Source organism: Gavia stellata, chromosome 5 (assembly GCF_030936135.1).
Source record: "Gavia stellata isolate bGavSte3 chromosome 5, bGavSte3.hap2, whole genome shotgun sequence".
Lineage (NCBI taxonomy): Eukaryota > Metazoa > Chordata > Aves > Gaviiformes > Gaviidae > Gavia > Gavia stellata.
Genome location: NC_082598.1, coordinates 31,025,591 through 31,156,527, shown reverse-complemented (window position 1 = coordinate 31,156,527; position 130,937 = coordinate 31,025,591). Strand labels below are relative to the sequence as shown.

Here is a 130,937-nt window from a genome sequence, read left to right as displayed (position 1 = left end):
TATTGTCCCTGTGGAAATTGGTTAGGCAATACACAAATCTACACACACACACACACACACACACACAATCACTGAGTAAAGTTCATTGCATATTGTGCTGTGGCACTTGAGTTTTGGGACCAGCTGCTGGGGTTGAAGACAGAACAAAGCCATGTGAGAAAAGCCTGTTTCCTTTGCACTTTCCAAGATAAAAGTCTATATGTCTGCTGGGTAAACACAAAGTTTGAGTCATAGCTCTCTGCAGAATTACTTGGTAAAAAAGGAGTCACTCTATGCTTGAATTCCCAACCCCGGAAAGCCGATGATCACCATCCACCTCGGATTATCACAGTGAGTGCCAACCTCTTTCATGTGCCAAAAAGATACTGAATTATGTGCTGTGGACTCTTCATTTTCCCAGATCCATGATGAACCGAGTCCACCTGAGGAAAGCCTCCTGCTAATCCTGTCTTCTCCCACCCAATCCCATGCTATGGCTTAAATGCTTAAATATGAGGCACAGTTAACACACACAGAGGCTTTGTGCTGTGAACATGTGAATTGAAATGACTCTTTCTAGCTCTGCTGCTGTCCCATCTCATTTTAGGAGGAGCTGGATAAGAAAAGTCTCATTCTCAGCTACCTTTTTGCATTCCCAAATACTTGGCAAGTGAAAGCACTTTTTCAAGTATAACCTAATAGAAGTCAGTCTCTTCTACTCACTCCATTAGGAAGGGATCCACCTCTGTTTTATGAGGCTGTTAAAATTTCACATTTAGTATACACATGTATATTTTCTGTGAAGAAGGCAGATAAAGCAGGGATGCATCCCAAAGAACCATGAAGTCCTTTACTGGCCCTGGGCAGGATGAGGAGGTAATAAGGAACTTTGTTATTGGGCAGGAACCTGTTAAATGGGGTGTTGCTAAGAATGGTTTCATAGGATCACATACATTTTCCTGATGGCTTTAGACCAGCTTTCTTCCAGACACTTTCTCCTACTCCTCTCTGTTAGCAAGTGCTGGGGTGGCAAGTGGCATAGGTTTTTCTCATTTTCTGAAAGTCCCCATTGTTGCGGTCAGTCAAATCACCAATCATTTCTTCAATCCATTGGGGAAAAAAAAACCCAAACGGACAGATGCAGCTTAACTTAAATTCATGTTATATTGAGTTTTTAAATGAAATTATTATGTTTTAAAACTGATGTGTCTATTTTTTCCTTTCTTTCCTCTTCTCTTTTGTATGTGAGAGAGGATAAAAAGGTAGTGTTTGCCCTTTTCCATTCATTGTGATTCGTGAGTCTCTGTCAGGCTGGAGTTTGTCTTCACCTTGTGATCCCCACAGGTGATCCCTTCCCTACAGTTCCTTGTCTCTCTTCTGTCTTGATAAAATTAGGCTTTTATCCTCTTCTGAACTGACACCTTTCAAGGATCCTTTGGACATGCTTCTGTACCACCAACAACCTTTCCTCTGCCAAGTGTATTGTCCAGCTCTCATGTCAGACGTTGTTGAAGGGATTGCTGTGATTTCTCTCATCAGCCTCTCTATTTGCTCAGCAGTTATTTTCTTGAAAAATCTCATCTCAGATCAAAGTAAGAAACATTAAAATGATTGGACAGTTCACTGTTCTCCTGCTGTCGTTCAGGTACATATATCCGAAGGTCCTTTTTTACAGAGCTTGGTGTGCATCACTGCTCCTGTTTTGCAGCCAGAGAGCGCGAGGCAGTGACTTTTGCATCCAAGCACGCACGGAGGTAAGATCCCTGAGCTGCAGTCCTGTGCCCTGACCGCTCCCTGTGCCCCAGCCTGTCCTGAGCTAGCTTGCCCTGCTTCTGAGGAAATGAAAAGGAAAAAGGAAGTTGGGAAAACTATTTTCCTTGAGCCTGCTCTCTCTGGTTTAAGATGAGTGAGGGCCAACCACAGGCGGGTTATCTCAATGACAGCAGCGTACCGGCCGCTCTGCAGGAGCTGCTGATGCTCATGCTGTGCCTCTGCACTAAACAGGAGTAACTTGCTCCATTTTGGAGTTGCCACAGGGAGAGAGCACAATCCTGCGGTGAGGTAGGTCGATACCCTGCCTTGGCAGTGGTTTAAAGTTAAATTTGCTTTCTTTATGTCACACCTTGCTTGGGAGTGCACGCATATCCTCAGAATGGTACTGGCAATACTCAGGACATCTAGAAAAATTTCTGCATCAGGAAGATCTACTGGTGAAAATGATATGCTTAAAAAATTCTGGACTTGCCCTTTATGAAAAATACCAATGGCAATTTAAGACTGGGGACAAATGACAACGAGTGTGAAGGGAATGTCCAGTCCAGCTACCTGCCAGAGCTGTAATATCTGCAACAGCTCTTCCTTGTGAAAACAGCTGAAATAGTTTATCTAGGACAACTTCTCTTCCTCACAATGGCTGATCGTATAGTCTCTAATTCCTTTCTGAATGTGTGAAAGGTTTGCATGCCTGACTAGTTCAAGGTCAGTGGTTGTTAAAGCTCATCGAGAGGATGAGGGAGAAGCTTTATGCAATTTTACTTTTCCCACTATCTTGCTGGTCATTTTTCATTTATCTCCGTTCTGCAGGGCAGAACCTCTCAGCACCTCCTGGGCAGCTGAAAGCTCTGAGAGCTGATCCAAGGTCTGCACCCAAGCTGCCTCCTCTATAATCCTGGTGGCTCACTGGCTTCGGGTGGATAATGACAGTAATGTTAACTTACCGTCGTCTGGGAGACCAATGCAATTCATTTTTATGATAGTCTCAGAAAAGATGATATAGAAACATCTCAAGTAAATCAGAGTTGCACAATGCACAGAAGTAATGTATACAGTATTATCAGCATGGTTCTCCATGGTTATCCTATTTACCTGGAATAAACATTTACATCTGAGCAAAGAAAATGTATAAGGATGTTAATAATAAATAAATAAAAGGCAGCAGGGTTCTGGGCTCTCTAACTTCTATTACAAAGGTTCATTTGAAGTGTATCTCCAAATCAAGATAAATGCACCTAACAAAATCACATCCAGAATCTAAAAGCTGATTATCGGTCTGGTTTCAGTGAAGAAAAACTCCTCCTGCTAAACCTTTGCAGAAGCTGCATCCACAAAACCAGTGCTGATTTGAGTGTGCTTTGCACTGGCTCATACAGAGAGACATTTGCTGCAAGATGCTCCCAGTTACTCCAGATGCTCCGAGTCACTTCTTTCCATTGCTAGGACATATTCAGAAGGCTTTTTTAGTAATAATGCCACATTCCTGCTCATCTTTAATTGTGACAGTCCTTCCATTACAGCACTTAGGGACTCCATACAGTCCATACTCTGACACGGAATATAATTTTCAAGTCTTTCAAAGATTCATAGTTGTTAGAGCTGAAAGATCCTGATGACTTTTAAGCTCCGTCCTGCTTTACACAATGCAGTCATGCATCTGGCTGCAGTGACAGGGTTAGAAAACCCTAAAAATTATAATTCTAGCACCTTGTGTCTTTAGTGAGCACTCCCTCACCCACTTCAACCTGACATTTATGCAGACAGAGGTATTATCTTACTCAACAGCTAGGCATGTATTTTATCACCCAAAACCACAGGTGATGCTTTTCATTTTAAAGGAATTAAAGCTATACGTTACCTTCCCAAGCCTCCATTAGCATGTGTAATAGAGCATTAGCAATTTGGAAGTGTAAGAAATTTACTGTCATAGCAATATTCTGCCATACAAATTAGACACTTAACAAGCAGTTGGTTCTTGTGTTGCCACAAATATATTTATCTGGATGTATCTTTACAGTTAGCCATTTTTTAACAGGCATTTCTGATTGAATATTAACCAGATTATTAAAGGAAATCCTTTACAAATTCAAGGTGGCATAATTACTTTCCAAGAACATAAATTATTAAAAGCTAATTCTTTTTTAGTGCAGCAGAAGCTCTTTCCAGCTGCGTTAACTCTAGGTCTTTTCAAACCTGAGGCCCATGGCTCTACACAGCTCTGGCCCTGTCCAACAAACTTGTCTGGCATTTCTGCCAACGTAGTCCAGGGGTGCCTTTTTTGAAAGCCAGCTGGTTCAATCCCTTCTGATTTAGCATCATTCTGTGTGCAAAGTCAGCAGTGATTCCTGGGGCCCGTGTAGGCTATTTTGTGTTTGCATGCACGTTTGTGTCTGCATGTAAGTATACTATGCATGGATTATCAGTTAAATATGTATTGACATGCAGTGTAGGCAATAAAAACTAAGGCCAGAGCTTAAATCTCGCCCCTGAATTTCCCTTTCCCCTCCTGCATTCTGGTCCCTGCTGGTAGTTTACTGCAGGAAGCTATACACTAATCAGCCTGTAAAATGCTGCTCTGGGGGAGACAGTGATCCCAGCCGCAGGCTGGGGCAGATAATAGACTTGCCTCACTTGTCAAAAAGATAAAAGAGTGCATTTTGTTTCTCATTATTTCACTGGCTGTGGGAGGTGGGTTCTTTCTCTCTCTTGTTTGAATGACATAAACAACGCCAAGTGTCATGACAGGAGTGGGAGCCTGTCGATGCAGCCCTATAATTAGAAAATTTCTACGCATGAGACAAAAGGGGTGTATTCAGGCCACTTCCTGACCCACTCATCCATAGATCAAAAACCCAAGTAAGATACAGATAAGAAAATGCCCAGGAAATGAAAAGTGCTCTATACTGCTAATTCAGACAGCCTTATTTTTTGTTGCGGCCGGGGGCTGCCTGGTGCGGCACTTCTGCCTAGGCACCTCATTGTATCGTCAGTGAATTTGAAAGGGTAGCAAGGCAAAAGGCTGCTGTCCTGTTGGAGCCAAGCATGTTGTCTTCCTTCCTTTGGTCTTCTTTCTCAACCAGAGTGTAATTCTATGGACACAGCATAACACCATGGGAGACAACAGACTTGCACTCATATTGCAATATGAGTCCAGAATGTGCCTCGCCTCTCCTCTCCTCTCCTCTCCTCTCCTCTCCTCTCCTCTCCTCTCCTCTCCTCTCCTCTCCTCTCCTCTCCTCTCCTCTCCTCATCTCTAAAGATTATTCTGCCCAAATTCATAGCAGTAGAAAAATCCCAAAGAAATATTACCCCTGTTTAACTTTTCTACTCAACTACTTGCTTGCTGGCACAATCCCACCAGATAAGCACGTTTCTGCGAATGCCCCTGCTGTAGTCTCCAACCTGTCTCCATACACTACAAACGTAGGACACGCAAACTCAAACAGCAGCCAGCAATATCAATCATGTGGCCACTTTTTGGTATTAAAAGCAAATTAATGCCAGACTGTTTAGAAGTGCAGCTGCTTGGTGCTGGGGGGAGGTGGAGTGGTTCACTGCAGCTGTTTATAGGTACCCAGGGAGGATAGGGCAGGAGGGTTTTACTCACATCGGCATCTGATCTGATCTGACTTATGAGCCTGACATCTTAATTCTCATGAAAAGCGACATAGGCTCTTCAGCAAGAACATGAGGCCAAGACCTTGGTCCTGCAGCTCGGCTGAGCATGTGTACAAACTTCTTACAAGCGACAGAGTTAAGATCATCTGTCAACAGCTCCGTCCCATAATGTGCTGAGAAGCCTGGCCCAGTTCCAGGGCTAATTTTAAGCATATGAGTAGCTTCTTTCAAGTCAGTAAAAGCGGCAGAGTGAGCTGATGGCTCTGGGAGAAGGGTGCTTGGGCACTGGTATGGCTGGCCCCTGAGGGAGGCAGGGACAGTGCCACCCCAAAGTATGAGCTCATGGGTTGGCAACCCAGGCTCAGCCATCCCCTTCCCCCAGGGCCGGTGAGCTAGTGCCAGGGTTGCTGGGCTGCTTGTATTGCACAGGATTTCCTGTACTGCGTGGTCAAATCCCATGCGCCATATGACAAGTATATGGGATATGTCTTTTCCTGTATTTTTGCAGTAACCGGCCTCTCTTCCGGATGCTTGGGAGTCTAAGCTGGCGGCTGGTGGGAAAAACGGCTACTGCACACCTACAGATAAATCACACTGTATGTACCAGACTTACTGTGCCTACGCTGCGCTGTTAATCTGGGTGTGCCCAGGGATGTACGGATGCCAGTGTGTCTGTGTGAGAGTAAAATGCAGTCAGAACCATGACCAGGGTCTCTAAAAGCCTTAATATAATGAACCTGGGCAACAGTAACATCTTCACTTCTGCAGGGAACTCCTAACTTTTACCAATGAAAATATCCAAAGCAACGCCAAAATGTTTTACAACATTATTGCCTCTTTTTGCTTGGCATGAATGCATACGGGTCTGTAATTTTATATAGATTTCATGTAGATCACATTTTTAGCAGCCAAAGAGTTTAACAGCTTTCAGCTGTTGCAGTTGCGCTTATCTATTGAAATGTTCCTGGATATGTGCAATTATTAGAAGAGTAATTTTGTTTCATTTTGCAGAATTTCCTAATGAAGATTGTATCTTCAAAGTCAATTACAGTATACCCATCTTTTATCCAAATCACTCATTATCTCAGCGAAGGCCATGTCTATTAAAGAGCAGCACTTACATACAAAATTCTTGTTATCTGAACACGTTTAACTGGTTAAATTCCATGTCTCCAATGTCAGCCAGATAAAGAAGGCTACTGTATATTTAGGACACAGCCTGCAGAAAAATTCTTACCAAAATATGATATCATATGGGACTCTGCTTTATTATAAACAACTTGTTCTTACCCAGCCTTTTCAGATTCATATCTAATTTAGTGATTTTTTTGACTTTTAGATTGATGCCTTGCCAGCTTTCCGTCTATCCTTTGTTTCTCTTCTTCCTAACTAATTTCCAGAAGATGTAGCCTCTTTTCCTTCCTAGCTGAAGAGCAATATTAGCATTATAAACCAGTCAAATGTACCAGAAGGGTATTCACAAATGACTGAATGATTTCTGCTGCGTATTATGTTGAACCAGGCAACTATTGTGCTTATCAACCTGATTAATTAAAATGGTCCATTTTTACTCATGTTCCTTTCCTGTGAACTAACCTGATAAATATGTTGGCGACATTGAGAATACCCCTTGAGAAGCATCTTGCTCTTTTTTTTCAGGTACCAACACAGGGCTGAGCATCTTGCAAAATTGATGGGTCCTTTGAGCAGTCGCATGCTAGTTGCTTTTGTTTTGGTGTTTTTCTTCTTCTGAGGTGCACCGTAAGCTTGCCCGAAGAGGTTCGCTTAAATTCCTCTTGCTGCTTCAGAGGCTATGAGTTAAAAAATCAAACCAATCCATACAGATTATAGTCAGAAAACAATGACAGTTAAGAATCAGAATCAAATTCTTTCTTCAGAGGTTTTTTCTTTAATTTACAACAAGTAGAAATTCAGGAACTTCTGTTATTGACGAGGAAGCCCAGGAACAATAGCTCTTTCCTGTAAGTATCAGTAAAGTGATGACTAAACAGGCACTCAATAGCCAGACAGTAAGCAAGGATACCTCCAGTGGACACGCACTGAAGTTAAGGATGGCTGCTGAGAAAGATGGTGAAATTGGACCCTATTTATTAAAATTTCTCTGAGAAGGAGAAAGTGACTACAAGGCCAACAAGACACAGTAACTACTGGTAAAGTGCAGTGGGGTTATTTGGTAACAAATTATACCCCTACACGGTCCAAGCCTCTCGTGCCGCTGTATCACAGCTGCATTTCAAATTATGGTTAGGAAAAACAACTGTGACCTTCTGCACCGGTCTTGTGGACTGCTGGAGACACCAGATTTCCGGTTCACCCAGACCTTTCCTTGGCCCATCAGGTCATCTTCTCTTGTTGGAGAGGTTGGCATGTGGGTTTGGCCACGGCACATCCCATCAGCCATCACCTTGTCCCAGGCTTCAGGGACCCAGTGCCGGTCACCCTACCAGAGGTGACCCGCACCATGAGTGTGAAAGCATCACCAGCTTTCACTTAGTAAAATGAATACAAGATTACAAGACTACACCTGGAGAATATCATCTTGCTAAGTGCTTAATGGGCCCATGCTGACCCTTGAAGGCCCCTTTCTCTCCAGGTGGGAGCAGATATGGGCTGTTACCGTGGGATGGAGACAGCACCATCCTGTCTTTTGTGAGGAAAGCAAGTCTCAAGGCCATTGGAGCAGCTCAGCAGGGATCCAGCTAGTGCAAGAAGGAAAGCAGGGCCTCCGGCTGTGTGCGGGTGGTGTTTTTCAGAAGTGACATGAGATGAATTTGGGCAAGCCTGTGTTCGTGCATGACTGGGGAGTATTTTAATAGAATATGCATTGGGGCAAGAGCCTAATTAGCATAACTACAGTTAGTTCAGTCGAGGACAGCTGAATAAAATACTCTTGGTGTCACAAAGGATGGGGTAGTGAAAATAAGAAAACCCAAGTTTATTTCATTCCTCCAAGACTTGCATTCTCATTATGACTTTTCTCAGTTTCTGGTGATTTCAATGATGACTGAACCTTTTCTCAGATTCTGATGATCTCCTTTGGGTCCAGCCCATGCTTCTGGTTCTGCCCAATCCTGCGTGCACACACGCACACCTGCTCCGGGCACTGCTCTGGCATTCCCAGCATGACAGCAAGCAGCTTTTGCTCAGAAACAAAGCTAAATGAACTTCTTCAAAAGAATTGTTGAAGTTGGCCTCTTATTTCCCAGAGAAATGACTGGTAAACAGATTTATTTGACATAAATTTTTAGCTGAGTGATTTCTGCAAATAACTTTGGGCTGCAGACCATTTGCAAATAGTTTGCAATTAATATTGGAGATTTGAGATGATTTGCTGTAGGTTGCGTGAGAAATTTCTGCTCTCTTGGCTGGATGAATATACCCACTAGAATCAGGTTTCTTGTAGAAATTCTTGTGTGTATAAAATCCTATTTACTTTCTGCAGATTTTTTGTAGTGTATGGGGCTGATCTTGCTAGGGGCTTAGCACACTGTCCCTGCTCCAAAAAGCCACTTATACCTGTGCTTAAGTTTAAGGACAAGATTAGCTCCCCAGAAGTCAAGCCAAAATTAATTTGAGCACATGTAAGCGAAAAAGCAGTAAAGTTGGTTTAGGATTATATGATCATGAAAAAATGTGTGTCCCTTCTTAGTCCTGAAAATGACACCGCAGCGCTAGTCCTGCTCCTGCCCTGGCCCTGTGCTCATGGCACCTCTACCCCTGCCTGGCCACCCCTGCCTCGCTTCTCTGCTCAGCACCAAAACCACAGTGGCTCTGGGAGAGCTGTGTTTCCTGACCTCTGAGGCCTCTTCCCTTTCTCCATCAGTCCTCAAACACTGCGCCCCAACTCCACCCCCAGTCAGCATGAGACAAGCATCCTCCCGGTTGTGTCCAAGCAGAGCAGTTTTGAAATGTTTGCGACACAACTTTGTTCTCGTACCATGTTTAAGGAAAGGACACACCGTGGTGATAAAAGCCCTCTATTTGTAATAGCGTTTTCCAGAGTTTTTTCTTCTCTTGGTGCAGGATCACACCACACAGCAGCTATTTTTTCATACCACGAAATATGACTATTTTTCTGGAGCTGGTAGAAAAAATTACTGAAGCAACAACCTGTTCTGAAGGAGTCTGTGGTTTGTCTTAAGGACAGTGACATTATGAAGAGTGTAAGGTCCAAGGCACTCAAGGAGCCAAGGTTATCAATTTGAAATTCCAAATATTTACAAAACCTCAATGACAGCTTTTGCAACTCTCTAGAATGAACAAGCCATACCTTTCACAAATGCTTCTTGCTTCACAAGAGTCCTGTAGCAGAGAGGAGCCTGTGAAGACTGGACAGAGCTCTCCAGGGACTTGCTTCGCATCGCGAACACCACCCTTTGCTTCTCCTCTCTGTGTTATAGCATAGCTGGGGCCAAGGATAATCCTTGTCAACACTGTCACCTTATTATATGTTTCTCATTAATGTTTGAGAATTGTTGGGAGAATTTCATAAAGAAAGACCATCCCGTAAACAGCTAAGTATTCTGCCTTCCACTTGTCAGCTCTTCTAATTCAGTTGCCCACTGGCTAACCTCTTCTCTCATCCCTCAAAGGCCAAGTCAGTTGGTATAAATGGAGGTTATTTCAGTGGCTTTGAAGAAATTACACCAGTTTATACCAGCTCCAGCTTTCTCCCACAACACTTCTCTTCCTTCAGTATAAGTGAAAACTTGCCCCTTTCTAAAATTGATCACATCAGAAAGGCATCTGATGATGGACATTATAAAACCATGTAGGAGCATACTGTGCTCTGGAGCCCAGTACAGAAATACCCAGGCTAGACGTGACCAACCTGGGAATGGGGATGCCTCTGGAATCCAACTAGAAGCCCTCTCCTGTGGCAGTGCATGCAGACCTGCTCATCGGGAGGTAGCCTGGAGCATTTTGCATCCTACTTCATCCATCGCACGGCCCCAAGATGCTGAGTCCTCCCTAACTGCCACCTGCGGCTCCTAATTCCAGAGCTGTAGGCTATACACTTGCACAATTTTCCAGCAACTTAACTTTCTACTCCTGGGCAAAACTCATTGCATCAGCGAATCATCCTCTAGCCATTCTGTGTGGGAATGACAGTCACACATGCTGATGCTGTATGTTCATGGATCTGCTTCCTGTTACAGCAGGATAGATGGCCACAAATCCCTCTATGATGGCTGGTGTAGCAAGAGACCATGTCGGCCCATTTTGTCTAAGTCTGGGAGACCAGATGTCCTGTGTTGGTGTAGATAGTCCTGATGTGCAGGAACTTTCCCAACCCTTCAACAAAAGGCCTTGCACTCCTATCTTGTCTTCATGATTCACAGGGACGCAGGATTTTCCTGGTCTCTCCCTTTTGAGGCACAGCCCTGGGAACTCATCATTCATCACGCTGCCGCAGGGAGGTGGGAAACGGGGGCTGCCCTGCTCCTGCCTGGTGCGGCGGGGTGGAACGACCCAGCTTCGTGCAGGAGAGATCCCCGTTTCCTGTTTGTCCCCTTTTCAAAAGAAACCTAATCCAACAGCAAATAAAACCCCTTTTGCTAAGATCTTTAGACTTAGGACTGTGTTAACCCTGAAGCAGAACTTAATCTTCCCTTTCCAAATGTGGTCACCTGGATGGTGACTGAAAATGCTGGTGTTGCAATCCAAAAAGGCTACCCTTGTCTTTTCTCTGTTAGCAATCAGAGGGCTTTAGACTTCAAACTTCTGAAGTGTCAGCCTATCCCCTTCTGCAAAAGCTATTTCTAATAATAAATACATAAAATTAAGGGAGAGTGTGGCATCCCATCATTGTACCTCGGCGTGTAACAACAGTTGTGTGTAAGCCCCATGTGAGAAATTCGTCCTCACAGCTGCTATCCTGTTAACTTTAGCTATTTTGTTATTTTGGCTAAGTTGTCAAAATGTTAATTTCCTGATGTCTGGGAAACTGGCTGAGCCGCATCTACAGCGCTGGGCTCTGCTGCTTGCTGGTGAGATAGAGGGAGGCTGGGTACGAGCGTGCAGGCCTGCAGCGAGCGGTAATGCAAAGAAAGGAGTGCTCTTAGTTCCTCAGCAGCAATTTTATCTTATCTGGGCACATTGCTCTTTCCAAATCAAGACCAGCCTTTTCATTATTATAAACAACTGGAGAGTGGGAAAATATTCCCTGAGGCAAGAAGCAGCACTTGAAGTAAAGCATCGTAATGGAAGCTACAGCACACAGCAAAAATAATCACTCCTTAAGACATATTCCTGCTCTCAGTGCAAAAGTCACTTTTGCACCAAATGATACACAGCCTAGTGTCAACTCTGTGAGTCCAAAGAGACAATATTAGAAGGACAACATGTTGAGTTGCAGCTTTTAATCATGTAAGGCTCAATCGCACAAGGTGCTACAGCTGTGTGTCCCAGCTGCAGTCCCATAGTGCATGTCAGCGTCAAAACATTCTCCCCAGTCATGGAAAGCACAGGAGACACATATGTGCTTAAAATCGAGCACACATGCTCAAACCTCTTCAGGAGTAGCAAGGGCAGGACCTTGCAAGACTGAGCTGAAAGAAACCATTAGTAACTGGACCTACATGGGGTCAGACCACAGCTCTTGTTACAGGTGATGTCCAAACTCAGTTCCCTTCCTTAGGGAATAAAGTTGCTTATTGAAAAACAAAGGTTTTTGTCAATGAACCCTATTAAATTTTATGACCTCTCCCACCTCTTCTTCCTGCACTGTGGTGCTGCTGCTTTTATTAGTTGTTATGAACATCCTCATTGTTATTACTTTTACTGGGGATCTGCTTGTTGCTAACTGTTATACGCAGAGTGCCTGGGTGTTTTGCAGTGCTGGTGTATCATTTCACCCAGTATTTTCTCCAGCGAAGTGACTGAGCCTGCCTGTAATCGGAAGACAGTGTTTGTGAGAGTGTGGTCAAAGTGCACTGCACAGCACAGGATGACAGCCTCAAAATCAGCCCTGCAGCTGTTGTGCTTCTTTGAAAAAGGTCTCAGTCAGCTCTTACAAATTTGCTGATGTTATTTCGTTTCCATCAAACAGGCCAGGAGCCCCAGAGCTGTCTCTTTCCCATTTGCTCTTGCCTTCCCTGCACACCTTGCTGAGAGCTTGCTGAAAAGGTTTCCCCTTCATTTCAAAGCCTGATGGCACTCTGAACAAGGTCACTGTAATGAGGTGCTTGCAAGCAGTCAAAACTTAACACAGTCTTGAAATGGGACTGTACCAGATCAGGACTTTGCTTTTTAGTGCTGTATGATCAACAGCTTGCAAAAAAGAGAGAGAAAGAAGAGCAAAACTTCTTGTATGAAGTCAAGGTTGGTGAAAGCTGTTTGCAGAGCAGTCTTCCAGACTCTGTGCCCTCAGGAAGGGAAAGGGGAGTACAAAAAGGGAATCGTGAATGTGATTCAGTCTGCAAAGGCAAGTGGCGCTGCTGCTTATGCCAGTTCTGGAGATGATTTTTTGGAAAACAGGAAGCTTTGCAGGGAACATGAACCACCAGACTCAGTTGAGACAGCAGCATTACAGGGCAATTACGTGATTTACCAAATCTGACCTAAGTGCTCACTGCCAACAAGGGGGTGATCTCTGCTTCCCTGTTTTTATCATGCATTCCCTACCCTTTAGCAATTCCATGATTATGGGTTGCGTTGGTCCATTGAGCTGATCTGATTGAAAACTCTTTCTTGGAACTGGGTTTGTTTTCTGCCAGATGAACTCGATGGACCAACTCACTCTAACTGTGATTATGGCTGTAAAGAGAAGCAATGACAACTTATGCCTGGGGTTGTAGGAGGGGATTCGTCCCTTTCAGTGCAGCCTGGATCATGCAGGAATAGGTGAAATATTCAGCTTCATTTTTAGAGGCCGTGTCTGAGCCATCAGCTGGACCAGTGGTGGTCAGATTAGCCCTAAAACCAGGACTGGGGAGACCAGTGTTGAGGGTGGGACGCAGCTGTGTTTCTTCTAGGGCTGTAGCGCTAATGCTAGCCCTAAGAAAGCCATAGGGATGTATGGCTGAGGCTGGGACCATCTTTCTCAGAAGCAGTCTCAGCTCACCCCACTTGTGAACCCTCAACATCAGGGCTTGAACCTGCTGCTGTTTGTGGGCAATGTAGGTAAAAGCTTCTGTGTCCAGCTGAGATGAATACTACTAGTAAAACAAAAGTCCTAAACCAATGTTCTTCCATTAATGTCAGTACATGTATGTCATGGTGAATGATTCAAGCACAAGATTTTGAAAGCTGACCATCTAGCAGATTTGGCTATTGCTACAGCTATGTGGTAAAAAATCTGTTTAGCTGCCAAAAGACATACTCATTTGCAGTTGCCTTTCGATGGCAGGGAGCACAGTGGCACTTATTACATATAAGGAAGATGAGGGACCAAGCCATGGCATCAACAGCACACCTCTGAGTGAATGGAGACGTCTTGTGCCCATGTCGGCAGTGACTGATCATTGAGTACTTTTTGTTAGCAAATGGTGAGCATGACCTGGTATCAGCAACATACAACAAAGTGGAAGGGGAAGCTCCAAAACCACTTTTGTGTTTGGTGATGCCTCGTCTTCCTCTAGAGGTGTTTATCTGGATGTGACTACCACATGGCTGGAAGGTCTCTGGCTGAGTCCATGTCGTGAAAGACCTCAGGAGCAGGATACATACCTGGTGAGACGTGATGGATTTAGGTGTCCAGGTCCCTATCTGTTCAGTCTTCTCCTTTCCCAAAGGCTCTTGCCCTTACCGAACCATTGCAGTTTACAGTCTTTTCACAAAAAAGGCACTCATTCTGAGAGATTTTATTTTGCTGGACTGTAAACCGCAAGGATTCAAAGGCTGTCACAGGAGCCGGTGAGGTGTCCTACAGCAAAAGCACCAGCTTCTGAGAAATGGGTGACAGAAATCACGAGTTTTTTCAGCCTGTGAATCAAACCTTCTTTCAAAGGAAAACCATCATTTCCCTGTTTTCTTAACCATTCACATTTCTTTTAAAACAAGAGACTATGCAAAAAATCTTGGCTATCTGTGGACTTCTTTCCCCCAAGTAAAGGTACTGAAAGAAACTTGTTAAAAAGGCATTAGATGTTTAGACATATACAGCTTCCTCTAATGTTTTTTCTCAGATAGTGAGTACTTGGGCAGTAGACAAAATGAAGGAAAGAATAACTTCAAAATGTGGAAAAAAAATACCAAAGCTTTGTGCTAAATTTCTGCCCAGACTGAGCATTAGGACTGTATAGAACTGTTGAAATGAAAGGCAAGATTTCAGCTCGCTTCACCATCAAAAGGATTGAGCCCCCAATGTGTGTAACTAACTGGTCCATGAAATTTAGCTGGTACAGTTGTGCAGTGTGCTGGATTATCTGTGAAGAGCCTGGTATTTTCTGTAAGTCTAGTTCCACTTTAGAGCTTTGAGACACTTTAACTTACATTATGCCTTACTAATTAATTGCTCTCTGATGACTAGAAATGCAATAGACTGGCAACTCTTAATGAAAATCCAGCTGAGGGAAAATTATATGAGCCTTCCTGGATTTTTATTTCTTTACTTTTACTTAGAGTTGATAAGTTCAGAAATTTCACCATAAATTATGTTTTCACTTTCTCCTTACTTGATCTTTAGTCTTGAAAGCACAGCGTGCTTTAGATGATAATGGAAAAAAGTATAGTACTCTTCACTGGGCTGGGATATAGAGCAGCCCCTTCTTTAAAATGCACTATAGGAAGTGGGATGGGGTGGAACTATGTACAAAATAAGAGCTCTGCTTCCTGGCAGTTTATTTTCCATCATTTTATTTTATCTAGGTCTGGGTGTGCTTGCCACTTTCACTGGAAATCCATGTTCGGCTCTGAGTTTTAAGAAAGGATTCAAGAAGTAAAAATCAAATGGAAATATCCCCCCATAATGAAGGGGGCTGTCAGAGCCTTTTGCTACCAGATTCCTTTTATGTGTGAAATATTTATTAGTCCTTGCCTGTTCATTATTTGAAGGGATATCTGAACGGGTATGTCCTTAGGGAATCATGAGGGGAGCAGAGGGAATGTTTACAATGAAAATGGTGCTTAATCTCCATGAATGACAGGAAAAGATTAAGCAAACTACAGATAAACCATCTTATCATTCAAAAGTATACATGCTGAATGCATTGTAAAATAAATACACAGCTGCTCTTTAAATCCTTTGTGCATCAAAGGACCAGAAGCACAAGACGGACTTACTCACCTCAGACAGGATTTACCTGGACTCTCCATCCAAAGATTTAAAAGAACTTCCCCTGATCAACCACCTCAGTCTAGCATCTGAGCTGGTCTGGAGGTCCCTGTCAGACCTGGAAATCAGACCTGCTTGTTGTGCTGCCTCCATAGCCAGCATGACGCTGGCTTCAGCAGCTCTGTACCCCTCTCCTCCACTGTGATTCAGAACCTAGGCAGAGTGGCCTCTGTTCTTCTGCTGGCTTCACTGGGCTATTATATGACTATAGAGCCTTTATTTTAGGAAAGGATGCCCGTGATAGCCCATTTTATATATAACACAGTAGTCAACTCACATATCCAAGAAGTAGGTGGCTTGGGTTTTATGCCCTTTCTGGTTAACGGTAATTCAAAACTGTAGTTGCTAACACTGGATTATGACTATCAGGCTGTAACTGAACCTATGAAAAACCTAAACCTTTAGAGAACGTGATGTCTTGATTGACAAATGGCATAGAAGGAAAAATTTCTGTGCCTGTAAGACTTTTATCAATAAGGGGGGAGCTCATGAGATATTTTTCTCACTAACGTGTTCAGAAGGTTGTCTAACTGTTCAGATACTGTGTTATTTTCCCACTATAACATTCTCTCTCACAACTAGAGCATTTTTCTACAACTGAAGTTAACGTACCAAACCCAGGAATTTCCAGTCTTCATAAAAGTTCATTTTGCAGAGCCTTTCCTGGCATCTGACACCGAGGTAAAAGCTCTTCCTCACGCAGTCCATTACAATTCCTCTGAGGCTTAAAGGCTGCATTTCAAAAGTGCCATATGGCTACCACTAAAGAAGATCGCAGTGACTGAGCTAAAGGTAGGGGTGGTTTCATCTGCTCCCAGAAGAGGACAATGTACAAAACCTTCAGTGGGATGGGTAAAGTGTGGAGCTGCCTTATTTCCTGTTGTGCCGTGTCATCTTTCAAAGTAAATCCATTCCAAGTTAAGACTGTCCCCAAATATCACCTCCAAAATTTGAGACAAGGATTTTCCTGTATCAGAAACTCACCTGTCTATCACTGGGTGTTGATGGTCACTTGGAAGAAAATGATGTCTCTGTTCCTACTGCATAAAAAGCCCCACCACACTTACAGTGGAGGATTAAATCTTTCTCCACTCCAACTGATAAAAGTAATGACTTCAGGTAGATACTTGATGAAAACTAACCATTAAGAATGAAATCTAACCTGTTCATACTGAAGAAAACTCCAGTGGTGGAAATAACTTTACCATATATTCAAACCAATTGTAGCTGAATTCCAAATACGTGTTCCTGCCCCGAGAACACAACTTTTTAAGTTGTGGTTCTTCTTTTTATAAAATCAACAGATTTCTACAGGCTGTAAAAACATTTCATGGTAGATGAAAGTCAGTGTCCTTTCTCACATGTAACACTGACCACTGTTTTTAACAAAATAGATCTGACATCAGCTCAAGTGTGAAATTCTTTTTACTAGTTGGTGGAAGTGTCCGTGTGATGACTCTAGACACTGCAACCAGAAGATCATATTTCAGATTAAGAATTACTTGGCATTTTTCTTTCATCACACTGAGACAAATTAATTATCAACGTCAGAGAGAAATTAAGGGTTGCTGAATTTGGGTTACTGTCAAAAGGATTACACAGCAGAGTAAGTCTGTCAGAAATGTTGGGGACTTTTTCTGTGTCTTTTGGCACTCTCAGGGGGAGTTAGTTTTAAGTGGCATTTTAGACATGCCAACCAGTGAAGGATGTTCATGAAGAGTTTTCCAGTCTGCATCAGTGCAAAGGAGGTCAGAACCGGACTGACAGAAGCATAGTTCCTTTGGACGCACTGTGGTTTCTTTTTAGAAGGCACTGGCCTTTCGCTTGGCTACAATGTGCAATAAATAAATCCAAGGCGCTTTGGCATTTGGCACCTGAAGCACATCTGAACATCGTGTTTTTGAGCAGCAGAACTAGCAGAGCTTAGTTTCCCATGGACTTGTGTCCTCCCAGCAGCCCCTGCAGCGGGACCCCGGCTCCCATGCCTATTTCCATGCCCACTGGGCTGGAGCTGTACCTGTGCTGCAGGCAGTCAGGAGCTAGGAGCAAGCTGACTGGCAGGCTGATATGTGTATGCCCTTTAGCTATCTGGCTGCTGTCAAAGAGATTACCCGTTCCCTAGAGGGATAGTGAACTGATTCTTTCTTCTCTGTCTAGCCGCCAGTTTCCACAAACATAATTATCTGTGCTATTTCTAACCCCCTCTCAACTTCAACAGAAATTGGCCAATGAATTCAAAAGCTTGTAAGAGGAGTGGGACTTATAGACAGACAAACAATGTGATGGCACGGTTTATTTCCTTAGGACAACAGGCTAAAGCTCCGTAAATGTGGAAATCTCTCCCAAGAGGTTGAGCTATTTTGTTTGTTTCCTGGTTTGAACTGGGCATGGAAGAAACAGCAAGTCAGCACATATTAGACCACTTCCAGTCCTGCCTAGAGGAGAGATCCAGCTGTGAGCTATAGGATTTCTCAGAGCAGTGAGGTTTTTTAGAAGTTCCCCATTCCCATCTGGCCCAAAAAAGACTTAGTTTGATTAGTTTGATGCTTAGTTTGGATTCCTTCTGAGTTCAGTTGCTTCATTTATGAAACTTATTTTGTCCACATGTAGCCACAAGTACACAGTAGATGATCTCAGCATCGAGAAACACGTAGTCCTAGTCCCAGTGCCTTGGTGATAGATAGGGTTGGAGGGACTGAAGTTAGAAACCATTTCTAGACAAAGGAGCATTTTGTGATGAAGCCCTCATTAACATGTTCTGGGCTCCGGTGGCTTTCCAAAGTCACCGTGCAGCCAGAGGGTGTTGTGCTACTCCTTGGCCTTCCTTGTCCTCTTGGGGAACACAGCACTGGGGACTCACCTGGGATGACCTGTCTCCACCGCTCAGTCACTGTCCTTCAATGGTGCAGCCTGAACGACAACAAATGGGCAGTAATTTCATTTGCTGTAGCACCAGGATAGCAGCCATCACGTGAATTGGGTCAATAAAGGCAAGAAAAAGATCATGTTGAACTCTACTGGGTCTGAAGAGACCTTTTTTTTCTTCCAAGCCTGAATATTTGGGGACAGATACATTTCTTCTCCTGGCTCTGCCTTTTTAAACTGTTTTATTTCTCTGTTAAACCACCTCCTTGATGATGTCTCCTGCTCACCCTCCAGCTGTGGCTATTCTCTTCTGTTTTCTCAGAAGAAGCATCTCATAAGGAGAGATGCTTATCCTGGAAAAATTACCAGAGAAAAAAATTGGGGGTAAAAAATGGGATTGGGAATATTGGAGAAAGTGCAAAAGACTTTTTTACTGGCACTCACGGCAGCATCTCCCTTGGAAGAAGAGGACAGAAGCATTTGGAGAAATGGAGCTCTGCTTTCTAACATGTACTGTCACTGCTGTGTGCCATTTTGCAAAGGCCAAAGTCCCCACCCCCATGAGGCATTCATCATCCTACCCAAAGAGGCAGCAAGCATGATGCTACGTGGTTTTTGGTTCCTTTTTTACTGTTCAGCTCTGCCTGCTGCACATGGCAGTGGAAACACTGCTTTGTTTTCCAGTCGCAAGGATGGTTTGAACCCAAATGCATTCCCATCACACAGCTATCGTACGGGCCGATGAAAATAACGAACCCTGGACACGGGGAAGGTACAGGATGTGGTTGTGCTTGCAGAGCGGTGTGCAGGTGGCAAGCCCTCTCAGCAGAGGCGCCACGGGTCAGGAAACATGTGGAGCTAAAGGGGCGGAAGAGAAAGTAGTGAGCCCGGACTCAGTTTTCCTGATGACATGCATATCCAAGAGGAAGCCTAGAGGCTACAGAAAGTAAAGGGACTTTCGCTGACTGCACCAGGCAGTCAGAGTGTGGTAAACCTCCCTACTTATCTGTGCTCCCCTGGCTGGCTGGGGCCATGCTCGGTAGGTCAAATGGATTAAGGAAGTGAAGCAGAATGCAAAGTCCTTTAACAGCTTTTAGTCAGGATCTGTCATTTTTTTTTCCCCTACTAGCTAGAAACCATATACCTATATTTTCCCACTTGCTTCCTTTAATAACTGGATAATGTTATTATATATCAGTAGGTGTGTTATTCTCCTAGCGTATTTTGACATCCATACCTTGGATTTGCCTGAAATATTTTTGCACCGGTTAAATCAAAATATTTTCACAGGTTCACATGGAAAAAAAAAATCTAGTGACTGAAATGATGGCAAGAGGGTAGCAAATCTGCAGTTAAACTGTGTGAATAAAGTAAATGGCATTATGGATGAGTCAGAGGGAAAGGAATGAGGAGACAGAGAGGATTATTCAACATAGTGAATGTTCATACATCCATGGATGTTAGAGAGATTTGTTCTTCACTGACTCCAGTTGCTACATTTTCTGGGTTAAAAAAAAAAAAAATTATTGTGATTTTTAAGAATTTAGAAATGGCAATTCTATGCTTAGATTCTCACCCATTATAAAACAAGTATTCTTGTATTTCTAAGTCATCTAAAATAAAATAAGTCTTGTTGGCAGGTATCAGTGACTCTGAGCTCAATTTCTTCCTTCCTTGAAGTGCTCAGTTACCTTTTTCTTGGCACAGGACAGTCAGCAGATGTCAAAAAATAAGGAGGTGTGTGGTGCCAGTGCTTCAGTGCTGGCACAGTATTTCCTGCAATAAAGCGTCTAATTTCAGGCTTATGCAGAATTCCTGCTGACTCTCGTCCTGTGGCATTTTATGGACAAAAGTCCAAAAACAGATAATCTGAGTTCCATGAGAATCCTACAAGGTTTTCACCCTAAATGGTTGCTTGCACCACTCATTTCTGAGTGGCGATAGCTGTGGCGTCAGGAGGAAGTCCTTCCTACCAATATAAGCCTGGAGATTTGGCATCCCTGTCTACTTTCACATCTATGGAGCTTGCTCTATGTAATCCTTGGACTCACAATTCTCCGTCTCACCTCTTCTCCACTGCCCAGCACTACTCCGTTAATCTCAGCTGGAAATGCTACCCCTCGAGCATAACCTCTGCAGAGGACAGCCTGGCAGCGTTCCACCACGTGGCCTCCTGTGTATCAGTTTTCCTGGTCTGTGGTGTTTCGTATCCAGGGCTCGCCTGGAAAATGTGATCCCAAGGATGGAAAGGAACAGAGCTGGGCGCTCTCCCAGGCTGCTCCCTGGGCTGCAGGATGGGTCTCTAGGAAACCCTCCAGCCCCTGCCAAGGGTCTGGGCTCTCCTTAGTCTTTCCTTGGCCTTGTTAGCCTTAACCAGCTCCCTCTGAGTCTGGGCAGGAGGAAAGGAGTGTCAGTTCTTCCTCATTGCTTGCTATCAGTGTTACAGGGAAGGGTCACCTTTTTTATTCCCACAACTGAAAGGATGGGGATGGTAATGCATTTCTTGATAGCACTGAACCAGCAATTCAGGGAAATGAAATAATTTCAAAATGCTCATTAGCTATGTTTACTGTGTAGTTAATAAATTCTATACTAGCAGAATTCCAGAAATATTCCTGACCTCCCACAAAGTACAGCTATATATGTATATATACATACATGTATATGTATGTATTATAGCCCCCATATATATAAGTGTATAATTATTGCTTGTCTTTTTAGAATTATCTCAACACAGTGCTAAGGTTGCTATTATATATGATCCTAAAATCCTCCTGGATAACATGCAGGCTCTGAGCCCTTTGCAAACTATGAAGGGCCGGCTCTAACTTCAGTCAGTCTCGAGCTGCTAGTAAATAGTCCTCTTCTAGTAGCATTTGCACTTAAATAATGAAGAATGGTGTTCCAGTGGGCACCCTGTATTGCCTGTAGTTTTCCAAGGTCAGACTACATGTCCTAATATTTCCTTTTGGCCTTAATGAGGATTCTATGAATTTTGTGGACAGCTTGTTCAGGCGTCCCCCTCCAGAAAACAAGGTGGAATGTATTTTTTAACCTTTGTTTGGTGACAGCCTTTGGTGAGACAAACTCAGTGGGGAATACAGCCAGTGTCTGGTCACTTCCTTTTCTTTCCTGTCGATGCTTTTCTTTTGGGAGCAACAGTGCCACACATCAGCTACTAAATGTTCAGAGGGTTCATTTAGCTACAGGCACAGCAGAAAACAGTGGGGAGGTGGTATGATATTTGCTATGATGTTTCTGCTTGGATGAGATGTGTGAGAAAATATTCATGTGTTAAAAAAAAAGTGTAGTCAATCAGTCAGCTTGTTCACAAAGGCAAAATATGTAGAAAACAGAGTTGTGGGTTAGGGTTTCTGGTTTGGGGGTGAAGACTCTGGCTGCAAGAAATGAGGTAGTCTGCTTCCCCAGACTGCGGAAAGTTGATCTGCATCCTTGTAAATAGAGCAATTTGATCAGCAAATAAGCTGAGACAATCTCCCTGTTCCTTTTCAAACCTGATTAATTTGAGTCCTGGAAGGGGAGTCTGAACAGAAGCAGAACTTGCCACTAGTGGAGCAGTTCTTTTCTTTGGGACAAATGATGGCTAATGTCTCATAAAAGTGGGTATGAAGTAAAACCAGGAAAAAGATTAACAGGCAAATAGACAGTTAGTTGTGATGAACTTTTATACTTCCTAAGAAAAAGGCTTTGGGGACATGGGTGTTAAAAATCAACTTGTGTATTACAACTTTAAAGTGATTAATCACATTTAGGATATCAGCTGTGCAAATAAATTTTGACTGTATCATACTTGAAACAAGGCTTCCTCACTGCTGAGGAAGGGAAGAACAAAATAGTTCTTCGGAGGGACTGTGAGAGCCAGGTATGCTAGTACCCCAAAAAGTCGTTAAAAGAATAGTAGAGTAATGGAGATCCCTCCTGTGTCTGTAGCAGCCCTAGCTGTGCTCTTTTCTGGATCTCATAGTTCTTTATGTTCTTACGTCCCGACACTGTGGGTTCCCTACGTTATGTCCCACCAGACTGTTCAGTTACCATCCAGTTCTCCTGGCTGTGAAAATATTTGTGAAGAAAATTAATTACCTGTAAGGAACCAGTTTGGACATTTCCCAAAATGCTATTTAAATGGACTGGCAAGCATTAGTTGAGAAAGAAGTCACGTGCTATTGACACATGCAGTGGTAACTGCTATTTGCACTGATTCGGGAAAGTCGTTTTACATCATTTCAAACCATCACTATAAAGCGCTCCTTGTACTTTGGCAACTATTGACACATTTCAGAAGTCCCCATCAACTTGTGCCCTGAGGTCTCTCCCAGGAGTTTCTAGCTGGAAGTAAGGCTGTGTGAATAATGATTTGGAGGTTGGTGGGATTTTTTCAGTTTAGTTGCCAAACACAAAAAAATGACAACAAATCCACTCACTGCAAGATACCTTCCAAAAAAAGATGTAGAAGAGGTATCAGCTCAGAGTCATGATATTAGTTCTCCCAGCTGAAAAGAAATACTGAAATGTTGTAGGCTGGATGAAATGTTACTCTTGACCCAATAAAGAAGTGCTTCATTTTTAGGCTGTTTTATTAAAGAATAGGAAACCACGAATCGTATTCCTATCAATCATGAATACGTGGGACCTGAATAAACCTGAGAAGAATATCTAACACCTACTGCTATTGTAAACCAGAATGAAATTTCATCCCTGACAGAGATCTGTCAGACCCGATCTTAAACACCTCAATCGATGCCAGTCCCAGACTCCCCAGACAACCTTATTCAGTGCTTAACTGCCTTGAAAGTCAGAAAATGTTCCACATTATCTGAGATGAATCTCCTGTCCAGAAAAGTAGACTGATTATTTCCTCTCTTACCCTCGGTGGCTATGAGGATAATTGATCAGGGACCTCCAGCCTTTCCCCACTGGAAGGCTGTTATCACACCCGGCTGTCTGAGCTCCTCTTCTTCTAGATCGAACAGTCCCAAATCTTTCGGCTTTTCCTAGTAGGCTGGGTTTTCACAACTTCTGACAGCGCTTTGCTCTCCTTTGAGTTGCCTCCAGTTTCAACTTCTAATCCTGTCCTATGAAGTGCTGGCAGTTTTTTCCAGTTGGTGTGACCTGTAAATTTTAGGCTGGTTTCCTAGGGAAATAGGACTTACCTAATCACATTTTATGTCTGTCTGTTTATTTTTTCTATCTACTTGACTCGTAATTTTTTAACCCTTCTGCCAGTTTCAAGCAAACATGACAGTGGTCAAATATCTCTAAGATATTAAGACCATATATATTTCATTTAAAAAGTGGTAGGATGTAGGAGAGACATCTCACTAGAGACCTCACCAATGAAAGGCTGCAACATGATAAAATCCTTAGCAGACACCAAGGCACCTCCATGGCAGAAAAGTGCTACAAACAACCCAAAAACCTTCCGTGGGAGATTGTTCCTTTTGTGATATGGGGGACACAAACCCCCTGGGAGCTGGGGTGCATTGCTTCTACTCCTAGCACAATGACTTGTTTTAAGAATACGTTGGATAGGCTGGCTCCCTGTCAGATACATTCATAATTTTTCTTTATTTTATAACAAACCAGTAACATTTATTTTTGGCAGACTGTTTCCCAAGCAGTTAGAATTCCATCACTGTGGAAATTCACCTGTGGGAGGCCTGGTTTCAGGTCAGTAGAAAGCCTTAGGCACCACGCTATAGCGGATGGGCATTTCGGGTTTCCTGATGGCGCTGTTCCACATCGAAGAAAATCCTCCAATATTTGCAGGTGACAGAGCCAGAATCCAGGTCTTTCCTCCAGGACCCTCTTTGTGAATAGTGTGGGACCCTCTTTGTGAATAGTGTGATGCTTGCTCCCTTGTTCTCCTTCTCCTCCAGTGAATATTAAGGGAATCGGCATAAAAACACAGCCGTGTGGACAAAGCGACTGAGGATGCTGCTTTCCATTCCTGCAGCATGGAGGTCAGGGTACTCTTGTGAGATGCAGATCTCTTCATGGGATGGAATGCAGTGAGAGCATGCTGCAACAGTGAACTACTGAAAAAAAAGATTTTGTCCTTCTCCAGCAGTTTTGTCAACCTAGGCTTTGAGACTTCTTTCACAGACTATCAACTTTGAGCCCCCTCCAAAAAAAAGGAAAAAGAAAAAAAAAAGGAAAAAAGAAAAAAAAAAGGAGAAAAAAAAAATTGCATGTCTCTTACTTCTGTGTAGGAATCTGTAGCTTGTCCCTGTCACCAGTTGCCCATCCATTAGCCTGACTGACCACATGTCCAGGGGCCCAGAGACTGAATTACCCTCTGCTTCCTGCTCAAAAAGTGATGCTTCAGAGCTGCTTCCTGCTGCAAGTGGGAGAGACATTTCCAGAGACTTCAGCCAGACAAACAAGTAAAGGCATATGTCTCTTCCCCACAAAGCCCTTGCTGCACAAAGGATTTGGTGGGGAAAACCAGCTTGGTGGGGAAAAAATGAACAGCTCCTTGAATGGAGGGTGCGTAGGACCCTGTTGTCCTGGCACGAGCAGTTATTCAGAGTTTTAGGACATGATGGGGGCAAGCAAATAAACAGTGAAAGAAATTGAATTTTTCAAAGGTGTGTCCCTAAAATTCCACGTGCCTCCAACCACAATTAGGTACCTAGGAGTGGAGAGACATATCCAAGGCAAGTTAGACTAGTCTGGGCCTTGACAGCAATGAACCTGCTCCTCCAGTTTTGTTACCATCAGCATCCAGCCGAGCTACAATAAAGCTGCTTTCGGGATGTCCACACATGCGGAACTCACACCTCCCGTTTATATCTGGACATAGCCAAATACAAGTGTCATGTTCACAGGTTCCAGCAAAGGTCTCAACATTTTTAGCATACTCAGAAAACAGGGTGATTCAAATCTCAGCCTTTAGGCAACTCTGTCTGAAAATGAGTGGGTTTATGCTTTCTCATTCCTACTTCCATGTCTGTCCTCACCTGGGACAGTTATTTCATTTCTGGCTGGCACAGTAGATTTTGTCCTTTGCAATGCCACTTGCAAACCAACACATTTTCTGGGGCCTACATATGGAGTGTGTGTCATGCTAAATGTATTTCTGCTTTTGCATGTGGTTTATATGAAAAGTGATGGCATTCAATATTAAATGGATGCCTTCTCATTTTCTTCTTGTGGCAGCATCTTAAATGTGCTTCCACGTCTGCCTTAGCAAGGTAGATCACTGCACTAGTGAAGCATGCCTGATGAAAGCCACAGTAAGGCCGTACTACCTGGCTCCAGTGGTTGCTGCAAGGGTGCAGGTTGTTGCAGCAGTGCAATCCACAGTGTAGACAGAGCTGAAGGTAGCTTCCATGCTAGGCTGACTGCATATTAATGCAACTGTGTACAAGCAGCATTAAACCGGCTCCTTCAAGCCAATCTCTTAGTTTCTTAGCTTCCCTCAACAGCTCTCAGGGCTGCTACCCACAGCCACAACCTCCCTCCACCCTTGCATTGGATGCTGAGGAGCTCGCAGCCCCAGATGTGGCACGCAGGTGTGACTGCTAGCTGGTCTGCTGCATCCCAGATGTGTTCTGCAGGGGACGTGGGCCACTTGCAAACTTACTGAGCTTACATGAGCAAGGAAGCACATAATCAGTGTTCCCAGTGCCAGCCCTTATCTCCCCCCCAGGGTGTTATTTGACTAATTAAGCAAACAAAAGGCGGGCTGTCTGCTCCTGCGGCCGCAATTGCTCTGGCCAGGCTCGGGAAGCACTGACGGAGCCGGTGAGCCTGGCGGAGTCGTGACAGGTCGGGGAGGAGAGGGGAGGGGGGTTGTCCGGTTCCTCTGCTGCTTCTTTGTGTCTTGTTTTTAATGAGCTTTTGGCGACCAGAGGAGCAGATGCATAAACAAAAGCTTGTTGGCCCTGTTTGGCCAAGGCGAGACTCCGTGCCCCCTCCCATCAGACAGACCGTTCCCAGGGACTGTCCTGCACAGGGGCTACGGCGGAACGAGGCTGCAGGGAAGGAGGAAAATAATCCCAGGGGCTGGAAACACACTGATTTCAGGACAGGAGCTGCTCTCCCAGGGGCTCTGGGAGATGCTGTGAGAGCTGGGAATCGATCCCATGAAACATGGAATGATGCACGCGGTCTGACCGCATCCCATCTGTCAGCTGCCAGCTCTCCTGCAAATCCCCGGGTCCGGTCCCACACAGGGCTGAGACCTGCTCAGTGTGGCAGGAGAGCTGAATGTGCATGGAGCTCCTTCCAGCCCCCTCTTTCTTTACTGGTATTGTCTGGGCAAGGCAGGGGCAGACTTTTCTGAACTAAGCCAGATTTGAAACCTCTTGATGGGATTGCCTGTCATTTAAAGCAAATGAGGGTGCTGAGATGGAGGGTGGGATAGCCTTAGAAGCCATTTCATGTTATTTTCAGGATCCTGGGAGGTTTCCCAGATTGAAACCATCTCTGAGGAGGGAGACAATCCTACCCTTTACTCACTCAATAACGTGAATATATTTGGCTTCTCTCACTTCTCTCATGGTTCAGCACTGATAGTCTCTGGTGCCAGCTGGGCTATGCCAGATACTCAACAAGTCTGAACGATGGCACAAAGGCTGTGCAGAGATTATAGCCTAAAAGGCTGGATGAGAAAGCTTCCATCACTTGAATCACTGGGGCTGTGGTTTTGTAACCAGACATCTGTTGTCCCATAGCTATCACAGTAGCAGTGTATTTAGATGAATCTTTCACTTGGACTTTAGGTGACTATCTTATGTGCTTGGGTCAATTTTTTTCTCAGAGGTTCCCCACGGCATCTTCCAGTGACAACCCACTTGAGAAAGCCCCATCAAAGCTCAAAATAGAAAAATCAGTCTAGCAAAGCACATAGGATACCATACACCTTGTGTCGGTGAAGTCACTTCACATCTTTTCTAGCTCTCGCTTTCCCCAGACACCCACCATTTCCAGTGATTCTTGGCTGTAATTTTTGCTTGATCTTACTAGAGGGTTAGTCCCACAAACTCCATGTAGATAAGTAATTTGATTCACATGGAAAGCCCTGCATCTGTAGAATGACTTTCCAGAGTAAAGTTATTCTTGTGCTAGCCTGGGGAAGGCTAGCATTCATCTACCTTTGCTTAGGTGTGCTTAGGGCAAACAGTGGGTATTTGTTCCCATAAAGCTCAGGCACCAAAATAATTTTCAACAATGAAACCAACCTCTCCCTTCCAAACCACTGCATTAATAGCAACAACTGCACATGAAAACAGAGCATAAACGGAACTGCAGGAAGCTCTAGTTGCACATCATGTGACTAAATTTCAGAAAATCTACTTGTTAAAATCAGTGTAGTGGCATGTTTTCTACAGGTTGCATTTTTGGAAGCTCACATAATAGTGCAGAAAGCACTAAAGTGAGCTACCAGTGATTCTACTGTATTCTATGGATCCTATAATACTTTCACATGAACATTTTTCAACTTACCCCTATAATTTAATTTGCTGTTTTGACTAGCTAAACTGCTTTGGAGGTGAACAGTTCTTGCAGGTCATCCATCCCCTATAAAAATTTTGCTCTTTGTAGTGAAACCCAGCAAAACCATCATCACCACAAATAAAGTTATCAAAACTGGCTCTTTAGCAGTAGGTAAAGTTTTTATCACTACCACATAAACCCTATGTGCAGCCTAGTCTCCGCAAGGGTCAGTTGTTTAGTAATCACTGCCAGAGTTCCCAAAATCACTTAGAAATAACAATGGCCTGACCTGCAGTGTGACGGAGGTGGGGATATGAATGAGGGCTACCAATTTTCCAGTTTAAGAGCTCATAAGAATAGCAAGAACACATTTTATTTGCACGGTGCCAACTTGCTGCCACTTGAACCACATGAGTCGTCTTTGACTTTTCATGGGCTTTACTGGATCTCTGGGAAAAATCAGTATAGAAATTTGGCTTCTCCCACTCCCTGTATCTTTCTGTGAGCAACAGGAGTGTAATTTCAAAGGAAATTACACTCATCCCCCAGTACAGTAAAACAGATAGAATTGCATAGCACACAAAATAAAATCACTGCTTCATTAACTTAGTCATTTGTGGATTGGCTTACATGAAGATTTGCAGGGAAAGAGCAATGTAGAATGAAAGAAATGTAGCATGTAGAAATACATGTATGTATAGGCATGCGTAGTTATGTACATAGCTGTATGTTTCTATCTACCTGATTATCTACCTACTTACCTACATACCTATCTACACAGATGTATTTATTTCCTCCAGAGGCTTTACGGTCATGTGTATGGATAAAACATTAAGAACCACGTGTTTATTTTCCCCAGAGGACTATCTCATGAACTTCTCTTTCAACAGTCACTGGTTAATGATTTTGATTAAAAGGTACATTACTAGTTGGGGGTTCATTTTTGGGAAAAACCCAAACCTTTGGTGTGAGAGGGGAATGGTTACTGCCAGCTGGTAGCATCTCGCAGAGAGCTGGATGGGGCTGTTGGGGGAGGGAAGGGAGGCTCTCGCAGGCAGCTGTTGGATCCCATTAGGCATGATGTGGCCAGTTAGGCTGGTGGGTGCACGCTACATGATTCAGGGACTCCCACGTTGTGAACTCAGCACTGATACCGCCAGACCGCCAGTTGGATGAAGTGGCTGCCAGCAGGAAGATGGCTGTGTCTCACTGCATGTGCCCCATAAGGCTGGTCTTTGGGGTCATTTCTGTTGAGGGGATTTTAAGAAACCCCAAACACGCGCAACGAAGAGCCTGGCGACGTTGAATTCCGGTGCTGACGGCCACTCGGCCCTGGGCGCTCCTGCTGCCGGGCAGGGAGAGCAGCTCCCGGCGCCCGGCGGGCTCCTCCGCCAGGCCCTGGGGCGGAGCCGCGGCGGGGTGGGCGGGGCCTCGGCGACAAGCCCCGCCCCGGGCACAAGAGGGCGGTGCTGCTCGCCGTGGTCCCGCATCTTCGCTGTGCGGTGCGGTGCGGCGCGGCGTGGCTCGGCTCGGCTCGGCTCCGCTCCGCTCCGCTCCGTTCGGCTGCCACCCCGACCGCGCCGTCGGGCAGAGGGTTCGCTTCGCGCCCCGCAGCGCCCAGCGGCCGCGGGATGGAGCTCGGTGCGGCGCGGCTGCTGGCTGTCCTGCTGTGCCTGGCTCCCGGTAAGCCCTCGGGGAGCGTCGGGTGCCCCGGGTCCAGCCTGTCGGGGAGTCGCTGGGGTCCGGCAGCCCCACGGGGCCCTGAGGAGAGGGGGCGCGGGGACGATCGGATGCCGGGAACAGCGCCGGTGCGGGTTTTCCGTGGGGTTGTCAGGGCTGGCAGGGTGGGTGAGCCAGTGCGAGCCCCGGGGCGCCCAGTGCTGCGGGCTTGCTCTCCTCTCCTGTCCCGTCTTCTCCTCTCCTGGCCTCCTGCCCTCTCCTGGCCTCCTGCCCTCTCCTGGCCTCCTGCCCTCTCCTGTCTGGCCGGCCGGTGCTGGCCCATCAGAGAGGGCTGCCTGCCGTGGCGTAGTGTCCTGGTCACTTGGCTCCAGCATCAGCCGTTGTTTCCGAGAGCACAATGTCCCTGGAGCCAAATGCGGGAAACCTGTCATCAGCAAAGATCCTGCTCGGGATGCCAGTGATTAAAGCACGGGGAAATACTAGGGAAATAGGGAAGGTCCCGGTCTGGCCTCGCTTTCTTGTTGCCCATCGTAGCTGGCTGAGCTGTCCCGGCTGAGGCTGTTGGCTCGCCCTGGTGAGGCGGGATTCCTGCTGGTGATGGGAGCAGCCAGGGCGGACCGAAAATCTCTCCCTGTGGTCCTGGCAAATGTTACGCAAGCTGGGCTGTTGCCTCAGAGCAAGCACGGGCACCCAGATTGGAGCCTTCACGAGCACGAGTGGCTTGGGGTGGGTGCAATGCAACCGCTTGCATGAATAAAGTCTCGTAGAAATAGATTTTTGCCTAACTGCTTAGGAGGAAAGAGGTAACCTTAGAAAATCATGGGATAAAATAAATTTATGGGATCTCGAATTTGTGACAAACTGTGTAAAGTAGCTTCTTCACATAATTCATTCATCAGCAGTCTCGAAGAACGTAAGTATATTCAATTTATTATAAGAAAATTTGGTAACCCCTTTCCCCAGGGAGTGAGATCATCAGATGAAGGTTCACTTCGTTTCAATGTTCCACATCCTCTCGTTAGACCTTGAAGTTGGCAACGCAAGAAAACAGGAACTCCACCCTGGCTGGCTGAATTGTAGTGCTCTGCAGCTAGCTCCTGACCATCTGCCTTTGCTTCCTGTTATGACAGAGTTTTTGAACTTTCTGGGATGTGTGAAAAGTCATTATTTACCCTTCACTGCTAAGTAGGTGATGTGAAAGTGTCCGCTTAAAACATACTGCATATCGCTGTATATGAAGCTTTTCTGATTGAGTAGCATTTACTTTGTTTATTGCATTGATTTGAGGGTTTTTATACATTTTTTCACAGGTTTATTTATTTCTCTGGATCAGCCAACCCTTAGCATTCAAAAAGATGTCCTCACAATAACTGCAAATGACACTCTAAATATTACTTGCAGGTAAGGGCAAATCTGTCCAGCATGATTTTGGTGGGGGTAATTCATGTAGTGAGTTTTTGTACAGAATCGCAGGTGATTCGGTCTCTCTCCCGTCATTGCTCTTGTTTTCTCCCTGCTTCCTTTGTGCCCCCCACCTCGCTTTTCCCTGGCAGACTGTAGGAACGATCTTAAAGGGTTGCAGAAGGGAGAGCTGGGGAGTACAGGGTGTCCGGGAGGAGGAAGCGTCATCCAGGTCCTTGTGGAGCCTGCTGGTGAGCCACGCTCTTGACTCTCCCTTTTGGGTGCTGTGTCACTTAGATTCAGCACAACATAAATCTCAGGTAGCTTCCTTCTAGGTATTAACAGGAGGTCGATTTATGTGAATTTATCCTATGTGGCTTGATGCTCCATGTGACAGGATGAAGCCCGTTCCTCTCCATAGCCATAGAGACTAGCGGGATTGCGGTTTGCCATCTTGGCATCGGTACTGATGCTTATTGCATGCTCATGTTCCTCTAACCTTTGCTTTCCCAGCGGTCAGAGACCACTGGAGTGGTCCTGGCCAAGCAACCAGAGCAGTGCGGAGAAGCGTATTGCTGTGACAGACTGTAGCGATGGTCCCTACTGCAAGACACTTACTCTTCTCAAAGTCATTGGCAATGACACAGGGGACTACAGGTGCCTTTACAGGGACAACCAGGCAGCTACAACCATTTATGTCTACGTTCAAGGTAAGTGCTTATACAGTTCTTAGGTGGCTCTTCCTCTAGCCTCAAGAGAAAAAAGGGGTATCAAGTATCTCAAAATGGTTTTGACCATTTTGACCATTAAAATTTCATTAAAATTTCTTAATCCTAGAATTTTTGATCCTGTGAAGCTGTTATTTTTCTTGTTTTCATGTTGAGTAATTACATGCCAGTATGCTAGTTGCCATCAACAGAAAAGCCTTTGTACCTGTAATTTTGAACTGACCTGTCGTATGCAGTACTTGGTCTGCTATTCTCCTCCACCCAGAACTTAGCATACGTATCTCCACTACACTCTGAGCCTGTCCTCGTGAATGAAGAGTTATTAGTGACCTCAGCAGGAGTTTCATACGAGGGAGGATTACAGAGATTGTATATTTATGAAAAACAACAGATCTGATCCCTTTTACAATTTGTATTATCTGATACCATTCAAAAAACCCCAAAACATAAACTTCCATGTATTTGCTGACTGTAATGATAAAATCTATTCAGGCTTTAAGAGCGAAGTTTTCAAACTCAGGCTGTTAGTTGTGTTGGCAGGAATGCAGCTGAGCATCGCAGACACTGCAAAGCCTCCAGTTATACAGTCAGCTTAAGTAAGCGCATTCATTGAGGCATCTGCCTTTTTGCACTGATGGCTTGATACCCGTTTTCTGGTGCGCCCTGTTTCCTTTTTATTGTTAACGTATAGTTACCATTTTGAAAAATGGGATGTTATTATATACACGGACTAGCTTGGCTTATAAGATCACGAACTTACATTTTTTTGGTCTGACTTTGAAAAGGATGCTGCCATCAGGGGAGCCAATGTAGCATGTCACTACTTTCAACTGATATTCCCTGTAATACTTACGTAAGGAAAGTCACACTAGGGTAAATCAGATTTTTGTCAGCACAAAGATTGTGGTGGCAGGAAGCTATTCTCCAAAGTGCACACTGCTGCTGATAGCTGTTTTGAGAATAATGATACTGTAAAGCTGGGGGGTTTCTGTCAGAATATGTCCCCCTTATTCAGTCTCATTGTTTTAAATGTTTTACCACAGAGAAAAAAATAAAACTGATTTGAGAAGAAATAGACGGGAAAGGAACAAAATTGGAAAAGTTTCCTCTGTAATCACGTGACAAATAATATCCATTTATCAAATGAATATTCTTCTAGATTACAGATCTCCATTTGTGACTTCAGTTAGTGATCAGCTTGGCATTGTATACATCACTAAGAATAAAACTGTCGTAGTGCCGTGCCTTGGAACCGTATCAAATCTCAATGTATCTCTACATGCGGTAAGGAAAAAAACCTGTTATTATTATAAGAGTTAGTTGAAATCACTGTGACATAAATACATTGCCTGAAGTATAAATACGTTTCTTAAAAACTTCTTTCCATCCTTGGGAATTTTACAGCCTGTGATTACAAGGTGAGTGCTGTAACTGTACTCACCCATGATCCCGCACTCTCGAAGTGCAGAGTGATGGCCTATGAAAGGGAGATTGCCTGAGCTAGGATGTTAAAACTGGGTCCCTGCGGTTATGGAAAATGTTGGACTTGAAAATTCAGGGGGGTTTGATTTTTGAAATCTGACAATGTGTTTTATCAATATTTCAAACAGAAATATCCAGAAAAGATATTTGTTCCTGATGGTAAATCAATTTCGTGGAATAATAAAAAAGGCTTCACTATACCCAGTCATTTAATCAACTATGCGGGCATGGTCTTCTGTGAAGCTAAAATAGATGATGAAAGCTATCAGTCTGTGATATACATAGTCGCAGTTGTAGGTAAGCCAAAGTTGTTTTTTTTCTCTATAGCCAATGTTATTTTGCTCGCTACAACATACTGAACCAATTACATTTGGTTGGACTCAAGGTTATTCAATACTGACAATGCAGCTAATGCAAAATGAATGCTGTGATATATATTACTTTTCTTTTAAATGCAATGTATTGTGTTCTTTCTGGTTGATCATTGGGATAAGTGCTTCTATTTTTAGTGTTACATAGATGCCAGGGACTTTTTTTTTTCCCTGACAATGCAAGATTTTTTCCTAAAATCACTCTATTCTATACTTTATTGACTTATCCAGGATCCACGTCATAGCTGAAGGGAACTAGAAGCAGGCATCCATCAGCTGCAGATGGGAGGGAATTGCTCTGAGGGGGTACCAAGTGAATGGGGGATCTGAAGGTTGCACTAGGAGCTAGGTTGGCTTGTCTCCTTCAGACCTATGTCCTGACTCTGGCAGGGGTTTATGCTGTCCTGGTATATTTTGTCAGTTCATCAAAACCCAGAAATAACATGATGATTCTGTGGAGGCTCAAGCCTGAGCTGAAACTGCAGCCGTTTCTCTTTTGACTCTGAGGATGCAATGACCACTTCAAGTGGCCGGTTGGTGCCAAGGCAGTCTTGCCTTGCTTGCCAGGAAGACATAGCAGCCCTCCACCCTCTACTCTGTGCAGCAGGCTCTTGCTTCTTCACCAAATTCATTAGTCTTCACTCCGATTTGGAGCAGATTCAGAATTCCTGCAGAATTTCTGCTTTCAGAATATTCTGGTTTGGAATATTTTAAATATTTTATTGCAAAAAGTAAACTTTGGATAATTTTACCAATGCCAGACCGTCATTCTTAATAACATTCCCACTTATTGCTGGGGGTGGGAATGTATCTCCTTCAGTTTCAGGTCTCACAAGGGTAAGAAGAAGGTGTCTAAGGCAGAGGAACTGTGTGGGTCACTGTCTCCTGCCTGCTCCCACCGGCGGAGGGGCTCTGATCAGGTGCATACCTCCTGCTGCGCCATGTCTGATGCGCATCGCAGATGTGACACGCTCAAAGCAGGCTTATCCCTTCCTTCCAGGCTCCTTTGTACCCCCATCATCATGCTGCACTGGGGCATTGAGGGGCCTCTTTGTAGCTGGGGTTTCAGTGAGAGTTTCAGTGAATTTACCTGGGAAATTTGGTGCTGAGTGCTGTAACGAAATCTCTTCTTACCCCCATGTTTTGTGTGTGCCTTTTTCTTCCTCTAGGATACCGAATTTATGACCTGACGATGAACCCGCACTACCAAGTAGAGCTGGCAGTGGGAGAAAAACTTGTTCTCAATTGCACTGTAAGAACAGAGCTGAATGTAGGAATTGATTTTAAATGGGACTACCCTTCCATCAAGGTAAATCCGTAGTAACTTAAAGGTGCCAACATCACAACAAAATTTGTTCTAGTTACAATGTCACTCCCCTCTTTATAATATTGACAAAGTAGATGATAATATACAAAGAAATTGCTAGTATATACAGGTGTGCAAAGGGTGACAGGAGGAATAACAATAAAATTCCTGAACACCTCTGTCTTTTATCTATTACAGGAAAAACGTGCAACCATAAGGGACTTAAAAACTACTGCAGGAGAAGTAAAGAAGTTTGTAAGCACTCTTACCATCGACAGCGTGTCCTTAAGTGACAAAGGTCGATATACTTGCGCAGCATCCAGTGGCCGTATGAACATGAAAAACAGCAGTTACTTCGTTATCCATGGTATGGCATCTTCCACTTCAGTTTTGTTGGTTGCTTCAGATTTGGGATTGATTACTGGGATGCAGAAGGCATCTCAGTGATGAATCAGATTTGGGATTGATTACTGGGATGCAGAAGGCATCTCAGTGATGAATCAAATGACAGAAATGAACCAAACTGCAGCTACAGTATTTCTCTTGTACCCACTATAGGCTTATTTTTGTACCACAAGCTTAGCTAATGATAACATTTTAAAGGATCTTGTATGTTACTGAAACCTGTAGAATCCCATTGGAAAACGGGAAATAAAATAAACTGAGGTAAGCCTCTGGTCCTCTTCTGTGTTGACCTCCTTGAGGTCCCATGAAGCTGAATTTGTGTAGATAACTTTGCATAAGGGTTGCCTCTTTTCACTCCAGGTGAACTTCCACTAGATTCTGGTGGCTCTGTGGGACAAGAGTCTGGGTCGGCATGAATGAAGCTAGGAAAATAAAACTTTCAGCTTTTACATTATGAATAGATGAATCAAATGGAGTTTTGGTCATACGGAAATGATGCAAAGGAAACAACTTTGGCTAAGTGCATAGATAAGTACGAGGCCACATCCTTCAGCCTTTTCTCAAGCCTCTCTTGGGCACAGCCCCAGTGGCTCCACTGGCTTACTTCTAGAAAAAAACTGCCAGCATGAGAATGGCCCATTTTTAATTACTGAGTCAGAAATGGGTTTTATATTTTCAAGGAGACTGGTTTTCCTGAGGTCTGATTTCAGGGGCCTGAATATGAATTGCTCTTTTTTGTTTTTTTTTTAACATTCAAACTTATTATGTGGCACAGTGATTCAAGATAGACTTGATTTTCTCCTGGGTTCTTTCTGTTTCTCTTCAGGAGCCAAAACCAGGTCATGTGCTATAGTGAGTGTACCAGATATTAAGTTGATGCCATCCTAAATCTTAGCCAAAAGGCTAATCGCTCTCTTAGTCTGAATGCAAGTTTAAGACTTAACAAGTAACGTAAATAATTTCAAAGTATTCTGTGACTGCAACGTTTCAAATACATACTTGAGAAGAGGCTGAAAGTATCTGACTTTATCACATCATAGTTTTGAATACTATTATTTCCTGGACTGACTAGAGCAAGCCAGTTTTATGGTATTTATTTATTTATATACATATATAGGTCTGACAGTTGGTGCACTGTCCTAAGAGCTGAGTCTTGTTTCTGCTTTCCAGAGCTCTCTGATGGGGGAACTGGCCTGCTCCTCTGTGCAAGGGAAAGGGCTGGGTTTTCATGGTGGGTCCAGAGCCCACCAGCTCTCTCCAGTTTGGAGCCAACTGTGCTTTACCAGTGGTGTCCTGTCACTGGACTCTATTTGTCATCAGCTGTTAAGTGCTAACCCAACTGGAGACCACTTATGCTTTGGTCCATGTGGAAAGACAATTTCATTTAATTTTTTGCAGAAAGTCCTTTTATTCACCTGGAGAGAATGGAGAATGTGGTCGAGACAAGGTTAGGTGATACAGTCAAAATTCCCGTCAAGTTTAAAGGATATCCTCCACCAGAGGCGAAATGGTAAGAATCGGGACACAACGTGTTCGAAAAACTGAGCTATTCTTAGTCAAGGCAAATCTCTAAAGTATTCAAAGCGCTCTCTACTTTCTTCAGGTATAAAAATGGAAAAGCCATCAATGCAAATCATACAGTTAAACTTTGCTACACATTAGTGATCACTGAAGCAACTGAAAAGGACACTGGGAATTACACTGTTGTCCTTACAAACCCTACTAACAAGATGCAGAAGAGACATACATTTACTTTGCTTGTGAATGGTAAGTGGCACACAGGGGTACCTTTCTTTCATGGGTGGATGTGGTGTATTACCATTCTTAGGATTAAATTCATCCCAGAGCTCTGAAGATGTTAGTGGGGGTGGCGGCCAGGAGGAGAGCACCTGAGGCCTGGGAGGGCAGAGGTGGCCCGTCTCTCCTAGGTCCAGGATGTGCTTGAGTGGCTGCAGGCTCCTGGTGTTGTTGTTGTGATGATGCTTTGTGTGGGGTGGTGTTTTTTTTGTTTTCTGTATATTATTTCTTTGCCTCTGCATCCTGCTCTTTTCCTGCCTTCCTTGCTGGCTGTGCTGCCGGAGTCCTCCCTCACTCTGCTCCATCCTGGCCATGTCCCACCTCGCCCATCCTTCCTGCCCCACGCAGGCTGTCCCTCCTCTTCTGCCCTGCCCTGTGCAACCCTCCTCCTCTTCCTCCTCCTCTCTGCTCCCCAGGAAACAGCCTAGCCCCCATGCTTTGAAGACAGCCAGTCTTGGAAAGGGCAGGGAGGCTACATGCGGTGGGATCAGGGCTGGGGAATAATATGCGTTTAATGGTTGGGCATGGTGGTGGGAGTCCAAGGGCTGCATTTTAAACCAGGGGGTAATGAAGGGAGACTTTATAGGAGATCCTAAGCACTGCACCTTGAGGGCCTAACCTTCAAAGTGTTGGGCAGGTTTACCTCTTCCCACATGTCCTTGGAGATGCTCTGCGTCGCACTTGGACTTGGGGCATGGCCTGAATTAGTTGCTGTGGGTCTAATGTGTGCACGTGATGCCGTTGGGGAGCCGTTAGCAGGAGCTGTAACCTGCTATTCTCTCCTCCAGTCCCCCCCCAGATCGGTGAGAATGCGCTGCTGGCCCCCGTCGACTCCTACAAGTATGGCTCAACGCAGGCGCTCACCTGCACCGTCTACGCTGTCCCGCCACCCGCTGCCATTCTCTGGCACTGGCAGCTGGAGGAGGAGTGCACTTTCAGCCCCCAGTGAGTACTAAGCCCTTGCCATCTTCAGCAGCTTACGTAGCTCTTGAGGGATGTTTGTGTTGGGTTGGGTTTTTTATGGGTGCACCCCTTGTCCAGGCTCATTACCGAGCAGAAACCCCAATGGCCAAAGAATAAAAGATCGTTGTACTTAATAGGCAGATTGTTGCAGGCAGGCTCTGCCAAGGTCATCATTGTCAGCAGAGGCAAGGGCTGCCTGCAGCGAGGAGCCGGCAGCACCTGTGTACTGCCATCATGCCTTCTTGAAGGGCATCTTGGTTTGCGCGGGGTTTCAAACGCAGCTATCTGTGTGCCTTCCCCTCAGATATCCCCGTGGGCTGCAGGCCCAAAGCTCCATCCCAAACAGAGGAAACTTGCTGTTTATGCTAATTACGGATCTTGGTGGTGTTTTTTTTTCTTGCGCTCAAGTGCTGAGTGTGACAGTGCTCTTTATCTGTGTGAAAGTGTATCTCGGAGGAAGTGCACTGATTGATGTTGGGGAATGATAGAGAGAGTGCCTGACTGAGATTCACGCAGCTTCCCTTATCTGGGCCTGCCATAAGCCCAGATTTCCTTTAAAAAAAAAAAAAAAGCCAGGAAAAAAAAAAGCATTCTTCTTTCCTGTTGTTGTTTTTAAAATGATTTCCACTAGTTTCTTCCTTTGGTGCCTGGTTGCTTCCTACACAATGGCTACTGTCCTCAAGAAATTCTTGTAGAGAGTTCAGTGATTTCTATGTCTCTCTGTCTTCCTTTGAACTAAATTAACTTGAATCATCCATTTATGAATGGAGGTTTGTTCCCAGAATAGCTGCTTCCCTTCAAGCACCCTGGTTGAGCTGACACAGGCAGATTAATTAGGAAATTCACCTTTAGGCTTGGGGTTCTTATTTTACAGAGCACAAAGGTCTCAGAAGGTGATAGGGTGCAATTTAATAGAAGTGTTTCCAGAAACATACTCTTCCTTCCCAGTTGCAGACTGTGGCCAGTGATGCATCTGATTTATAGATAAATATCTGCATATTATAAAGAGAACACAAAAACACTTTCTTGAAGGGCGAATATTCATCTTGTCTAATGCGTATGTCTCTACTTATATCTCAGGAAAGTTCGCTCAGGAGCCAATCCGTATGCATGCAGGAAATGGAAAGTGATCTCGGAGAGAAAGGGTGGGAATCAGGTTGAAATTAAGCACCGAGTTGTTACTATTGCCGGGAAAGCAAAGGTGAGCAGATTTTCTTTTCTGCTGGTTGGTGATGATTAGCCCTGTTCAGCAGTCCACATATCTGGGAATATATCACTAGAGATGAGACTTTTCTCACCTAACATTAAACTTGGGGATCTACTTGCAGCTAGTCATCCAAGCACCTACTGAAGCCAATAGGCAGAGATTAACACTTTCAAGTCCTTTAGACACTGACTCAAAGTGAGTCTCCATTGAAGCACATAACTTAGATTTCAGGGCTTACCTTTTAGCGGTCTGAAGTTAGGTGAGTTAATCTTGCCAATTAACTGTAATAGGGAGAAGCTGGAGAGACTGAAGAGCAGAAAAAGTTGTGGGTGCAGCATTTACTAACACGTATACCGAAGTCCGCCTCCTGGCAGGCTGCTTTTTCTTGTTTTCTTTTGCCTGACTGTTACACACTTCAGGAAAAAAATGTAAACATCAGGAGGGGACTGTGCTCCCGCTGTGCCATGGATTTGTGCTTTGGAGGGATTTTTGGTTGTGCAGATACCTGCAGAGCACTTTGCTGAGCCGTTGGGGTGGTCAGGCTCACGTACGTACTTTAGCACTGACGCGGTATGAAATTGCTGGATTGTTCTTTTGTAGACTGTGAGCACCCTCATGATTCAAGCAGCCAATGTATCTGCTTTGTATAGATGTATGGCTACGAACAGAGCTGGGTCAAGTGAGAGAGTTATCTCCTTTCATGTGACCAGTAAGTATACCCTGTTGAGGACAGCCATATTAATTTAATGTTATTTTGTCTGTTTCACTAATGATAGGTGCTTCAGTGTTGTCTGATTCCTGTCCTTTATAAAATCCTTTCATTCTTTAGGAATTTAGGTTTTCCTAAGGTTTTCCTAATGCAGCCTTTAAAGTCACCACCCAACTTCAGCCAAGTGATTAGTTCTGCTGGCATCAGTGGAGTGGCGGTCCTGTGAAAATGATGAAAAATGGGCACTGTTGTCCCAAGAGTGATTGCTATTGGGCTTTTGCAGTCACTTAAAAGAGCTACAGAGAAATTAATTACGGTAGTGTCACAAAATGAGTAAAGATGTACTGTAGAAGCTAAGACTAACATTTTAAAAAACAGTGGCAAAGAGCTTCTGTCTTCTTGAAAATCAGTCCCCATATTCACATGCTGAAATAATATTTTAATCCAAATCTAAAAACGAATTCTAAGATAGTGCTAAGAATCATCTTAGGTTACCAGAAGTTTCTACAGTAAGAGGAACTATATTCATTACACAGGCCTTTCTTTGATCCATTTTAAATGTATTGGTTTTAATGAGATTGTACTCTTTACATAAATGACTGATTGATTTTTCAGTGTTTTGTTTCCTTATTTACAACTGGCCAAGATGAGGATAAGGCTATATTTGTAAAATGGCTTTTTCAAGTTACTGTTGGCAGCAAAATGTGCAACTTAATAGGAATTTCTTTTATTTTTTTAACTTGCAGGGGGTCTTGAAATTAATCTCCAGCCTCGGAATCAGCTCACAGAGAAGGATAACATGTCTTTGCAATGCACGGCAGACAAATTCACCTTTGAGAAGCTATCGTGGTACAAACTCAGTGCTCACGCTTCGCAGACTCCCTTTGGAGGGCTGCCCATGCCTGTTTGCAAGAACCTCAATGCTCTCCAGAAGCTGAATGCAACAGTTTCAAATACCAATGGTGAAAATGTCACCTTAGAGCTCATCCTCCATAACATCTCCCTCCAGGATGGAGGAGACTATGTTTGCATTGCTCAGGACAAAAAGGCTAAAACACAGCACTGCCTGGTGAAGCACCTCACTGTGCAAGGTACGGATCTCTTACTGTGAACCAAAATGGGTGGTTGCATGTGCAAATAACTTCAGTAGTGTCAGTTTTCGGTATCGTCAGGTCTTGCATGTGTTGGCTTAATGGTGCGCTCAGTTGGTTAAATAGATTTAGACCATTTGTTGTAAATAAAGGGCTCGTTAGTTGTACATGTTAACGGCTGCTGAATGCAGGTCTGGGGCTGGTCCAGGCAGCAGGGACTTACCATTTCTTCAGTACCAGTGAGGAAACACTGAGTGAGCCACTGTGCTGTGCAAGGAGATGAGTTTGGCTTTTGCACAAATAATGACATGTGTTTAGCTCACTAACTTCTCAATTTTACCTTGCAAAACACATTTTTCGCCTCTAGCTGTATATGCATGTGTGTCTTCGTGGCATTAATGCTACTGCTTTGTGTCACTGAATCTTGGGTTTGAAGTAGTGTCTACAACTTAAAACTGTCATGAAGTGATGTTGGTATTGAGGCGCAAGCAATGCAAGCTGATAATCAGCTTTTCACACAAGTAGTGATGACTTTGCTTTGGGACATAGATGTCTAGGCTGATTAGGCAGATTGGAAAATACCTACGCATGTTCATAGGCCGTCCTGAATGGACGTTTGATGGACTGGCAGTATCAGACTTCTTGTAATGACCCTGGAAATAGAAATGTGAGGGAAGCAATTTCTCACCTATTCCTTCTTCCCTCAGCAGCCTGAGCAGTTACAAATTAAGCTATCTAAAGCAGGTTACATCAATACTGTTAAAATTTTCTTGGCTATTATAATTTTGTCATGTCATGTGGAAGTTTAACTATGATCTTAAGATGAACGCTGTGACTGTTGGTGTTATAAAAGGATTTGAGACTTTGTTACTGGGCCAAGCATGTAGAGTGTCATCAAGTGCTATTACTGCAAAAATGGATGTTTTCTTAAATGGTCAGTAATTTTGCCTTATTTTCGAACCAACAGAGCCCATGGCACCCACACTTGTAGGAAATCTGGAAAATCAAACAACAAACGTTGGTGAAACCATAGAAGTGTCATGCACAGCAAATGGAATTCCTCCTCCAAACATCATGTGGTTTAAAAATAACGAAACGCTTGTTGAAGATTCAGGTGAGGATTGCTCCTGTGCTACAAATTTTCTGTCACTTAAGGGCTTTCTTTCATAGGTCTCACTGCTAATTTTCACCATGAAAAGTTTAATTTTGAATTTTTAATACAAACTGGCATAAAAATAGCATAACTAAGAATCATGATTTTTTCCAGGTATTGTTTTGAAAGATGGAAACAAAACACTAACCATACGTCGAGTGAGGAAAGAAGATGGAGGGCAATACACCTGCCTTGCCTGTAATGTCCTCGGATGCAGAAAAGCGGTGGCTTTTTTTTCAGTGGAAGGTTAGTGTCAGCTTCTTTCCAGATTTTGCATGAAATCATTATGATCACTGAAAGGCAAGTCTACCAGCTATCCTGATCGAAGATCTGAAAATACACCATGAGGTTTGCGAAAAGTCCTGACCGTTCCTATCAAGCTCAAATTGGGTGTTGTCATAGCCATCATAATCCCAGCTGTTGAGGCTGATGCTTTCTTCTCCGCAATGTTGTTTATTGCTTTTCAACAAAAGCTGAATCTATATCTTACTTGTGGTTGCAAAAAAACCTCTGCCAGTCTATATTACATGCAAACCTATACAGCAGAACCTACCCCACCCTGCAGGTATCCTGGAGCATCTCTATTGTCTTGGTAACATAATAGTCATACTATGCTTTTTAATAGTTGTAACTTCTTAAATTACATCATTGCTATCACAGCATCTAAGAAAAACAGAGTGAAGGCTTTATGCAGTCAGTTGTGATTGCCATCCCATTTCAGTGATAAAAACAGGTAGTGTTCTTGGATTAGATGAGTCCAGCCTTAGTCCACCAAGCTCTGAAAGTACCGTTTGTGAGACCTGTCTCTCATTTGTTCTAGTCCTATTGTGGCACACCAAAATGCAATTCGCGATAATAAACAATAAATCCTAACAAGAGGTTACTCTGTAGTCTGAGTAGCTGGAACCACGATGGACTTTCTACCAGGAGTTGGGACTTTGCAATAAGAAGCCTTGAACTAAAAGCTCCTTGCCCTTGATATTAGTATGTTTGCAAAAATTAGTCACGGAATCCTTCACAAACCTCTGTCTTGTAAGTCAGGGTGATTGTCTGATCTGTTCTGTTAAGATAATTAAAGCAGTATCCTCTTATTCTTATAGGTCCTATTAAGATATTAAGATGTTGGGCAATATGTTTACGTGGGTTGGAAATTATCTGCAGCTGACATCAATGCAGATTTCAGCTGATGTGGTAAATATGGCTGGGGCATGTCTGTAAAAGTTGGAAATCTGTGTAGAACATACTGTTTCACTCCAAGAAATTTATAGTGCAGCTCATCAGGGTCATGCAATGAAGTGGGCTACTCTGTAGGAAAATCTGTATGGTGTGAGGGATGAAATACAGGAGCATGATGGGGCAAGTGGGAGCTGGAGAAGACAGCTGCTCCTGCGCATTAATAGATGTTCAAGTGGTGTCTGTTGGAGACTATTTTACTGGAAAAGGAATGTTGTAAATAAGTCCTTGGTTTTGTGTGTTGTTGTAGAATCACATTTTTTCATGCCCCAGGTGAAGCATGTAAAGAGACAAGAACAAGATTGTTTTCTGGGTCATTCTCACAGCACTTTATTTACTATATTATGGGGTTTTTTGGGTTTCTGGAGAAAGAGTCATTCATTTTGAGTATTCCAAAACAATGATTTCTTTTTAAAATGTAAGATTTTACTTTTTATTATTTGCCAAAGGTCCAGATACTGTCCTTGGGACAAAGTTGATACTAACGAATTGTGTGGTGTGTAAAACAGCACAAAACTAAGTGTAATATTCCAACATAAAAAACCCAACCTTTTTTGGTTTGTTTGCTTTCATTTCCTTGCTCCATGTTTCACTTTTAAAACGAACCTTCAGAACAAGGACCTCTGTTCTCTACTTTAATGAATGAACAAAACCAATATGCTTCCAACTATCACTCAGATACTCATTTATTTCTTCCCAGGCGCTGAAGAGAAAACAAACCTGGAGCTCATTATCCTCGTTGGCACTGCAGTGATTGCCATGTTCTTCTGGTTGCTTCTTGTAATCATCCTCCGGACCGTTAAACGGGTAATGAAAAAATTCTCGTACTGTCCTATCAGCACTGGTCTTGCATGACAAATGAGAGTTGACTTGAGGCCTTTTGTGTTGTTTCTTGCCATTGTTCTTAAATCAACAGACACATTTTTTCTCTCCATGCCGTCACATTCTTGCCTGGAACCGGGGGCACAGAAATTTGTTTTTAATTGAACAGGCCCTCACAAGAGAAAAAATGTTTCAGCTCGTTTTCTTTATTAAAAAATTAAAAGTGCAAGTAATTAACGATGATCGAACTCATGATGACATGGCATAGGGAAATGGTAGCCTGGCATTTCTGGGAACTAGTGGAACACTACAAAGTGAGAAAATGGCACTTTGCCTGCACATCGCCAGCAAAAAATCTGTGCAACTACAACTAATACCATTTTCCAGGCCAATGGAGGGGACATGAAGACCGGCTACTTGTCAATCATCATGGATCCTGATGAAGTCCCTATAGACGAGCACTGCGAACGGCTCCCATATGATGCCAGCAAGTGGGAGTTTCCCAGAGACCGGCTAAAGCTAGGTGCGTCTTCACTGCATGAGCCCTTCAGTGATACTGCAGCCAGCCCTGTGCCTGGGGGTGTTTCAGGTCCTGGCTTGCTGTGGGGCTGCCCTGATGCAGGACCCTTGGGTGGGCTCTCTGGTCCCATAGGATACAATGCATCCTCTCCCCATTATCAGGCCTATGTTCATTTCTGATATTCAAATTCAGTTTACATTTGCTTTTTATTCTGCATCTTTTACCCACTGTGCCAGACAAATAAATCAGAGCCTGTTCATTTTCTCACTTCAAGGTAAACCTCTTGGTCGTGGAGCTTTTGGCCAGGTCATAGAAGCAGACGCATTTGGGATCGACAAAACTGCTACCTGCAAAACAGTGGCAGTCAAAATGCTTAAAGGTAAAAATGATGATTAAAACTTCACTTTGAATGCACAATACAGGGATAATTGGCAATCCTATAACCAGTAGATAGAAAATAATCAAAATGTTGGTACCAATGGTTTATACAAGTTTAGCTTAACAGTTGGAGTCATGAAGCAATGATTAGGGAAATTACATGCCTTTACCTCATCGATAATTGCAGCAATGGGACTGTGGTTTCTTAGCCATTACTTTATAGATCTACTCAGGTTCAGAATATAAACTTGCTCCTGCAAGCAATTTGTACACGTCCATTTTTGCCTCATGCAGCCTGGTAGGGAGCTTTCTGCAAGTCTCAGACAATGGCTTAGGCATGCTCCAAAATGAGTAGCAGTTTTGAACAGCTTTCTCCTTACTTTAAATCATATTATAGTGCCTCGCAATTGCCACAAAAAAGTTGAAAGCTGTGGTTTGCAGACACACTGTTCCTGAGGAGGATGTAGCTGGGGCAGCAAAATGGGTCTGCCAGTAGCTGGGGGCTGTATCCCACCCTGTGGTGTACTGGAGGAAGGGTGGGAAAGCTGGGGGACTTCGGACAGTACAGTATAAGCAGTCGCAACCACAGGAAAGACCTGTTGCAGACTCATTACAATGGGATGAGCTTGCAGTAATGACAATAAAAATGAGAAAGCCCTGTCCATCCAGCTTCCCAGTGCTCAGGCAGCCTGCAGAGAGCTGCCTCCTCCACTCCTCTCTCCCCACCGCTTCTGCTCTTTCCTCTTTCCCTTCTCTCCCTGCGGGATGAGGACACCAGCCATGTCTCCAGGCTTTTTGTGAGGCTGCAGGGTTAGGCATGTTTGGCCCTGGCCCTATCTCTCCTAGTTCGTGGACCCACTGGACCCTTAGCATGGACCCCAGCAATGGCTATGGGACAATTTTTCTAGCTCTTCTTGGCTGGGAGGGTCAAACAGCAGAGTACAAACTGCTCAAAAGGTCTTTAGGAAAAAAAGAGGTTTGCTAATCTGGATCATTTGTGTCCCTGTTCTGATGTACTGCCCTTGGCAAATTTTGGAAAATGTTTAAAAGCAGAGCAAAGTCAACTCTGTCATGCATGTGTCTAGCTTTCATCAGTGTCCTACAGCATAGCTGACCCAGGCTACCAACCAACAAGACTTCTCACTAGATGGGCTGGAAAAATAACAGAAGAGAACACAGAGGAGGGGAAAACCTTTCTGTCTGTGATGCTCCTGATCTGTGTTGTTTTACCTCTGCAGAGGGTGCAACCCATAGTGAGCACAGAGCACTTATGTCGGAGCTGAAGATCCTCATTCATATTGGCCATCATCTCAATGTTGTCAATTTACTCGGAGCCTGCACAAAGCCAGGAGGTGAGTAACTTCTCAATGGGTGGGAAGGTGCTAATGAAAACCCTATTTCTGCCCTTTCTGCTGCATAGAAAATTGAGTTTCAAAATTAAGGGTTGGAAGAAATTGTCTCCTTTTTAAAAAAAAAATTCTGATAAGAGTGAGCAGGTCCAGAGGTGGAATAAGGGCTCAGAAGCCCTGAGATTTACATCCAGCTCCATCCTTTAGTTGTTCTGTCCCTTTGCTTTTCTGTACCTCAGATCCTCTTTTATAGTGGACACTCCATGTGTAACATACTTTGGGTCTGAGTCTAGTATCGGATTTAACAAGTTGGTCTTATTCTTGTCACCAGCTACAGTGCAACTGCAAGCTGTGACTTCCCTCCCTGGCTTTGGATGGGCTGTGGGTGCCTCTGTGTGCGTGTAGGAGGGGAGGTTGCTGTTTGGAGTCCAGCTCTGGGTGGATGAACCTATTTTACTTTATAATTGGGGACAGATGTTTTGTTTAACAAATCCAGCACTGCACGGTAATTTGGAAGAAATTCAGCATAAAGTAACTCAGTAATAATTTTTCAGGGAAGCTGAGTTGTTGGCTTACTGTGGGATCAGAATTTAATTTGTAAAGTTCCGTGAAAGAAGTGCAGTAGTTGAAGGAAACATAATCCATAAATATTTCTTTCCTTGTTTATTCCGTAATAAAATACACATGGCCAGTATCTGGAGCCGAGGATGGAAATACATCATTGTCGCATATGCCTATATAAGCAATTTGAGCATGAAATACCACATTTGGACTGTACATTAAGGCATCTATGTCTGAAACCAAGATTCCTGTTCTGAGTTTTTAGGACTTAAACTGCCTGCACAAAAATGCATGGATAATCATGTGTGTACTTTATTGCAGATGAGTGGTTAATTGCACTGAAGTTTATTCAAATATATATGTCGCATCCTTACAATGTCTATTAGCATAGGCACTTACTGGCACTTTAAGTATAAGCACACCACTATACATTTTCACATATGAAATTAGTCCTGTGATTTTCAAAAGTATGTGCTTTCTTTTCCTTCCTTATACAGCAGAAAAGGACTAATTTCCTTGCTTTGATTAGATTTTTTTTATTATTTCTGGTATTTTTAAAAACCTCTGGATTGTAGAATGCTTTTTGAAATGTACATATTTCTACCCACAAATTATGCTGTGAGATAAGATGGGATATAAATGGTCTTTCTAAGGAATTGCTTTACGTGTTGTACAGGCCCACTCATGGTGATCGTGGAATATTGCAAGTTTGGAAATCTGTCAGCCTACTTACGGAGCAAGAGGAGTGAATTTGTCCCATACAAGGTAAGGAGTCAAGGTTAACAGTATAATGTTTGATTTGGTGGGTTTTTTCCATACATGATGTTTCTGTTTCTAGTGCAGACAGAAGTGGCAATCCCTGGGGACACTGAATATCTAGTACTTCTCATGGGAATGAGAGATGGCAAAGACATCAGAGGTCATCTAGTCTTTCCCCTGGCCCCTGCAATGTAGCTATTTTGTTATTGTTAGCTTAAAATGTGCAAAGGAACTGGGCTTCCACTATTTCCCTTGGCAGATTATTCTACACTTGGCTGTATCTGTCAGGAAGTTTTTTCTGATTATCAGCCTGAATTTTTTCCTTTCTCAGTTAAGCTCCAGACCACCTTAAATAACTGCACTCCCTGCTTAGTGTATATATCCATCAGATATCTGTAGGTATCTTCTATCTCGTGATTATCCTTTCCACTATCCCCTTTGCTCATTGCTGAACCAGGATATACATATTTTTTGCTGTTAATCATTTTGTAAAATTGATGTATCTTATGAGTTTACGTTCAGGTTTTCACCTCCCAAGTCCTTTGCAAAGGGGAGCTCCATCACAGCACCCCTTCTTTGCACCCCGGTTTCAAAGGAGGGGGATGTTGGAGGCTGGCATTTTCAAACTAATTTCTGGATGTCTCTGAGAGGGGGTCTGATTTCTGGAGAGGGTTGGGAGGATCCATCCCCTCTGAGGGTCAGATTGCCAGATGAAGAACACGGCTGTGGGTACCCAGCACTAAGCATCACGCTCAGGACCCTACCCTTTTTACCCACAGCTGGGAGGGAGACCCCTGGGCTGTGATCTGCCGCACTGGTAGACCTGAGCTTCAGTCTTCCTGCAGCTGCCGTGTTAGACAAGAACTTCTTCAAACTGTTTGTTGGTTCTCCAGGGGGTTATTTTTCTTTATCCTTGGAGTCATTGTTTACTAATTTATATTGGCAAAGGCAACTCGCTGCATCCTCTTGTGAGGTAAAAAGGATAAACAAATATCTGAGAGGCCTTGAAGGAAGAGGCAGGGTTTCACGAGGGTGCTGACCCTTGCTTACACAAGTGGTGGGGATGGGAATTGGCAATGGAAAAAAACAGCCCTGCCAGGGAAGAAGTGTCACCAAACCGAAGCAGGAGAAAATGGAAACATGCAGGGCTGGCATCCTCCCTAGAGGCATTGGGTGGCTTAGGGGAAGAAGGAAATAAATGAGATTTTGAGGGCTGCTAGGGTTTTCGCCAAGGTAGAGGTTTAGTAGAAGGGCCTTTGCAGCAGCGGGAGGTAAAGCCATAGCAGTACAGAGAGGCTCAGGAGTATGACAGGGAGTTCGACAGCATCCACACGTGCTTCACAAGTGGTGGGCACCAGCCAGGGGTCTGAGAAGGCCAGCTCCTCAGTGTGCATTTATTCCCCAGCATGTGGAGATGTTGCTGGGGGGCAGCTGGGAGGACGCGGGAGCCAGCTAAAGCCATGCTGTGGAGTGGCAGAGTGTGCTCAAGCTGGTAAGCCTGCATGGCCATGTGTTGGAGTTTGCCGGCACTGTCACCGCGCCAGCCTGGTGCCCCAACCAGAGCTGGCTTGGAGCCGAGTGGCCGGTCATGCCAGTGTGGGGCTGCCCTCCCTGCCTTCAGTGGTACCCGTGGCACAGACAGTGGGGATCGTCACTGCCTCTCCTGAGGAAGCTTCTGGCATGCTTTCTGTTTCTGATTTCTCCCATCCTCCCCTCACATTTCTAGACCAAAAGTGCCCGGTTTCGGCAGGGGAAGGAGAACTATGTTGGTGATGTCTCCATGGACCTGAAGCGACGGTTGGACAGCATCACGAGCAGCCAGAGCTCCGCAAGCTCTGGCTTCGTGGAGGAGCGGTCCCTAAGTGATGTGGAAGAGGAGGACGGTAGGATATGTCTTCTCCTGGTGTTGGAACAGCTGTTGTTGGTGGAGGCTGATGAGGGACATTAGGAACTGTGTGATTTCCAAAGCTCCCTCAAAGCTGTGTGTGGGGTATTTCCTGAATGACCAAAGTTCCCGAGCTATGGATCATCTAGTTCAGCATCCCAAAACCCTCAGCCCAATCCCAGGTAATGTCCTGTCTGAGAAGGGTGCATTTTTAGTGCACTGCCTTTTGGAGATGCATCTGTTTAACATCCCAATGTCTTCAGGGAAAATCCCAGAGCAGAAACTCCAAAGGCAGTGCAGAGAGGGATGCGCCAGGATGCTAACTGAATTTCCTCAATGTTTACCCAGAAGTTAAATATCATGAAACGCCATCTGCTTCACTGCTTATTAGCAGAGAGGTTGATTTGCCTTCCCTCTGCGCAGGTGGTCTGTCAGGAAGAGGAAACCTGAATTATCCGCTCATTCAAAGCCTCCCCTGGATATACGTACCCTCTGCAGTGGTTTCACTGATGCGTTTGCCATGTTCTCCTTTGGCAGAGACAGCACAAAGTGTTCAGTGCTGCCAACATGTTTCAGAGACTGCTGATTTCAGCAAGCGGTGGGATCAGACCGCTCGGGATGGAGGCCATAGCTCAGTTGCCTGTACCTTGACTTCTACTAAAAGTCATTTAATGCAAAGAAAAACATCAATATATTAACAGGGAGGATGATCTTGTGGTTTCAGTGCAATCCTAGTAGGTAATGTCAGGCATGCACTTTATGCATTTCCACACCATTTTGGTCCTTTTCAGACCTCTCTGGTGTAACCACTGACCTTCTGAGCTGGGATGTTGTAAGAAGTGTGTAGACCTAAAGCATGCCTTGGGATGAGGGTTTTAGCCACCAGTGTTGTAGTTCTTGGCAGATTTCTTCTTAAAATCAAGAGCTGAGCAAAGACATTGAGTTGTTTATTTCAGCAGGAACTAAATGCCTAGGTATCTTCATTGGATACTTGAGTACCTTATTCCTCCAGGTCACTAGACGATGAGGTTAGGCTTCTTCTACCCTAAATTAGCATGGCTTTTTGCCAAACTCAAGTCTTTCTCCCCATGGCATATTCCTCCCCTGTAAGGACTAGGTGGGACCTCCCTCTCATCGGTTTCCAAATTCATCTGCTGAAAGCACAGGAAGCCTTTCCTGTCCTAGGAACTTGTAAGCTGGGTTTTGGTTGGTTTTCTTTTGAGATTGTTTTCCAAATCTTTCCACTGGTGGGTACTCTGGAAATAAGCAAGGATACCTGGGGTATAATGTATCATCTTGAAGTTTATTTTAGTGATAATTATACAGCCAAAAAAGGGCTTGGTTTGCTCTTCCAGTTCAATGTGCCATAAGGTTAAGATGGACATTTACCTAAGAAACAGTTACGGGTGCAATCCGTGACAAAGGGCATGTTTGACTGTTTTCTGATTTTTTGCAGCTGGTCCTGAAGACCTTTGCAAGAACCCTTTGACCATGGAGGACCTCATCTGTTATAGCTTCCAGGTGGCGAGGGGAATGGAGTTCTTGGCTTCACGCAAAGTAAGGAACTTCTCAGGGAGAGTGGCGTGTTATTTATTTGACTGTAGGAAATAGTGCTGTAGGTCTGTAGAAGGAAACAGCATGTTCATCTTTGGACTAGCAGTCATCCGCAACATTTTCTTTTTGCCCTAAGACATACCCAAATCATTAATACTACAGAGTGAAACAGCCCGTGCATTTATTGACACAAATGTTACTGATCTGTATAGGGTTTATGGGTCACCGATTCATAGAAGAATGATTAAGTAGTTGGAGGAGGGGAGCTGACTTATGAGGACGATTAAAGGAATTAGGGACAAATTCCCGGTAACCGGAGCTAAACTAGAGTAAAGGAGCTTGCTCTGCGGAGGTTGCCTGTAACTTGCGCAGTGGGTTTGGAAAGACAGTGTGAGGAGAGATGATGCTCACCTATGAAACTTCATGGATGACTCCTTGGAGAGTCTCTTGGCAATCAATAACACCTCACCTGCATTTTGGCCTTCTAGAAGTGCTTTTCTGTGGTTTCATCCTAAATATGTATAGTACATGTTTCAAAGGATGTAAATTCCAGCAAGAGTGAGGAATTGCCTGCTGTTGTATAGAAACAAAAAGTGCTTAGAAATGGGAAAAGGAAATAGAAGCGGGGAATACAAAACTGCTCTAGAGTGCAGGCTAGGTGTTCAAGAGCAGACTTGAGTCTTTTCTAAAAACATGCATTTGTCTACATTTCATATATCCTGGTTGGTGTGTATACGTGAAAATATGTCTTTCCAGGATCTGCATTTCTAGTCCATACTAGAAGCAAATCTGCAGCCACTTTCAGAGCCTGGCTTTTTTACTTCAAGCTATTGAGGCTTGAGTATTGAAGTCTTTGGGTTGTTGGCTAAGCTGTCATTCTGCATAGATAAAGGCATGGACTTTTCTGTCTGTAGTCAAGATTAGTTTGTGTTGGAATCAAATCGGCGTCTTAGTGTGGTATGTTTTTCAGAGAGAGTGGAGTACACAGATTTGAGTGAACCTAAGTAAATCCAAAGGAACCTGTTTTGTGTCAGCTTCTTAGGATAATTAATTAGCTAACTTCAAAGGCCCTGTCTGCATAGTGGATAAACAGATGTATGTTTGGACTTGGGAACACAAGTCTCCCTGAGCCAAATCAGTTGTGACCATCAAAAAAGCACTTAAAATCAGTAACTGTTGATGCTGAGGTTTCTTTTTCTTAAAAGGTTTTAAGAATTATTTGGCCTTTGAGGGAAGGAGAACACATATGTGAAAGAGATCAGTCCCGTGGACGGAGCTGTGACGACAGGCAGCATATGAAGTTGTTTACTTCTCTTTGCAGTGCATCCACAGGGACCTGGCTGCTCGTAATATCCTCTTGTCAGACAATAACGTGGTCAAAATCTGTGATTTTGGCTTGGCTCGAGACATCTACAAAGACCCAGATTACGTCAGGAAAGGAGATGTAAGTTTCAGATTCTCTGTTGAGAGAGAACTAGTATGAAGTCAGGACTTTTTTTTTTTTTCACCCTAAATGGGTTTGTGGAAACTCAATATTTTGCTAAACTGTGATACCTTTTTGTTTACGGAAATGCTTTCAGGCCAGACTACCCCTAAAATGGATGGCACCAGAAACCATTTTTGATAGAGTGTATACCATTCAGAGTGATGTATGGTCCTTTGGAGTTTTGCTGTGGGAAATATTTTCATTAGGTGAGTCACTTTAATTTTACTGAGCCATCTTAGATTTTAAACAACAGAGTCTGAAGAAAACAGTCAAAGTGTTCTTGGATCCTCTTTAGCATTTTTATTACTTCTTGAAAATTTCCTGTTTATTTTCTCCATCAAAATAAAATACTCAAATTTCCTTAAAAATGCAACTGTGGGAACATGGACTTGAAATGCTTCTTCATATGATTTCAGTATGTGATGATGTGCCTCATTTACTTGATCAGTTGCTGTTGCCATCATAAATATAAATTGTTTGCACATCCAAATATACTGAATTACCTTATTAACTCAGGCCATAGCGAATTATTTGTTTGAAAATTAATCCCAGAATTTAAGAGTCTAATGCATTAAAATTACCACTGCTCTCATTTTAGGTGCATCGCCATACCCTGGAGTGAAAATTGATGAGGAATTTTGCAGAAGACTGAAAGAAGGAACAAGGATGAGAGCACCAGACTATACAACACCAGAAATGTGAGAAACTCTTCTTCCAGCTGCCCACATTTACCTCACAATAATAGCAGGTGCCTGAGCAAGCAATAGGTGCTGTTTTCTTTATGCTGATATTTTAATGGGCTTTGTCCTTCTAGGTACCAAACAATGCTGGATTGCTGGCATGGAGATCCTAAGCAAAGACCAACGTTTTCAGAGCTGGTGGAGCACCTGGGGAATTTACTGCAAGCCAATGTCCGTCAGGTACATGGAATGTATTCTCTAGTTGCTAAAACCACCAGCTGAACCCCTCCTGTCCTGCCAGCTACCATGAAATCCCGTAGTCGGGTGCTGTCCACTGGAGCCGTCAGGAAGCCTGGGCTTCTTCCACCGCTCCCATTACTGACTGGTACTTGGGGCAACTTGCAGAGAAGAATGACTTGGGAAGGGAAAGATTGCAGAGGTCTGTTGTGGTAACTAAAAGGCACCTTGCCCTGCCAGCAAGGGCTTCCCATGACACCACTGCTGTGGTTACGTAGCTGTCTTGCTGGGGAGTTGTTGGCATAGACTTAATTCCCTGCTCTACTGCTGATTTCTCTGCATACTGCAGAGGCATTTCAGCAGGTAGCTCCTGTGCATCTCACTGTGCCAAAGATAGATATCTTAGCATATGTGAGGATGTGGGATGCAGTGTTTTTAATGACTCTTCTGGAAGAGAAGGGTACATGCATTTCACTGCCTGTGAGCAGCTCCATGTGGATAAGTGTATTAAGACTTGTCCAACGTATAGGCATTGTGGTAAGAGAGCCCACTGCTTCCAGGTGGGGTACATGGGCCTCCCTCCCTCCTGGGTTCCCCATCTTGTGTCTCCCTCTTCCTCCCTCTTCATGCACCACAAATGTGAACAAGGCCAGGGCAACAGATGTGAGCACTCGGATGAAGGAGGCTGGATTTTGCCACATGCTCTCCTATTAGACTAGTTCTCCCTTTCCGACCTATTGGTAGTGATGGGAATTACCTGTCCTTCCAAAGTGTCGTGTATTCTGTGCATACCAGAACTCAGAAAGGATAGAATTTCCTACAGAGCAGCTTGAAGCTTACGTATCACAGAATCATAGACTGGCTGAGGTTGGAAGAGACCTCTGGAAGTCATTGGTCCAACCCCCTGCTTAAGCATCTAGAGCCCATTGCCTAGGACCATGTTCAGGTGGTTTTTCAATATCTCCGAGGGTGGAGACTTCACAGCCTCTCTGGACAACCTGTGCCAGTGCTTGGTCACCCTCACAGTAAAACACTTGTTTCCTTGTATGTTCAGAGCATACTTTATGTATATTTGCCCATAACCTAATATGGTTGGATTACTAATGATTTAGACTCTCTTGCTATAAACTGTAATGTATTGTGACTATAAAAGACAAACATGATCTACTGTCTGATAACTAATAGCTAATTATGTGTGTCATATTGTAGTCCAAAAGGGATAAATGCAAAAAAATTAGAATAAAAAGGGAAACTACAAAATGTTTTCTTATGGGACTATAAATAGTTATGCAGTACTGAAGGATGCATAATCCATTTTTTCTCTTCATATTTTAAAGCAGAAATGTAAACAAGTGGAAGAAATTTTTAAAAATGTTATTGTAATTCACATTAAGTTAGATGCCAAAGTATTGATAGAAAACTTTTTTTACTATCTCCATTTCATTCTTTTTTCATTTACTTCTTATACTTAATTTAGGCTTTATGATTCATATGCTGTAGTCCAACTCAATCTCACTTTCAGTTTAGGTCATGTTCTTTGTGTCATTGCAATTCAAGCATTACTAAAATTTAATTTTTTTTATTTCAAAGACATCAAGAAAAAGTTCAGTTTATGCATTGTGTTATGGTATGTCATATATAAATCTCATTTTTTTATTGAAAACTACTTTGCAGTGGCTCTTCCTAAGTTTCCCTCTTTTAATGAAGCTGCTCCTGCAAGGGTGGTAGAATGCTCATAGCTTAATAAAACAACCAAGGTAGCTCTGTTGGACTGATGCATTCTCCACGTATGTGTGTATAGCTGTTTATGTCTGTATATCTCTGTAGCCTTATTTAATTTTTGTATTTTTTCACTGCATTCTACAGGATGGTAAAGACTACATTGTCCTTCCTTTGTCGGTATCGCTGAATATGGAAGAGGATTCGGGTCTTTCTCTCCCAACTTCACCTGCTTCCTGTAGGGAGGAAGAGGAAGTCTGTGATCCTAAATTCCATTATGACAACACAGCAGGAATTAGGTATTTTATATGGTGGACATCCTACTGGGGCCTCTGGGCAGGTTTTGTTCATGCTGGGGGCAGGGAAAATGAAAGGAAGAGACTTCAGCTGCCTGGTCCATATTTAACCTCCTCCATAGGGATAAGAATGAATCTGTAGAGTTTTTGCAGGCAAAAACTAGTTTCTTACCTCCCCAAATGCTAGGGGATTATTATTTTTTTTTACTACCCTTTCAAGATTTGGTATTCTCATTCAAAAAAATACATGAGTATTTGTTATGTAGTTTTTAAGAACCAGAACAAATAGAAAGTTTTACTGATCCAATACAGTTGTGTTCACACTCTTCTATTGCAGCTCCCTAAAACAGTAATAGTAATAGATCTATCATTAATAACCTCTCTGGCATTTCCCCTCCTAAAGTGAAATGTTGGTAAATAGGTCATGAATTGATAGCCAAGGGGAATGCAACCTAAATAGTGTTGTCACTTTTCTTTGTCCATTGCTTGCTTCTGGCGGGCTGCTGGAGCATCCATGATGGACCAGTAGTGGTAGATGCTGTTGGGTATCGTGGCAGAAGTGACTTCTCTGGTAAGGAGTTTGTACTAATGCACTTAAGCAGGGCTTATGTTGGACCTTGTGAGGACCTCACCACGGGATGTAAGAAGAAAGGTATTTTCTCATCCAGTGTTGCCTAAGATCAAATTCAGCCACTTAGATGCTGGAACCCCTGGGTTGCTTGCTGCAATCTCAGAAGGATAGAAGGATCCAACCGTCAGGGCAGAGATGGACTCTGTTGGCAGGTTTCACATGGTTTCCACAAAGTGGAGCCCTCTCCCTCACTGCTTGTATTTTATCCACCAAAGACAAACGAAGTTGCTATGATTTTGAGTACTGCAGGATGACATTTTTATGAGGCCCTGGGAAAGACTAGGTAGGCACAGTGCATTTCACACTTCAGTTGAACGTACGGTCCTAGAGCTGAACTCTCAACCCCATGTTTTAGTAGTGGGGCAAAATCTAAATATAAATATTTAAGAGACACAAAAACATGATTTAACACTGAAAACATCACACTTATTTTCCACTTCCAATACTTCTTCTATGGCTTTTCCCGGTCCCCACTTCCTGTTATGAACAGAAGTAAAATCTCTCAGGCAACCTTATAAAGAGACTTCGAGCCTCTTTTCTGTCTTACAGGGTGACAGGGTTTGTGATAAAGCACTTGTGGAAACCATGCTAGGAGAGGCAAAGTGGGGAGCTCAAAACATGCTTAGGGACTTTATTCTTCTGTTCTGGTAGCTGAAAATTATTTTGTAGGCACGGATCTTGCTATACACGGAGTGGAAAAGATTGATCTGTTCAGTAATATCTTTTTCAATCTTCACAAAAGTACTAACAATGAGGACAGGCTGATAAATACAATCTCTAAATCAAAGCTGGAAGAGGAAAAGCAAGCGCAGGGAAAACACAGAACGTTAAAGAATATTTAGGTTGCTGAGGTAAATTAAAATCAGCAGGACCTCCTAACATCTGCCATATGTGGCTTAGGAAATAGATATGCAATTTCTGAACCTTGAAAGATTGTCATTAAGAACAGTCACGTGAGGTAAAGAAGATTTAAGGAAGTGTAAAGATAAGGTCTGGTTTTAGAAAGAACAGAAAAGGACTAACCCTTAAATCAGGTTAACTTGAATCTTAGGGATGATCCCTGAATAAATGATCCATTAAATAGTGGTAAATGCCTACAGGAAAATGAAGTAACTAAAAATGGCCAGCATGGGTTTGTCAAGAACAAACGAAGTCAAACCAATCTAAGTTTCATTTTTAGGGAGAATTGGTCTGGTGGATAGCAGGGAAGATGGAGTTTGATTTTCTGTAGGGCATTTTTGGCCCTTTTTTATGGGACAGTCTATTACAAAATGCAAACACGTGTCAGGAAATACTGTCAGGACGTCAGCTGAGCTCTCACCACCACCGGGCAGGAATCAGATTCCACATGTGGCCTCCCTCTGCCTGCACACTATTTCTGGTCCTGTTTGCCCAGTAGCTTGGCTTAACCAGGAGGATCTCATTCATTGTAGCCCATGTAGGCTGACTCTTGTCTGGGCTGAGCAGAAGCAGGACTCCCATACCTGGGAGGTTGTTCGGATCATGAGGCTGGGATTCCCAGTCTTCACCACCCTGGTAACTGTAGTCCTGTCCATGCAGTTCCGTGCGTGTGTGGGCATTACATGCAAGCACACAGGAAGCTTTCAGACTAAGAAGGCAAGTTATGGAATGAACTTCTCATCATTCAAGGTCACATAGTCCAGGAAGGTAAGTGGACTAGATTGTCCACTAAATGCTTTATGCTTTTGGTCCTGGCAGGATTAGATGGGAAGTGGATTAGATACCATTGGAGAATTACAGAAACAGAAGACATGGTCAGCGCATGGATCTTGGAAGAACTGGTTTTGTTAAGTCTAGGACGAGAAAATGGAGAGGGAACACAGTAACAGTTTTCAGTATATGAGAAGTTGCTTGAAAGAGGATGTTAATTAATTATCCTGTGTCCTCAGCAATAGGACAAATTTTATTTGCAGCAAATACTTGGATTTAATATTTGAAAAACGTTCTAAGGTGTGATTGAGCACCTGAGCAGGCTACACAGGGAACTTGTAAAATCCCCACCAGTTTAAATAAATGTCTGTTGGAGATATGCAGGACTCAGCATAGCTAGATTCAAAGCTGGGAAATGGGGTGAATGGTGCTCTTCATTGCCTCCAGCTTTGTGCTTCAGGTGGATGCACACTTTTAACTCCATGGCTTTTTCTTCATTAGCTGTTAGGAACATAAATTTGTCCTGTTTAACTGGGACAACATCCATTTTATTCCATATCCACTTAGACAGAAAGCTGCGGGTAGCTGTTTTGTTTGCTGTATTAGTTTCTCCATGAAAGTCAATTTTTTTTTTTTTGTCCAATATTTTTTATGGATGACATCCTGCCCAGAGGGCTTCTTTTGGAGAAAAGCCTTCAAGAGAGATGTAGCACTCCCTCTCCTAATCGCCACAGTTTAAGGGCGGCAGTCTGCTGAGTCTGCTGTTGTTGTCCTAGGTCCAGCCAAGGGCTCAGAAGTGCAGTCCAAAGGAACAGACACACGTCTGTGTTCCAGGCTCCTCTGTTTATTATATTTCTAAGCAAAGCTTGCAGGAAGTGAAGCCCTCCAGTCTAACTGAGGAAAGGAGCTGTTTTCTCAAAGCAATTTCTTAGAATTTGCTTAGAGATCGAGGTTGTCAGGAGCAGAAGGTCAGAAACATGCCACTTTCTAGGCTGTTCGTCCTTTTCAATACATGGCTATTTTGAGGTTTGCATAATATGTTTTGACAAAAGGATTAACTTCTCTGTAGAGAGATGAAAGGATTCTGATATCATTGTGCTGTTTGCAGCCAAGTTGTGGATAGTGGACACAAAACTTTTTTTGTTTTGTTTTCTTTTCAGTCAGTACCGACAAGGTAGCAAAAGAAAAAGCCGCCCTGTGAGTGTGAAAACATTTGAAGATGTTCCATTGGTAACCACTGTAAAAGTTGTTCAGGAGGTGAGTTCATCTGTTGTTTGCATGTCTTTTCCTTCTGTTGATGTCTTTTTTCATGGTGTTTTTTTTAATCTCTTTCCACTTAATGCATTTCTAACAACTTTGCAGGAAAACCAGACAGATAGTGGGATGGTTCTTGCGTCTGAAGAGCTGAAGACATTGGAAGAGAGCGATAAACAAGTGAAAATACCCTTTAGGTAAGGCTCAGGCTGCTCATAGGATTGAATATTACCTTTTGCTTGCAGTACGTCAGAAGAGTGATTGGTTTGTAACGTTTTTTAGAAGACGAAATCTTTTCTTCCTGTATTTTCAAAAACACAAAGAAAAATTGTGCACTGTATGCCTGGTCATCCGCATTTGGTACCAGGAGAGGAGAGGTAATGCAGCTGTTGGAAGCATCAGCCAGCACCCCAGAAAGGACTTGTATTTATCAGCTGCAAAAGCAACAACCACCCCTCGAAGGAACTGAGCCGGTGCACACAACTGAGCGCATTTGTGTGGGCCTGTCGCTATGACAAAGAGCTCTTCTTTTTTTCTTTTTCTTTCTTTTTTCCTAAAGCTGACTCTTGAGTTTTCAGGATGTACCTGGGTGTATTTTCAGAGCATTGTACAGGGGCTTTATTGTGCAGTTCACAGGAAGCACAGTGGCATTCATGGAGCTGAAACCTCACGTATGCTCTCTGAGAGCTTCTCAGGAATTATTTTTTCCAGGACAACTTCAGTGCAAACAAAAGTATACTGCAGTTGTGATTGCACCACGGCTGAAATGTGTGAAGCCTTTCAAAGTTTTCTCTCTGTTTGATCTGTGGTCGCAATTTAACTCTTTGTACTGTCAGAAAATTAAATATCCTTTTCATGCATTAGTGAAGTTAGGGCGTATAAAAAGGTCTCTCCTTATAATCAAATGCATGTTTAAAATAGCTTGAAGCCAGTTTTGCTAGGTGCATCATTTTGCTTTGGTTGTTGCTGTGATGGAAAGTAGCTGCTGGCAGGAATCGCCCACCTGCCCTCCAGAAGACAGTCTCCACTGCTCTCTCAGTCCTGTTTCTGCTTGTTTTTCGCAGCATGCTGGTGCCCAGCAAGAGTAATGAGTCCGTCATGTCCGAAGCCTCCAACCAGACGAGCGGGTACCAGTCGGGGTACCACTCGGATGACATGGACACCACTGTCTACTCCAGCGAGGAGACTGAACTCTTGTGCGCTCGGGAGGCTTCGCCCCCGCTCTGCCGCGCGCACGGGCTCGCCTACGACGGCACCGCGCCGCTCACCTCCCCGCCGCTCTAGGGCAAAGCCGGCAGCTCCGGGTCCCCCCGCGATGTGCCTTCCTTGCCTGGACTGGTAGTATTCAGGTTTGATGTTTAGAAAGACTGTGTCTGTGAGACTAAGACATATATTTTTTCTGAAGAGGATGCAGAAGCATCTGGCAGCAAAACTGCGCCATGCCAGGCTGCAGGGCGCTTTCCTCAAGAGACGCTGGCGGCTGAGGGTGCAAAGCCCTGGCTGCGGTGTGTGGGTGCTGTGCCAACCCGATAGCAGAGGCAGCATGGTGGCCTTTGGGACCCCGGTGACATGCTGAGCATCTGCCTGATGCAGGCAGCGGCACGGCGTTCAACTTAACTGTTTCTAGTTGTACGAAATAGCGGCACAGCCCTGCTCTTTTTTTGTTTTGTTTTTCCCCTTGTGGCTGGACTCCAGGAAGGAAACAGCACGGCACTGGCTTCTTGTTTCTCAGAGTTATCCCTTGCTTGCACCTCCACAAACAAAAAAAGGAACCTCCAGCTCAAGGCTCTGGCACTCACCGGCGGCCTGAGACTAAACATAGGCTGGGCTAAATATAGGTGGGGGCGATGGTCTCTGTCCTTGGCAGAGAAAAAGAAGTTGCTGTACCAGACCTCATGAGCTGCATTTCCTTGGAAGACTTGCCCGGTGAGGTTGGTTAGTAGGGAGGAGGCAGAGCACCACGCTAAGTGACGGGCCATGGGTGCCGGGGGCATGCTTCACCTCTGGGGACGGCTCTGCCCTCTGTCCTCCCCAGCACCCTTGGCCCATGCCAGGTGCCTGCCTGCTTCTGAGCTAGCCTGAAATGGCTGCAGAAAATACACCCCCCCCGCCGCCAGCCTTTGAATCATCATGGGGGTAACCTTTACAATTGGTAGAAAAGGCAGTGTAATCTACCTTAGGACCTTAGGATGCCCTGTGGTCCTGATGGGGCATCCAAAGGGCATCCGAAGGGCACTCTACCTTCTCATCTCATCCCCCCTTCCTCAGATATAGGTCAGACTCTTTCACTTTGCAAACTCCCAGTCTGTTTGCACTGGCAGAGATCTTTGTTTATGTAGTCTTGGGAATCCGTGACTGGTTTCATGGCAGCTTTGATCTTCTCCGAGTGGTGAGATTGTGACTAAATGTTGGACAACTTCTTACCTGTGCTCTTGTAGTCCCAGAGCTCTAATGATAGACACAATGCAGGCTACAAGATTTTAAAACGTAAAGCTATTTCTACTGAGTCCTTTTTTGTATTTTTATAATGGGGTTTTTTTGTTTGTACTTACTATAATGTCAAATGTGGGAACCATGAATATAAGGCATATACAGTATTTATAGCCTCTTTATGTAGAAATAAATGTAATATATTAAAATATAAATATAAATTATATAATGGATATTGTACTATTCACATTTTGTATCAGTGTTCTGTAGCATTACAAGGGTCACAAAATTTTAAAACTTTTCACTTTATTAAAAGGGACTGGAAATTTAGAGGTGGGGCCTATGAGTAGATCTGTTTGATTTTCTTGCATGTATTATATCCTGTCTATTGACAGAGAAGTTTATCAAGTGCTACTTATTTCGAGTGCCAATTAATGAATCTAGTTATTTATACCATTGTACAGGTCTATGAACATTTCTGTGAGTACCTATAGTAAAGAAACTCCAGTGATTTTTAGTAGTTGGCAATAAGTGCCTTTAGAGAAATGGTTAGAAGAATAGACTGCTTGCACAGACTGAATCTGCTCTGAAAGAGTTTATTATGTTCAGTTAGGGAATGGTTGGTCTAATTGTATTGCGGCTTTTGCCTGGGGAGTAGCAGTTTCCCTTAAAGCCTTATTCATTTTTCCCCTTGTGTTTCTTCCATCTCGCTTTTTATAGCTGAATGTTGTCCCTGCTCTTGTGTAGCAACTTTTTTCTTTATTTTAAATCTGTACTTAAAGCTCCCACCTTTTCACTCTGTTGTCCACTTTTTGACCTTCTCTTCTGCACTGCGTATGCCTTCGTTCTCAGTGCAAGGCTGGCCACCGTTGGGGTATCAGGCCTCAAAGAATCATAAGTGCTTACGCTAAAAAAAGTGCAAGGGAAGTTAAACCACAAAGTTCAGACTTGAATTCACTTCTCTTTATTGCAGTTTGAAATGAGACCTTCGCAGGCTACTGCATAGTGAGAGGACTTGTCTAGGAAGTAGGAGATCTCACTGCTAAACTTTCCTCAGGTTGAATATGGAACGAATACCTTCTACACGCTATGTCCGTGCCCTGACTACAAGGCTGTGGGGTGTCAAGCATCAAATGTTTCTCCATTCCTCTCCCTGAATCTAAAGCATTTTACAGTCAGGAGAGCAGGAGCTGGGGGGGGGGGGGGGGGGGGGGCGGCGTGTGTCAGGTAGAAAAATAAGGGAGAGGCTTCCTAGATCTGCTGTAAGGGCTTCTAGGAAGGACTTGTATTTGCATATATATATTTCACATTTATCTTGCCTCCCAAGCAAGAGTCTAGCCAGTAGAGCATGCTCAACAGACAATGCTACATTCTTTAACATCCCCCCCCCCCCCCTATTTTTCAATATCTTTAATGAAAGTGTTCTTCTATGTATTATTATACAATGGACATAAAATACTGACACTGGCAGAAGCTTGACGGGTACCCTGCTGAGCCACATGTTGGAGAGTCCTGGCAGAGAGGTGGAGATGGAGATCTGTCATTGATGTCCATCTGCCCTATATCTGGAGCTCCCCAAGGTTTGGAATGTTCAATTTAGACATCTAAATTTTGTAGCTTTGTTTCCTCTCCAGCCTGGTGTAACACATGGTATGTGCTACACACATGTAGTCAGATGCTTCCCTGTGTGTTTGTAGTACCTCTAAAACATCCATCATAATGCAGACTGATGAAGTTGCAATATACCCATTTCAGCTCAGGAGTTTTCTCATTTGTAATACTTGTCTGTCAATAAAACTGTCTTGTGGGTCCAAATAATTTTAAAGGTGCTTGTAAAATGTGGGAACTAGCACACACCTGCTTTAGGAAAGGAAATAAGCTTCTTTTTAAAAAAAAAAATTACATATATTCTGTTTCAGGAGCACGCAAAGCTTCTATAAATGTGTTCATCTATTTGGCACCCAGTAACACAATTCTTTTCTTAGACCATGGCCATTACATCCTTTAAAACACCTGGACTTTTTGTTGTACTCTGAATACAGCACATTCAGCTAAACCCCAGTCAGGCCACATGTGTCTCAGTAGATGTTTTAACTTCCAGAAAGGATATTTTCAATGAAATGACAGACATATAGCACACAGCTTTGCAAATGCCTCGCAAACCAGTCCCAGCTTTATCTCCATCCTGCAGCCGTGCAATGAAGTGTCAGCATGAAATGCATGGGAGATTCCATGTCACTTTATCCATGAAATGCATGGGAGATTCCAGCCTGGATTTGAGCCCAATGAGCTGCAAACAGAAGGGACACTCGTGAGATTAGGGATTCAAACATATCACTGTGAGCAGCTGGGTAGGAGTGAAAAGAAGCAGTGATGGGGTTGACCCCTCCTGTTCAGACAAACTGCCAGAATGAACTGGAATTGCTGGTGGGTTTGGATGTGGGGACTCAAGCAGAGCCATGCCTGAAATAGGCAGTTTCGGGGCTTGAAGATGGCTCATGTCAGCTCTTATCAATGTAAACACAGCCCATCTGAAGAATGCAGGGGCATTCGAGCATGGTAGCTAGGTCCCTCTCCCTGCAAAACACTTTGTAAAATGTATCTCATTCTTTGCGTGGAAAATCCAGTCCTTGCCTAAGCATTTCTTATTAATGCATCTCCAATCACAAGCAACTGTATTTCACACAGCATAAAAATGTTCAACTGAAAGTGTTATGATGATCCCCCATGTCTTCTTCTGATGTGATCATCCCCAAGCACCATGCCTGGGGACTTTTGGGATGGCGTGCTCGTTAATTCTAAAAGCAACGTGTGACTAAAAAAGACTACAATCACAGAGCTGTTGAAATTGGAGACAAAAATTTCTTGCTAATTGCATCTCTTTTTGATGGAAAGGCTGGAAAACTTAGTTGGGTAGCATGGAGAGCCTCCAGATACAAAGCTGAAATTTGCTATTTTTATGTGAAACATTCCCAAACCATGAATCATCCAAGGTTTCCCCTCATCACTGATACTTGAGTACACACCCTGTGTTACCTCGCAGTATGGGACCTCACAAAGCAACAGCAAGGGCAAGGAAAACAAAGTTAACGTTTGTTCTTCCTAATTGACAAATTTATTAGGGACAGAAGTTAACCAACAAAGACCTTTTCTTTGGACTTCAGCCCTGGATTTTCATTCTGCCTGGCTGAGCGTTGCATTCTGTGTCATAATATATGTCCTCGGCTCCTCAACCCCTGACATTCGGGCTGATTAAGTCCCAGAAGGTCATTGGGAAACATAGCAGGAGCTCGTAACATATGGTGCTGATAAACATCTTGGCATCAGAGATAAGGAGCTGGTCAGTGTAATCTTAGGAAGCTCAGGTTTTGTTACCATAAAACTATACAATGTAAAGCCTAATCCCTACACAGATTTAATTAGCTGTTATACATATCAGGTTGATGATGAAGGGTGTTCTGGTTACCTACACGTTATTCACTGACTGCCACCAGTTGGTTCAAATGTGAAGTATCTCTGCCTTGCAGCTTGTTAGGATGACATGTTATGGTGAATGATGGCTGCTCTGTAAGTTTGGGGGGGGGGTATAAATGAATTCAATTTCCAGGTCCATCTCTAGCATCAGAAACAGACTCTGGTGCCAGGAAAAATGGCAGTGAAATGTGGTTTCCTGAGTCTTGGTCAAAAAAGGCTGTCTTAAAAGGTGGAATATATAAACTGAGGTTTAATTCTGTTTTCCAGGGGGAGCTGAAGCTGTTCAGCATCCCACAGAGCTGCTTCCCTGGGCTCCACGCTGCTCTCTCTTTCGGTATAATCATGCTCAGTGGCATGCTTCCTCTAGCAATGGTTTCAGAAAAGCCAGTGGAAATGTAGATACTTTAAGTTTTCTCTTGGTCTGTTTTCACTCTACAGTCACAAGCATGATTGCATCACATTGTAGATAGACATAAGATAGTTTTCATCCTGCCAGGCTAAGCAGCAGTACCAGCGAGGGTTCAGCAGCCTGGGCTTCTGCTTGGCGCAGCGTCACCCATTGATAGTGGGGCACACAACAAAGCCCGTGCTGCTGGCACCAAGCTCACCAGCAGAAAGCCGGCCGCAGGATAACCTCTGTATGTGCCAAAGTCACATCTTCAACTGCAGCGCATCCGCATTTAGGAATAACTGCAGGGATGCAAGTCATGTTTGGTTACTGGAGTTTCTTGCACTTCTGGGTGTATTGCACTAACCCATGATTATACCACGGTCGCAAAGATTATCTGTGATGTTTCATTTCTTCGGTTTCAAAATGTCATTCCCGCAATCTCTTCCCAGACTCATTTGAGGCTGGAGATTGCAGTTTGTTTTCCACCACTCGTACCTGGTGTACCAGACGCCTGTTTAACCCCGCAGCTGATGGGGACCAGCAAGCAGCAGTGGCTTTGAGTTTGGGACTGACACTCTGCCTGGACTCAGCAGTGCTGCATTGGCATGGAGCAGGAGAGAGGAGCTGAAAAAAAAAGTTTTAATAATTGCATATGTCCTTTTCAAATATGCATATTGCCTTATATTGGAGAATTTTACTTGAGCACCAGGAATCCAGGAAGAGGAAAGGGGGTTTCCTCATTAGAGATCATCAGGTTGCACCGTAGGACTGGAAGACCAACATTGCTTACTGCTAGTCGTCTGGAGGCTGCTTTGCAGTGCGTATTTCGTGCAGGAACAGGGCCCCTTTATTCCTCAAGTTTTCTAGGGCTTCACTTGCAGACTTGCGGAGTGCACTGGTTATTACTCTGTTCGCCATGTTCAGGCTAGGGTTTAAGTGCTGATCAGGTGGGCAAGGCATATGAACCAGCAATGGACCCTTATGTTTTACATCCTTTGATGGATTTTCCACTTGCTTTTTGAACCCATGTAAAACCCTTAGCATCTGAGATATCCTGCAGACTTCTGCGTGCAGATTTTCACTCGATGGCCCCAGGTATTGTGCAGGACACTGACCAAGTATTCCCTACTCATTTTCTCCATGTTATTTAGGATTTTATGGACAGCTATCACCTCAGTCCTTCCCTTTCCAGCCAGAATATTCCTACCCCATAGTAAAATCTGTTTGCATTTCCCAAAACCTGTAAATAGGGCCCCTTGGTGAGAAGGTGACATCTGCTTGGCACAATTCCTAAGCAGGTCTCTGCAAGATACCCAGCTTCCGTCGGGAGGAAGGAGGGTGTGGGACAGCCAGCAGAGGACAGAGTTATGTCAACCGATTCGCGTGACGGATGTACCACAGCATCGGCAAACATCAGTCAATGTCAAGATCCGACTCTGCTGGCATCTTCTCAGCGTTGCTGTTTTTGGCCAGTGAAATGTTTCCAAGGCTTGGGCTGGACTTGTCTCCTGTGTGTGCAGCATCGCCCCGTTCCCAGGCTGTTTGCGCTGGCTCCTGGCTGGCTGCGGGGAGGGGTAAAATGCGGAAAGCAGAGGCTATATGGCTCCAACGCGGCACAAACAGGGGCACCATTTACCACTGCAAACTAGCAGAACAGAGTGAAAGCATGGCCTATCTTATCAGTTACTTACTGAGTTAAGACTCGGGGGTATAAAAACTCTCTTTAAACTCTGGGTAATACCCATAAACGGAGCCCTTAGGAGATAACTTCACAAGTGGAACTTTCTGGGTGCACTTATGTGTAGTTTTAAATTACAATCACAAAGACATCTTTATATTGTCTGATAAACTTCTTAAACTGGCAACAACTATTTAACGTTACAGTTTAGTTAAGTACTAAAACAGCAGGGAGTGTGCAGCTAAAACGATACCATTATTAACGTATGGCTTGGTAACGCTATCAAAACAATGGCTTTAGGCATTTCAAGCCTGCTCTCAGGCTAATGTCACTAATTTTTCAGGAGGATTATTAAGTTTTATTAGCAATTTGCATCTCAGTAGAATTATACGGATATTAGAGAAATCAATATTTTATAATGTAGAGTCCCTTAATGGCTATACAGTTTGTTGAGTCTATTATGGGACCAGCTTGAAAGTCAATTTAAGGAGGAATCTTTATAATTCTGCTGGAATTGGGCTTTGCATGATGAGATAGATGCCTTAGACATTGAATAGAGGATTGCAAAATCTGTCCTCAGTCTTGAATCTTTGCATTCAAGTGACAGTTTTACAAATAGACAATAGAAAATCATTGCTGTATGTTTAAACATCTTCCCCCCATTCTGACTCATGAACTTCATTAAAATTCCCGACCACTACATAGCTTTCAAGCAAATTGACATGTTCATACAAATATGTTTATTCAAATCAACACGCCATAAACACATCTGTCACCCGTTGCAAAAATTCACTGATCTAAGGTGGAGAACTGTCTACCACAGAAGTGTCTGTGACAGATTTATCATCTGAATTGTTGAAGTGCTTTTTCTTTTTCATTATATAGTGTTTTTTCTTTTTTAGGGGCTTTTTCTTAGGTCTGGGCATATGACAGTTAATCAGAGCTTAAATACCGTGACTTTCTTTTGTGTAAAAAACCCAAGGTGCATTTCAGGCAGGTTTCGTTTCATGAGTAGTATGTATACTTGCAGTATATATACCTTCAGAACTGCTCAGCCCAGCGTTTCCCTGACACCTACTCTGACATAAGGTGGTAACTTAAAGAAACTGCCCTACCTTTCCTCAGGACACTCAGGCTTAACCCTTACCCCCTGGTGCATGCTTTTCTGTGTCAGAAAAGCAGCTGCCTGACGACAGAGTGAATCCAGTCAAAGGACAGAGCTGACTGAAAACAAATCGGGGGTTTTTTTTGTTTGGTTGATTGGTTTTCTCAGGTTACTTTGAACTCAAATAAGTCCCAGGACGCAGTTTTCTAAGCACCGCAGCTACAAAGGGATGTGGCAGCCGCAGGAGGGAAAGCAGTGGGTGCTGGCAGTGGCGGAGAGGCACAGCATCTTTCCTTCCTCCGGCTAACACCGCTTGTGAAACTAAAGCCGTTGTGGCCTTTTCCAGAGGTAGCACAGTGTGTCTGTGTGGCTGTAAGCAGGTACCAGCACAGCATCAAAGGGGGAGAGGGACCCACTGCTCCATCTGGAGTATTTTTTGGAATGGCAGGAAAGGCATCTTTCCCTGTCCACTATGTACTGGTATAGCCTCTTCATTAGCTGAAAGGATTTCAAGTAAACTTGGAGATATGCCTGCAGACACTTGAAGTCCTCCGCAAAACAGTCCTGTGCATTTCTTTTATTTGTGTTACAGGGAAGAATGATAATACTTCGCTAGCTCCTCACATAAGTTGTACGTATCTCACATAAGGGGAAGAGCTGTAGGGAAAAGCTGTTTCCTGTCTCCTCCAGCACAAGAACTAGTGAGCGTCAACTGAGAGTAACAGGGAAAAGTTCAAAACAAATAAAAGAATATAGTTTTCATCTGTGCTCGGTGAACCTGTGAAATTCTTTTCCACAGGTTGCTAATATTTACATCAGTTCAGAAAACTGTGGAGCAAATTAATGGACGAAGAAAGCATTCAGAGGTACTTAATATAAAGATGCCATCACAAGTTCAAGAAATCTCTGAGCTGCAAATCATGGGAAACTGTGATAGGATATTTGGGAGAAGTTTTCTACATGCTTATCCTGTGCTTTTACTCTTCCTTAGGCTTCCCCTATCAACTGCTAGAGCTCCTAGAAGGCTGCTTCAGTATACTGCGGTATGACCCCCCTGCAGTTTTAGAAGTTAAGTTGTAAGCTCTGACGGTTAACTAAAACTTTGGCTGGACACAGTAATCCTCTGCAAAAGCTACAGTTTTCAGGCTGCACGTAAAAGATCGTAAGTGTGTGTTTTTCAACACACACTTAAAACTGCTCTGCACTGAGCACCATGTAGGTCAGTAAAGGGGATTCTGCTAAAATTGCTCTAAGTGGTCCCGAGCCCTTGGAAAACAAGTGTGTCTCCAAAGAGAATGAAGGGGCAGTGGATCAGACACCGTACCTCACTCATGTGGCTGCAGCCTGCAGTCTGATTTCAGTGATGCTCAGTGCCACTGCATACCAGCTGCACAGCTTGTATCTGATGTCAGCAGCTTGTTGAAGAGTCGTGCAAGCTCCGGGTGAGAGACTTTAGGCCCTGATTTTCAGCCTTTTGGCTGCAAATAAACAATGCATTCCTGGCATTTTAAGTACACAGTCAGAATATCCTCAGCTCCAGCAGGCTGCTGACAAGTTGTGCAGAGGAAATCTACTACAGCCTCAGGAACTGATGGGTTTCCTACTCATTCTCAACAGATTGACTAGTGCTAAATATATATATCCTGTATTTCCACACAATCTTGGCAAAGAAGTCAACGTGTTTACTCTTTTTTTAAGACAGGGAAAAACATAAGGTAAATGTAAAGCGGTAATTAATACAGGAAAAACTAAATCACATTTTTCTTAACACTCCATGCTTCTAGCTCAAAGTTCGCTGAACGCTGAACACTGAATCAGGCCACGCTCAGCAATGCACAGAGAGGGAAAACTCATTGACATCATTGGGAAGCATGTGTAGTTAGTAATTTTACAAGGAAAAATCTCCTGGAGACTAAATCATGGAAGGGCTAAACAACTGCTGAAAGTCCATGAGATGTAAACACTGTTTACTTCAGTGTCTTTGGATGTTCCCTTGCCATATGAACCTTTAAGAGATACTCAGACTTTCTGGCCTTGGGAAAATCTCCAGCAACGTAACGTAGCTAGATACAGTGAGCTCAGTCCTGAAGCTGCTGGGACTCACGCATCCACAGCTTCTCTGCAGACAAATAACTGCCCTGAATATCAGCCTGAGCAGAAAAGCCCCGTCAGATTTGAAGGTTGGTATTTGATGCAGCTGAGCACCAAATACCTGGCACTATTGCTAGAGCTCTGTCAGCCCGTGCACAGCACATGCTTGCTGGGGTTAGGTGCAGTGAGAGATCTGGCTCCAGGGATTGTACGAGCCGTGTGCGGTGCATACGGGTAGGAGACCTTCACAGGACTATAACACAGCAGTTAACCTGTCTGACTGCTTCCAAGCCTTTCCCGTAAGGCTGAAGAAACCCAGCAGACAGCCTGATAAAGCTGCACTCCAGAAAGTCCAGCTCCGTGTTTCAGCTTACACTTCGCTATCTGCGTGCCTTTCCAGCAAGCCACTGTCTCACTTTAAGCCTTCTCTCATGTGACAGTTATGATATGAACTTGTAAACAGGCTTCTTCTGCATATATTCCTGTAAGGCTGGGGTGGGGCTCAGGGAAATTTCAGAAACAAGTTACTTGTCTCCCCCTTTAAAAAGACTCTACCTTAAAAGTTGAAGATTAGCCCTTAGGTGTTAAATATTCAAAGAGGTTTTTTCTTGCTGTCTTACTCCCTTGCTTCACATACACTCTGACACCTTAACATTTCAGTCATCCTCCCCACTATCTTTAGAGCAAGGTTGTACAAATTTGGTCTAGCTTTTCTTAATTATTGCTGGGGATAGATGGAGATGCAAGTAAGGCTGTGACTGGCATTGTCAAAGCAGGAGCTAATCAGCCCCTGGGAACAATTGTTTACTGTTCTGCTGGGAAAGCAGTAGGGAAAACTCAAGTTACAGCTGGATTTCTCTAAACTCAGCCCTCCTCAGATAAGGGCGTTTTAAAATAAAACTCGTTAGAGGAGGAATATGCTAATGTTACCCAAGATTGGAATAAAAGGGGAAAGCAGACAAGTCTGTTTGCAGGAACATAGAGAGAAACTGAATTGAGCCCCCATCGACGTAGCTTCATCAGATCTCCTTAATGCACTCAGAGCTCAACCTGTTATGCTGCAACTCCATGGTCTTTCCTGAGAATCTTATCAACCTGTGCACAAAATTCACTTTCCTCCAGCCCAAATTTGCTGGCCCAATTTTTTCCTCCAGCAAGTTTGGAGGAAATTTGCTTTTCCTCCAAAATCTGTGGTTTGAGCTGGGAGCTTTGGGTCCTTGTGGTCAGATGGAGCTGTGGGCAGGCATGGGAAATCCCTTGTCGGGAACAGCTCCTCCTCTGCCCTCTGAGCCTGGAACTGGCAAAGCTGAACAAGCTGCGGCTCCCGCTCTAGTGGTCAGATTTCTTAGTGCCTACTAAGTCACAAACTCCATTTGAAGCCTTTCCCCAGTACTGGAGGATATATAAAATAATAACGTGGAAAACTAATGGATTAAAATGGATAGTGGATTAAAAAGTCACTGCAGGGGGCAGGAAGGGAGGACAGACAGACAGACAGTACGGTTACATTAGAGTGATTTCCTGCCAGGGGTCTGCAAGGACCATCAGAGCAAAAAGTTAAATGCCATACATAATGATGTGCCACAAGCATTGAGCACTTCTGTTTAGAGAGTTCAGGGAAAACTTACGCTGGATTTTTGTCCTCATACAAAACCCCTCCTTATGAGGAACTTCATCCTGCAAAAGGAACTGGGTGAAACTTTGTCCTCATTGAAACTCAGGAGTGTTTCACCTTTGATTTTAATCCAGCCAAGATTTTACTTGTTGCTATCTCTGCAAGATCTCACAAACTGTGCATAGAAAAATCACCTTTCACTGGTCTCACAGTTTCTGACACCCATGGGACAGTATCTGTGGAAAAAAACAACAAGGCAAATTAGACAACAATAACCCAGGCTTCTCCCTACAAAACAGCAGTCCCTCCCAGCGCAGCTAAAGGAAGCAACAAGCCAGATGAGGAAGGTAAACTTGGGATCTGAAAGGAAAGAGTCTCTGGTATTTATAAAAGTCAGAGGTTCACACGGAAACTTTGTTACAGCACTGATCCTCTCCAGTCTATTTCAGGACACACAGCCCTTTTTCAGCTATAGTATTTGACTCAGTGTTGGAATATTTCTCCTATTTTTAACTCTTTGAGTGGAAAACCTTGTACTATTTTGAATCTATATTGACAGCTAGAATATATAAAGTAAGAGCATATAAAGTAAGAGATGAACACTGAAATTCATTGCCTGAATAAGAACAGAGAGAAAACTAAATCACAGCTTCAGCATGTGATCTGTAAGCAATTGAGCCACTTGATCCATCATGGTCTTCTGTGATTAACAAATCCATGGCATGGAAAATGAAAAAGGGAAACTGCCTGCATTAGGTGCTGTGATGAAGTGCAAAGTATGCTGATGCATACTGCATTTCAAATGCCAATATCCTCTGAAGGAACAGCATGGGCTGCATTTAATGCCTTCTCACAGGATCATGTGATAACTCAGGTTGGAAAGGACTGCAGAAGGTCTCTAGTCCAGTCTCCTGCTGAAGCAGGGCCAGCTCTGAGATCAGATGAAAGTGCACTTCACCACTCGCTTTGGGTCATTGACAAGGGTGTTAAACACAAGAGGTCCCAAGATAGACCCCATTCATTATCAGCCTCTAAGTGGAGGATAACCCACTAAGCCTGATTATCCAACCAAAGTTTTAGCCATCTAGTTATCCACCCATCCAGATCATAATGTCCTAACTTGGGATACAAGATTGTTGTGAGTGACAGTCTCAAAAGCCTCACTAAAGTCAAGGTAAATTACAACCACTGTTCTCCCTTCATCCACAAAGCCAGTTATTTTATCACAGAAGACAATCAAGTTGATTAGGCATGACTTACCATTGGTAAATCCATGCTAACTGTTCCCAATAACCTTCACTCCCTTATGTGCCCTGAAATATCTTCCAAGAGGACTTGCTTCAAGATTTTCCCAGGGATCAAAGTGAAACCGACTAGTCTGCTGTTCCCTGGATTGTCCTCTTGGCCTTTTTTGAAGATGCATGTAGCATTTGCTTTTCTCCAGTCGTTAGAGACCTTGCAATGACAGCAGCCGGTTCTCTCAGCACCTTCAGATGCAGCCCATCTGGTCTCTTGGTGTGACCATCTTTTATTTAGCAAACATTTAGGTTCTCTATATATTGGTTGTTAGTACTTGCAACCTGCAGTAGCAGCAAGAGTACCAAGAAATTGCTAAATAGGATGCTAGGATTGGAAAAGCATACACAAACAGATTTTCACTGTGACAGTAGGGGAGTCAGGATAGCTTTCATTATCATCAGAGAAGTCAAACTAAAGCAAAGGTTGATCTCATCATCATCTTCAAATTAAAAACGAATCCACTGCCAAGGCTTCACAATGGTATAAATCAGTAGTGGCTCCACATTTTAACCAAAAGCGTTTTCACATGTTTTCACCTCATTTAGTGGTATGGGTAACACCGAAATACTCATCTCTATTAAACACAGTTGAGGTTGTGAAATTGTCCCTCGGTATTTCAGAAAATCCATTTTCCTGATGCCAGTTGAGGACATCGTCTATGCAGAATCTTTTCAATAAGTCAGCTGTTTTGACATTCATCTCAGTGGACTGTGGCTACAACTTCTGGAGGGACCAGAGTCACTATAATCCTTTAACCACAGAAAGCCAAGAAAGTATTTAGAGGTAGTTGGTCCTCAGCCTTATAAACTCCTCTGGGGGCTACCACAGGGGTCTAATCTCATACATTTTCTATTCAATATATCTATATGATACTAGATGGGCAAATAACGTATGTCAAACTGCAAGGTTAAAGGATCAAACTATAGGTGATACCTGACTCTAAGTTTCTGTTGTTCCTGTCCAGGTGACATATCGACTCAAAGGACTCAAGACTTTCATTTAGAAAGGATTCAGTACTAAAACATGGAAAAGAGCTAGATGCCTCAATCTATAGAAGAGGAAATATGTGCCTTGGCCTACAGCAGGGATCACTGGGAAGCAAGTGAGATACCCTAATGAAGGCATATGGCTGTTTATAACCCCAGTGTAAAATGTCTCTAGTTTTTGAATGATTCAGGTAGCAGCTCAGGACAAAACTGCTCTTTCCATCCATAGATGACTGTAACAATTAATTCTGGATTACTCATTACTCACTTCGCTAACCATGATTCATGCTTGGATTGGCTGCACTGAAAGGTCGGGGTCTGCACTGTTCTCCCCCTGGGTCTTCCGAGCTTTCTGCTGCAGCTAGTGCAGGAAGCAGCAGCCATCCCAGCCCGGGGCCACCGTTACATCCTTACGTACATCACACCATTACATAGACCCTACTGCCTTTCAGGTATTGGGAGTATGTGCAATTTCATATTTAGATCCTTGGGAAGCTCAGAATAAGTGCCTGGATCCTCAGAAACACTGAGATCACCACATCCAGTTGAGATCCATAGAAGAGACATGCTTGGTTTTGATTTGGCCCCAGACTATTTCTGAGAGCCTTTTTCCAGTCATGTGAGATATCATCCTGGGAAAGACAGGTACTCTAGCTGAAACTCTGCTGTGTAGAGGATACCCTCCCGTGCAAATGCTGGTTAGGCATAAAAAAGATGCAGGCTCAAATCTAATCTGCTGGAAGGTGGGTAAGTCTTTCATCATCTTGGAGAATATTTCTTGGCTTTTTGCCATTGTACCTGGGCAATTTCATGCGACTAAGTACTCTTGGTTATGTCGACCAACAGAAATTGTCTGTAAGGCTATGTCTGCATTGGCATCAATGCAGCTCTGTAGGGTGAATCAGCTGGTGCCAAGGACTCAGTGACCGCATTGCACGTGGGGAGAGGAGGTTGCTTTGAACTGTTTCTAGTCTGGTCTCACAGCCTGAATGCCCATTGGTGGCTGGGACATGTCAGTTTTGTACCTAGAGCTCACCTTTCTGTCTGGTGTCGTCTGAAGGGACCCTAGTTTGCACACTCAGAAATAGTGCCCCAACGTGACCAAAGTGTTCACCCATGGGGGGAGTGGAAGATTTACTTCCAAAATGTTCCTTCAAAAAGGAACAAAAATGCTAATGTATGTGCAGCCTGAGTTACCCACTGGGAATATCATTCTTGACTGAAGGACATATCACTGTTAGTCCAGGCACCTCTCCTTGCCCGGACCCTTCCTGAGACTTGTTAATGTAAGCCTTCAGCTTTTCTCAACAAATTGGTTTGAACTTTCTAACCTCAAAGGTTAAGCCTGCTACTCAGCGAGTATCTTATATTATCTGCCTTTATAAACTGGAAGAGGGCCTGTGTCATCCCAGCTGTAGATGTTTGCTCCATTCCTGCAGGATTTTAAAATTGCAGGTTACACCTGTTTATCATCTAGAATGAGAAAAGCAACGTGACTCTCTCTGTAGCAGCACTGTGTTTATCTGAGAGCTCAAGCTCAGGATCGTGAGATCCTCAGGAGACCACGTTTCAACTTGGTATCCTGATTTGTGGCCTCTCATTGTTTGTTTTGAAAACAGAACTGTCACCAGCATCCCTTGAAAACAGAGCTCTGGGCTTTAACTATGTTGTAGCAGTCACTTGATATTACTGCTAAAATGAGAGTGCATGTCAGTGTTAATTGAGGTCAGCGTCAGATGTGTTTTATTGGCTTCTGATTGCTACCATTACAACTGTTATTACTACTGCTTACCTTTCTATAACCTCCTTGCTCATCCATTAGGTAGTATATCAGTTAAACGGGTTTCTTCCCATCGTAATAAATGGCAAATGAGAGATAATAAGAAAGTTGGCTTCTGCTCCTTGAGATTAATGGAAGTGTTGTCATTTCACCAGCTTAATATCAAGCCGAAAGAGATATTATAGCATTTCCCTCATTTAAAAAAAAAAAAAAGAAAAAAAGGGAAAAGAAAAAGGACAGAATTATGCACTTAAATCAGTAAAAGGAATAAGGGAGAGGAGGGTGCCTGTCAGCACCATCACCTTGAGCAGTCCTGGCTTCTGGTCTAATGATAAGCACTTTTCTCTTCTTTGACTTTGGGAAGACATCCTAGTTTCTGGATGCCTGAAAATAGTCACAGGGCACATACATTCACAAGTACATTCAGGTATGGTTGTGTTGTAAGAAATTTGATACATAAGTAGCGTGATGTGTTGGACAGAAATGCTGGGGACTGTCATACCATTCCAGACCATTCCAGGCCATCTCAGCAAGATCCTGAGATGGTGGAGGAACGAGTTAACATGGGCTAACAGGAATCTCACAAAGTTCAACAAAGACCTGCAAAGAACCAAGACGACCTGTGTCCTGGTGCAGTAACCCCATACAGCAGCACAGGCTGGGACCAGTTTTATGGAAAAAGGGGGACTTGCTGGATGAGAAGTTGAACACAAGCCAGCAGTGAGGAGATGCTGAGGGAGCTGGGTTTGTTTATCCTGTGGAAGGAAAGGCTCAGGTGGACTTAATTGCTGTATTCAGTTACCTGTTGTGGCACAGAGAGAAATTAGAGCCAGGTTCTTCTTGGAGGTACAGTGTGAAAGAACAAGAGGCAATGGTCACAGGTAAGAGCAAGGGAAATTTCAAACAGGTATAAAGAAAAGCTTTTCACCAGGAGCACTGGAGCAGGTTGCCTGGAGAAGCAACCTTGCAGATTTTACAAATTTGATGGAGGCAAGGCCCTGAGTAATCTGATCTAACTTTGAAGCTAGCCCTGGTTTGGGCAGAAGGATGGACTAGATGACCCCCAGAGCTCCCTCCAATCCTAAATTATTCTATGACTCAAAAGTGTTAGGTTGTACTGGGAAAATATTTCAGCAGAAAGCTTCCCATAGAACAATTCTGCTCTAGTAAAAATGAAACTATTTTGTAGGACCATGTGTATTTTGACATGGAACTTTTAAAAAATCTCAAAAATGCTTTGAACAACTCCAATCTGAAATAGGACATATTATTTCAGTTGTTACATTATCTTTATACATTTTTTACAAAACCATGCTATAAATATATACATATATTTTCTATTGTAACATGGAACTACTGTCAATGTTGTCTACCTGGACTTTAGTAAAGCCTTTGACACTGCCTCCCACAGTATTCTCCTGGAGAAACTTGCGGCTCGTGGCTTAGACAGGTGCACTCTTCGCTGGGTAAAATATTGGCTGGATGGCCAAGCCCAGAGAGTTGTGGTGAATGGAATCAAATCCAGTTGGCAGCCGGTCACAAGCAGTGTCCCCCAGGGCTCAGTTTTGGGGCTGGTCTTGATTAATATCTTTATTGATGATCTGGATGAGGGGATTGAGTGCACCCTCGGTAACTTTGCAGATGACACCAAGTTGGGCGGGAGTGTTGATCTGCTCGAGGGTCGGAAGGCTCTGCAGAGGGACCTGGACAGGCTGGATGGATGGGCCCAGGCCAATTGTATGAGGTTCAACAAGGCCAAGTGCCGGGTCCTGCACTTGGGTCACAACAACCCCACGCAACGCTACAGGCTTGGGGACGAGTGGCTGGAAAGCTGCCCCACAGAAAAGGACCTGGGGGTGTTGATCGACAGCCGGCTGAATATGAGCCAGCAGTGTGCCCAGGTGGCCAAGAAGGCCAATGGCATCCTGGCCTGTATCAGAAATAGTGTGGCCAGCAGGAGCAGGGAGGTGATTGTGCCCCTGTACTTGGCGCTGATGAGGCCGCACCTCGAATCCTGTGTTCAGTTTTGGGCCCCTCACTACAAGAAGGACATTGAGGTGCTGGAGTGTGTCCAGAGAAGGGCGACGAAGCTGGTGAGGGGTCTGGAGCACAAGTCTGATGAGGAGCGGCTGAGGGAGCTGGGGTTGTTCAGTCTGGAGAAGAGGAGGCTGAGGGGAGACCTTATCGCTCTCTACAACTACCTGAAAGGGGGTTGCAGAGAGGTGGGTGTTGGTGTCTTCTCCCAGGTGATGAGTGACAGGACAAGAGGAAATGGCCCCAAGTTGTGCCAGGGGAGGTTCAGGCTGGATATTAGGAAAAATTTCTTTACTGAGAGAGTGGTGAAGCATTGGAACAGGCTGCCCAGGGAAGTGGTGGAGTCACCATCACTGAAAGTGTTCAAGGAACGTGTGGACGAGGCATTGTGGAACATGGTTTAGTGGGCATGGTGGTGTTGATTGATGGTTGGACTTCATCTTACAGGTCTTTTCCAACCTTAGTGATTCTGTGATTCTGTGATACTGTGAAAAGGAATGAATTCTACATTATCAAATGACTGTGATAAGGTCTGGCTGATGTTTCCAAATTCACACCGTTTAGAATATTTTCTGCAAAAATTTACATACGTTTAGTTATTTTCTGAGGAAAAAAAGTCAGACTTCCCTGAAAAGGGGCAGACAGAAATTCTATCATCTATGAATGATATACTAACTCACAGAAGCGATAAAATGTATCACACCAAATACATCCTACTGGTATGTTGCTTCACACAGAAGCCACCCATGTTTTTGTTCCAGAGAGAAAATCTGCTGTTATCACTGGTTGCTTTCAATTCTGATCCCTGTATCATCTGAGTGATAAAAGGGCTGCACCACCAGACTGAGGCAGGAAGTCTTTTTCTGCTTCATGAGTCAGAAGTTACGCCACATCCCCTTTTTGAAGCATTTGGTGAATTTCTCCAAAGAAACAGGATCTTCTTTTGTATCAGCTGTTGAAGTCCCAGGAATCCATCCTTAAAGGGAATGATGAACTCACCCCTTTGTAAGCAAGGCAGCTTGACCAGCCCTAGGTTTTGTGCATGGCATTGGCCCTCTAACAGTTGAAAGCGGTTCCCAACACTGTGTTCCTCTTTTGGTAAAACAGATGATTTCTTCTCTTTCTGCTCCTGCTAGCTTGCATTTTTCTGATTGTCTGGTTTTGCTTCCATTTTTCTAAGTCAAGTTCCTGTTGTGTTTTTATGCTTAGTGGTAATTTTGATTTATTTTTTATAAGGGAACATAAGAGGAGACAAGTTTTGCAATAATGCAATTCACGCTTGCAGGGACATAATGGTGTTTGAAAGCATGCTCGACATTTGCTTCTTTTCCCCTGGTAAGTAAGGCTGAGAAGTCACCAACCATGGGCTCAGGGATGGAGACAACTGGCATGGGAAAATGATGTCCTTCACCTCCTGGATGAAGTGAGGACAGGTAAAGATAAGTAGGTAGGGTAGCAGATATATTTCTGCCTGGCTGGACCTACTGCCCAGAGAGACTGGAGGAGTGCGGTGAAAAGGAGCGAAAAGTAACAGCGAGGCAAAGGCTGTCTCATTGTGTTGGCCAAGCTGAACATTATACTTAGAACAATCTCTTTAAGAGGCTTGAGAAGAGAGAAAAAAGTGTAAGAGAGAGCCCTCTCACTTCCTTTCCTCCAGCCAATTTTGGTAGTTGGAAACCTCATTTTCTTTTGCCTTTACTGTCTTTTCCCACACAGCACTAGTAGTGAATTAACTGAGAAGCATGACCGGGATGGAGCTCACTCCGGCTGGTCAGGGCTTTACATCCTAACCTGCAGGGACAGGTCCCAGGGGCTGAGTGAGGGGTATGAAATGAGCTGTGTTTGGAGGGATGAAGTTTTAACACCAAGCCATGTCCAAGCACTTAAAGGATGAGAGATCATAGACTTGCACATGGATAAACTGATTTTACCATCACCATTTGAATGCCATTAGCACCACCTCATCTGTCCTGGAATTAAGCTGCACGCTTTTAAAATAAAACATTTTGTTTATCTAGTTAATAAAAATGACTGGCAGTGTCCTAATCTTGAGGTGTAATATTTTCACAGAAAAAAAATAATAAAGCCTTGTAATCAACAGCAAGAAACAAGTGATTCATTCATAGAAAAACTGAGCATAACTGAAGAACGGTACCTTAAACCAATCTGTTGAAAGACCCTTGGAAAAAGAAAATCATCATTCATCTTTGCACGTCTTTTGATTGAAGTTACTTTAGGGATCATCTTTCAGAAGGAAAACAACCTTAGCATATAAAGCACTTTGGCCACTGTTTATCCAAGCCAAAGCATGAGGACACAACTTAGGTGTGTATAAACAGTTAATTTCATGGGGAATTAGTCCGTATTTCAGGGATCAACAGGGCAGCAAGGTACAACATGCTTTGAGCTGCCATTGAAACTCAGAAATGTCTATGGCAAAAGTTTTAGTAGAATATGTAATGTTATTCAGAATATTTATTTCTGTAGAAATTTTTTCCACTGTGATATAACAACCAACAACAGCTGTGGTAACAGCAAAAATGAAAAAAGAAATGAAAGAAGGTGTACTTATGCAGGCTCCTGTGAAGCTGTTCATGTGGAGGTTTGAAAATGTCCTCTCCCCCTTTTACAGGTGAGAAAATGAAGTGCAGAGATTAGAAAAGACAAACTGAGTGCACAGCTGTTCTGGCAGCTGAGCCCTGTGCTGGCGTACATGCCACTTCTGGAGCTAGACATATCTCAGCGACTGAGTGAAAAGACTCCCACACGCCAAAATTTGCAGCATCTTTGGCGACATTTGCAGACTGTCAGGTTTCATAGGCTGGAATGTACCAGGAACCACCATTGTCTTCAGCGGTGAAAAAAAATGTACTGCAGAAAAGCTGCGTGAGAAATGTCTTCCCGTTTCCTCATGGGTCTTTTACACCCGTCTCTTACTGGGAGCAGAACTCACAATGCTCAGTGACCAGACGAAAACTCAGAAAACTGACTTTCCTTGCCTTGACAAACCTGAGAGAAGAACTTGAGTAGACACTGCAAGAGGAAAAACGTTCAAGTAATATTGGAATGATTTTTTAAAATGAAATTTTAAAGAAAACCTCATATTTAAAGAAAACCTGTGTCTCTTTTAGGGAAAAAAAAATCCCTCATTTTAATCCTTCCCAAGTAAAAAACTACAACAGCATAAATAACATTAACACTGATTCTTTGGCAAAAAAATATATTTAAGATATAAGCAATAGACAAGATAATGTCTGAAGAGACATTAATTTAAAAAGTGTATTTTCTATCTCCACTTTTGCAAGTAACAGACTAAGTTGATGAGAATCAAAATCAAAAGGCACCTCCAGGTTTTGCCTGCAGCTATTCTTTTTTCATTTGTAAATTTGAGAGCTTGGGAAGGCAAAAATCAGAAGAGTATGCAATGTAATTGGGAAGATGACTTTTCTCTGGTCTCTGCATTTGGTTGATTGTTACTCACTGGGCATTTACCTGCTAGCCTGTAAGTCCTCGTATAATCCTGCTTGTCCCTTTTTGCCACAAGTTTACACTGTATTTGTTTGTTTTATCTATGCAATAGTAATGGGCTACCAGGACAAAAAGAAGTGGATTTTCCACTTCAGCCAATGCTGAGAGGTAAGGTTTGCCTGCAAGTGAGCTTTACAGCTGCAGAGAGAAAGCTGCCCTCCCCATCTCTGAAAGTGGCCTTTTCCTTCAAGAAAACTCCGCCAACAGCACACAATTACCCAGCGAGGGGGCTGTTCCTTGCCTTCGAGCTGCAGGGCTATGACATGAAACCACACAGGTAAACCTGCCTTTTACTGGCTGGGAAACTGGTAACGACAGTAGACCACGAGGCTGTTGTGGGATCAACAGCTTCTGCTAACTGGGGTGCCATGCTGTAAAATCGTAATGAAAAGGAGGTGGCTGTATGTATTTGGATGCATAATCCTGACGTGTTTTAGATTGGAGTGTAGTCTGTAGGTACGTTTGGAAATCTCTACCATTTCTAGCAATATTCCTTGTGGGGAATTCCCCTGGAAATGCACAGATTTTCTGAATTACACTTATTTTCCTGGACATTAATTATCCAGGTGAATATTCATCTTGTTCCTACCTACTTGTGACTTTTAAGGCTAAGATACTTCTCTGGGGGCTCTGAAGGCAGTCTTTCACATCACGGCCTATAACAGTATCTTTTACATAGAAATGTATTACATAAAAATAAATACAAAAGAATCAAAACAAAGTATAAAGTTTACCATATACATTTTGTATTTCAGGCAAATTTCAAATCAAATCAGGACCTGACTGGCTGTGCTTCTGTATGATATGGCATTTAACATGAAAAAAACAAGTCAACAAGACCATCAGGGCTCTAACTTCCAGGAAGCAATCTATTTTTAATATTACAAATGCTTTCCTGTTTTCTTTTCTCCAAGATTTCTCCAGTGCATATGAAATTCAAGGGTTTAAACATTTGTTTTTTTCCTTGGCCATGGTATGCAATCAGGGAGAGAGATCAACACTTGTTATTTATTTTAAGAAAGACTGCACTATATCAACTGAGTGGGATAACATTGGTAAGCTTTATGGTTCACAAATGTCACCCTCATTCTAGGTGAAAAGCTACTGCTGCTAGAAAGCTTGTGTACTGCGTGTGCATCTAGTGTACGTGTGATACATGTTCTGAGACTGAGAGTGGTCAGGATATCTACTGATCTGCAATTAGATTATCCATGTTATTATTTTTAGTTCTTATTGAATTGGAAGCAAAGTGAGCTCAGAAAGAAACCATCAAATGGCTCCAACTGAGATCAGTGATAAACAATTTTTTTTTCACACAGCAAAAAGCAGAGTAAACACAGCCCAGGTTTGCTCTGGTAGCGATGTTTGTAATACAGCAAGAACATCCTTTTCAAATGCTTGTCCAGACTGCTGCGACAGGCAGAGAGCAGGGTGCATTTAGAGAGGCATCTTCAGGCTTTACACAATCTCCATGGCACCTGCAGCAAAGTCTGGGGGTGCCAGGGGAGCAGAGAGCGGTACTGACATGCACGGCCGCATGTAGAGCAGATCCTCTTCTCATATGGATGGCTGGGCAACGTGTGGGTTCCTGCAGATTAAGAGGAAAACCCAATGATGGATCTGCTTGCCTTTGTTGGACACTGACGATCTGCAAGAAAATTACATTCCTTGTTTCAGCTCCACAAGAACTTCAGCAGCTAAAACCAACCAAGATGCTGGTGTCAGGGTGCAGCTTGATGAGTCCCCATTTTTGCTTTGCAAGGTACCTTTTGCAGTCAGTGGATGCTATAACAGCTTTTGAAAGCAGGTTAACTGGTTTTGCTGAAAATTGCCCAAATATTGCACGAACCACTTTTTAAAAATAATCTGCATATTTGGATTTGTGAGTGTGTTATACTACTCCTGACCTTTATTACAAATTCAGAAGCTGTAATGCTGTCCAAATGGATTTGTGAATTCACCTCTTCCCTGAGCAATGAGCTGTCTGGTTTTCAGCCCCAGTTTTTACCAGAATCCCTCAGTCTCCAGATGATCTTACACGTCTTGTCTTATGACTACAGTATTTGCTATTATGCATCATGTACTCATTAGTGAAATGCCTACAATTGTTCTTTACACATCCAGACTTAACCATAAACCTGATTTTCATACCCTCAGCTGTTCCCCTTCTGCTCAGTGTCCCTCCCCGTATTCACTTCAGAGAGTGATTTGTATTTGTGATGCTCCTCTGCCTTGTGACCATTTCTTTATTTTTGAAACTGAATGGTTGCCCATTAAAAACTGGATTTAATTTTTTTCTGGTTCTTCATGCTTTGTCATGAGTCATATCAGAACTGCTGATTCTCAGAAAGATGCAGAGCTGGAGTTACTAGGCTCATAATGATCTGTACCCATCTTCCTTGCTAGCACCTGCTTCCTTTTCTGGTGTACTACTACAACAAAAAATGTAACATGGCAAATTCCAGAGCCATGCAGAGTCATTTGGCGTCCATCCACTGACCTTGGTCCACACACTGAAGACCAGCTGAAAGCCTCTAAGTTGATTCGTTGCCAGTTTATCCTGGAAATCCTTGGTAGCTTTCTTATCCGCTACGAATACGTGACTTTGGTGGGCCTCCAGCACCTCAGGTAGAGTCATCCGTTTCCCTCCCAACTCCAAGCCCCCATGACTTTGTCTTCATTCTCAGCTGTTTCCCTGGGTTGCTCATATTGCTGGCTGTCTCCAAGCCACACACTGATGGTCTGTACACGATCCAGGTGATTCAGTCTGTCTTCCAGGGGCTGTTCTGCGACACTGTGAGAGATGCACCATTCATGCAAGGGCATTGACAGGCACTCCCATCTCTATTAATCTTCCAATGGGTTACAATGAACAGATATTTGCATATTTAACATCTTCAGGAATGACCTAGATGATGGGCCAGAGTGCACACTCAGCAAGTTTGCAGACAGTGCAAAATCAGAAGTGGTTGATACACCAGGTCATTGTGCTGCCATGCAGAGGGACCTGGACAGGCCAGAGAAATGGGCTGACAGGAACCTCATGAAGTTCAACAAGGGAAAATTTGAAGTCCTATACTTGCAGAGGAATAACCCAGACACCAGTACAGGCTAGGGACAAAGGTGCTGGAAAGCATCTCTGCAGAGATGGCCTTGAGGGTCCTGGTGGACATCAAGTTGAACATGAGCCAGGAATGTGCCCTTGCAGCCAAGAAGGTCAACAGCCTCCTGGACTGCACGGGGAAGAGTGCCTCCAGCAAGCTGAAGAGGGGATCCTTCCCCTCTACTCATCACTGGTGAGACAGACCTAGAGTGCTGGGTCCAGTTCTGGGCTCCCCAGTACAAGAAAGACATGGACATACTGGAGTGAGTCTGGCAAAGGGCCATGAAGATGATTAAGGGACTGGAGCATCTCACTGAGAGAGCTGAGACTCTTCGTTCAGCCTGGAGAAGAGAAGACTCAGGGGGATCTTAGCAATGTGTATACATACCTGATGGGAGGGAGTAAAGAAGAGGGAGTCAGGCTTTTCTCAGTGGTGCCCAGTAGCAGGACAATGGACACAGACTGAAACACAGGAGGTTCCCTCTTAACATCAGGAAACACTTTTTTTACTGTGAGGGTGTCTGAGCATTGGCACATGTTGCCCAGAGAGGCTGTGGAGTCTCCATCCTTGGTGATATTCAAAAGCTGACTGGGCATGGCTGTAAGCAACCTGCTCTGAGCAGGAAGGTTAGACTAGATGATCTCCAGAGGTCGCCGACAGTCTCACCCACTCTGTGATTCTGTGATCTTTGCAGTATCTGAAGTGGGATGATTCAGTCTCTCCCCTTTCCCAGGTTAGAAACAGATTGGAAAACAGTCATAGTAATCATAAAACTGACCTGATCCTTTATTCTTGTAGATGACTTCTACAAAAACTTGCAAAACTTCTGATTTCCTCCAGGAAATATTTCTGGGTTTTTTTCTTGACTCCTTGTAGGAACTCATTTCTGCTAGCGAGAGCCAAGTTGGGCAATGTCTCCTAGTGCCTCCGTATTTCTAGTCCATGGCAGCCAGGCTGCTGCCCTTGCTTTTCCAAACTGGGAGTGTTGCAGCTGGGCTTCCCATTTCTCCAAGAGTTTGTTGATTTTATCCATGCTTAAAAAAAGCATCCCAGGCAAATTACCTTTTCTGTGCTGTTTTTGTGAAGCTAAACATCCAGCATTTATTCATTCACACATCATGGACCAAGTTTAAGGTATACGAGAACTTCTACTATTTGTTCATTCTTGGTTCAAGAGGACCACAAAGTCCTGCTACATGCCTTGACACTGGCTAATACTAGCTGAAGCTCAGGGCCCCTCAGGAAGAGAAAACCAGGGGATGGAATCAGGTATCAGATATAATCTAGTTTTCTCTCAAGAAACTCATTGCCTCTTTTTCCTGAATTTTCCTGAATTCAAATAAGAAAGAAACTAGATCTTTTACCCAGAAGTCCTTCCTCAAACATGTGACTCCTCCAGTCAGCTTAACTTCTGGGGGCAGTGATACAAAAGTTCAGCATCTACTGCTCCTGTATCTTTATTTTTAGTACCTGTTGCCTTTCTGCTGCATTTCTCACAATACCAGCTGCAAACAAGCCATGCCTGGCCCTTGACCTTGCTAGGTGATTTCCTAGGACATGCAAATAAGCATATGAGGTGAGCCATAGAAATAGGTGAATGCTTTAGTTAAAGTCTTCTGTGGCCTCTTGTTTTGGTAGTTGTTGCTTTGACCTGACTGCCTAGAAGAGCTTGATGGCTTCTTTATGTTTTTCTTCAGTAAAAACAGACCAAATATAGGGCAGCTGTCCAATATATAGTAAGATGTAATTTACTACCATGGACCTGGGTTTGATGGACTCTGGACTTGGTGAGACTCAGATGTCACAAGCAATGCTCTATTCCCCAGACGTCAACTATGTGTGTAGCATCTGGCAACCTCCAGAGATATACAAAGCATTAATGATTAGCACAGTTTCACCCGAAAACAAAATACACTGAAATACCAATTACTAAGAAATAATATGTTTTTTTTTTTTTTCCTTTCACTGCTGAGGAACTTACACTGTAGAAGTAACCCATGGCTCTAGCTGATTCCAAATTACTGACCCCCTAACTGCAAAGATGTAGGCACTGGCCACAGCTATTTAATACAAAATACTGCCCTGCACTGGCATTTGCAAGCAAGTTTCTGTGGCTGACATTCTCTGCTGTATGCATTAATTTTTAATTCCTTCACTTTCATTATCTGCAAGTAGTGATTTTTCCATTATATTTGTAAAGGTGCAGCCAAGAACAAAAAATGTACGCAACAACAAATGGCCACTGGGCAGGAAATGAATCACTCTGGCGTTGAGTGTGCTAACTACAGATACTGCAAATATACAGAAACACTTTGAAAACTTTCCAAGGACAATGCTCTGTTAAAACTATAACACATATTCTGGGGATGTATTATTACACAAGTCTTTGAAAACAAAAAACAAACGAAGCACGGAGTAAAAAACCTGGGGATGTGTGTGGATGGGAACTTTTGTTTCAAATGGGCTGACATCTACTGGTCTCAAGCAGCACTCTGTAGCCAGATCTCCGTTCTCCTTTCTAGGAAGGACTCAGCAGACTACTGAATGACAGTCAGGTTAACTCTTGCCAGAGAATTGTCTTTTTTCTGCACATCAGTATCATCCCCAAAGGATGCTGCAGTAGCATCTTGCCAGACAGAGATCTGTTTTGTCGGAGAATATGTGACTATTTTTTTCCCAAAGGAAAAGTAAGGGTTTTCTCCATGCCCTGCTGTGACACTTGGCATTTTTCAGAGCATGTCTCTGGTCATTTGCCATCACATTGACAGTTTACATAATGTTTCCAGTTTGATTTGCTTGATGGGATCCCACTTGCTCAAGAGGGCCATAGATACATAGTTAAGATCAAAGGTTGTCTCAGAAACTTTTCAGTCTTCTCTACTACATTGTAACCAGAGCAAAATATTTAAAGAAAAGCTGCAAGCTATAGACAAATTTCAGTCCTAACTCATCCTAACTGACTCAGTTTAAGTGATGGGGAACACAAACAGTTTGGATAGGATCCATTACTTCCCAACGTTTTACATCATGCCATTAGTAGAGATTATGTTTTTTTCATTGTCTTTTTAGGTATGTGCAGAAGATGATCTAAAAATCAAATAAACTATTGACCTTCTTTTGGAGAATTCTTCATTGTGACTCCTGTTTGAGCTGCCCAGATCTGGCCTGGATAATAGATGACTCAACCGGGGTCAGAAAAAAGCCCAACAGAGTGAAACATCTGTGGCTCATTTTGAAAACGTCATAACAAACAATATAAAGTGTGAAAGTTCATGCAGCTTTGTTTGAACAGCCAAACTCAGACCAATCTTGCTGTGTTTCTTTTCCCTCAAATTGAAGCACAGAATGAGGTTTGTCATAGCCATTTGGCCTTCAGTTGGGGCTGCAGCTGGGTCAGCTCTCAAATGCAGAGATGCTGGAGAGTTTGCTATTTAAAAAAAGCTATTACTTACTCAAAAGAAAATTTTAATCTAAGACATTTTGGCCACGTTTCAGACACAAGCATGGCAGCAAGAGTAAGGAATATACAGGTTTGGGTGTTAGCCCAGGATATGGGACAGTCTCTTCCTCACTTGACTGCGTGTTCCTCCGTCACATGGAGTGAGGAGCATTGTGTTGGACTCAGCCTGGGTGGAGATGGCCAAAGAACCATCACACAGACTAGTTCTAACCAGCTAGCACTCCAGGATGCAATGGCTGTGATGCCTCAAGGACCTTCGATGACTCCTTTGTAACCAGCCTGGTTTTACTAGTGAGCTGAAGAGGATCATTACTTCACTATAATGATTTGATACATGTATGAGAACCTCAGGTTTCACTGAGCAGTATTTGCATGGAGCCTGATATTTGGTTATGGCCAATGTGAGGACTGATACACCCATGCAGGTGCGATGTGGCGTGCGATCTGTCTCTGGGCACTGCTGGGGCGCTACCTCTCATCCACAGCATCCCTCGACACAACCCAGGTGAGCAGGGATCTCTCATGCAGCACGTTCACCTCCACTCTTGCTGTGTGGCCATTTCTTCTCTCAAGAGTGCTCCTGCCTCGGCAGTTCCCAGAAGGGGTCCAGCGCTCATGTGAAGTCAGCAAGAAGTGGAGAATTCACCACTTCCCCAGCAGTCTGCTGTCACTGATAATTGTCCTTGATCAAACACTGTGATCAGATATATATGGCTTTGGCTTCCAGCTGCCAGTTCTTGCTATGCTTCTGGGCCCTAGATTTTTCTCCCTGTGAATGTAAACTCACCGTAATAAAATCAACTTTTATTTTTCCATTCTCCCTCTTTCACTGCAACCCTCTTCTGCACTTTCTCCTGAACTGCAATGTCCCTCCTAAAATGTGATCACAGACCTGTACGTGGTCTCCATTACCTCTGCTTTACACAGAGAAAAATGGTCCTCTGCTTCTTCTCCCTTGCATATGCCTTCAAAGTTCATACTAAACCTCTGTGGCTGCTACAGATCAGAATTATTTTTTGTGCACAATAATTCCTGTGGTATTCCAGGGTACTGAACCATCTGAGACCAACGTAGTAAAGCAGGGTCTTTTCTTCAACTTATCTGTTAAGTTGCTTTCAGCACATGGAAAAAAGGCACTACCATCAATCTGATGATGCTGATAGGAAAACAGGTTGCTGTAAAGCTTTTGGATGTAGGGACTATGGCTCACTTCCCATTTTGCACAGTGCTTGCTTAGTGCTGTGGGATCCTATCCTGCTTCTGTGCTCTGGCATTAGCATATTGTGGGGGGCTGACCCTGGCTAGATGCCAAGTGCCCACCAAAGCCGTTCTATCACTCCTCTTCCTCAGCTAGACCGGGGAGAGAAAATAGAACGGAAGGCTCATGGGTCAGGATAAGGACAGGGATTTCCCTCACCATTACCGTCACAGGCAAAACAGACTCAACTTGGGGAAATTAGTTTAATTTATTACCAATCAAAATCAGAGTAGGATAATGAGAAATCAAACAAAATCTTAAAAACACCTTCCCCCCACCCATCCCTTCTTCCTGGACTCAGCTTCACTCCCAATTTTCTCTACCTCCTCCCCCTGAGTGGCACAGGGGGACGGGGAATGGGGGTTGTGGTCAGTTCATCACATCTTGTTTGTGCCGCTCCTTCCTCCTCACACTCTTCCCCTGCTCCAGCGTGGGGTCCCTCCCATGGGAGACAGTTCTCCATGAACTTCTCCATTGTGGGACCTTCCCACGGGCTACAGTTCTTCACAAACTGCTCCAGCATGGGTCCGTTCCACGGGGTGCAGTCCTTCAGAAACAGACCACTCCAGCATGGGTCCCCCGCGGGGTCACAAGTCCTGCCAGAAAACCTGCTCCAGCGTGGGCCCCTCTCTCCATGGGTCCACAAGTCCTGCCAGGAGCCTGATCCAGCGTGGGCTTCCCACAGTGTCACAGCCTCCTTCGGGCATCCACCTGCTCCAGCGTGGGGTCCTCCATGGGCTGCAGGTGTATATCTGCTCCACCGTGGACCTCCATGGGCTGCCGGGGGACAACCTGCCTCACCATGGTCTTCACCAGGGGCTGCAGGGGAATCTCTGCTCCGGCGCCTGGAGCACCTCCTCCCCCTCCTTCTTCACTGACCTTGGTGTCTGCAGAGCTGTTTCTCTCACATATTCTCACTCCTCGCCCCTGCTACGGTTGCTGTTGTGCAGCAACTTTTTCCCCTTCTTAAATATGTTATCACAGAGGCGCTACCACCGTCGCTGATGGGCTCGGCCTTGGCCTTGGTCCATCTTGGAGCCGGCTGGCATTGGCTCTATCGGACATAGGGGAAGCTTCTAGCAGCCTCTCACAGAAGCCACCCCTGTAGCTCCCCCCACTACCAAAACCTTGCCACGCAACCCAATACACACATACACAAAATAATAAAGCTGGGACTAATTAATGGGACCAACAACTCTGCATCAGCTGCTTCACATTTTTCTTTCACAGCATTTTTCTTCACATTTTTCTTTCACAGGCTTGATTCTGTAATGACAAAACTGCAGTTTCACAGGAGAGCACAAGAAGCTAACTAAAACACTCCAAGAAATATAAAACCAAATATTTTTTCTTGAAATACAGAAAACTTGCCTGGCCCAGGAAGAAGGACTTAGTATATAAGATTGTAATTGGGATTTTAGGAGGAAAACACTGGATTTTTACTAACTGATGTAGTCTTCAGGTAACAACAAAGTGGAGGTTATTAGTTCAAATCTCATCTCCCAGCAGAGCATGCCCTATAGGCATGTCAGGGTCTGGTGCTCTCAGCAGGGATTTCCCTGCTGGTAATGCAAAAAGAGGAGATGGAAGGTGGATAGAAGGTGACAAATGTGAGCAAGCAGCTATTAAAGGGGAATCTTCTGACATGAAGAGAGGGCACTAAATGAAGTTATATCTCTGCTGTGCTTAAATCCATGTATATGATGCCAAACACTCTTATACATGGATTTGAGTATGTGAATACTCAAATATACATACTCATATACTCAAAGAAGACTCCAGAGAGGACATAACATTCTCATGCCATTGCCCACACTGGTCTTCTGCCTAGCTTTGCACAGCCCCCAGTGCCCTCTGCCCTCTCAGAAACTCCTTCTTCACTCAGATTGCTCCTGGACTTCTATGACACATTTCTTCACTCTGACACACAGCATCAAAACTCTTTTTAATTAAGCTATCACTAACAGATCATTGTAAAATGCAACAGGTAATAGGCACAAAACTAAGAGAAACTCCACCTGGGTATGGTAATCATAGAGATTTTAAACTTCACAGTATGAAGAAATGTTTCTCGCTGAACCGGATGTCTAAGGAGTGCAATAAGAAAACTTTTGTTTGTAAATCACAATGTAAATAACAAGTTCAGGTATCACTCAAGCATGTAATTCATGTTATTGGCAAATATTTGCATTAGGAGTTTAATGAGCTTCTAAAAATAAGCCATTTATGCAAGCCTGTGTAATTCCTCTTCATAAAATACAGAACCTGTATACATACAGATAATAGTAGATAAACCCCTGAAAATGAGAAAATAGAGATTTGATATGATGCACCAAGAGACAGGAACCCAGTGACAGCTTTCAGAGAGAGGTGACAAAGGAAGAACAGCAGAAAATGAAGGTGACCTTCCCTAGCAGCAGTGTTTTTGATAGTCTGATAGAGGTGTCATTCTCTACCAGGAGACCAACAAAAATACAGGAAGATAACTAGAAAGTGACAAAAATCTAAGGAAGTTTTTAGTGCTTAATATAACATGCTCAGATAAGGGCAGCCTCTGTGCCAAGTGAATCCAAAGTCTTCCAAAACCAAATTACCTTCATGCTAATGGTTTTCTGAGCACTGATGCTTTACAACAGAAACTAGAAAGCTCTGAGTTCAGTGGATCTCCTTCTATCTCTCTGATATAAGTAAAAGCACTTAAAAAAATTTAAAAAAAAAGTAAAAAGCATATAAATTTTTGGCAATGAACTTGTTTATTTATGGAGTGGCATTGCTTGCTGTTTGAACATTTTATGTCATAGTCAGGTTACTAAAGTTGCCCAAACCCAAACTGCATTCAGTTCTCCTGGTATTCTTGTACCACATCAGCTCACTGCTCGCTCCCATCCTTCTGTAAAACTGGTCAGATCTGATATTACATTAGTGATTCTTACTAAAATGCTTGATTCTGCCAGCACTGTACGGGACTGTGCCATGAGATCCAAGCCATCAGTGCACTTCAACTCTGTTAAAACTAAGGAGGAGAGAGAAGAGGATCACATGTGAAAAAAAAATCAAGCTGAAAATGACACAAACTACTAATTTAGAGCTTGCTGTTTGCTGAAAACAAACAGGTTTTGAAAAACTAGTTCTGAGACATAAATCGCAACTTGCATCTGTTCAGAAACCAGTCGCTGCCCTGAACTTCTCTGCCCGAGTCCCTGCACAAATGGGAGAAAAACGGCTTTAGTCCAGCATGGGTGCACACGCAGTCTGTGCTCCCTCCGCTTACTAACATGCCCCTCTACTGAGCAGCTGCTGATGGAAGAGAGAAGAGCCAGCTCTGGTGCTCTGGCATGGCAGGAGGACTTGGGGACTTTGATTTTCAACCCCCCCTTAGTCTCTTCTTCCTTGAACTAGTACAGTGAGGGCATTGATTTCCAGAAAAAGCCTCTGCGCACACACAAATTAGAGCAGGTTTGGGAAGTAGCCTTGAGCATAGATGGAAATCATGAAATTAAACTTAAAAATAACCTCTGTAAAAAGAACTAACAAATGAATTTTAAAGTTGATGATGCTTCATGTTCAAATTATCTATGGCATACTAAGTTGGTAGATAAAACTTATTTTCTCTTGTATTTTAACTAACCTAACTTTGCATTGCATATATAACAATGCAATGTATAGTTTTATGCAATGCATCCAATAACCTTTGATAAAATATTTTAAAGGCTATTATGATGCACGAAGCACATGCAATCAAAATACATTAGCGTAATTAAACTCCTTAATCTAGGAGAGAAGATCTGCAGCTGCAGTGTTGCTCCTCTTTCATAAAGACAGACTGGAAGCATTCTCGTCACCTTTGTGTCCGTTGGCTGCTTTTATTTTCCCAAGAAAAAGGAAGGGTGTCCAGCAAGGCAAGCTTTCCTCGGGGTTGCAGAGCCATCTAGTGTCGGAAGGGCAGGCTTCCCGCATACATCACTTCTTTCCATTTACTCTTCATTCCCTAAACGCTTCCCCATTCCATACTTTAAAGATTTTATCACCGCTTCTCGGGCTCCTTCTTGTTCTCTACATTACCTTCTTTTTTCTTCCTGTTCCTTACAGTGTTTAGAAGTCTTCAGGCATGAAAGATTCTAGGCAGGTCACTCACTGCCTGACCGCACTGCCTGTCCCATACCGGTACACAAGTGATGGTAGGTCCAACTTTCTGTATTTGTTTCTTCCTTAGGATAGAAAATACAGGGATGGAGCCGAGCAAAGATCCTTTTATTTATCCAACCCTCTGCAATACCTAAGGAGTCAATTATACCTATGCTAGCCCTAGTAGATGTTGGTCTATCCTGTCCCTAAAAACACCCAGAACATCCCTGTTCCAAAGGCAGGAATTTCATATTCTCTCTGGCCAGCCTTTCCCCTGTGGTTACTCATTTTTACTTCGGCAGTTTGCTCTCAAGTCTAGCTTCAGTCTCTTTCTTGCAAATTTAGGTGGCTTCTTTTTGTCCCGCCTCGGAAAAACCAGAGACATTTGGCCAGCGCTGCCTTTGTTGTAACACTCACCTATTGGTGGAAGTGCCTCCTCCACTGCTTTTTCTCTGTACAAAGCAAGTGTAAATCTTACAGTCCTTCTTGCCCAGCGGGGTTTGCAGGACCTATTTGCCATGCTTTCTGCTCTCCTCTGAGCTGTCTCCTTGTCTACCCCTTTCTCCAAGAGCCATGGCAGAGCTGGATGCTCAGAATCACAGAATCACAGAATCACTACGGTTGGAAAAGACCTGTAAGATCATCAAGTCCAACCTGAAAAAAAAAAAAAAAACCCAAACAAAAAAAAAACCCTGCTGCTTCAGCCAAGGCTTCGCTAGGGCAGCATCAGGGCAGCACAAGGTCTGCCCATGCCTTACAGAAGATACAGCTGGTGCTGAGCTTGGGTGGCCACATCAGGTGGGGTAGAAACAGTCTGAAGGGCTGCAGAAAACCTAGAATACAGCAAGTAAAGAGAGGTCTGAGCACAGGGTGCTCAGAAAAACGGGACTGCAAGGTCAAGTGGAAAATATTATGGGCAGTTCCAGGTAGCTCATAAACACTGGTGGCCACCTGGATCAGGAGGAGTGATATATGTAACATGTACATGCACATGCACATTTCCTACATTCATGAACACCGAACCCTTCAATTCACTCTATACAAGATAACACTTACTTGTTCCAGAGGTGGAATAAAACCGTCGTTTGACAGACTAGCTGGAGAACGAGTTAGCTAAATGTAAGTACAGTTATATTTCATCACCAAATTACTAGTTTCAGGCAACACAAAGGGTTTATGTAGATGTCTGTTCTAGGTCTATTAATCAACAATTTAAAAAGAATGAGAAATTTGGTGCTGGAAAGCTTCCCTATTTCAAAGCTAGGTTTGACTGCACGACATTTGGCTGCTGGTGATGTGTTTCATTTGTATGTATGGTGGTATATGTTATTCAATATGATCTGCAAAAGATAGGCAGCTCTATCCTAAATAAGACAGGACCTCGGAGGGATGCCTTTTATACTCAGCTCCAGCTAAAGCAGGTTTCAGTGATCCACTTTGGAAGTGATGAAGAAAAAATGTTATACACAAGCTGCCATCCAAGAACAGGGACAAACATAAATAGAGATCTGAAAGGGTCCAATGATAGGAGGGATATAGTTACCTGAAGATATGAATAGCCATGTTAGATAAAGAGAGGCATTTATCACCCATGCCTCTGTTTAGCCATCTGAAGTAACAAGTCCAACAGAATTTTGAAAGCAATCTGGTAGAAGCTGGGTAACCTCAGATTTCCACTGAGATCATTTATTTTTAGGCTGGTTTCCTAAGAAACAAAGTGTGCATGATCACACTGTCTGTCTCCCACTAATAACTTCTGAACCTGCTGGCGAGGTTTGATGGAAGGCTAGCAATCTCAGAGAGATTAAATTTCTGTATGTTCCATGAAAATCGGTCACTGGGTGGAAGAAAGAGACCCAAATGACTATCTCCATAGAGAGACAAGTGATCCAGTGAAGTCAGCTGTTCTTGGTATGGTTTGGTCTACCAGCTGGGCAATAAGTAGGTACTGGGCAGCCAATAAATAAATAAATTGCAGACCCAGGCACAGCACAGCACAGGCTGCTGCTTTTTGGGGCTGCGTTGTGTCCAGATGCTGGGCAGAAACTGGGCATCCCAGGGTGAAAGGGGGAATATGAAACAGAGGTGGTGGCATTGGGAAGGGGAGCTCTTACTCACAGGAGTATGAACTACTGTTAATGTTGCTGGTGAGTGGAAGATGCTGGACCCTCTGCAGTAACGTAAATAAGACGTCTGCTTCCTCCTCTGCTATTCTACCAAAAGGCATAATCTGTTTAAATAAAATATCTTAGATTTGTCTTAGCTTTTGTTTGTGTTAGCTACCCAGCAACCAACAATGTTATTAATTGGAGATTACTATTTTGGAAAAAAATGTCACTCGTTTGCCTTACCTTAAAATAAAAGGTGTTTGTAAAAACCTTTGGCTCACAATAGCTTTTAGGACATTTTAGTACCATGGGAATGGATGTGCTTTCAGACAGACAACTGCCTCGCAGATGGAAGACATTAGCAGAACATGAAAATGAGAAAAATAAGGTGGCGTTTTGTGCATCTGTCCACTGGAGGCCTCCCTCCCTCCCTCGGCGTGCCGAGGGGCGCGGGCTCCCCAGCTGCCGCAGGTCACTCCTCGGAAGAAAGGAGGTACCACAGAGGTGCCAATGACCTCGATAATGTAAGACTGTGCCAGTAATTGCCTGACAGCATCCACAGGTACGTGAGAGTATCCGTTCACTCCAGGCCGTTCTTTAGAGGCTGCAGTTTCACTGGGTTATTGGGACATAAGAAGTCTCCGCCTTACAGCTTTTTTTGTGGTTTTCTGATGTTTCTGGCTAGAGTGAGGTAGAGAAGGTACTGCTATATCTTCCCATGCTTTTTCCTTCACCTAAGCTTAACCTGTTGATGAAGAAAGATCAGAAAACAAGGTTAAACCACAGGCTCTTATCTGTAAAACCCTAATGAAGAGCTGCTTGCAATTCCTGGACGCCAAGTGTATGGATTATTACAAGAATATAAATAAACCCATGTGTTTTCCCCTTTATTTTTTCCTATCCTTGCTGCTGTGGCATATCTGAGGGGAAATGTAATTTATCAATGTAAAATCTACATTTCTGCACATTGTATATAGCACGCACGCATGGAAACCCCTTGGACCTCCTTTGGGACCAAGTTCTCTGCATTTATAATGTGACTGCGTAATGCCAGATGTGTTGCCTGAGCTTTCCCAACCTTCAAAAAAGATGACAGCAGGTCCTGCTCCATCTTCCTAGACACATGAGAGCACCTGCTGGGCAAGCCAGTGGCAGGGAGACCCCTGCAACCAGCAGCACCATCAGCTCTTGGCTCACTGGAATCCCCCCATGCCGGTGAAGCTGGAAGCTCTTGTGGTATCCAAAGTGGAAGAGGTATTCAGATCAGCATATGAAATGTCTGCAATGATCTGATAGTGTGGGTTGTGTTCTCTGTACACTCTGCCCAGCATGGGTGGTGCAGGAATCGGTTGCAGGTGCCTTGGTGGGCCCATTGCTGGCCAGTCCCAAATCCCTCCCTACCTCCCATCTTACCAAAGCTCAGTCCTGAGCTCTCAATGGCACTGGCAGTGGCCTTCCCACACTGCTGAAATGTGCAGCCACTAATTAAAGACCGATCTTTGATGAACCCTTCTAGTGACTGCTCTGTGGTCTCGTGTTCCCCCCCCCTCTCAGCAGCCTGTGTTTCATCTCCCCTTTAGCAAGCTCCTTAGGCAGGTCACAGTTCTGGTATAGCTCCTCTCTTAATTGATATTTCTTGTATGGCACCATGTCAGATGCTTCACTGAAATCGAAACAGAGCAAATCTGGTGGGAAAATCAGCTGTCTTGTCAAAGGAAGATACTGGGCTAGTGTGGCACTACCTGCCTTTCAATAAACCCACACCGCTTTTTCCCCTGTTTGTAGCTTACTTTCATGTCTTTAACTGCAGTTTCCTCCCTACCAGGTGACAGTTCTTGGGAGGGAAGAGCCCTGTACTCAGACCAGGCTAGCACCAGTCCTCATCCCTCTTGTAAAGAATAGGGTCCTTGCGCTGGAACAAACTGTGAGTGTTCCCAGTAATTACTAGCACCTTTGCTCATAAATAGGAATTAATTCATCATGAAAAATCTACACCAGTAACATAGCCTGATATGCTAGCGTTGTTTTTCCATAAAACAACAAAGGCAGGTAGCAGTAAGGAGTCTTGCTACCACTGCTGGCTGGACTAACCGATTGATTTATGAGCCAGAAAGAAGTGTGTGTAAACATTTTTCTTTCCAGAAACCGTGGTTAGATGAAGAGATGAATGAAATTTCTTTTATTCAGAATTGATTAGTGAAGATATCAGTCAAAACATGAGAAGTATCTGGAACAAGCCATTGAGCTGACAGAGGTAATACAACCACCATTCACACTACCTGGTACCAAATTCCTACCTCTGCAAAGGGGTGGGATGTGTTCAACCTGTCTGCTGTTACCACCAGGCACTAAGAGCCCCGTCTCACCATGGCGGGTGCCAGGGTTTCCCAGGAACCAAGCTCAGTTTGCAAGCAAAATCTGTTCGGTCCATTTGAGATCCTTACAGACCCACCAGCTGCAGTGAGCCAGCTCTCTTCCCCTTTTCTCACCGCGGCACAATTTTCGTTCCCAGCATCATGCATCTCTGTGCAGAATTGTAAGCCAGTGTAGCCAGGACGGCAGCTCGCTCCTCTGGATGTGTCCCCGAGGTAGGGGATTGTTCTCTTTTCTCCGCACCTGAAGGTTGGGTCACAGCCACGTGACGTGAGGAAGTCTGGTTAGGTCATATGAGATGATCAAATGCTGTTTGGCCGATGGACAAGTCCATGAAAAGGAAACAATGACTGGACTATGCAGGCTATAGCCTTGTGCCCTTGTTCTCTGCGGGGGTACGGGGTAGATAAAGGGAGAGAGGATATGGTAGCAGATCACTGCTCCTTTTTAGTAAAAAGCCCAGCACATTGGAAATGACGTCTTTTGTCTTTCAAACAATGTCAACAGCTAATACAGGAGAATTACTGCAATACTGCAGCCCCATGCAGCGAGTGCTCCCTTCTCCCAATACACTGGAGTGAAGTGATTGTTTCTGAACTAGCATGGGTAACCAGAGCCCTGAGTGTCTCTGAATTAATAAAGAATTATTGGCGGAGAGTTTCACTGCCATTCTTCTGGAGCTTTTGAGCTGCCATTCTGCAGCAAGGAGATAAACACAAACCCTAGGAGTCTCTCACAACTTTCCCACATACTGTAACATATTTTGGAGATTTAGAATAACACAAGAGAGCACAGTGGAATCGAGGAGCACCACCGAACTGCCGAAACTGGGGAACTGGCATGAGGGACTGCCACTGCTTCTCCTACATTGCAAGCTTAAAGGCGTGGTGAGTTTTGCAGTGCACTGCAGCATTTTTAAGCAAACAATTCTCTAGCTTTTAAGCAAACTTCAGTAAATATAGCAGACTGTGGAAGCTCTGATTTTGAAATGTTTGGGTCAGCAGTCAGGTGATTGTTATGTACAGCAGAGTAATAAGGGAGAGATGTCTCTTACCTGACTTTAGATGCCTCTGAGGCACATCTACATTCCAGCTTGGTAACTAAGCATCCTTTAGAGTTAACAGAGTCAATGAAATACAGATAGCAATTACTCCTGCCTAAAGCAGTTGGCAAGATTTGGCCAGATGGATTATGAGATCTCAGCTGACAAGATCTCCTCTGGCAGGATGAGCAGCTAGGCACCAACCACTGCAGTCGACGTCTAACGTTAGGCAAGACGAATGTGGTCTAGACATCTAGTCCCTTCTCAAGGTTATCAGGTGCAACTGTTACAACAATAATAAAGATGATGCTATTAGTGACAACCAATGTGGTGCCAAAGCAAAAGCTTTTCAGAGAGATGATTTCTCCACTGCTTACTGATAGGAATAAGAATCAGAAAGCCTGAGAACAACAACAAAACTCCCAGAGGGCTTAAGCAGAGCACTCATGGCATGTCTTCACTTCAGAGATAGCGCCCAGTGATTGAGAAGTTGTCAGCATCTCCTCAAAGCAAAGCCCACCCTGAATTACAGTGCCGTGCTGATGAGGCCCATTTTGGGCTACGGCTGTATTCCCCAGCTCCCTGGGCCTCTGCCAGTAGTGGCAGGGCTGGTCTGTCCCTCAGGAGGAGGTGAGCAGGAGCAGGGGAAGGGAAGGAAAGGGAAGGCAGCCGGCGCTTGGGCGGCAGCACCTGCTGCCTCGGCACAGGGATGTGGGTCTGGGGGTGGGATGAGGAGGTCGCTCAGCATTAAGTGCTACCCAAAAGACCTGTGCAGATCGCAGGAGCAGTTGCACCGATGTGCAGAATCCTCACTAACAGAAAAGAGCAATTAGGCTTTTCTCTTCACAGGGCTGTACTTTTCTTAGTTGCTTACTAATAGAAGCTCACTCTTCTTTTGCTTGCACCTTCCTTTCACAGGGCCTTCATGTGTAAGCAGGAATCCTTGCTGCCCTGTCCCGAGAGTGCCCTTCTTTTTCTTTCTCTTGCTGTTGATGGTGCGATCTGCACAAGACCTGAAGTAGAGATGCTCCGTGGTCACAGGCTGAGGACAAAGCTGCTTCTTCACAAAAGAACTGCATTCTTTTCTTAGATATTTGTCATTTGTGCCCTGCTTTAAAGAAAAAAAAAAATCATATTTATAGGTGAACTAAATTAACCAAGGACCACAAGTTACATATATGTGTGTGCATGTATGTGTATGTGCATATTCTGAATTCAGAAATATTCTTCCACCGGTTCCTCTTCTGAATTTTTTACATTCTAGCAGTGAATAATTTAAACATTAAAGAAGACTGTCCATGACCATGGAATTACAGTATAATCACTACTGTGCAGAACGCAAATGTTTACATAACATCGCTTCTTTTTGTATAGGACATACATTAAGAAGTATACCTAAAGCAATATTCAGTTTTGTCAGAATCTTGTTTTAAGAAGCAAGTAGAATCAGATAGACAGTATTAGCATATTTAGGCTATTGCATTAAACAATATCAAGAGATTTAATTAAGGAAAATCACCCCATATTGTGAGTAGCACTGTGTGACTGTAGCACGGACAAACCTAAGCAATTCTTTGATGAACGCTGCCTCATAGGTTACTAATGTCAGATGAATAAATAACTCTATCCTGTGCTCCTGAAGCCTCGTTTCTCAGCGAGGAGCCTCCCTGAGTGAAATGCTCAAGAGAGCAGTTCAAAGATTTACACAGGTCAGGATGTAAATCTTGGGGGAAGTAACAGATTTCTCCAAGCAAAGAAACAGGAAAGGGAAAAACAGCAGCTTTCCTTCCGAGAGGGGAAAACAGATAGAGGGTCCTGCCAAGTCCTCACGCCCACTGTGCCACAGACAGTCCTGCCTTTCATAGGCCATGGAGAAAAAGCCATTCCTTATTCACAGAGAATTAACTGCTTTTCCCCTTCTTTTCTTCCTTTTGATATTATAAAAATTATCTTGTGGCAGAAGCTAACACTTTGGTTTGCTGTATCATGCCAATAATGATCCACCAAGAGCATTAAAAAGCAGAAGCAGTGTTATATTTTGTTTCACTGGGCCTTCTCTCCCACCACCCACCCCACCCCCCCCCCCCGATAATTATCAGTCTCTGCAGTTTGATAATCACAGTTAGCATGCTAGAGACAGAGAGCATCGCCTGCCTGGGAGCCATGGGTCATGGCAGCCTGATCTCCTCTGAAGCCCCTGAGGCCAGCGGGCAAGAAGTGGTGTGGCACTGACAAAGCGAGATGTCAGAACGGACACGTTTCCTGAGAAGCATTTCCATCTTGATGTCTGGGCACTTTCCCACGCAAGACGCTTCAGTGGAAAGTTGATTCACATCTGTTTACAGCCAAACTCATCCCTGTAAGGAAGATGTACGTTAAAAGGCAAAAAAGCTTTGGTTGGCAGGGATGGTTTCTATTGCGTCTTGACCCTTCACTGACCTAGCTGCTCCGAAATCTTCTGCTGGTAAAGTGTGCTGCAGTGGGTGGAGAAAGGAGGCCCCATCCCTCCCCAAAGCATCAATGTTTTTTGTAATCTCAGGTTGCAAAAAAACTTTTTATCAGTTTTATAGCTCCAGAGGGTTCAGGGCTATGGCCAAAGAAAGACTGAAGCGCTCGAAGCAAAGCTTGTCGGGTCTTTAATTGACAGAACGGAAGTTCGTCTCCCAAACTTTGATCCCCAATCTGTGTACAGTTGGGTTTGGGTTGCACTTCTAAGGCACCTCACTTTCCCCCTGCACAAAAAGGGAGTGTCGGTGTCTAGGTCTGGGCTTTGCATTTCCACTCTGTAGGTCGGAGTCTGCAGGGCAACTTCTGCCCCACAGGGGAATCTCTGCTGCTTCATTCCTGGAGCAGGCTTGGATGGTGGCCGTGCAGTGCTCCTGCCTCCCTCTCCCCCCTGCAGATAGACCGCAACCATTCCTCTGCTCTCGCCCAAAGTCACTGCAGAGCCTGGACTCTTGAACCCAGCTCACTCTCTTCTCTTTGCTTTCAATGCAACATGTGTCTCAATCCCTCTTCATACTTGTGAAGCCCGTGCATACTGTGTCGTTGTGGCAAACACAACGTGGGGCGGTCCTCCTCGGTTAATAACCAGGCGATGCACAAGCCCTCAGCTCCTCAAAGCACAATGAGGAGTTTCTTAGGTGCTTTCCAATGTTGTGTTGCAAGTTCATGAAAACTGTCCCAGGAGCGTACTAATGCCCTTGCTGCGTTTCAGAGGCTGCAGGCAGGGGGATTTTGCAGAACCTCCTTGCATACAAGCTCTTGCCACAGAGAGGCAGCCTCCACCAGTAAGACAAAAAGAGAAAAAAAACAGGGAACGAGAAAGAGGAGCTTTGTAGGAAGCACCCGTAAATGGAAAAATAGGGACAGTATAGTCAGGATGTGAGGCTGTGCCTGACCCTCTCCCAAAGTGCCCCTGCACTTTGTACTGTGGATGGAGGCAGCACTGCAGCGAGGTGTTTTACATACAGTAACAAGGTTAAGTTTTCCTGACCTGTGAAGGCAAAAAGAAGTTTTATCTGGTGTGAAATGACAACGGTGTCTTTGCAGGAGCTGGTTCTCAGGACCGGGGCAGCAGTGGTACCTACCCTGATGGTTCCTGTGCACTCGCTGAATGGCTCGGGGGATTTCTGAGCCCACCTTCTGCAACCAAGGGACCTTGCTGGTGGAGACTACTCCGTTTTAGCATGGTGGGCAGTCTAAAGAGAGCATGAGCAATAATTTACAGCAGGTAGGCATTTACTGAAATCATGAAAGCCATATATAAATTTCGCCCCTTATATTAAGAGACCAAGTTGAGGACTTGCTGGGGTTTTTTCTAACTGACTATATGGACCTTTGTTTGTTTTTTTTTAACTGGGAACCCTGTGATATCAACATTCCTGAGGACAAAAGTCCTTAGCTTTCCACCTGCAAGTCAAGGATGTTTTTCTATTAAAATCCTAATTGTATCAATGAGGTTTATTCATTGTTTCAAAGCTACTAGTAACAATTAGCATGCTGATGTTCACTGATTAAGAGAAGAAGGAAAAAAAAATTCTAAGGTAAATAAATCAACTTAAAAATTATCCTTTTCTGCAAACAACAGCTGCACAGGAAAAGGAAGACTGTTAGCCATCTTTCACTGATGTACTAGGCTGATCCAGTAGATGCGTTTCAAGTATTCTGCGGCTGCAAGTTAATATATCCTACACTCCACAGGAAAGAACCCTGCAGGAAAACAAAAAAAAAAGGCAGAACAATTGTGTGAACCGAATGCCCCATCTTATTCTGAAAACATCTGGGCCTCTGAACGTTTCATTCATTCATTTGGTTTATTTGGTGCCCAAGCGTTAGCAGGCTGTCTCTGTTAATAATAGAAAAAGCAAATGTTGGTGTAGAGGTTCTTTGCCTTTTATTTCGTAGGACATGGACTCAGAAAACAGGAACTGCTCAGGGGCTGAGGCTATACAAAGTATGACGAGATTCAGTATGGGGGAGGATGGCTGGTACGTGCAGCACTGGCATTATGGAGAGGATAAGGAATGCCAGCAGTTTTAGAAATACTGGTTTATCATGAGCCTCAGTTCAGCACAAAGTACAGAAATGTTGGAGAAAAAGACTACAGGAGTGAAAGAAATAAATGGAGGATGAAATGTAGACTCAAAAAGTCTGGGATGATTTTGGCACAAAGCTTCCAAAAAGCCAGGATTTTACCGGTCAGGATATCACAGTTTCCGACAACTTCTGCCAAGCTCAGCCATGGGACTCTGCTTCGGTGCTGAGGAGTGTCCTGTGAAGGGTTAAGTGGTGAAAGAGCAACTGCTTCATTTTACATATATAAGACAACAAAGCCTGGAAATGCAAATGCGTTCAGAAAAAGTCTTTGAACAATTTTTTTTTCCTCTCAAAGTTGTTACGTTTTAGAGGTTTAAGGAAAGTCCTCACTGTTTATTGTCGAGTGTTTATTACTGCAGACGTCAGGAACGGCTGAGAAGTTTACATAAAAAATTCCGGATCTTAACGTTTTCCCAGTTGTTACTTTTCCTTTCCTACTGCTTCATCTTTACAGAAGAAAGGGATTAAAGTGATGTATTTTGTCACACTTTTTCCTGCAGTGAATTAACCCTTGGCCAAGAGTGACAAGGAAGATCTGCTATTGTTCTGCCCATCCTCCTTCTCAACTATCTTCCCCTCCCAGAAGTAATACAACAATTAATAGCAGGGTAAGAACAGAAGCATGCTGTGCATGCTTTATTTGGGGGTAAAAGAGTGTAGAGTAGCCACAGCGCCGACGAATCAAGATGAGAAATTTTCATAATCACTTCTGACTGAGAGCAGCATATGGCAAATTAAAATAGTGCTTTTATACACGCTCGGGCTGAGCAAGTCTTCCAGTCAAGGGAAACCACAGAGCTTCCTAACAGGACAGTCAGGAGCTCGCTGTGGGAGTTCCCATCAGGCCCATGGCTGGTGATGGTGGTACCATGCTGGGTGGCCCCAGCTCTGCATGGAGGCACCAAGGCTTGAATGCTCTGGTGATCCTGAGCAACTTAATGGGGTCGTGCCACATAGCGCCTGGCATAACCAAGAGCATATATATGCCGAATAGGGCACACCCCTATTTCAAGCCAGCCCTGTAAAGCTGAGGACCACACTGAAGTGGCACAGTGACTGCAATCTCCTGTGACCAGGAAATAACCGAGACTGAACGGTTCTGGGCAGAAGTCAGTTGGTGCTGACACCTGGTGTAGGACCATACCAGTTCTTGCTCCCTGCTCATCGTGTGCTGCAGGGATACTGCTAAAACAGGACTGAAGAACAGTGGTCAGAGGGTGCTGATGCTAGAGCATGTGTCAAAAGGACAAGTGGTGTAGTGCTACTGTGTCCATTGATACACGCTTCTCAAAGTATGGAGTGGATGGTGTTGGGCAATTGATGGAAAATTGTTTTCCCAAGGATTCACGATTCCATCAGCCATGCTCGCATCCTTTTCACCTGCCTTCATGCAATTGTTTGTTTGTATAGATATTTGTGAAGAGTCATTTATTTATATGAACAAGTATTATTCACACACAAGTGAATATATTGACATATGAACAAATGTGTTCCTGGATACACATGCACTCCCTCTGGCAGTGATCACCCTGCCACCCTAGACATACACATTTACTTGATGAGAACATGACTAGAGAAACCAAATGTAAAACACACAGGACAGCCAATAAATGTCATTTATGTGTCCCAGTCAGGAAGGAAACCAGCTATTTTTAAAACAGGGATTTATAAATATAGCTAAATGTAAGGCATGCTCTAAAGAGGACAAGCAGGACTCGAAGATGCTCAGTAGCTTTCCTGGAGCACACAGCTTATTCACCATCCCTATTACTGGCCCAGACCCAAGTAGAGCAGAGCCTTTCTAACATCCTGTTAACGTGTCTTCTGCTCTTTTAGCTAATAGCATCAGTGTGTCAAAAAAAGTCTGCAGAAATATGCAGGACAGGGCTCACCACTTCTGCGCGGCTCTGCTGCAGATTTCTGACTCATGAGCTGCGGAGGGGTTGAGAGTGGGGTGTTCTGTGTGTCTGCCTCATGCTTTCAGGCATAGATGCTCACCCTGTCTTGTGGCACACATGAACCTGAGCATGGTCTTTCTCAGGTTGGGCCAAGACAGTATCTCCCCATTTTCTTTCCTCTTTTCAAGAATTCAAAAAGACCCAAATGAGTTAAATTGTCCTAGCAAAATCCTAATGCAAGCACCTGTGCCTTACGGCTCATTCAATACTCTCAAGTCTCCGTCAATACCTCCACTGGAAGATCCTGCCGTGCAGCTCCTGTAACAAGGATGTCCTCGAGTGAGGTGCACGAGCAGAATCCTCAGACAGGGGTGTTGGCTGAGACTCAGGAAGCCAAGAAGCTCAGTGCCTGGAAAAGGCTGTATTTCTGTACTAAAGAACAGGAGCGTAAATATGTATTAAGACCTTGTATTTAATATCTGTGATCTCAGCAAAGGGGAGGAGAAGGTTGTCATGAAGAAAACAGCAATGCTTACTACCCAAAGGTTTCTATTTCAAAGATTTTCAAAAATATTTCATATGTTATTTGCAAAGTTGTATACTAATTAAAATATGCACTGGAATTTTTATTAAGTTACTGCATCTCTCTCTTGGCTCCCTCTCTCAAGCTGACTAGGAACTATTATATCATCTACTTTGGGGGTTTGTGTACAACAAACAGCCCACAGGCTTAATTTTGTGCAGCGCTTCTCGAAAAGCTATGGCTGCAAGCTGTGCTTCAGCAGAGTGTAAGGTTGAAATGTAGCAAGATATTGCTGTTTTAATGTTCCTGTCACATGGGTATGTAAGGCATGGGAGGTAATCAGTAGCTGGTTATTAAAAATCAATTTACTCCAGTGTTCTACAGTGCAGACATCCACCATCATAAGTAATGTAAAAAAATTTAATTTTATTGCGAATCTCCTAATACATGAATTGAATTTTCTGACTTCTTTTCTCAGAGCTGCAGTTCCTGCAAAAAAGAAGACTTGGAAAGGTGTTGTGGGAGCATTAAAACACTTCTGGACTGATAAAAAGAACACAGATGTTGTCCTAATTTCCTGCTTTGTAACCATTCTTATGCTTTCACAGCTTTTAGTAGTGAATTCACTTATTAGTGAATTTTTGGGTTTCCCAGTCCCGCCAGCATTAGACTACATGCAATAATTACCAATGAACATGATACTTATGTTTTAAGGTGATTTTTTACACTCTTCCTAAGTTTGAAGACTTGATTTTACTCTCTAAATTACAGTTATAGCCCATAGCATGAGCTTTTACTGGGGCTTGTATTTTTAACATCTGGTTTCAGTAGCTTAAAAGACTGTTGAATTTCAGTGAGTTTGGGTATGTTATTTTCCAGTGTGACAGTCCACCTCCTCTGAACTAATTCTGAGAGAGTCTGGAGGAAGAGAGGAAATGTCTGTCTTCCTTACTGAAAAGAGATGATGCCCCTCAAGAAAACTTATTGCCTTCATGCTTTGAAATGATGGCTTACTTTCATGCACACAACACCTCCATGTTTAAATGGCATTATTAAGGTGGCAAACTCATGCATGCAAAAGGTCAGAAATACCAGAATTATAACAACATATTTTCAGGGGGGGTTCTTTGTGTGTTGTGATGTTGACCCTGTGGATAAGAACGTGTGCTATTTGTCTGTGGATGCTACATCTTGCCTAGCAAGTTGCTTTCACATGGCTCAAATACATCTGATTTAGTTATAAATACTGGAATAGAGGAGGTGAAGCTTCTCTCTTTTGTTGTTGACATCCCTTTTCATTATTATTACAATTATCCAATGGTATTAGACCTTCGCATCTCTCCTACAAGCCCGCACAGCACTGTGGAAGAACATCTATTGTGAAATTACAGCAGGCATCTATTTAACACCAAGAAGGACATTTGCTATTCTAAGGCCTGGATTATACTAAGGTAAGTGACATTTCTTTCAAACCTGTAATAGATTCACATTGGTGATAGTCTGGGGAGAGGTAAGCCTCCGCTACAAGCTCCTTCAAGGCATTTCTGCAGCCTCAGGGCTCCTTGGACTCATGTGCTCCCCACAACTGTCTTCTTTAGGCAAAGAGCAGGCACTGTAGCCGGTGGCAAGATCTTCTCCCCCTTCCCCTGTGCTTCCCACACATCACCAACCCAGCAGCTGAGCGAGGACTGCTGCTGCACAGAACGGGTTCACTTGTCACATACCTATTTTTTTCCAAAAGCAGCCTGAGACTGATCACCAGTCTGAACAGCAAACCTGAAGCAGACAAGATAACACAGGAATGGCAGGAACCTCATTCAGAGACAGTTTCAACTGTAATGCAGCAAGCCCACCGCCTCCAGATTGTGCAGACTGTGCTACTGCATGTGCACACTGGTTCTTAACTGTATTTCTTCACAGAGGACTTTTTGCTTAGCTTAGTTAAATGGCAAATAAATGCCAAATAAAAGATCATTGCAAAAGGTACCAAAATAAAACTACTTTCCAAATGCCTTGTGATTAGGACAAGAAATGTCAGCAAAGGAAACTGAGGTTAAACTTTATTCCTCACTTTCTACCCATACAGTGAAAGTACTGCAGTACTAATGTGGGAGGCTGTGGAAACATCATCCTGGAGGGTTTTAAGGACAGGTTAGCAAACATCTCCCAAAAACCGATTAGGAATCACAGATTCTGCATGGGAGTAGAAGGACAGACTGGATGAGCTCTCAGCATTTTTTTCTAGCATGCATTTCTATAACCCATCGCACACCAGAAATGGGGCCGCTATCCCAGTTTAAAAGGGTTTCCCAGAGAAACCCATACTGTTCATTGGAACTGTGATGGGTCTTCCAAATCTCACATTGAGCAGCCTGCCTCATGCGGTCCCCAGCACTTGCTGCTGTTTCACATCATCACCGCGCCGTCAGGGAGAAGAGCTCGGCCATCACCACCGGGGAGAGCGGCTGTGTTGGCGTGGCAGCCCGGCTCCAGCCAAGCCTTCAGCTGCGGTGCCACAGTCAGTCACTCCGGCAGAGCCGTTTCAGGGGAAGATGCATCCTCAGCCCCTCAGTGGCTACAGACACCTCTCCCTGGTGGAATCACGTTATCTTTCTGCTTTGTCACTTGTGCAACTGTGGCCACCACGCGGCACATCAAAGCAGCTTAGAGACAGCTATGCTGCACTCTAACCTGTTCAAGTGCATCCAGCATCCACTGCTCTGCACTGACATGACTGAGTCACCACTATTGGAAACCCACACTTTGGAAGAGCGACAGAATTCCATCTCACTTTGCCTGCAAACTGGACTGATTGTCTTCACACAAGGAGAACAAACAAAACTCTCTTTCAGGGACTGAATTTCAACCCTTCCTCCACCACACTCCATCATCCCCATGGCCATTGCCATAGTTGGTGGTATAAGGAGGCATAAAAGCTTTAGCTTAACTACTGCACCATGCTAACAGTAGACACTAGTGAAAAGGAATAGCTAAAAGGTTTCTTAACTCTTTTAAGATCTCATTTTAAAACTTTAAGTCTCAACAGGCAAAACAGCGCGAGTGTGGCTCACACCGTCTTGAGGGGACAAATGAGCTTAGACAACTCGGCAGCCAACGAGCAGAAGACAGGGAGCTACCGAGCAGGACAGCTCGATGCCAAGACTGAGCAGGGAGCTGATGTGCCACCAGCTTCATCTGAATATTCAGGAAAGTTAGTTAAATGGTGACACCTTGTCCTGGCACATGTCCCTATCCTCTCCTGTAAAACAAACCCTGGCACACAGCACATGTCGTGTCACTTGCCTTTTTTCTTTCAGAGGAAGAGCAAAAAAATTCTGCACATTTGTGAGACATCTGCATTTAAAGCCACAATAGCAGGGAATGTAGATGACTGTGCCCTTCAAAAAATAAATCCCAGGCTGTATTTGCATGGAGTGCTTTGTCGCCTGCCCTTGCTAAACCAGGGAGTCTAAAGACCACAGTTACACAAATTAAGGCAGAAGCATTGCGTAGACTGAAGGCATCTGCCACACTAGGCAAAGATTTCTGGATTAAGATGCATAAAAGCTAGCGGTAACTGAGATGGCAGAGATTTAATAATGCTCCTAAAACTGCCTATGTGAGTTTCCTGGCTGTTCATGGCCTGGAGAAAATGCTTTCTAGGACCAGGGTGGTGCATGTGAATCAGCAGTTCACACCTGCCAGAGAATTTGTGGGGAGATATGTGTAAAAGTAGGATGCGTTTGGGAAGCTGTGGGGTGAGGGGGCAGGCAGGGTAAGTGCAAAAAAAGCAGATGGAGGAGTGGGCTGTGCCAGGCTGGGCAGGACACAGGAAGGCTGGCAGAGGAGCCAGGCTCCTTTTTGGGAATAACTCTGAGGTGCAGGTCGTGGTGGGGCTTTATTAGTGCAAAGCGAGGGCTGTGGGGAGGGTGGCAGCTTTAGGGGAGCTCACCCAGAGCTGAGTCCCCTTTCCTCCCTGTCCACCGCTTTCACTTGCAGACCTGGAAAGTGCTTGGAGGTGCTGTGTTCCCCCTCGCCAAGCTCACCTGGGAGAAGCCCAGGCAGCGGCCACCAAAACGCCTCCCATAAATCCTCCCTAACACCCTCCATGCCCCGCGCACGCCCCTCGGCGCTGCTCAGGCTGCCCGGGTGCCTTGCGTGGTGGCTGGACCCTGCGCAGGACAGTCAGGCACGGAGCAGTGACTGGAGCCTGCCAGCTCTGCCGCAGCAGCTGCCGAGCCGGTGTGGTCACCATTAGCGAAGAAGTCTGAATGCAGAACCAAAGAGTAACAAGAATCTCCAAGGAGATTATTTGGCACTTAGTGGTTTGCCTCCTGGATGACAGTGTTGGTCATCGTAGCAGGGACTATGAGTTAGCTGGCTTAAAACACAAGATTCCTCTTGCAAATTACAGATGAAACCAGAAAAGCTGATCGGAAAGAAAGACTCTTCAATACTCAAAGGCCATGTTTCTGGCTTGATGAAGAAGCAGATTTTTCTCTAGTGGTAGGTAATTATTCCTCTGTGGAGTATAGATTTTGTGAAAAATCACAAAACACTATCATAAATCTGACAAGGCTAAACTGTAAAACCTCACATCAGAGACACTGGGTTCAGGCTTCCCCTAGAAACCTATCCCTCTGGCTCTTTATCCAGGCCAAATCCAGGCTGAGGAAGGGCCCACGTTAATCCATTTAAGAGGCAGGATCACAGCAAACATCTTATGACAGCAGCTGACCTTACAAGAATGCCTCCCTCACAATGGCAGAGACTTGACATAGATGCCTGAACTTGCAAAGCATTTGTCATTTTGAACTGCCGCATTGGGACAAGAGTTCATAACATCCTAGGGACACCCAAGCCTCGTTCTCTAATTGGTCTTCCACCTGAAATCCAGTCTGTTCAGAAGAATTCAAGTAAACGTTTTGCAGTATTTATTTTCAAATATTTGAGCTGATTTGGAGAAAGCAGGATCTTTTCATCTCCACAATAGCCATTTCTCAATGGAAATAGAAAGGAACTGCTTTTAAGGGAAAGAAATAATTGTTTTCAGCTGGTTAATAATGAAAAGAAATTGCATGTGAGAGTTTGTCTTGTCAAATCCTCCTGTTAAATGTAGAGAGAGAGAAGGGTTGCGGAGCGTGGCTCCAGGCTGGGACAGTGATATAGCATTATCCCTGTTCCCCGTCTATTACAGCTTTAAAAATGATCTGCAGGCTGCACCTCAAAAAGCTCAAGATGAAGGGTCTCACAGAGCCAGAGATAAGCACCATGTTTTATCACTGCAAATTCCTTCCGTCTCCTGCCTGACTCAAATAGATGTCATTTAGACTGGAAGCCTAATGTTCATGTACCTTTTGGTATCTTTCTCTCTGTGTAAAGGGACTGCAAATGGGGCATAAGTATAATTTATACATACTATATCCTCACTTTTCATTGCACCAGTGGAGACTTGCTAACTGTGAGACTCAGACCCAGAAAGTTCACATTAATTCAGGCATTTGTTGTTTCTTCAAAGTGTAAAATGGCAGTTGTACAGATGAAAATCCCAGTGGCAGCACTGTAGCTTCACGAGAGGAGTAAAATAAAGCATTCAGTGTTCAGAAAATACCACAAGGGCCAGTCCCGGTGAATCTGCTGATCCCCCCAGCATCCCTTAAGCAAAGTCTTCTCAGAGAAAAAGCGTCTGTGTTTGAGACTTCTCATACATCCAACAGCTCAGGAGGTGACTCACACACTGGGGCGCTGGTGTAGAGTCAAGCTGGCCAACTTCGGTCAAAACCAGCTCTAAGAGCAGAGGGACGAGTGGGAAGAAAGAGAAACGGCCCCGTTGTTACCGCCACGCCGTGTGACCCTGAGCCCAGGCTGCGGCCAAGGCAGTGGGGAGGCTGCCACTCTTTTCTTTGCCTCCCCCTAGAATATCTGGGCTTCCAGACTGTTCTCTTTTTCTCAGTCGCAGAGCAGCTAGTGGCATTGGGCTGCACAAACATCTGAGTGCACACAGCCAAGGGATCAGCGGTGGGCAAAGGCAGGTGGTGACTGCTTAGACCCCACAACCACTCTTCCAGGTGGTGCCCCAAGGATCATGGCACTTGGTGACTTGGTGTCATTAGAGCTAGGATCCAGACTGCATTTGCTGTACCCCAACCTGAAGTGGGGAGGAGGAGGTCTGCAAGGAAGGGAGACCCAAGTGGTCAGCACAGAGTGAGGGAGCTTTCTGGGCTTTGATACTGCTCCCCTTAGAGCATCCATATCACCCTCCTTAGTCCTCTGCACCAAAAATGTTATTCACAATTAAAAGCGGTTTTTAAAGGCATGCACGCTAAATCTGCCGTTTAACAATAGATAGCAGCAATGCACAGATAATTTCTATTTATTTGCTTAATCTTACATTAAGCCAGGAATGTGTGTTTACATTTAGGATTTCTAAGTATCATGCTTCTCATGTGTGCCTGATTTTTAATGATCTCCTGAATAATTCATTCTAAAAGCCTCTTTATTTTCTTCTCTCCAGTTTAATTAACCTCTTGGTGCAGTCGTTGGGATTTTACCATAAAAGCATAATGCAGTTTGCATTAGCACGTAACTCATGGTGGAAGAATCTGAGTACAGCCACTGAAGAGTTAATAGGTTCTGACTTAATGCCATTTTATTATGGATGATGAATAATAACAGAACATTTTCTTTATATGCCCAAGCGCTACCTTAGGATACCCAGGAAGGAGTACTCATCCTGCCCAACACCACTGGCCAGACCTCAGCACACAGCTACCCCCTCGCACTGAGGCAAGAGCAGTATCCTGCATGAGTTTTCCATGGAGTTCGCCCTACCCTTCCCAAAAGACTGAAGAAAGCTCACAAACATATGCTGGTCCTCTGCCAGAGCCTCAGGTGACAAACGGTATGGGAGATGTGATTGCAATGTCAGGAGGCTCTTGACTGATAGGTGCTTTTGGGTTCCTAGGTAGAACCTTTTTGTGTTGCTACTGATGGACCGCATTAACCATCCCATCCAAAGACTTGGACTTTATCAGTAGAAAAGACCATTTCTCCTTTCTGCTGCAAGTTGGCAGTGATTATCAATAACTGTGTGAGCTAAAGCTCCTTGTTCAAGGAGCTAGACTTCTTCCTGCAAGGAGAAATATTTTTTTGCTTTGCAAATGGAAGTTGGTATAACATGGTGATGAACAGGTCTTTATGAACGCCCACATATGAGGTATCTTCTTATTTCCAACACATCTTCTGTCCCAGGGTTTCTAACTGCCCTATGACCAATTGTCGTCAGTTCTGTCGCCTGGGTGAGGCCACCAAAGGGAACCTTCGCTTGCTGACCCCACCATGGTGCTTTAACTGCAAAGCCATCTTTCCTACAAAATGTCCCCTGTGCTCAAACACGCTTTCAGCAGGTGCAAGGGCAGCTCACATCTACAGCTACTTTAGAGGCAGAAGATCCTCCTGATGACTTCTGCTATTTATCCCATCTCTGGGCAAGTTTCTGTATCTCTTACTTGGTACAGAGTCGCACTTGACCAAGTCATGCTTGGGTCCCCCTAGTGCAATATATTCACAGCGGACCAGCCGAGCATCACTTTGGTCCTGCGGTGAGGGATGGCATGGGGCCATGTCAGGCTGCGCTGGGCCAGGACCCAGAAGACGTGTAAGAGGTCGCAACAGCAAGGAGCCGTGTTTTTCCCTGGGCTTGTGAAAGACAGCCCATCATTAGATAAAAGCCCATCCCTGAAGAATAGAGAATGACTCCTAAAATAGGCAAATTATTAAGTCCTAGCTGGTTTGGCCTGGACTAATTAAGGCCGAACCTCTGGTTGGGAAAAGTGACATGGGATTTAAAACAGCCCTGCACCATTTCAGGAAACAGATTTTCTCGTGATGGTTTTTTCCCCCGTAACTATTGTCCGGGTTCAGATTGTCAAAACACGCAGTGGCGGTTAGTCGCTGTTAATTATTTGATCCTTTCTTAAGATCCTCTTGTGCAACTGCTTCGTTATGCAATTAAACAGCGGCAGGTTGCCACACGCCAGGCGGGGTACGAGGAAGCCGGCCGTACCTTAGATAAGCGGCAGGGGTTGGCGCGGTGGCAGGGGCCGGGGGCCGGGGGCCAGGGCCAGGGGTCGGGGCGAGGGGATGCGGGGTGGGCAGCGCTTCCTATGCACAAGCCGCACCAGTGCTTCGGCTTCCTGAGCATCTGCAGCTCACGGGACGGGCAGGCCTCGCAGCTTTCCCAGTAAAGGTCTTCTGCTTCCTTTCCGCCGAGACGAAAATATAATAAACCACCTATATTTTGCAACGGGGCTAAACTGAAACCGCTTGGGTCGGGGGGGGTTTCTTCTCCGTCTCTCCCCATGTACACATGCATGTATGCACGCAAATACACCCTAAAGAGTGCTGCGTAGTGGTGTTTTTCTCAGTGGCAGTATATAATTTTGAGAAGAGACAGTCCAGTTCCTACAATATTTTTCACAGGATTCTCAATTTGAAATCTTTTGTAATTCTCTTTACTAGACCTTTTAGACATTTATTCTTTCCTCAGTGCACAACGCAGCTCAAGCTTTAATCAGAGAGGCAACTGCTGCCTCCGTGAGAGAAGCAATGACTCTAAATTATTTTGCTCCCAATGGTTCCTGAAGACATTTGAGTGGTTTGCATCCGGCTTTTTCTGGGTGTGAATGAAAAGCCAACACTTTCGGAGTCTTTGATATTGCAGAATGCAAAGTGTCCCCTGCGTGACCACGGGGGCTCAGAAAGGGACAGGAATGACACTCGAGCAGCTCCGTTCCCTGGGATTTGAGGGAGCTCAGAGAGGGGGTCACAGAAGCCAGACTGGGCTGCCTTTTGCTGCTCAGGCTCTCGACACGGGGGTCTTTCACCTTGTCCTGGGCAGCAGCTGGCAGTGGTACCCCGACTGGGGATGGGAAAGCCTCACTGCTTTCCAAGAGGTGCTCTCTCCTGGCACATAAAGCCTGGGTTGCAGCCTATTTAAGGAGAAATTCGAGGGAGAGGTTTTATCTCTGAAACCTTAAGTGATGTGGTCCCTGGGCACCAGCACCTGCCTCACTCCTCATAGGACACTGTGGCCAGCCCAGGCGCTCCTGCTGGGAGCCACGTGTTTCGCGGGGAAGGTGCGGCAGGTGGCATCTCCAGCAGTCCCTGGCACTTGCTCATCACGCCAATCTGCCCCAGCCTGAATTTGTGGCTCTCAGCCCCTGCCCTTCTGGGGAGAGAGGAGTGCCTAGCGGGCAGGGGGGGTTGTTTTTAGGCATGGGCATTCATCCAAGTGTATAATGCCAGGGTTTAGTTTATTAGGATACCTACATGTATAAAAAGGCATTTTATTTTAATATATTTTAATACATACCTAAATGCTTCCAGCTCCTAAGATTTCTCTGAAGACTAGTTTAAAACTTCTTTTGCATTGTACATGAAGACCATCATGCTGTTCCACAGAAGCGAACATACTCGTGAAGACATTATGATAAGCTCTCTCGGTGTGTCTCTTTATTAATTTTTGGTAAGACCTTTTCTAATAATACACATTAGTTCAAAAAACTGGTAGCCTGTATCTGGAGCTTCAAAATTAAGAAAGCGTTCAAAGACTATTTGCCTCTGAGGGCTTCAGAATGGTCCCAAGCAACAGTTCTCAGAGAAAAGAAACCAGCAGTTTCTATTTTTTACATTTTAAGTGAATTTAAAATTTAAGGAAGTTTAAAGTTTAAGGGGTAAACTCTTTGACTCAGGTCCATTAAAAGCTGAACTGTGTGCATAAAATACCAGAAAGTATTGCTTGAATTCCAGACAATTTAGATTGTTTGCTCTTGTTTGTTCCCAAGCTTCATTCTCATCCAAGAAAGCTAAGATTTCTGTGTCCTTGCAGATTATTATTATCATCTAAAATTATTTGCACTGAATGAAAACATACAGGAAATGCAGATAACTTGTGGGCTTTACAGATCGCTATGGAGGAAATTCCTTCAACATACAATCTGTCTGTCCAGCTGTGACTTGCTATATGTTGAAACCTTTATATGCTAAACATATTGTATATGGTTTAAGTCTCCTCATGCTATAGATAGCACATCTTTGAAGGCATGACTTTAAAATGTTCCTTCACTTGAGAGACCTATCAACACACAGCAGCACTCTCGTTGGGCACATTGAGACAATGGTCACTGAGTCTCCATCTTTACCAGCAAATTAATTGGGGAGGGGGACAGGCTTGAGCCCTGTGTTGGCATGCTTTACATGCTGCAGGGAAAGCCCTATAGCCCCAGCAGGGACCATTTTATAGAAAACCTCAAATGCTGAGCAGAGATGGTGTTTATGTACCAAAAGTGTGAATTTTCAAAGGAAAAAAGACACTGAGAAAGTTTCCGTTGCTGAAGAGCAAATTTTCCTTACTGAGGCATTTGTGCCAGCACATACACTGCCATGTTGTGTATTTAAAGGTTTTCCAGATCACCCCAACGTGAACCTGCTTGCTGCATTTTCTATCTGGGGATCAGTTTTCCAAAATCTCTAACTACCCTCTGCATCTCTTTTCAGGATAGTGTTGTGATGTTACAAGAAATGTAATCTAAAGGGCATAGCGTAATCCTCCACCATAAATTATGTTAGTCAGTCTTCTGGAAAGCTGAATTGCCAAGGGCAAAACACCGCCTCTCTGTGCCTGTCAAACTGGGGTAATAACAATACTTACCTATATCACAAGGGTGCATTTAGGGTTAATTACCCCTCCTCATGCCAAGGATTAATTTATCCCATGGCGTTTGGTACTGCCACCCATTAGTAGTAATTTGTATAACTAATTATTGAGAGGCCTGACTGTCAATGTTTTCTCACACGCACACGCCCATACTGTACATTAACTTCGTTCTAGTAGACTTTCTGGCACTAGCAGAAGTTTTGGGCAGATCTTTCCCAGCTAGGTCTTGCTCATGTTTTCTTTTAAAGAAGTTTATCTGTAAAGCAATCTGGACTGGTGAGTCCCCAAGCAGTCTGGGCTATTTGTCCATAAGGCGCAAGTATTTCCTGCTGACATTTTAGGATATGCTCTCAAGCATCTTTTAGAAAAGGAAGCAGAGTAGGACCCAGAGAAATCCTGCCCCAAAACTGGGCTGTGAACCTCTCTTCCAGCTGGTCGCATTAGATTATTCCTGCAGCTCAGCGAGAAGATTGTCCAGCTCGGTCATGTCAGGGCTGAGTTAACACTCACTTCCAAAATTAATTTGAAACTAGTTTCCATTTCCAGAAGTCATTTACAAACTGTCTGAAACTTTTAATGATTAAAGGATTCACCTCCCATAGCTTCAGCAGTATAAATGCCGGCTTTGTAGGCTTGACTGATTCATCCCGTCACAGGGTAAGCATCCAAGGCAGGTGAAACAGTCTCGGTGCCGGCTGCAGAAATAAACCAGGGGAGGGAGGGAGCTTGACCAGAATGCCTAACTTTCAGACAGCCAAAATTACCTGAAATTTATCCCACTTCAAGATGCTTTTGAAGACGGGAATCGGTTTGTAAAGTCACAACAGTCCAGAACATCAAAGGTCAGTGAGCACCTCACTTGGGCTCTTTTCCCAGTCCTGACAATGTTCTCTCTGCATCACATGGAACTCTGGTGCTCGGCGAAAAATGCCCGCGCGGTTGTATATCTGAACTTGTGAATACAATGTCCTGTATATAGCACAGCGCACTATACTGTTTGCATTCATTAAATCCTTTTCCACTGGAAAATTGGCTCTCTGGCTTGGGATATGCATGACACATAGGAAGGATGTCTGTAATCACTGACACAAATGTCCATATCCTTCTGTTCTTCCTGCTCCTTCCTTGCTGTCTCTCATGCCCAACCAAACTGCATCTTAAACTGGGAAACGACAAGCCGTGAAGTATTTTCAGTCAGTTAGAATTACGTTTGGGTCTCAAATATCATAAAAGCCAGGAAAAACTGCATTTACTAAAACCTTTTTATCTGAAAATATATTAATAATGTATGATCATACTTTGTAGATAATGCAATAATTGCTTGCTTGATTATGTAGCCAAAATAATAATTTTCAGAGATGTTTGATTTTTGCCTGGTGACTACACTCTGTATCATTTTCAGGGCAACAGATGCTCATCTATTTGTTCTGGTTCAAAAAACTGCTCTAAATTGAAAGTGAATTACTGTAAACCTTCTGCAGGCATCTAATTTTACTTTAAAAATACATGCAGCCTAAATGGTCTTATACTCAGGAGGGGAAAATCCACACACAAAGTCCATGTTCAGAGGACTCAACACACTGCAATTAGCATCACACCATGCCAAAACAGACAAATTATGCACCCAAAGAATACACATTTGCATGCACACACACACACGTGAAAACATGTGTGCCGTCTTTCAAATCTGTTTCTTTAATGTTGATTCTGAATCTTTGCCCCGGCATGACAGTATTTTATGTATGGTCTTTAAGTACATGTCTATTTCACTAAATAAATATAAGTAAGTAAATAAACATAAGTAATACATATAAGTAAGTAAGTAAATAAATAAATAAATATAAGTAAATAAATATAAGATGTGATCCTGGCTAGGCTGAAATGTATTTGTAAACCTGTTTGGGTAATGATTTGAAAAATAATGGACCCTGCAAAACCTGATCTGCAAAATGGGAGCAATCTAAACATGTATCTAAGGATAAACAAGTACTAAGTAAAGAAAAAGAAAAAAAAAATTGTCTTTTGTGATTTTTCTCCTAAAGAAAAGGGAAAAATCCAACAGTAGAAAGCAGGACAAAGCTGCAGCTGGTTAGCTTATCTGCTTCACTTTTGGGGTTCTTATAAAGATACTCTGCCTATGGTTTCCAAAAGTCATCACCTTTGAACTGACGGTTTTCACCTGCTTCACTACCAACAAGACCAAGGCTGCAGGAAGAGCCCAGTTTACAGCCTTGTCCAGACCAGCTTTCTTTTTAAGTGCTTAGGTGTGTTTTCGCTGCTCTAATCCAAGGGCGAAGCTCTCTGCAGAAGAGGCTTTCCCACCCCATGTCTGATGCCGTGCAGCAAGAGCATCAAGGAGAGCACACTGCCGGTGGGCAAAAGCCACCCGGAGAGGACAGCCACCGTCACAGGGAGGGCCAGCATGGCCAGTACATCACCTGGTGAAGCTGAGCCTCCAGCTACGGGCATTGCTGCCCCAAGCAGGAGGCTGTCTGGAAATCAGATTGCACCATGGACCACTGATTTTTTATTGAATTCTGGCAGCTCCTGCTTGGTTTTGCCAGCTACTTTTTTTAAAACCATGGGCAAAGTGCTTTATTTTTTGCGTAGGTATGGGTGCATTATTTTCTAGGTGTCTTGTCCCTTATTCAAGTATATTTTCACCATGGCCAGGCCTGAGGTAGGAGGCAATTTAGGGCTTGGAAAGAGCGTTGTGACCAGATGTAGCCGGCAGTGTAAATGCCCTTCTACTCAACCTCACTTCTTAGATCCTCATTCAGGGTGTTGCAATTAGATGAAGTAATGTCTGAGACTAAAAGAGGGAGAAATGACCTTGTTCTAGGATTATTTTTTTTGTTGTAAATAAGATGTTGAAACAAAAACAAGGCAATGTTGCACTGGAGAGAAAAATGCAAGAAAGAAGTGGCCAATCCGGTTAGCGAGAGGCTATTTAAAACTGTTTATAAACAGGAACTTGGGGTGGAAAAGGAGAAGGAAACACCCCAAAAGGTATGGGCGGTCATGGCATGCAGACTAAAGATAAGAGCATCAAAAAGAGAATCTGTGCACGGCAGGTGAAAGAGGTCAGTGCTCAGAAATGACCCTGCACGTTTTGTGTAGGAGGCAAGGAGAAGCCCCTCTCACCCCTGCTCCTGCGGACATCTCTCCCAGCCTGGCTGCACCGGGGTGCAGTGCAGGTCATCGCCTCCTGTCTCCTCATCCTGCTGCCTTGGCCCCATCCCTTGAGACCATAGGGAAGATTTAAACAAAAACTCAAAATCCTGGGAGACAGGACAGGGACAGGAAAAGGAAAGGACAGGGAAAAGAAAGGGAAAAGAAAGGGAAGGGAAGGGAAGGGAAGGGAAGGGAAGGGAAGGGAAGGGAAGGGAAGGGAAGGGAAGGGAAGGGAAGGGAAGGGAAGGGAAGGGAAGGGAAGGGAAGGGAAGGGAAGGGAAGGGAAGGGAAGGGAAGGGAAGGGAAGGGAAGGGAAGGGAAGGGAAGGGAAGGAAAGGAAAGGAAAGGAAAGGAAAGGAAAGGAAAGGAAAGGAAAGGAAAGGAAAGGAAAGGAAAGGAAAGGAAAGGAAAGGAAAGGAAAGGAAAGGAAAGGAAAGGAAAGGAAAGGAAAGGAAAGGAAAGGAAAGGAAAGGAAAGGAAAGGAAAGGTAAGGTAGAGGCAATCTATGCAGTTATTAACTGCCTGATTTAAGAGGTGATTTTTTTCAGTCATTATCTACCCAATTTCAAATCTTAGAATCTAATGAAATGTGGTTAAAAAAAAATCCTTAAATGATCTGCCTCCAGTCACAGCCACAGTTTGCTATTCCCTGAACAACAAGCAAATGTGGGTTAGGAAAAGAAGTGGGAGGCAAGAGCTATGATACTTCTTGATTTCAGCTGGTTCTTCATACCATGCAGCACAAAATCCTACCTGCTAAAGGACCAGGTGCTAGCTTGTGTTGTGTCCAAGTGTTGCCCCATGAACTGAAATGTTCTTTAAACAAATGTAATGGGAACTACCTCTGTTTCAATAAGGCCCTTAATGGAATGACACAGGCATCAGTATTAGGCCTGTTTTTATTTAATATATTTCATTATTCATGATCTAGAATTTTACAAAGGAATCAATTAATTACAGTTGCAGAAGAAACAAAACTGGAAGGTACGCTAATATGCTGTTGCCAGTAGTTAAAGTCAACTATTTCTTTGCCAGGAAGATTTTTTTCCTTCTAGCCAAAATTAGCAGTGCAATTACCCCAGATTGCTCTGTCTCCTTGCTCCCGGAGCAACTCCTTCAGGTTGTGGAGCTGGGTGCCATTGACCCATGGGGTGCCTCCCAAGGGAGTCGTATGTCTGATGGTGATGCCTGTGCCAGGCTATCTCAGGAGCTATGTGACACTGCTTCGAGCTTGCTTCTTCAGACTGTGCAGACAAAATAGAACAGAATACCTGCCTTTTGAGCCCTCAGCATATCTAGCTGAGCTCCTTTTATCCTTTCTATATACTTCTTCCCACACACTTCCGGGGTGGGGATGGAGAAGAAGGGGAGCAGATGCGCAAGGGCTACGGGTGGGTGCTGGAAAGCACTGGTGGGGACATAATGAAGAAGATGCTTTGGCAGGAGGCATCCTAGTAACAGCAAGCATCCTCAGAGGCGGCCAGTTAGTTTCACAAGTCGCATCTGTGGGCAGTTGTTAGAACAGTTCTCTTGATGGACTTCTCAAAAATAATCACATCCTTTTTCATGACAAAAGGCCTCTGGACACCGGGATGAAAAATGCTGCACAAAGGCTAGGTAGAAGAACAGTGTGAATTCTGAAGTATTTCTTCTTCTTGTAGAGTCTACACAGTAAGTCTATCATGCATAGTCATGTCATAATATGCATAATATGCATAAGTCATAATGCATAGACTTGTAGCTGGCTGTCACAGCAGCCCTGTACAGCCCACTTTCTACACTTGGGTTAAAATGCTAAAATCTGTTGCAAAAGGATTATATTAAGTGTATCTCCTTGGAAGTGATAGACTTTCTGAAGCTGTACTGATGTTCAGGAATGGTCTTTTTAAGTTCAGCATCTACTTATCCGGGAGAGACGATTTGGACATTATTAGACAAAATGAACCGTATTCATATGGTGTTTATAAAATACATTTGGTTGTTATTTCCCACTGCAGCAGATGGTACCCGAAATAAGAAATGACCTGGAACCTCATTACCAACTGCATCAAGTCTGCACAAAACTGCTCAGGGAAGTGGGAAAATATTTGACTCATTTTCTTTTGAAGAAGGCTTTGCTTTCTTTCAGTCTCTTAGAAAAAAAAGTTTGTGGAAGATATTCACAACAACTATACACCATGACACTGGGCAGGATGGAAAGTTAGAAGAAATACCCAGCCTGATGCTACAGGGTGCCAACATTCAGTCACTGCCTTGGGTTAAGAAGACACATCCCCGCCATGAGGCAGCTATTCCTGAAGGTGCATGTGATGGGTGACTTGTTTCCAACCTCCCCTGAAGCAGCTGATGGGGCCTTTGCCCAAAGACTGCAACGCTAATGCCAGCATTTATTTTCCAGGGAAAGGGCTGGAATCTCAGATGTCACTAGATAAGCGTCCTGGTGTCATACAATGCAACCATCCCACCTTCCCAGCCACGAGGGATGCAGATAAGGATAATTATCCAAAGATCCAATACTCGAGAGGGTGCCCATCTCTAACATGTCCCTATTTTTGGCATTGTGCACGGTAGATTGCTGGAGTTAGCAGTCAAATGTGCAATCTCCTGTTTCCTTTAGTTTCTGTCACTGTCATGAGTTACCAAGGACAAGGACGAGCATGAAGCACAAAGCACAGGACAGGCACGGTGCCAAGCCCTGTGCTAAGAGCAGAGGATGCGGCCAGGGAAGGAGCCTGAGCCCTTGCAGCGGCTCTTGAATCTGAAGCTCCTACTCACCATCTGCAGCTGTGTTTGGCCATATAAATGTCAAACGCAGCCTTGACTGGTTTTGCTTCATTTGCTCATGTTGGTGACACTTCACCGTGTCCACCCTGAAGGACGGTGGCTGCTGTCAGCAGGGGCTGCACCAGCAGCGCCCAGGGCACGGGAGCCCTGACTTTCTCCCAGATACTGGAAAAGTCTTTTCCCTTGCCTGTGAGTTTGCTCCCCCTCCCATGATCACTGTAACCTGGCTATATAGATGATAAGCTTTGAGACTAGATCACCCCATGTTTTGGGTCTTTGTTGGGTGTTCTGACAGCACAGACCCCATTCTCAGGACACCTCTTACAACGCAGCCTTATTGTGAGGCTCAGCCCAGCCCAGCACAGTGAGTCGGCTCCGATGTCGCAGTTTGGTTTTCCTCCCTCCTCTCCTTCCCACTTCTTGGTGTGTTGCACGATTTCATATTTTGATATGCGTTTGAGCCTAGACAAATGTGGGCCAGAGTGTAATTCAAGGTTAATCTGCCACCAGAAAAATTACTCTTTTTAATTTAAAATAACCATCTCTGTGATGATCAAGCTCTTTAGTAGTTGTAACTGGAGAAAGAGCCATCCCAGAGAATAATAACACTTCAGTGTAGGAAAGCTGTTTTTAGTCTGTTTTCTAAAACTTCCACTGAGCCCCGAGGCTGTTTTTTTGTCACAAAGGAGAAACAAAACAGTTTGTGTTCAAGTTCCTTGTGCAAAGGAGCAGAGATGTTTCCTTCTCCAGCTGATATGTTGTTGATCAGCTTTAACCATATTTGCAGGTATCGCTGTGGTTAGGCTTGTATGTAACCACAGATTACAATTCGGGTGCCAAACAATCTAGATAGCTCGTCATATGACTGTAACGATCTCACAGCGCAGCGCAAGTGGGGTCCATGGTTTTCTGTGCCATCTTCTTCACTTTTGCACTGGCCACACGCAAGTATAAAACAGCAACCTTTTCAGATCTGTTCTGCCAGTGGAAAGAGAAGGCTTGGGTGGGCAAGCAAGGAGAGCTGGTACTCAAACACAGTCCTAATTTGTGCATATCCTTGCGCTCGGGTGAAAATTCAGGCTCTGTTCCAGAGAGGCTTTCGGTATCAAAAGAAGAAATCTTGAAAAGATGACCAATCTGCACGTGCTCTCTAGGCTGGTGACACTGGCTGCGTGTTGCGCTACAATACTTGCAGGCATCAGGCCAAAAAATATCCTTGGCAATACTGTGCCGTTATTTCTAAAGATATTTCTCATGTAATATAAGTGGCTTAAGATATTTCTCATGTAATACAAATGGCTCTTTGGACTGTCCAGATACTAGATGGTAAATGAGGGGAATGAAATTCTTCCTTTCCAACTGGTTAACAAGTATTTTCTTCATCATTTGTAATTAAATTACTAATGGGCCTGCACTATACTATGCAAAATACTTTGACCTTCTGTCAGGACTCTCATTCTTCTCTCCCCAACCCTGAACTAAGGGTAATGTGTGAGAAAGCAGCTGTGATGTATTTAGTCAAAAATAATTTTCTGCCTTGAAAAATGTGACAAAACATGGCTCTCCTTCAGCCTTCCCCCTCCGCTCCTTCCCTTCAGGCACTGATGTTTTTAATGCTCTTTGCTTTGAATAGATGACAAGAGCAGGTCCAAACCACGATCATATGGTCATTCACACAAGCGCTGCTTGGGGCAGAGCCCACAGCACCGGTCTGATCCCGAGGAGGTAGATCCATCTACTACTTGTGATTAGTAAAGCGCTGGGGTGGTGATCAGCACACATGACCATCACACATCCTGGGGAGCCTACATAATTGCAACAATAGTTTACGAAGATGATTACAAGGAGGTTTGTTCCTAAAGCTGTTTAAAGAGGAGGCCAGAGAGGCTTGTGTCAAACCGCAGCGCCTGCCGCAGCAGCGTGTTTGCCTGCCGGACGGTGCTTTCTGCAGCTGCCCCACGTTAACCAACGCACCCCCCAAGGAGGGAGCTGGAGCCTCCTCGCTGCTAGAGAGGCCTTGAGCAGTTTGCCTAAACCCAGGATCTTTCCCGATGTTGTACTGCTAGGCCTTCATGGAAAAATCAAAAATATTAAACACAGCAAGAGCTGAGGCTGGTGAGGCAACTTTATTAAGAAGCAAAAAAAAAAAAAATTTAAAAAGCAAAGAAGCATTAAAGATCATAATTTTTTTTTTCTTCCCTTCTTTTGGACAGAGACTGTAAGGAAGCAGGTAATATGCTTCCTGCTGGGATTAACTGGCAGAGTAACAGAGGCCACCTGGGAAGCAAATCCTCTGGGTTAACTCCTACCGCTCCTAGGGAAATTTGTTTACCCTGTCAAGTGCTGGTGGCTTCTCTGCAAGGGGCCAGTGAGATATAGTGCAGACATCCTTCTTGACCCTTGAAGTGCCGTATGTGGCCCCAAAGAAAAGCTGGCTCATGTGCCCAGGGCCGGCACTGCTGGGGATGCTCGTCCCTATGCCGGGGTCCCAGCGCTCCTGCTGCCCTGGCTCCTGCCGATGCATCCCTGCAGGGGCCGTGCAGCAGAATGCAGGCAATGCAGCGCAACATGCAAGTTGTTGGAGGGATCTTGCAATAACATTTTTTTGATAAAAAATGTTGTTTTGTTTTTCCACTTAAGCGGCCAAAATCAGATTGGCTCTTTTTGCTGCAACTTTACAAGTGAAAGCCAAACAACTGCTGCCATTCAAAGGAGCCTGAGAAATCCTAGGAAGTCTCTAATGAGCTGGCAGTCGATGGCCGGAGGGGATGCAGAAAGGCAGTGTCCTCTGGGCTGCTGCTGGAGTTACCTCCCTGTAACCCAGGGCTCTACTTCTGCATGGTGGCTCCCCATCACCAGGCTCAGGCACTCCCCGATAATGCCCCAAGCCTCTCAAACCTCCAGTGGCTTAACCATAAGCTTTTGAAAAGTAATTATAATCCTGGGATTCTATTAATTTCCTTGGGGTGGTAGTGGGGGGTGTACCAGTACTGCTCATATTTGTATACTTTCTCCATGCCCTGAAATGCCAGAAGCTCTAAAAGAATAGAATAAAACTTCCAAAATGAGTTCTATAACTAATTGTAATGAAGCAATTTGATGTTATCGTACTTATTTACTTTCATCAAGATAGTTCAAAAGATGCTGACAAACATGCTTTACAAATATTTATTTCTATTATTAAAAGAGAAGGTATTCTAAAACTTACTTTCCCCCTCCCTGCCTTTTAGTGTCTTAGTTCTCTCAGATTGAATAGCTAAAATGTATTACGCCAGTAATTTCCTGCCCTTCCCTCAAAATGAAGCTACTTGCAAACACCGGGATGAGTGAGAACACCTTTGCAGGCCTGAGTTATGAAGGGATAAAGCCAATGTTTCTTCCTCCACTACTGCTGGGCTTGGCCATGTGCTGCTACCCAGCACGAGAGGCTCGTCGCGCTTCTGCTGCTCTTAGCAATGCAGTAACTCAAGGCTATCCTCAGGCAGGCAAGGGGCAGTGTAACTACTTACTGGTTTTGGTGGAGCAATTGCCATTTTTGATCTGTTGTTGCTAGTCCAAGGAGAAGTCTTTCCTTTGGTGCTTTGGTTCAGAGACATCCTGTCTACCAGAGTAAGTCGAAACCCAAAACATGTTGCGCAAGACCTTTGGAAATTTCCAAATAACACTAATTTCTGAAACAACATGACTAGCTAATGTTTCATCCCAGCAAAAGAAGAAAAATGCAAACAGCTTTGAAATGAAAAATGACTGAAGGGGAAAATAAAAAAATGTTTAGATTTCATAAATTATTTTGAATTGTTTTGCTATTTTAACTCAAAAGAAGAAATGCCAAAACCAGCATTTGGGAGGTTGCTATTGCCCTTTTAAAATTTTCTTTTAATGCCCTTAATGGGCTGGAGGCATGAGGAATGTCTTTCACTCCTTTCACCCCCAGCCCAGCAGCCAGCTAGATCTGGGTCGGCTGCCCTGCTCAGCAGCCCTCCTCTCATCCTGAACAGGCAAGTCAAATGTCACGTTATTTCAGTCACCAAAACTGAGTGCGCACGTGTGCCACTAAGCCAACTTCATTTTTGATGACCACACCAAAAAAACCCAAAACAACGTATTAAGAGCAAGGTCCCCCCTGCCTGGTAATGATACTTAGACCAGCCAAAAGCACGCGCAGTATAATTCACAGGAGTGCAGCCAGCCACTGGTGCTGGTACTTCTCCAAATGTATGTATTTGGGGGAAGTCAAAGAAGATTTTGCACTTTCTGCAGATAGAGAAAGTACAGGATTAACTTGCACTACACATTGGTGTGTACTGATCTATAGGGGAAGCTACACGCTGTGCCTTCTGCGTGGTGACCTGGTGGTTGGATAGCATTAAACCTGCCACTCAAACCTGTTATCTGATGCTGCTGACATTGCTTAGCGAGGAGCACAGGCTCAAAGCTCAACAGGCCCTTCAGGGTCAGCTGGTTTCTCCTGCCTGTCACAGCCTAGCTAAAACCATTTCTAGGGCATGGACAGAAAAATCAAGTCACTGGAGCTATCGCTGCTAGTAAATCATCTCTGCTGCCTGGTTGGCAGCTGACAGATAATAGTTATTACCAAAAAGTGCGACCGATAATCAATTTATGAAATACGGACAATCTTTCAGAAAACATAGCCTCAGAGCAATTTTTGGACATAAACTTATGGAGTAATCTTTTAAGAAATTAGTGCTCAGGAAACATGGCAATTGAAGGTCATCTGTAACCGTTATTCATAGTTACAGAAGTTTCTGGAAACCACAAGAGAACTGCAGTGGGTTTTCTTATTTTTGTTATAGCTTCAGTTCTAAACCAGGGGCTAAAAGGTCTATGCAACTGCTTCTTGTCTTCTGTTGAGACTCTGACCTCCCCACAGGACAAGTAGGAAGTTTCCTAATCCATGTACAGGAATAGGGAAACGTTTCACTCTCTTGGTTTCAGCCTACAACGCAGTAGAATTAAGGATGCTGTTATCCAACCTCTCCAGCAATCGCTGTGAACATTTTGGTCCAGGGCGTGACTGATTGTTCCCTAGTGACTTGGCCAGGCACATCATGACTCCATTTACAGACAGCCTCCCCAAAGACCTATACGGCATACAGAGAACCAGAAACAAAAAAAATCTGGTGGTGGTGATACATATGATACTGGTCACTAACTCCATGTATACTGTTGTGTTTACACGATTTTTCTTCTTAGCTCCTACAGAGCCTACAAGTATTTTCTTCTCTAGCTAGTAAAGAGAATGGAGAAAGAATCATTCTATAGTGTTCAGGACAAGGGTGGGATTTTCTTTTCTACTTCTGGCCAAGTGAATGTTAGAGCTGAGATTCTCCAAAGTGCCCTTGCTGATTGCAGAATCACAGAAAGGTTGAGGTTGGAAGGCACCTGTGGAAGTCATCTGGTCCAACCCCGCCAGCTCAGGCAGGGCCACCTAGAGCCAATTCCCCAGGACCATGTCCAGATGTGTTTTTAGTATCTTTAAGGCTAGAGACTCCACAACATCTCTGGTTAATCTGTGCCAGTGCTCAGTCACCCTCACGGTAAAAAAAGGTTTCCTGATGTTCAGAGGGAACCGTCTGTGTTTCAGTTTGTGCCCACCGCCTCTGGTCTTGTCACTGGGCACCACTGAAAAGATCCTGGCTCTGTCCTCTTTGCTCCCTCCCTTCAGGTATCTGGTCCATGATGATCCATGGTCCCGATGGTCCGTGCTGGTAACATAGTGCTGGTTTCTTTTTATATCCCGGTACAGTAACACTTGGAAGGACAGCGAAAATACATATTAAATGCCTTCCTGATGTGCTTTTCCAGGTAAGCTGTTGCTTAGAACTGTTGCTTAGAACTGGCACAAGAAAATAATTCAGGGGGAAATGGTCCGTGTGACGATGAGCAGGAACGGAGGTGGTAATCATTGCAAGCCTTGTAATAAGAAAATAGGAGAAAGATTTTTTCAGAAGGCAGAGATGCTGTATTCTAGGTTGCTTCAGAAGGGGAAACATTTCAGGAAAATAATGACATGCTAACTGAATAAATACATAAAATAGCTCCTTTGGCTGTGCTGAATCAGAATTCACAAATTCTTTGTACCAATTCAGTACGAAGTTTACTTTGCTTGAATGAGGGGGTGGACAAAACAGGGAAAAAAATGGTTCCAAATCAGCCACAATCTTGGTATCTTCTGAAGCGCTATTAGGAAACTATGACAATGCTAATTGTGGCAAAGCTTGCACCTCCTGGCTCCTGACAAAATTAGTTTTTAGCTTCCTTAATTAGTTTTAACAAACAGAAGCAAGACCTGGGTGAAAGCAAAAAAGAAAAAAAAAAAAAAGGAAGCTGTTTTAAAAAGGAAACTCTGAAGGAGGGGAGCTCTTCAAGGAGGTCTGTTGACAGAACAGAAATGTTTAAGGACCAAAACAGTTTAGATCTGTGTCTTATGAGTTAGTAGTGGTTTTTGGTAGTATAGTTCTAGAAACTTTTGCTTATATGCTCTGTGCCTACTATTAAACCACGCACCAACCACGTCAATGCAAAGCCTTATGCAGCAGAGGAACAAGTGTGAGCAGGTGAGTCAGATTTCAAACCTGGAGTAATTAAAGCAGAGGGTCTCCCACTGAGATGCGGGGTACCTGCTCAGCAAGGGAAGCATTACATTTTCTCTTTATGAACCCAGGTTTTCTGGCACACATTTACAAAAATGTTTCAGAATGCCAAACTTGACTTCTGTGTAGCCAGACACTGAGATTTTGCTTCAACCCAAGAATTTATTAAGACTTACATGAAAATATTCCATCTTAACATAGTACACATGGGTAGCATTTGAATACATATTTACAGTTTTATTTGAACTTTTCTGATCTGCAATTCTACAACTGAGCAACATATCCATAAGTGTTTCATAAACTTTCAAACACTTACATATTTATACATATAGTTTTTGCATATATATATATAAAAAAATATTTTTGAGACTCAAGGACTGAGAATAGTCAAAAGGACATTATTGCTACATTTCCATATTTACAAAAACAATGCATAAACCCATTCAAAACACCAAGCCATTGCAAAATAAGTTTCAAAATCCCCAAATTATAAAAATATAAATTTCAAGAACGAAAAAACCCAAACCTCTTTCAGCTAAGTGTCTGTAAAGTACCGAGACATCTATAATTATAACAACTAGTTTGTCTACAGTTGCTCTGAAAGCCAACATGTTACAAAAGAGCTTTTATAGCATTAAACTGAAAATGCTCAACAACAAGTATGCATAAGAGTGCCTCCAAACAACTGGCTAACTTTGGGAAGGTGCAACAGCCTAAGTAAGTTCAGTGCAAATGGCTAATTTTTGACTTAACTCTGAAAGACAGATTCCTGTAACAATAAAGCAAATGCAGAGTCATAGAAGTAGCATGGTATTCAACATAACCCAAAATATACTACCAATGTGTGTATTTACAATTACCTTCCATTTGGGCAGTTTGTTACACATTTAAATTGCATGTAAACTCAACCAAAATCCTGGTAAAGTATAAGTTACAGAGTGCTTAAGTGCATTGTAAATAAATAGGTACTTAACTAGTACTCTGCCTCTGACAAATGCTTCTCTCAATGCCTTTACTAATTTCTAGGGGACAGAAACAAAGGAAGAAAAGAACTAGAAGCGTTTTCGATGGGAAGAAAAGGGGTTAGAAGATACTTGAGCACAACCCTGGGATCAACAGATACTGACCCCAAAGCCTCACGTCTGTCAGAGAAGACCGATGGGATTCTTTCTTTTATCCCATTTATAAATTCAGCGCTTCCCAGTTAGGCTCTTCTTTGTTATGAGCTTTGTTATGACTACTATAGAAAGATGAAATTACTTGGGGCAGGGGAAAATAGCCCTTTCCAGTTAGCACTATCCAAGCCTGCCTGTGGGAAAGATGCACCTGGGTAGGACAAGATAAAGAAAGGGCTCCCAGTAGAGAATTTTTTGCCTCTGCTCTCACTTAGATAAGATGATTCGTTAAACGGCCTCTCCTCCAGAT

At 43.9% G+C, this 130,937-nt stretch overlaps 1 protein-coding gene across 1 annotated transcript; it reads left to right on the top strand.

The window, feature by feature from the left end:
- The first annotated feature begins 29,625 nt into the window (after nt 1-29,625).
- KDR (kinase insert domain receptor) lies at nt 29,626-61,952 on the top strand. The gene is made up of 30 exons (XM_059817548.1): nt 29,626-29,677; nt 30,985-31,075; nt 31,589-31,785; nt 32,963-33,087; nt 33,414-33,582; nt 34,826-34,965; nt 35,161-35,329; nt 36,766-36,877; nt 36,971-37,134; nt 37,953-38,109; nt 39,208-39,328; nt 39,935-40,043; nt 40,790-41,134; nt 42,102-42,248; nt 42,402-42,533; nt 44,221-44,327; nt 44,730-44,865; nt 45,137-45,241; nt 46,479-46,592; nt 47,827-47,915; nt 49,636-49,792; nt 51,251-51,351; nt 52,670-52,792; nt 52,929-53,040; nt 53,433-53,532; nt 53,649-53,754; nt 55,618-55,769; nt 59,229-59,325; nt 59,431-59,519; nt 60,387-61,952. Exons 1-30 carry the CDS (start codon nt 29,626-29,628, stop codon nt 60,604-60,606), a joined length of 4,038 nt encoding a protein of 1,345 aa, XP_059673531.1. The 3' UTR covers nt 60,607-61,952.
- Nucleotides 61,953-130,937: the final 68,985 nt, after the last annotated feature.

Bases quoted from the DNA above. Each gene is read 5' to 3' on its own strand.
- KDR (XM_059817548.1), top strand. From the start codon at position 29,626: ATGGAGCTCGGTGCGGCGCGGCTGCTGGCTGTCCTGCTGTGCCTGGCT. The intron at 35,330-36,765 runs GTATGGCATCTT...AATTTTTTGCAG, and splicing joins CAGTTACTTCGTTATCCATG to AAAGTCCTTTTATTCACCTG. The intron at 53,041-53,432 runs GTGAGTCACTTT...CTCTCATTTTAG, and splicing joins GTGGGAAATATTTTCATTAG to GTGCATCGCCATACCCTGGA.